Source organism: Botrytis sinoallii (assembly GCF_014898435.1).
Source record: "Botrytis sinoallii strain Bc 23 chromosome Unknown BSIN_021, whole genome shotgun sequence".
Taxonomy (NCBI): Eukaryota; Fungi; Ascomycota; class Leotiomycetes; order Helotiales; family Sclerotiniaceae; genus Botrytis; species Botrytis sinoallii.
Genome location: NW_024066048.1, coordinates 361473 through 504381, shown reverse-complemented (window position 1 = coordinate 504381; position 142909 = coordinate 361473). Strand labels below are relative to the sequence as shown.

The following is a 142909-nucleotide window of genomic DNA, read 5'->3' as shown; positions in this document are numbered from 1 at the left end:
TTGAGCAGGTAGCAGGATTGTATTCTATACAGATATATTAGAGGTATTTTCAAAGGGTAATAAAGAATCACTCTTAATATAATTATAGAATGTATTAAATTACTAATAAGATCTAGGGTTATTTCGATTATTATTATTATTACTATAATTACCTCGAGAACCATATTTCTGAAAATCATTTCGATTATAAGATCCTCTTTGATTATTAGAGTATTAATTAGAATATTGATTGTCTCAACCGATGGAAGTATCTCGATACAAGCCATGGCTGCCGAAACCTTTACGGGAACCCGTGAATCTGAAGTTTCCTCTAGCCGCTTATTGTGTATCCACTTGTTTCTTGGTATTATAGTTCTATATCGAGTAATCAGGTTTCTTGTAATAATAATAAAAACCAAATCGATATTCCTTGTTTTATTATTGATTTTGTATTTTGAAAATATCGAGATTTATAGATTTAGATAATACTAGTATAGCGAATAATATATTAATTAGGGATGTATAAAGATATATAAAGCTCGAATTTATTTTTGATTCTAAAAGGTATTTATTCTCTTATAGATTCTAGCTCCAAACTTCAAATTTCTATTTTCAATTTTTGATATTAATAAAAGAATAAGAATTGGATCTTGTATAAATAATTGTTAAAGATTATAGAAAATCTTTGTTTTCATTACTATAATCATTTCGTATAGTTATTTGTAATATACCATATCAAGATATTCTAGTTGGATATAAAAAACTGAAAAAGATATCTTGTCGATTATCTTGAGTTTATCAAATCGGATTGAGGCTTCATATACCATATCGATTGAAATATAAAGCCTATTGAGCTTATTGAAAAAAGAGTTGTTAGTAATATGGATCGAGATTTTATTAATGATATTATTTATATTGATTAATCTTTCTTGATATGTATAACCATCAATAAGAAAGGCTAAATGCAAAAGCTTCTTTCTTTTTATATCGAAAACAATCAGATCGATTATCCAGCAGATTTGTAAGCCTTGCTTTTAGACAATGTATTCCTCTTATCGAAATATCAATCCTGTCTTTTCCCCTCGAAGGGACTTAGAGTTCTTCGACGTTTGTTATCAGCCGACCCTATCTTGAATAGGAGCACCTAATGAATTTTGTATAAATTGAAATTGTAGCAATTGAGTTAATGAAATTGAATATTTAATGATTTTCTATAATAATCTTAAGGAGATATTTTATAAGCCAAATCTCATTGAATACTGTATTAAATAATAAAAAATAAATCGAATATACAATTAATAACATTCACAATAATTAAAGTAATCCTATAATTTTATATTAATATTAATAAAAAAAGGAAAGCTATAAAATTTATAATCCTGAAGGCTAGATAGCTTTTTTGTAATCTATTGTTATTAATTAAAAGTGTTATTGATTTTCAGCTCTAAGTATCTCAGACAAATAGATAGTGATGAGCTAATGCTCGAAGTACTCGATGTATCAGCCATAGTGGAAAAGAGGACAAACCGAAGATAAAGATGAAGACAAGATAAAGGCAAAAACGAAAAAACCGCAAAAAGTGCAAAAGGCACAAAAGATTATAAAAACTGTAAAAGACTTGCCTTAAGCAAATTAAAACAGGAACAAGAATTTCTTTTCAAAATCGAATTACTCTTACTGCAACGAGACTCTTTTGTAAAGTAGAATATACTATCAACAGTGCAGAAGATAGGTACTAGATACGATATATAATATTCTACAAGGAGTGAAGAAGGAGGCGGAGAGGCGCCGACTATATGGAGAGCGGATGCCTAAGGTATCCACATAGCTACGTATTGAACCCGTGACAAGAATATTATATTTTGATAAAAAACAAATATAGAAATATCCGATAAATAATAATGATTTATCAAAACTAATAAAAAAAAATGATAAAGAAATAGAGATTACCTTATCTGAGATTATGTTAATTTCTAATTCTATATATTAGATTCAATTATAATTATCTTTATAAAACTTTATTATTTATAATATCTATATCCATATCTATTTCAAATTTATCAAATTCGAGGTATAATCTCAGAAAAAAAAAAGAGAAATGATAACAACAATATAAAAAGATATACCTCCAAGATTATCCAGTCTCTACTTATCTCCTTAAAATAAATCAGCATCAGAATCAATTGAGTATACTATAATTGCGATCCCAAAATATTCATCAATTCAAGATAAAAAACGAATAATAGAATTGCTTCCAAGATCTTGACTCTTTTAGAGAATATATAATAGAGATTGAAACTATTTTGTTAATAACAAAAATATAGGAATCAAAATACTAAATATATATAAAGATATAATAATAACAAAAAGATATATAAAATGACTAGTAAGGTGTAATTCAAGAAGAAATAAAATCATTAATCAAGAATAGCATTAAAAAGAATTTATTTTATTATAAGAAAAGCAATCTAGTTTCAACAAAATAAAATATTACTATCAAACAAAAAAATAATAAATAAAGCATTCAAAGCTAAATTTGATAATTAAAGAATTCAATTAAAGTTTTTAAATAAAGATTATAATAAAATCGTTGTTTCTATAATTCGATTCAATATTCTTTGTCTTTTCCTTATAATTGTTGTAAGAGAAGATCTTGAATATTCTTATTTCGATATCAAAAATGCATTTATTGAATTATATTTGAAAAAAGAAATCTATTTAACACCTCTTCAAAGTATTCAAGTTTATTATAATTGTATTCTATATATACTTCAAAGCCTTTATAAGCTAAAGTAAATTAATAGAAATTGAAGTTTTTTTTTAAAGGGAAAGTTAATCAAGATGGATTTTATATAAAGCCTTTCAGATTGTATTTATATATCAATCATTTGCAATAACTACTTCTCTTAATTTATATAAAATAATATTCTTATTATTACTATACAAAAACAAGATATAAATAATTTTTATCATAACCTTTTGGCTCGATTCAATACTAAAGATCTAGGGAGATTAATAAGATCTAGAAGTATATATTATTTATAATAGATCTGAAAGAGTATTAATTATAAATCAAAAAGAATATCTGAATATAATGCTTATCCATTTCGGGATCTCTTATAATCAATATATTCTAAAAAAATACCAATTTCGGATTACAATCAATTGTGATTGACACTTCTAGATAATAAGCTCACTAATATAAATAAATATCAACAAGTAATTAGTAATACAATCCACCCTATAGTTTATATTAAACCGAATATCGCATTCAGTCTCAAAGATTAGTATAAGCTATATCAAATCCTGCCAAATATTATAGTGTTATATTCAAAAACCTTATAAGATATTTGAGATCGACTATTAAACAAAAACTATATTTTAGACCTAGAAAATTCAATCAGATATTTATAAAGAATATAATCTTTTATAATAAATTATTAAAGTATATATCAATACAGACTGGGTAAGCAATAGAATTAATCGAAAAAGTATTTCTAATAAAGTAATAATATTCTATAGTAAATTAATCTTATAGGCAAGCAAAAAGCAGATATTTATAATTACATCTAGTATAAAAACTAAATACATTTCTATAGTAATGTTCATTAAATAAGAGTAATAGATAGCTTAACTCTTGAAAGACTTAAAGCAACCATAATATATCAAAAGTAATAACGAAGTTCAAATACTTGGAAACAATTAAGGAATGTTAGCATTAATTAAAAACCCATATCTATATGAGTGATTAAAGTATATTGATATATGTCATCACTTTATTCGGGATCTCACAGAAAAACGCCTAGTTAATATCAGTTATGTCAATACAAGTAATATGGCTGTAGATGGATTAACAAAACTATATATAAGGATGATATTTGAGAGATTTAAGAATATGCTCGGACTTCAAAACTAATTACAGAAGCTAAGAGAGTATACTCTTTGGGGAGTATTGGAAGTTGTGGTATATGTGCTATATTATTGTGTATATATCACTTCCACTTTATAGTTAGATTTTATCTTAGTATATATTAATCTACATAGTCAATATTACATGCATTCCACTAGCCTGCTCCTTCATTGTGAACAACATAATTATTTATTATTTATAAAACTATAACACTTGTATATATTTATTAAAAATTCAAAAATCTTTTAAAAATAAAAATAGATATTTTATTACAATTATTGATAATATAATAAAAGGAATTTGGTTTAGATTTATAAAAAATAAATTTGTAAAAAACTATTATATTTATATTAATAACTCTTATTAATTAGAATTACAAAAAGTTTAACTATAAGATTATTATTATTAAAAAAGCTAATCGGACCAGTACCTTGGAATTATTATTTTAATAGAAATTAAAGAAAGGATTGATATTCGAATCCTTATTCTCTGGAAAGTATTCTAATAAATAGAATAATTGAAAAGAAATTTAAGATATTAATATTATAGCAAAATCGCTATTAAATAAATTAGATATTAAGTCTATATATAGAAATTTATTATTAAATATACATTCAACAACGATTTATATGATTTCCAGCCAAGAAATATAGCAATATATGCCTTTATTATACCAAACATACTTCTTATTTATTTCCTCTACTCTGGTAGACTTAATTCTATCAACCTTGTACTTATAGGAGGTTTCTATCACGCTAATAGCAATACGCACCCTAATATACCGAGCGGTTCTTAACCTAGGGGGTACTTCCCCTTTAAATAATCATTAATACCTTAGGGGCTGGTATACAGCCTTTACCAATTATAAGATTACTTACAGGTTTTGCCCTTAATACAATCAAGAAACGATTCGAAAAGATCGATAAGATAGAGAAGGAGAGATAGAAAGTGATTGAAGTATTCACAATACTAATAGATAAGTTTACACAAGGATTCCAAAATCAATAACACAAACTTGCCACAAAGTTTAAAAGTATGATTATCTTTGCTTTGCTAAAAGTAACGGAGATTATTCTTAATCAAGAAAGAAAGCCTGTAACAAAACAATTACAGCTAGAAAGCAATATACAGAAAACCTATTATTAATATACTGAAAACTCAGATAAGACCTAAGACAACAAGCTCTATTACAGGCTCCATTAATATAATGTATTCTACTCCTAATGGAAATACAAATATTAAACACTCGAGAGTATACAGATTCAAAAGAGAGAATAATCGGATCGAAAAAACAATCCTTATAATAACTAGCAAAAAAGCTCTGTTTTTAGAGACTAGCCTTTCCTATTAAGATTTAGAATAAAAAGAAGTAATTGTTGGAATTACATTAGTAGAAATCCTCTTTTTTTAGAGGAACAATATAGGCTGAATATTAAGGTATAGTTCTGGTGTTAGTTGGGAGGAGATTATGAAAATAGAAAATGTTGAGTGGATATTTAAAACTCTTTATACAATAAATATATATAGATTAGAAAAATGGTTTATATATACAATCCCATAAGTACTATACGATTTCTATTATTAGTCTGCGTAGAAAACCCAGTGGGTGGGACCCCACCCACTGGGTAATGGTCCCAATGGGTGGGTAATACACCTCATTGGGTACCCAATGGGTGGGTAGGATTTCTAAAAACCATCCCATTACCCATGGGTAACCCAAAATACTATGGGTAACCCAAATACCATGGGTAACCCAAAATACCATGGGTAACCCAAAATACTATGGGTAACCCAAAATACTATGGGTAATCTAATGGGTAATGGGTAATTTAATGGGTAATGAGTAATTTAGTGGGTAATAGATAGTAATTAGGGTTATAAAGTGTATTGTTCAAGATTAATAGAAAGATTAATAGAACATTCTTCAATTCTTAATTCGGGTAACTATCTATGTCTATTAAGTATATTATGAAATCTTTTTTGACTCCTTTTTCTATTGGATTTATTAATTATAATCTCATTATCTTCAATTCGTTGCCTTTTTGAATTATAGCTTGGTAAATCGGGTTGTGTAGCTTGATCTTCTGTAGTAATCTGTAAATCGTTATAAATTGCTGGGTTTTTGTTTTTCAATTTTTTATTTATTTGATTTGATATATTTTGCTTGATTTTTGTAATCATTTTGAGAAAGATGTTGTGATGTTCTGGTTAATAGTATATTTCTTTGTAGTTGATGATGTCTTCGAAACTCCTTTTGTGTTGTATGTATAGTATTCATATTCGATTCTTTGTTGCTAATATAATTCTTTTGGTTCTAATTATCAAGTTGTTTGATTTTAAGATTAATCTCATTTTGTAAATTCGCAATTTCGGCTTCGATTTTCTCTTCAGTTAAAGCTATAGATTCTTTAGCAATTTGTATAATATCCTGAAATATATAATAGTCTCTATTTCTATTTGGAGTCTCCTTTTGTGATTTCTGTTGGTAATAAAAAAGGAAAATATTATTACAAATAGTTTCTAAAATAAGTTATCCATGTTGATATGAATATAAATCCCTAGTATAACTGAATATTCGTTTACATCAACTTTTGTTATTAGAATACAAAGGAAATCCCTAGTCATTCTAGTTAAACCTGGATAATTATATTTTTTTACTTTCTAATAAAAGAGAATAGCTATATCAGAAGAGGTTAATAGAATATTAGAGATATAATTAATAAAAAGATTAATAAAAAGATTTACAAGAATATAACTAAGAATCTACTTTATCTACAGCAATTTCTTGAGATCTGTATTGTCCAGAAGTATTTCAACGAAATTGTTCCAAAACAATTGCTAGATTATCCTTATTTGAATCTTGCAAAGCTTGAAGTTCAGTAATTCTAGATGGTGTATATTGTTGATATTCGGTTTCTCAAAGTCGACGAAATTGTGCTTCGAATTCAGTTTGTCAATTCCGATTTTGATAATTCAACCAATAAGAATTTGAATTGAAAGCAGTTGTCTTTGAAACTGAACATAGTAAAGCTCCTATTGTGTAAATACTATCAAGATCATTATATATATTATTGTAATATTTATTCAATTTTCTTTTTGCTTCATCAATAGCTTCTATTAGTTTTTCAACCCATAAATATTTCTTCTTTTTTTTAGTCAAACGACGACGACTTTCAGCCAGATGCTTATATAAATTATTGTAAATATCTAATGTATATAGCAAAGTAGTTCCTTTTGTCCTGTCTATATGTATAGTATAGAAATTGAATGGACGAATAAGATCAATAAGATATCTAATTTGCTTTTATTCTGCTTCTGATAAAAAAAATATTCTCGTATCAGAATAATCCTGATAGTATTTATTGATTGCGTTTCGAAGATATACTGCATATATCAATATATAACAAGTCGAATCCCATCGAGTTGAAACATTTATCAAAAGATTAATTGGCCTTCTCAACTCCGTCTAATTATTTCTGATAAGTTTTTATTGAATATTCAAAAACCTCAATCGTCGTTGTGTACTAGAATTCGAGAATATAGCTAGTTTTCGAATCTAGATAAGAATTAATAGAAAGATTAATAGAGAAATCAAATTATTTATTTTAACAAGAATAAAAGGAATAGTATTATTTTCCAATAAACGAATTCTTTTTAGATCGCTTGTTTTTGTATCATTATTTTAATCTTGAATAAATGTTTTGTTAATTAAAATCAAATGAATTGATCCAAAAAGTATTTTTAAAGTAAATTGAATAATATATGCTAAACAAGGTATATGCTGAATACGTTTATTCAGAAATCGATCTCTATTAAATACCTTCTCGAAGTATAATTGATTTCTTCTATTATCTTGAAATTATTAGATGTATTATTAGTAGTAATCGAAATAATCTAATCAGTAATATCGAATTTATCAATAATATTTTTTATAATTTAGTTAAAGCTTATCCTGAATAAATATTTATTAAGTTTTCGAATCTAATGAGCTTTTCAATTAATTCCTAATCTTTGGAAATATAATAAACCAAAATTCCAAGAAAAGATAATCTGTTTATATTAAACCAAGCATCTAAGAATAAAGCAATCTTATTTCCTTTCATTATTTTCAAAAGCAATATATTCTTTTCAAGATTTTCGACTTGGATTATCAATCGTTTTCAAAATATATATACAGAGGGAAAAGGGAATCCAGGATTTTGCATTTAAGCAAGCTATTGCTATTCTTTATCTTCAATAGCTCGAAAAGATATTTGTAAAAAAATAATTGTTTATAGAAGTTAATCATAAAATGCTTCTTCTATAAGTTGTTTTAGTAAACCCATTTGAAAAAGAATTAGCTTTCTATTAATATTTCTATTAATCGTTTACTATCTACTCTTATAACAAGATATTCATTTAATCCTCTTTGATGTCCATTTCGAAAAACTGCTTTTCGATATGTATTACTTTGAAGATGTTTAGATAATGTATTGGTATCAGTATTCTTAATCTCAGGGTGATTCAGTTCTTTATTATATTGACAACATATTAAAACTGGCTCTTCGGTTCCCTTATTCGTAACCTGATTGTATTTAATCCAATATGTTGATTTATGAGTAGTTGAATCCTAATGAATCTTTTTTATTAAATTAGTTAAATCATTGATCTGGTTATTAAACCATTAAGTAGTTTTCCATTATTTAATAAAATTCTGATAAACTTCTTATGTTTATTTAAAAAACCTTTCATCTTTTCCATATAATTCAAAAGATAATTTATAAAAAGGCAAAGAACGAAAAGGATTGAATAGTTTAGAATTAGGAGCATTTAAAAGATAACTGGAAGATATAACAAAGTTATCCAAATAGATTTCAATATCTAATAGATTTTGAAAGATAAAATCTATTCTTACAAAAAACAAGAGTGTTAAGTAGAAAATTAGTAGAAAACTTAGTAGAAAATATATAATAGAACTTCAATTTGATTATTCTATATTAAAATATCAGTTTTAATTATAGAAACTCTCAATAAGCTTTTGATTAGCTTGAGTATTAAATAACACTTGCAAATTTGCATTCACAGATAAAACCAATTGCCAAAGATCCCACAATTCCTGATCGATTTTCTTACCATAAACCAATCTCCTTGTATCAATATATTGTTTTCGATTATTTTTTGGAATGAAAAATCCTATATTATCGATCTCTTTAATAAACTCTGACCATCAAAATACAGAACTAGGAAGATCAATTTAATTATTTATTTTAGAATTATTCATAAAATAAGCTATATATATTCTCCAGAATGCTTTCTTGGGACTTATAAAGAAAGTTGCAGGTGATTTCTATATTAAAGTTTTTCTAGTAAGGATTAGTGGATTAATCGAAAGATTAGTAGAAAGATTAGTGGAAATAGTATATCATACTCTACAGTTTTCTTATATTCCTTTCTCAAATCATAAAGTTTATTAAATAAGCTAAATTAATTAGATTTTGAAACAGGGTTCAAGAATGAGAATATAAACTTACAACTGAAATTTGTATATATTCTTTGCCAACTTGCTTTGTTTCTTCTGCAATTGATGATAAAGAAAAGAGTGTCTAACCAAATTAATCAATTTATATAAAGATCAATATAAGGAAAAATTCTTACCTTAATCCTTTTTGAATTTCTTATCAACTAAAGGTAAAAAAGGCCTTTACAATATTCTTCGATTTCCTGGATTTTTTGAACAATATCTTTTTAGCACTTCTCCAAGTTTTTTGTTAGCATCGAAGTAGCAAATACTTGTATCTCTAATAAAGATCAGTTTCTATTAATCTTTCCATTAATTATATAATATTACTTACCTTTGGAGGATTATAGATATTGTAAGTCAAAAGTGCTTCTCTTTCTTCAAACTCCTTATCATCCTTTCTTTTCCGATTATATTCTTAATTGAAAGCTTCATTATCTTTCTATAAACTCTTATATATCTCATTATACTCTTTTTTATATTCAATATTCTCTTATACACTATTATTGTTATTTATAATAGCAAATTGCTCATTATAATCTTCCTAGTCTAGAGATGTAGCAACACTTTTCCAATTGTTACCTTTTATTACTTTATTAATCGGATTAGTAGAAAAATTAGTTGAATAAAGATATATACATATTGTTTGTGCTGAGTTTCTGTATCGCAATCAATCAATATCTAGTGTTGAGTATTATTGGAAGTGTTGATATATTTTTGTGTTGTCTTCAATTTCTTTTTTGTATAGGTGACAGCACTTTGATCTCTTGCTTTGGCCTTTTCAATTTTTCTACGAATAGGGTTATTTTCTAAAGTTTCATTCCTCTTACACACTTTGATTGTATTAGGATTTTGCGATAAGTCCTTTGATACTTTTCGCTTTCCAGATATTATAAAGATTTCGGATTAATAGAAAGATTAAAAAAATGAAAGATATTTGATTGCAAAAAAGGATTCTGTAATAAGAAATCGAAGAATGTTGTTTATTAGAATAATAGAAAAATTAAAGAAAGATGAGAATTGGAAAATAATAGTATAGTAGTGAATTTCGAAGTTTTTGTTTTTTTTGTTTCCAAGGCAACAACCTAAGTTCTAAGACATCCACACAAAAATATCATACAATACAAACGACCTCTTTTTCAATTTCATTTCTTTACTACTACAACAACAATACACTATTCAGAAGATGTTATTAAATATATTAATTGATTTCATTCTATTAATTTATCTACTAATTTCAATAGAATATCAAGCATTCAGAGTCGTCGATCGCTTCCAAATAAAGTAATAAAAAATATATAAAAGAAACCTGTTTCTAAGAAAATTCCTAAGAAAGCATATCGCTTCAAGCCAGACAGTAAGTTGATTAATAGAAATATTAGTAGAATAATATACTAAGCCCAATTTCTAGCAATTACATTACGTGAAATCAGAAGATATCAAAAAGACGCCGAGTTATTGATCCGAAAGCTTCCTTTTCAATGTTTTGTTCGAGAGATTATTCAGGATTTGATTCTAAAAGTTATTTGCTAGCAATCAATTGTATTATTGGCTTTATAAGAAGCTGCTGAAGCATGTTTAGTTAGAGAGTTTGAATGTAAGTTTAATCTAATCTCTTAATATCTATTAAGTTTTGTACTAATCATTTAATTTCAATAACAAATCTTGCAGTAATTTATGCAAAACGAATTACAATTCAACAAAAGGATATACTTCTGATTCGGGCTATGTGTAGTGATATTTTAGGATATTCATATGCTAATAATCATCATGCATATACAGATTAACTTGATTATCTCAGTGCTTCTACAAATTCATAAATGTATTTTCTTTTAGAAGAATTACTGAATACTATGAATATAATAAAACACTTTTCCAACTCTATAATAGAAATATAATCGAAATATAATGTAAAGAAGATAATTAGTAGAAATATTAGTAGAATTCTTTATATATATCATATTGATGCTTAATAGATCCTGGGCTTTGGGTTACCCATAGTATTTTGGATTACCCATTGGGTCTTGGGTTACCCATAGTATTTTGGGTTACCCATTGGGTTCTTGGCAACCCATTGGAGTCTTGGCAACCCATTGGGTAACCCATGGGTGGGACGTCTATTTATACTATTACCCACCCAACCCATGGGGTCCCGATGGGTGGGACGTGAGATCGAAAACCCGACCCATGGGGCCCCATTTTACAGCCTAACTATACTTAAGATTGAATAATGGACTTAGACTTAAAGCACATGATCCATTCAACTTAAGAATTGCCAGTATCGGGATATCAATCATATGATCTAAAAGAACACTGTATTGCACTAGCATATATACTAGCATATACACTAACGCTAGCACTTCTACTATTTTAAATACTAGCTTCCCATAGTTAATAATGATCAAAACGAATAATATAATCAATCATATTGATAAGAATAAAGTACTTTACACTTTAATCAACACCAAATTGATACCAACAGCGAGGGTCTCGATTCACGAAGCCTCTGACTCCTAGTCGGTATAAGCAGTCGTGTAATGTAAAAAAACGCATATCAGTTAAAACTTAAATCTCAATTTTTAATTTTATTAACATATCTTCAGCTAAATTTTGTGTTTTCAGAATAACCAATATATCATTCAGATAATTAGTATGTTAGACTTGAAGTATTCTAGATGTTAGAGTGCGTTCGGATCGATTTTTCATTTATTTAATGAAATCTCTAATAATGATAAAACAGAAAGAGCAGTTTCGTCTTTAGAGAATGGCTGTTTCTGAGATAACTTACATGTAATAGCACTCACACCAGCATCTTTACAATAGCGTTTTAGCGTAGATAAGTGATTCTCGGTATCTGAGTAGTGCCTCAAATATTAGTCCTCTACCTAAAAAATATAGATTCCATTGCAATAGGAGGTCTGTATCAGATTGCATAATGAAGATCCTTACCTTTCCATCCCGTTTCCCCATCTCCTGTTTTCTGAACCCAGCGTGCATCATTATCACAATCTAAATGAAAAACGTTAGAACCTCTAACAAACTTCTTCAAAAACCAAAGAATAAAACCTACAAAACCTAAGATCAGCATTGACCTGAACCTCCTCATGAGTCATTCCCTCTAAAGCCAAGAAATATTTTCTCAGTGCCAGTGCCGCCTGTCCATGTTGATCAAGCCCATTGTTAACATTCTGTGTATCTTGTCTGAAAAGAACATTGAATGCCCTAGTAAAATCTGGATCCCTTCTTGCATTCGTTAACCGATCTCCTGCCACTTTACCGACAGCTCTAAGTTCATCGAAAAGCACATCTCAGCGATGAGTACCGTCTCCAGATACGGGTGTATTTTTGGGTGCTTCGAGTGATTTTCCTGGAACACAATTTTTGTCTAGCCAGTAGGTGAGTGCTTGGGTGGCATATGGTAGAAGAAGAATGGCGGGAATGAAAATTGAGAAATGCATGTTGGGTCTTTCTGTTGAAAAAAACATCGAACAAATAATAGGAAGAGAACATGATATCTAAGTACAGAAATATAAAAGAAGTGGGAATGATTAAAATACTACCCGGAACTTCCAAAGTCTTTATAATATATCCTCATCAATACCAACTCTCAAATAGGAGATACCGCAGCATCGCTATATAAGAGTACTTCTCACCTGAGAGAACGAACGATCTCCTCAGAGATTTTCACGGTTTCAAATCAAATCAACAGATCTCTTCTCAATTCGCCCCCTAATCTAAAGTTTACATACAGAAATATACCTCTGAAGTCAGTTTCGTAGACATCGCCTTTGAAGTTTACAAAGCGCTCGTAACTCAATCTATTTCCACAACACCATCCGTTATCTAAACACTCAGCCATCTCCCAATTAATTGTCATCTCTCAATCTCATATATATCATACCATATATCATGCCATCTAACACTCGCAAAATGTTTGAAGATCTCGCCATTACACAGTAAGTAATGACAAAAAACTGACGAATCCCAATTTCAACATTCTAATTCGAACACTCTTATACTTTCCCCAATCTCGTGACGTGATACCGAGAATCCAAGCCCCATAGATGTCAGACTAAATCTTGGCCTTCCAGGTGAAGGCTGTTTCTTATCAGCCTTATGCTCCTACTGAAATGCTTGTTCATCATTAGAAGCTCCATTCGTTCTCGAAGCGCGGGAATGGACGCTTAAAGTTAAGCTTAGTAGTTTTTGGTCTTTGACTTTTTGAATCGACATGACAAATTTTTCGACATGGTTTGTCAGCGTCGTTCGTTTTTGTTCGTAAATCTTGAAATAGATTGGACATACGATGGAAAGCGTGGGTTATTGGATGACAATGTCAGATTGTTTGATGTCAGTAAAGTTCTGTGGAGAAAGAGATGTTGAATATTTCTCGGCGGACCAAGATCTTCTCTTCTGGATCTTGAATGCACTCATTGATGTAAACAGAAACATCTTCAGATGGAAAATATAAAGTCTCGTCCGACTCCACCTCTCCTCATCACTGCATCCACATTCCCACATCTTTCAACCACACTCCGACTCCTACAAGTGTACCATCAAAATGCATTTCACATATCCCCTCCTCTATTTCCTCTTCCTCAACATAACCACCGCCCACCAAATCTCCTATCCATTCCGAACCCAAAAGCGACAAAACGGACCCGACAATGCAGACTCACAAGTCAACATCCACCCCGAAGCCGCCAAAGCGCTCTCCGCATTCCTCAAACTCGACACTACCTCAGATAGTTGCGGAGTCGATCTTCTTCCTCTCGAACAGCCCGGAGAACCCGAGATCCCCATCGACATCAACAAACGAATAAATCCCATGAGCGGAAAACAACTCATTAGATAGATGTCTTCATGGAATCGGGAAAGCGGTTGTACCGGCCTTCTCAACCGGACACGTTCTCGAGCCTATGGTGAAATTCGTCAAGGATATACAAGTCAATCTAGATTTCATCACCTACAAAGATCCTGAGATCCAACGAGAAGCTAGTGATCTCTTAGTATATGGAGCTGATTCCCTTCATCAGATGATCCCATCTTTATCTTTCGACAACGCAGATAAGCTTCTCCAAGCTGTGTTTGCGGCTGAATATGCAAGGGTTGTTGATCAAGTTGAGAACCTAGCTCTCTTTTCTCTTGCGAATAGACTTTTGGAGAAACAATCTGATAAGGATACCTGTCCCAAGACTACTACTGGCGATGAACATGGAATGATTGGTAAGTGATCAATATCATATCCACTCGAGATGAGATTTTCGGAATTTAACAAGAGATAGATTGTCCTAATCCTCTGTGCGATGGGAAAGATGGCGTTTGCACACGACCCATTGCATTCCATGGTTGTCCCTGCAGTGAATTTGTCTGTCCCGCCGAAGACGACATTCCATATTGCGACAAATGCGGAGGAGATGATCTCAAAAGCAAATGCAGGGTAAACATTCCTCACTCATTTTGACTCACTCAATACTAACTTCCAATCCAGGGACTACCCGACAAAGGACAAAAATACAAAGGATGCGAATGCATGGTCACCGAAATATCCTCCCCCTGGACCTCAACCAACTATGCATTCTACGATCTGCAACGCTTCATCGGAAAGCCCGCCCCCCAAGAACCCGCCCTCAAATTTTTCTTCCTCTAAATCCAAATTCGCAAACTGGGAAGCCGCAATGTCAGCCATGGAAGATTTCTGTCGTGACACCAACCGTCTACAATCCGACGTCGCCAGCGCCGACGAATTGAAAAATGGAAAAGTAATCAACGCCCACTACAAACAACGGCGTCTAAGACGAAATGGACGTGCGATTCACATGGTACCAAAACGATCGCATTGACGAAACTAGCTGTCATAAATTCTTCACCTCCATCATCGACAGATGCGACATCAATCAAGACGACAAACACGGGGGATCCTACAGCTACCGAAAATCCGGAAATGCGAATAAAATCCTCATCGCGGAAATCCTCCCTCCGCAAAGCCAAACCCCGCTGCGCCGATCAAAACGGTCATTACTCCGCTCCACGCGCTGATGACCATCCCGGAGGCGCAACAGTCACCTCTGCCATCACGCAATGGTGCCGCGATAACCACGGTACACGAATCGACTGGTTCGTCTCGGACGAGATATCCCGGCGTTTTCCGATCGGCAATCTCCACGTCCCAGATCGGAGCTTCTTCTGGCTGCGCGCAGATATGAATGAGGAGTGTAATCCAATTCATGCTGTACATCCCATGAAAGAAGCAACATTTAATAAAAATCAATATATCCAAACTCTACACAATAAAAAAAATCAATATAATATAAAAAAAAACACGTACACATGGTCATACTACTGAAAGTAGCTGTATACACTATAGTATTATTCTCAACAGAATCATACATTCTGAAAAAACACCCTGAACCACAACCCCTCCTTCCCACTTTCCGGATTCGAGCCCAATCTTGCAGAGAAAGAAACCATTCCTTTCTATATTAACGGATAAGTCGGACAACCGCTCTCCTCTTTCAATATCGAAACCGCGATTAATGGATTCTATACAAATAAAACTGAAAAAAAAGGATATAGTAAATATAAGAAAAACATATATAATTTCTCCACAAAAAAATAATGATAGTTTGATAATAATGATTTATATAAAATACCTCTGACGATGGGGCTGAGACGATAGAGAATGGGGGGCTAGTATTATATAAGAATATAAATACAAAACAATATAAATAAATCATCTATCTATCTATCCCATTTTTACTCGATGTGGAAGAGTATATATTGACGATAAAATGAGGGATATGATTGGAAAATGAGCAGAGATGATTATCTCTACACACTAAAAAGAACCTATCAAGATTATACAAATATAGTAAAGATTCAAGAAGATACTTATACTTATCAATATATAAGATATAAGTCCTAGCATATTAATACTCGAGATTCTTAGGAGTCTCGAAATATAAGAATTGAGATTATTGCTTATTATACACCAAGCAATTTCGTAACAAAATCCCTATAAAAATAATATTTTATCATAGAAAATAGAATATCGAATAAACTCCTCAATTATCATATTATAGATCTGAGAACTCTATATAGTATCGATTGATATATTAGAATCTAAGAAAAATAAATAGAATATTTTTAATATTTTTCATCATTGAAATACAGAATCTTAAAATGAAATTTTTCATAAAATTATAATATGTAATACTTTTCTTATATAAAATAATAACTTTTTTCAAAATTTTTGAAAAGTTTAGTGTTAAAATCTTTTCATTTAATAACTTTTTTTTAAAAAAATAATTTCAATAACGTAACTTATGGTGAACCGGGTCATATGGGGAACCGGGTCATATTTAGCTTATCACTGACTTCAAACCCTAATAAATTTTGCTATGTATATCGAATCACCTTTAAGTCTTTTTAAATTAAAAAGAAAATACAGAATATTATTATTGTATTTTAATTGAAAGAATTTAAATCAATTAGAAAGGCTGCAGAGCATTTTGAAGTCCCTAAGTCAACTCTTATAGTTAGAATCACTGAAAGAAAATCATATATTCAATTCTACAAAATGACTCAATTCTTTCAAACATAGAAGAAAATATTTTTATACAATAGATTTCACGACTTACTATTATTGGATTCCCTATTACACCTATATTAATAAGAAAATAGCCAACGAAATTCGTTTTTAATGTATTCAGATCATATCATTTCGAATTCCTATCTCAACAGAAATTCCACTATAGGTTATAATGGATTTATAGATTTCAAAAACGATATTCAAAACTTAAAATATACTATTTATGTCAATTAGAGTCTGTTGGGATAGGGATCATGTGACTGACCGCGCTAGCGCATGCGCTAGCGCCCCCGCACTATAGCATATACGTTCGTAGCCTTTAGCTTTTAGAACCTCGAGCAATATTATAACAGTATGAATCATTAGTACTATATTACTTCACCATCCCTATAATGATATCAATACTGATCAGTGATATCACAGATCAGAAGCCTGACACCTTAATTTCAAATGCAACGTAAGTTTGTGACTAAAGTTGATATTTCTTTGAAAAAGCATAAGCTTTTGTATCAAAGCAATATGGTTTGATATCTGCCCTTGTATGAATAAGGATTGTCGGCAATATGGCAGTAGTTCTTGTATTTAGTATTAATTCAATATGGTTTAATACTAACAAATCGAATTTAGTCGGTAATATGACAATAATCTTTATAATCAATTTTAGTCTATATTTTATTCTTAAGGCAATATATATTGAAGAATACGAACCAATAGCTACCAGCTCAAGCTAAGTATTATCTTCTAACAAATAAATACAACTTTGCCGGATTTTGGCAAAGTTATATTTAAGTACCTCATCTTATTACCTACCTGCTATCTGTTAATATGGCAGAATCTTATAAAAACGACTTTGCGGAGTATAAGTCTAAATGTAACAACGATATTGGAAGTATAGTCGAATCGATTATACCATTAGTTATTGCAACTAATGATTTTAATATAATGGTTGAGCAATGGCAGGATAATCCTATTGATCTTATAAAGGAAGTAGGTATAAAAAAGATCAGGGATTTTTGCAAGTACAAATTTTACAAATATCAATAATCGAAGTATTATGATAGTGAATTATAATTGGACTACTTTTATGAATTTGAATATTTCAATTCGAAACATTTTCAAGTAGTTAGTATGTGTCTTTTATACAAGTTGAGATACGAACTATATTTGTGTAGTGTATTTATTATGAAATACGAGATCTGTACAACACAATCTGTTTATAATACTTTAGTTAATATAATCCGATTATTATATAGAGAATAATCAGATAAGAGATTGTGGATATATTTGCAAATAAGGGATTTACATTTCAATCGAAAAGTATATAGAAAAGGATAAATAAAAAGATATTCAAGTTTCTATATATGTATTATTAAAAGAACCCGAGGTATTTCAAGTAAGTAATTAGTTCAGATCATTAGGTTTCAATTAATACAGGCTATCGCAGTTACCAAATGTTCTATTTCAGATCGCAACAATTTCAGGATTCAGTTTTTTAGATGGTAAAGGAAAGGGTGTTAATATTAGATAAAAAGCGTTATCAAAACCACAAGCACTCTATTACTATAAATCCGTTCCCTAATCTAATATCGGCTTTCTATAAGAAAATAGTAAACCTAATTTATCTATATATTTATTTTACAATCAAAAGAAACTATTACCTTTGCGGCCAGTTTAGTATAAACAGTTTCAACCCGAAATATCTTTTCGACGATCTGACCCTCTATTACTACAATTGCCTTTACTATTACAAGAGAGAGGTAATCAACCATTTGGTAATCTATCTGATAATGATAGTAATTCGAATAAGAAGGAGGAGGAGGAGGTAATAAAGGTAGAGGAAACGATTTTCTACAAGGTGGTTATGGTGGGAATGGTAGTAGTGGAGGCAAAGGCGGTATGGGAGAAGGAGGAGGAGGTGATTCAGGATATGATTACAGTATTCCAGAGATCTTCCCAAATCCATTATCAAAAGTTATAAATATTAGTCAACTTCTTGGAAATCTTGTGAAACTTTATGATAAGGATAACAATATAGTGGATAAGATAACAATTTCATATACAAATTCAATATATTCCTCAACAATTGCTAATATATTAATCTACCTGATAATCTATTCCAAGAGCATTCCCTGCTATGCTTGTTGATATAGTATTTGATTTCTATTATACAAATTTAGAGACTATGCTGGTATTGATATAGGAGATTCGTAAATTGTTTGTGGATACATTTGAAGGCCCCGAATACAAAAGGAATATCATACAGCAATGGGAAGCTGTTACACTAAAGAGTATAATAATACAACCAGAGAATAATGGGAAATCAATTACTCATTGTTTATAACAGATGATGATAAGATTATATCATTTATATAAAGGATTCAGTAATATAATTAGGATAGAGGATTTATTTTATCAAAAGATTGTTAACACATATATACCAATATCAGCATGCTCTCTAGCTTGTTTTCGCCCAGCTGATAATATACCAAATCTCCTTGAAGAACTTCGTTCAGCTATTATAACGTAGGAGCTAGCTCATCCGAACAAAAACATAATATTCTATACCAACCAGAAATATCAATACAAAGAAGGATATAATCAGAATAAAGAATTTGAATAAAATGATTGATAATCATTTAAATTATAAACTAAAAAGAAGTGTTTTGTTTACAAAAAGGATAATTGTTGATCAATCAGATACAATAAGAAGGAGTGCAACGAATTACAATACAAATACAAAAAGTGGTTTAAGGGTACTAGTAATAACTTTAATAAAGATTTTGAATAGTTTCTTGTTGAATACAAAGGTTCTAATCAAGATGATATTGAGGAATCTGATATTAATACTGATAAGGAGATCGAAGTTTATTTCGTTTAGTATGAACTTCAAGATTTATCAGAACAAGAATCACATTCAAACTTTGTTATTCAAAACAAACTTATCAATAATAAAGAGATTATAATAAGATTGATTAATAAAATACTTATTCATACCCTAATATACTAAACTCGGGAGGAAATTATATTCATAAATGGATACGACTCCAAAGAGTTCAAGAGCATCATCGTTGATATAGTTATAGCAGAATGGTTTATAATAGGATTCAATCAATATATAGCATATAAAACAACTATCGAGAATATTATTTTAAACAAAAGTAGAGCAGGAGTTGTAAATGTGGTATTCGGGATCGGAAGAGCTAAATCTTTCGGATCAGTCAAACTCTATCTACCTTTAGGAACTATCGAATTTCATATCATGGATATGGAAATATCATTCCTACTATTATTTAATGATATAGATTGTCTCGGCATATATTACAATAATATTATCGACACTATTATTGCAAGAACAGGAGAAAGTTACTCTTGTATTTGATGCAACAAGCATACAGTTCTATTATGGCAAATAAACATACAGCAATTCATACAACAAATTATCGAGAGTAGTAAGTGTTACCTTACCGATACAGAACTACAATGCCTACACCATCGCTTTGGTCATCCATCGGCATATAGACTTTTACGAGTACTACAGCGAGCTAGCCATAATAACATCTCAAAAGCCGAGATTGACAAGCTTAACAAGTTCTATCAACATTATCAAAAGTACAGAAAATCATCGGATCGATTTAAATTCAATCTACAAGATAATATTGACTTCAACCATTCAATAATAGTTGACATTATATATATTGATACTCACCCCATTCTATATATTATTGATGAAGGTATACAATTCCAAGCTGTGTAATAGCTGGATAACATTACTGCAAAACACATTTTTAATGCGCTTTGAAAATGCTGAATGGATATTTACACTGGTCCACCAGATTTTATTATACATAATACTGGGAAGAACTTCGTAAGCAAGGAATTCGTTTAATACACTACGATTATATTGACAAGAACAAAGAGTATACCAGTTAAGGCATATTAGTCAATTAGTATAGTTGAATATTACTATACAGTTATCAAGAGAATATATACTATCATCTCCAATAAGCTCGGTAGCTTTATTATAAAAGAGATAATGTTACAAATGGCTGTAAAAGCAATAAACAACACTGCAGGACTAGACAAATTAGTTCCAACACTTCTAGTCTTTGGAGTATATCTGTGGATGTCTGAATTTGACTTACTTGCATTTACAGTTCTATAGCAGTAATCAACGATTAAAAAAGCAATAAATGAGATTTATAAACTACGAGCGATACGATAAGTATTTGACACTTTGAGTCAGCGAAATGGACTGTTTATAATGGCTTTATACGACTTACCTATCAATTCGAAGATTTGGGTATAAAGAGAATATAAAGGATAGATAAAACCATATTATTTATTGGGTATAAAAGATGAGATATGCATAATACAACTACCAAGCGGATCAACGGAATTCCGTATTATTCAGGTTAAACCTTATGTAAAGGATATACAGAATCGGCTTCAGAATCAATTCCAATCACCTGCCAAATCAGTACAAATACTATTTGTATAAGCTGGATTAACATAGTAAGAGCAATTTGCTGTATTTAGTGTAAACAAAACAACTTTATTAAAATCTGGCAAAGTTATATCTATTCCCTTATCAGCTACTATTAGGAGTAGGAATCCAGAGGAGACCCTTTTGAATATATCCAGAAACCCCCAACCTCAGCAATGATAAATCCCTCAAGTAGTAATTCCAGTATAATCAATACTTTTTGTAAAAGGAGAAAATATCGAATTTACAAAATACCTATCGGATTTGTCGATTTTTTATCAAAGGAAGACGAGTCTAATGATATACAGTATATTGAGTGTTATATAGTGTTTACTGATATCTCATTATCAATAATTTTTGTAGAATTAAAACGAAAGGAGATTGATAAACTCATAAAAAACAGTGTTTTCCAATTTATAAAGATTGTGAATATCTCTATAAGTATAAGGATTTTTAACTCTCGTTTTATTGATAAGATTAAAAATAAAAAAACTAACAAAGTATTTCCCAAATCCCGATTGGTTATACAAGTATGGAAAGATCAAGGAAAAGATACTGTTTTAATATAATCGCTAACAATACAACGCGTCAGCCAACGTATTATATTGACAATAATAGCAATGCTACCCAAGAATGAGGTAATCATAAGTATTCGCAACATCACACAAATATATATATAATCAACATCAAACTTAGTTCGAAAGTTTTATACTCAACCACCACCGGAAATAAACATTCCAGAAAGCTTTATTCTGTAAATTGTACAACCATTATATAATATCCCGAAAGCAGGCAATCACTGGTTTAGTATTTACCACAAGCATTATACCAATACTCTCAAAATGATATAATCAACCTATAATCCATATTTATTGTATATAACTAAAGACGATACAACATTCAGCATTATCAGATTACAAACAAATAATACACTCATTATAGCTAATAAAGTATTCACAGATTGTGAACAAGCTGAACTCAGAAACACTAAATTCACGGCAAAAAAGCATAAGACACTCACACCAGATATACCACTTAAGTTTAATGGTAGTCTGATCACTCAGCAGGATAATAATACGATCTACCTCAATTAGAAGAAACAATGCGAAAACCTTCGTTTAGTCAATTCAGAACCATCTAATATGCAAGGCACATGCGGCAAGCTCAGAAAGTTGGCGATAGCAAAAGACTAGTATGTTGTACAACGCGCTCGAGGAGCATACGTGGCAATTATATATCAATCAGAGGCAGCCTTTAACTTATCATATACAATACAAACAATCAACCCAAAAGAAAAAGATGCTAATACTCTCAATAAACGTATCCAATAACAGATTAACAATTCAAAGAGAAAACTACAATTTGTTCCATTTGATATAGATTCTCTTAAATTAGTTGTATTTATAAATACATCCTTTATTAATAACAAAGATTTGTCCTTCCAGATTGAATATATTATTATTCTAATAAACAAATTCGATAGGGCTAATATCATTCATTGATCGTTAATCAAGTGTAAAAGAATTATTAAAAATGTACTAGCATCAAAGCTCTATAATATGGTTTTGGGCTTTGATATTAGCATAACAATCAAAAGCACACTTGATAAGATCTTCCCAAATCGCAAAATACCATTAGTTATATATATCAACTCAAGATTATTATACAACTATTTTACAAAGCTTGGTACAATTATTGAAAAGAGACTAATGATCGATATAATAGCGATTCGAGAGGTATACAAGAAACAGGAGATTGTAGAGATCAAGTGGATTAATGGAGAATTTAACCCAATAGACGTAATGATTAAATCTAAATCATATCAAGCCCTAAAGGATTTGATTGACAATAACACTATAAAGATTAAGGTCACGAAATAGATTGAAAGAGATTAGTGACACAGATGGTTATATTGAGAAAGGGATATTAACTAGAAAAGATATAATACAACAACTTTAGAGAATCACTAGTGTTGGGATAGGGATTATGTGACTAACCGCACTAGCACATACACTAGTGCTCCTGCACTATAGCATATACATTCGTAGCCTTTAGCTTTTAGAACCTCAAGCAATATTACAACAGTATGAATCATTAGTACTATATTACTTCACCATCCCCATGGTGATACCAACAGAGTCTAATCGGGCTAAAGAAACAATTCTGGAGAATATTCAGGTTTGGTTTGATGTGTTTTGTATGCGTTTTATTGAATGAAAGTATGAATTAGATGATATATATAATATGGACAAAACCAGATTTGGAATTGGAAGTACTCAAAGTACACGTATTATAGTCGATTCTATTCAAAAATCGAATTAGAAAGTTACAGTTGATAAGCAAGAATGGATAACTGCATTTGAATGTATCAATGCAGCTAGAAATGCTTTATCACCTATAATCATTTTCAAGGCTCAGAATACGAATTCTACTTGGATTCCAAAGGACACACCTCAAAGCTAGCAGTTCTCTACTAATACAAATGGATAGACCTCAAATAATCATGGATTAGAATAGCTAAAAAGGGTTTTCGAACCAGAATCCAAGAAAGTGTTAGATAACCAACCTCGACTTTTGATTATGGATGGTTATTCAAGTTATATTACAGGTAGCTTTATTGCTTTCTATATAAAGAAGGATATCGATTTACTTATATTACCTCCTCATTACTTTTACTTGCTTCAGCCACTTGATATTGTAGTGTATAAGCTAATGAAACGATATTATACTTTAAAGATCGATTGATATTCTCGAACTAATGTAAAGCGAATTCAAAGAGCTGAATGGATAAAACTCTTTCAAAATATTAGAAAAAAAGTACTGAATTCTTCTAATATTAAAACTAACTGGAGAGAAGCTAGTTTAATATCTTTTGCCCTACGAAAAATACTCGATTCATTATCATTTAACTCCTTTTAGCAATCTTCTATTCTATAAATAAGAACCCCCAATCAAGATCTAAATTTATCTATACTCAAAAGCTCTTTTTCAAATGGGATAAAGCTAAGACAAGCAAATCAGATCTTTAATAAAACTCTAATAGATAATAATTCTCTTGTATCACCAACTTATCGATATATTAAGAGAATGATTAGACTTATAGAATCTCAAAATACTAAGATAACCCTATTTCGAAAACAGCTCACTAATACTCAAAAAGTAATTGAGATTCGAAAGAAGAAAACTAAAAACAAAAAAATCAAATTACAAGATCAATTTATCTTTAATAATAAGGAAATACTAAAAATGATACATAAGGTGAAGGAAAAACCTAAGGAGAAAAAGCTATGAGGATGATTATATAAATATCTAATTGAAGAATTAGAAAAGGAGACTGAAGAAGAAGAGTTAGAGAATAATTCAAGTAATTTAAAGTTGGAATTGGATAAATATATAGCTTGTAGAACAAGATTACATAGAGAGAATTGAATTTTGTGACCCAGTTTCCCATATGACCCGGTTCACCATAAGTTACGTTAATTTTTGATTTTTGAAATTTCTTTTATAAAACTTGATTAATATTCTATTAAATTAATAGGTGGTTTAAAAGTTAAATAAATAATGGTTTTTGATATATTTTTGCTTAATATATATAATAAATGATAACTCAAATTCTTAATATTGAAGGATACCTAATAATTGAAGTAGCTTACAATACAAGGACTGCCTTGTCTCGAAAGCAAGAAGAGATGGAACGGGACATGAGGATGATTACCATGAACTGTACATAGAGAACATCCATCGCCAGCATTTCAACATCCAGGGTGAGGATATACAGTGTTCTGAAAACTTTTTCACATCACCGATTTCATTCTTCACAATAATCTCAAAACCTCAAAAACCCAAATCAAAAAAATCATCATACTATATTCTCATTTTCCCATCCGGAGTCTGATGGTTCACTCGCATAGTAACAAACTATTTCGCAGCAACTAACTATCACAACCCCTCCCTGCCTTCCTTGGTCTTCCCCACTCTAAATCACATATGCAATGCTACCCCCTATCACCATCCTTCACCCCTTCACGTCCCCACCTCTAATTTTTCTTCGCACCCTTCAACCCCAACTCCCTATAAAACGCTTCGGTACTAGGTTTCCTTCCCAAGAACGCCTCCAACGTAGTCATTTCATCCTGACTTCCACCCTTCTCAAGCACCATATGTCTATATCTCCTTCCCTCCTTAGGATCCATTGGATTCTTTTCGAAAACCGTGTAGAACATATCTGCACTATAGACTTGACTAGACAAGTATCCATAATAACCTGCATCATACCCACCAATCAAATGACCAAAAGTAGCTTGACCATTGCCCCAATCACTCTTTGCACCCAGAGCTTCTGGACCTTTGAGACCACAGATTTCTGCCCTAAGTTCATTATACAATTCGCTGATTTTGAAAGCTTCAGCTTCTGCGTGGTTCTTAGGAGTATGAACTGTCATATCGAAGATACCAAAGTGGAGTTGACGGAGATTGAAAAGAGCGCCGTTGACATGCTTGGTGCTAATTTGTTTGGCAATTAAATCATCTGGAATAGATTCACCAGTGATGTAATGTTTACTCAATTTTTGCAATTGACTTGGAGTCCAACACCAATTTTCCAACATTTGACTTGGTGCTTCGACAAAGTCACGTACGGTATTTGTACCGTGGAAACGAGAGTATCTGGTACGACCAGCTAGATCATGGATACCATGACCCAATTCATGGAAGAGGGTAACAACCTCATCGTGTTTCAACAGTGATGGTTTCTTATCAGTTGGTTTGGAGAAATTGCAGACGAGTGCTGTAGCCGGATATCTTCTTGTACCATCTGGATAGTAGAAACCGGATTGAATGCCAAAGTTTGCAGCATGACCATATTTTCCTGGACGTGGATGCAAGTCCAAGTAAAGATAACCAACAAATCCACTACCTTCACCTTCATCATCCCAAACGGTAAAGAGTTTAGCATCTGGATGAGGTAAAACATCAGAACCCTTTCCAGTTGGTGAAACCTTAGCTAATTCCTCCTCGCTGCTAATATCAACAAAGACGAATCCAAACAACTCTTCAAAGATCTTAAGCATTCCTTCAATTGTAGATTGAAGAGGGAAGTATTCCGCAATCTTATTTTCATCGATGGAAAACTCATTCTCCACCATCATTCGATCATAGAATCGATTATCCCAGAGATAATAATTATCATCAAATGTCGAACTCAATCCTCTAGCATCCAAATCTTGTTTCTTGAGAGCTTTGAGATGTTCGACTTCCTTAGCTCCACCTGGAGTAAGCTGAAGCTTCAAATCATGCAAAAACTCATTAACCGTAGCAGGAGTCTTCGCCATCTTATCCTCAATCCTGAAGCTTGCATGATCAGGATAACCCAATAATCTAGCAGCCTCATCTCTAAGAACAATAGCTTCCTTGAACAATTCCACATTCTCTTTGCATTTGTTCTCATTCTGAATAAAGACTTGTTTTCTGGTTTCCGCATCCTTCGCGAACTTCAACGTGGGAAACAAATCAGGGTATTTGAACGACAACCTCAATTTTCCCTCATTTTCGCCCTCACCCTTCTTCAATCCCGAGATGACATCCTCAGGAACTCCGTCAAGTTCCTTTAATGTGAACCAAATTCCCTCATCCTCCTCATTCAAGTTCTTCTGGAATTTAGTCGCAATAGCAGCCAACCTCTTGCTAATCTCCTTGAATCTATCCCTCTTCTCACCCTTCTCAAGCCCCAATCCATTTCTAATATATCCTTTGTATTCCTTCTCCAACAGTCTCTTCGATTCCGGATCTAAATCTTCTTTCTTCTTGTAAACCGCATCGACCAATTTAAAAACATCTTCTCTCATCGCCATCTCAATCTGCGCTTCATCCATGATTTCCTCCGCTTTCGAACTCGCATCGCGGAGTTTCGAATCGCCAGAGACAGCTTGGTAGAAGGTAAGCACGCTGATTTGAAGCGAATCAAGATCATCTTGGTTGGCGGTAGGCAAGAGAACATTTGCGAATGTTGCATCTTCCGGTTTGACGTTGGCAACGATATCGTCGAGCATTTTTCGATAGTTATCCATCAAGGCCTTTGCCTCGTCGACAATCTGGGATTCGGTGTGGGTGAAGAGAGGAGGAGCCTGAGGAGGCTTTTGATATTGAGAAGGTGCCATGGTTGCGGTGGTGATGAGACGTGTTGAGGTTGGATTGATGGTGGTTGCGAGAGGGGACCAGAGGGGTCTTGTATTTGTAGGTCGGAGTTGACTAAATAAAGCTCCCAGTCTGGGTCCAATCCTTGAGGTAGCCAGAATGACAGATATGGAAAGAAAGATGAGCAGTAGTACACAGAGGGAACGTATGATACGTGTGGTGGAAGCCAGGATGAATGAAGTTGGTTGGGTATTAGAATCCCTTGGTGGTTAATTAGGCGTTTAAGAGCTGTCAAGAATGGAAGGTATGACAGATATGTTGGTGGGGAAGGGAGCGTGGGAGCGTGGGTAGGTAGCTTTGGGTGGATATGATGGACGTATTGAGTCAGTGAATAAGTGAGTGAGCGTGTGAGTGTATGTACTTATTTATAACCTTGGGCGAATCAAAAAGTACTCAAGATGGACTTTTGAAAGATAGGAGTGGTGGAGAGGCAAATGAATTCTTGATAATGTTCGATTCCAGAATTCCAACAGTACGGAGTGTCAAGGGAGTACCAGCTTATCAGATCAAAATTCAGGGTCGTATGGTACCTAGGTACCTAGTATGCTATGAATGCGGAAAGCAAGGGTTATTCATACCCGAAAATATGGGGTACCGGTACCCAGGTAGTTTGACATGGCAAGTGACAAGTGAATCAACGTCTTTACTATCTAGAAGTCAATTGGAACCTCAGCTTTCCTCTATTTCCATCTATGGCATATCAATAGCCATAATTCTATAATATAAACATCTCCTCCCTCCCATACAATACAATCTCCCCAACAACACAATCTCCCTAACAACACAATCTCTCCAACTCCCTCTCCCTCTCCCTCTCCCTCTCCCTCTCCTCATCCTCCTTCCCCATTCTCACTCCCAAACTCCCACCCCCGTCCCAAGAACCTCAGCATCCCCTTCCACCCCCTTCTTCCCACTCCTAATAACCGCCGTACTCATCAACGACCCCTCAACAAATACAAAATCTTTCCTTCGAACTCCCCCTCCCCTTCCCCCTCCCCTTCAACTTCCTTCCTCTTGGCACCCCCAGTCCCCTCCGCCCAAACTTCATACCCAACCGCCACCGCACACCGTCCACATTTCCACACTCCTCTCTTCTCAAACCCATCTTCCTTCCGTACAATCACCTGCTTACTAGGTTTCGTAAGTGCAAGAAGATTGGTATACCCATAACTTGGTAACGAATCCTGCTCATCATCATCCTTCACGTCCTCTCCATCGTCCCTCTCTCCTTCCCTCCCCTCTCCATCCTCCGCAGATATCCCATCTCGAGTAACATCCATCGCATTTCCATCCCCATTTCTCTCCCTCTCCCCTCCAAACCTAGACACCACCCCCGAAACCGGCAAAATAAAACTCCCATCTCCCGTCCCTTTCCTCTTCGGAAGCGTCGAAATTGTATGCGTTGTTGCCAGCAGAAGATTCGTACAGTAAGCGCAATGATACGTATTAATTTTGGGGGGAGACATTGTGCGATGTGCGATTGTGCGATTGTGAACTTATGAACTTGCGAACTCGTGAGCTTCTGAATCGTGAGCTTCAGAACCAATCGTGAACTTGCGAACTTACAAACTTATAAGCCTCCTCCTAATCTATAAGCCTCCTCCTAACTCACAAACCCGTGAACCCGTGAACCCGTGAACCTCCAAACTCGTAAGCCTACAACCCTACAACCCCCAAACCTCCTCCCTTCTCTCTCCAAATCCAAATCCAAATCCAAACTCAATTCTCTCCAACCAATATGATTATCAAATTTCAAACAATCGAATCGAGAATATGATACATATAAATGTAAATATAAATGTAAATATAAATGTAAATATAAATGTAAATATAAATGTAAATATAAATGTAAATATAAATGTAAATATAAATAAATTCCAAGTATCGTTATATCATATTATATCATATCGTATCATATCGTATTATATCGTATTATATCGTATTATATCGTATTATATCGTATTATATCGTATTATATCGTATTATATCGTATTATATCGTATTATATCGTATTATATCGTATTATATCGTATTATATCGTATTATATCGTATTACATAGTATTATAAATATAAATACCTACGAAGATAAGAAAGAAATACTCATATATTAAATTTAACCAAATTTACAACACAGAAATACTAGGTACAGTATCCGTACAGCCTCGAAACTCAACACTTCAGCCTTCTCTTGAGATGGAACCCAATCACATCACATCACATCACATCACATCACAACTAGCCTTGATTGATGAAACCAAAATCATTAACATACTAGGTAAGTAAGAGGTAAGCTAATCAATCTCCAATTAGAACAACACTCACTCATACATTCACACTCTTCATCATATCACATCAACATCTACGATACACACTTCAATATCATCTCGAAAAAAATCATGATATCCATTTCTGCCTTTGCAGGCCTCAAAGTTCATTCAACGCCATAGCCATCCATAGCCATTATCAATACGGTATCCTTCCACTCCACAGCTCCTATTTATGCCGTCGCGAAAAAGTAATTCCTACAACTGTTATGATATCTTCGTTCCTCTCCTTACTCGTATATCTCCGACTCTCTTTCTCCCTGCCTGTCCCCATCGCATCTCCGCTCATCTCCCTGTAATATTTGCAACCCTCTACCATAACGAAGTATAACATCTAGTTTGCGAGGATTGTTCGTACGAGATCTATTGTCCTTATATTAGCTTTCCGTAGTCCCATTGCATCTCCCCTTCCTATTATATCTTCTCCAAGAAATCCCAAAAACCCACCAGTATAGTTAATCTCCCCACTACTGGTATCAACCGCCTTTAACAATTCATCAACCTCCTCATCACTCATTTTCTCTCCCAAGTTCGTCAAGATGTATCTCAACTGTCCGACTCCAATAAATCCTGTCATATCCTTATCGAAAACCTGGAAACCACGACAATATTCCTCTGGTTCACCTGGGTCGCGGAATCCACCTGGTCGGTTGAGAATCTTGGAGAAGGTTTCGAAATCGACTGCGAGAACATGTTGTTAGTATAGACTCTATAATTTGATTGTGGAAAGAATCCCCATAGCTCTCTGCACTCCACGACAGTAATTCGCCGAATATCAAAATCGAGAAACCATCCTCAACCCCTACCCATAATAACAAACAAAATAAACTCACATTCACCACCAACATTCTTCTCCAACTCTCTAATCTCATTCAAGGTAGGATTCTGACCACACGCTCTCAACAAATCTCCAAGTTGATCCAATTGCACACGCTGAGTACCGCGTTTATCGAAAAGTTGAAATGCTTCTCTGTAGTTTGTGGAGGCCTGCGCATCGTATGGAGGATTAGTTGATGACATTTTAGACAAGTGCAGGAGTGATATTGCAAAGAGAATAGAAAGAGTTGTAGAGTAAAGTGATGTGATGTGATATGATGTGATGAATGAATGTCCTTGTTGTGGTGTACAAATTGTGTTGATTTCCCGCGACGTAGTATCATGCGCCGAGAGATCGAATGGTGAATAAACAAACACAAACTGGCCGTTGACACTCCCCGGCCATGATTGCTTTTGCAACCGTAGAATGAGCGGGCAGTAACAAACCAGAAGGAGAACCAGCAAATCGGAAGCAACGCTCATTGATTGGGACACCATTTCAAGCAAGGAATGGAATGGAATGCATGTGGAAGCTTGTCATGGGAATCGAAACAAGGGATAGAAAACTCACCATTTTGATTGTGATTCTGGGTGTTTTCCTTGCGAGTGGTATGAAAATTGAAGATATATCAATGTAGGATCTGTGAATGGAGGAGGTATGATTAGAAGAAGAGAGATTGTAGGTCTAGAAATCTGATAACTTTGGTCCGTGCCTATTATTATGTTTATGCCAGCCAACCTCTCATCTATTTTATTCGTTCTCGATGTGTTGTTCCTTCAGCATAATAATAATTATAGTGGACCAAAGTTAAATTTTGGCAGGGCAACCAGGATCATCAGCCTCCCAATCATTCGAAAATGGTATAAAGGGGTCTCAGCGAGGGGTCTCCCGGTGAGTGGTATTGTTTTTTCTCAAAAACTTTAACTATAGATAATAATATACCAGAATCCCAATTCTTCAATAGATTTCTCGCCGTTTCAAAAGGTACTTACATGTTTGAATTTACCTATGATGAGATTGCATCAAAAAGTGACGAAACAACAAAGTCTCCCTTGATTGACATGATGGGCGTAAAGAGTTTTTATATACTTTGACATCCCGAGTTCCCTCGATGTAAAAAATACCTCTGTCTGATGCTTCATATATTTGTATATACTAAGTATTCGTTCATTCTATAATCCTATTCAAAGTTACATAATACCATGATTCCAGATAATATGAGTATTCTCTCCATGGACCGGAGAGTCTGGTTAACAGGACGACTGATGAGTACCATTCAGATAACATAAATGGTATATTAAAGTTGTTGTCATGATATGAAGAGATTTACTGAATCTCGGGTACGAAGACTACATGCCATTGTAGAAACAATGAGTAATTATACTCTGCTTCATTCACTCTATATAAATGTTCGTGGAGAGGAGTTGATCTATCACGAAGCATTACACCCAATATCTTATATCAAGACTCATCCAGAAGAACTCATTTTCATCACCCCCTATCAATCCCTCCTATTTTTTCCTCGCCAACAAAATCACTGTTCCCCACTCCGTCTCCACCTCTACATCCCTCCAATCCTCACCCTCCTTCCCTCTCAACTTCGGTTCTACCTTTAACATCTCCTCAAACATCTCATCAATCACATCACCATTCCCCTCCTCTCCCACTTCCCTTTTCTTCCTCTCCTGATTCTCCCTCTGCCACCCATGAAACGCACTAAACGTCCTCCAATACCCCTCCAACTCCACCAACTTCATTCTCCTCCCCATCACCACCCCTCCCTCTCCAATCCCCTTCCCACTCCTCGTCCCCTTCAACCCCGGCTCATACCTCCCCCATTCCACATCCTTAAACACATCCCCCAACGGCCTCATCACCTCATCGCTATACAACCCCCTCAATCTCTCCCTCCCCGGCTGTTCCCAAAATCTCCCCATATACCTCTCCCCCTCCCCATAACAAAACCGATCCAACACCTCCGTCGCCTTGGGAAAATCCACCAACAAATTATCCTTATACCCCCAAAACGCCACCGTCCCCCCCTCCCTCAATTTCCTCCCCACCGTCCTCCACACCCCCGGAAAATCAAACCAATGCGCCGCCTGTCCCGCAACCACCATATCCAAACTCCCATCCTCGACAAAATCTAGATTTTCCGCTGACGCTTGTCTCCACTCTATATTCCCCTCTGCATCATTTTCTGAGGCGATTTTGCGCGCTTGATTTATCATTACCGCGCTGGGATCCGTACCATACACTTTTTCGAAATGGGGAGCAAGCGCTCGACTTACAACTCCATGACCACATCCTAGATCGAGGAGTGTAGAGCGTGGCCCGATGTGATAGTTTAGGGTTTTGGTATAGAAACTCTGGGGATAGGAGGGACGGAATGCGGCGTAGGAGGCTGCGGAAAAGGTTTTGTGTCTATGGATTGAAGGTTAGTGTGAAGGAATGTAGAGGATAGAGGAAAACTCACGCAAATGCAGCCATCTTGGGTACTTTGTGAATGGCTTGAAGAAAATAAAAGTCCTTGGGAGTATAGATATCTCGTCTGTAACGATCTACCAATCTGTAATGAAATCCACCGGCAATTCCTTACCAATTGACCCAATATTTTCAATTACCCTTGATTGCTCAGGTGACTATATCACTCCTGTCTCTTTCTTTCTCTCTTTCCTTCTTTCTCTCAACACCTTCTCAATCACCAATAGAACGAACCAAACCAAACCAACCCAAAAATCCAATCAATCTTCAAATCCTATACACAGTAACCTTATTCCTCCAACCGTATATATAATATAATATAACAAATAAACACCAAACTAGGTAATAACAATATCTTTTCACAATCACAATCAACAGTACACATCCGCCCAATATTTATATCTTCATCTTCATTTTCTATCCAAGATATGACATCAATCGCACCTATCTAGTTCCCCTCCCCATCCAATCCTACTTCTTATCCGACCAACCAACCGACCAACCGATAACCCCTCTCCGATCCAAACAAGCGATACCGCATCTCTTATTTGCGATATCGGATTCGGGATTTCTTTGTGAAGTAAGTGAGTGAGTGACCTCACTGTTCTCATGTAATTATATACAAAGTATCATCTAGCTACTAAATAATTTTACAGCAAATTTTATATTAGATACCTAGGTACCTACCTATCACCCTACCCAATCATCCCATCCCATCCCATCTCAAACCCAAACCCAAACCCAAACCCAAACCCAACCCCTAAATCCAGAATCAAAACATTCAAATATATATCATAATATCCCAACTACCAAATTACCGAATATCTCCCTCTTCTTCTATTCCCATCACATTCATCACATTCATCACATTCATCACATTCATCATCTCACCTCATAAAATAACAAGAGTTATTCAAATATCTAAGCACCTCTCTCTAGATAGCTATCTACGGTATCTAATATAGATTCCTCTAAAATATATATTCAATATCGTGAGGTGAACGGAGGAGCTTAATTGAGAGATGGAGATTCAGATGGAGATTCAGATGTAGATTCAGATGTAGATATAGATGTGAATATAATTACTAAGTACTGATTATGATTATCTCTCTTGCTTTGAGGTGTTTACTTATATTACTTCGACGTGCTATAATATTACCTCCTCCTCCCCTATTTCCATATATTATCATTTCATCTCATCTCATCTCACTCACATACCCAAATCCTACCAACTCCTCTCCACCCTCCCCTCCGCTTCCTCCCCTAGAATCTCTACACCCACCACCCACCCCTTCAAAGTTTCACCACCCCCCTCTCCCTCAACCACCCCCCATACCTAAAAAACAATATCGGCACTGGAAAAAAAGCCAACGCTATAAATCCCAACACACTATTCCCCCAACCCAATCCCAAAGCCGAGTATAAAGGCTGACCAGCTAGCGGTAAGAAAGCTCCCCCAATCGATTGGAAAACTTTTGTTGCTGCGATTGCCGACGCGGCGTAGGTAGGGAAACTATCAACTAGGTACATATTTATCGAGAGCTGGGTTTTGAATTATTAGCACGCGCTTATTTATTTACTCGCAAGGAATGGAAAATAGGGGAAATAAGAAATAAGCGGAGAATAAGAGGAAGAGATAAGAGACGTACAAAAGCAGGAATCATCCCAATCCCAAAGAAGCTCGTCCCGATAATCGGCACAATCCAATGAATCTGCGCTTGCGCCGTCCATCCATAAACAAAAAGCGAAATCGCTATCAGCGGACTCGTCAGCATCAGCGTAGGCAATCGATATTCCGGTTCGGCAATCCCGCCATTCTTTTCCGTCAACCGTTTGAAAATCGGATCCGAGACTTTTCCCGATACGAAAAGCCCAATGGCAATCCCGCACCCAAGACCCAGATACGAAAGCCCGGTAAGTGAAACGGAAAAATGATATTGGTTGGAAAAGGTGAATGGAAATGTCGTGATGAATAGATACAAGTATCCGAAAAGAACGGCATAGTATACGGAGAGAAGAAAGACGATTGGTGAACGAAATAGCGTCTTCAACGGTCGGACTATAGCATTAGTGAAATGCACCATTGGCGTATCTGCATGATGCAGCGCCGAAACTTTTGCCAGATTTCCCGTCTCCTTAATAATCCGTCTCGTCTTTCTCTCCAAGATCACCACCGGATAAGTTTCCTGCAGGAGAAAAAATCCTCCAACCAACGTCACACAGGCAATAATAGCTTCCAACCAAAAAGCCCATCGCCATCCCGCGTTTGCAGCAAGTACACCTCCTATAATTGGTCCGACTATCGGTCCCATCAAAGGTCCCATTCCCCAAAGAGCCATTGCGAGTCCGCGCTGATCTCGATGGAACATATCGCCGATACTTGCGCCGCCGAGTGCAGTAGGCGCTCCTCCAGCACATCCTGCCAAGAATCGAAAGACTACAAGCATATTGAGACCAGTTGACAAACCGCAGCCAAGAGTGAATATCAAGAACAAGAAATTGGCAGTCAAATAAACTGGTTTCCGACCATACAATTCTGACATGGGCGCAGCAATAATGGGACCGGCGGCAAAACCGAGGACAAAGATTGAGACGACGAGAGTTTGTAAAATCATATTCGTAGATTGAAATTCTTCCATCACGAGAGGAACTCCAGGGGCAAACATGGTGGATGCAAGAGGACTGTAGAGAATTAGCAAATGTGAGTGAAAGAAGGAGGGAATCACTTACGTGGAGAAAGTCATGACAGAGATAACTCCCGTATTGGCCCATCTCTTAGTATTAGACCAATTCATAGGATTCAATGCATCAGTATCACTATCCCAAGATACAACATTAGAAGGCTCTGGACCTCTCAATTGCCGAGTAAGATTTTCATCAGCTCTATCTGGAGCTGTGATAGCAGTACCCATTTCAGCATCAGATGCGCCTTGATATGCTGTATCTAGTGGTGAAAGTGGTCGAGGAGGTGAAGCAATTATGGCGGAAACATCATCGCCACTACCTAGATCGCCAGACTCGACTGATACATTGTTCGACATGATGAAATTCGGATTGAAGGCGCGAAAGTAATGAAGTAGATAGAGTAGAAGCAGGAAATTGAGTCAGTTGCACTGCGATTTGTGTTGTTGTCGCTATCCATCGAAAGTGAAAAAGAACGTGTGGGTAGAAGCAAAAGAGGTAAAGAAACCAGATGCAAAAGCGAATCTAAATTAATGATTCTCAATTGAAAATGAACTTTTGAAGTCTGTTGAAAGTGACCATAACAAAATGAAGGAGAAGATAAGTGAAGAAAGGAAATTTTACTTCACAGCTGAATATTCCCCCAATTAATGAATCTTCGCCATCGGTATCGGGTTATTTTCATCGCGGGACGGAAAGAAGGTATTTCGTGACAAAAGAAGCAATAAACAATTGGCCACACATGCATCATATTTGGAAAGAATTGACTGAATAGGAAGATTGTTCGTATGACGAGATCCATTGGACCCTTGAAGTTCATAATACTTGAGAGGAGATTTCATGATTGCCTTTTCTTTCTATCGTTGTCGAATTATGAAGAATAACTAGAGATCCAATACATCCAATTTGTAGGAAAGACATTTAATTAATAATTGTACACTCGTTCAGATGATTCGATAGCGAGACCTTGGTAGCTATGTGCCCGATTCAGTTGTTGATTCAGGGGTTACGGGAATACAAAGTACAATGCAATACAAGATACGATTCTCAATCAATATTGTCGTTCTTCTGTACTACTTACTCATATACCAAGCAGGGCTTTGAGTATATAGTTCGATGGGTGATAAGCTTCATGTGTATATTCAGCTACTGCATTGAAATTTGTGGGAACTCAAACGGCGACAGTGATATTGCATTGCTAGAGCTGTACTCAGAGATAGACTCCGCTCATTGTGATGGTTTAGGTGGATAACATATATCATCTGCCCTAGTAACTTTCTCGTCATAACCATGATAGAGAAATGAAGGATACTGGATGTATATCTTACTTTGGAGTGCTTGTATACAAGAGGAAGGACTGGACTACAAACTTCTTGCTCTCATTGAAGCTTTTGCTTTAAAGATCTAGTATCACCGAGAAGCTGTCTTATCTCAAAGCTTGTGCAACAAGACTGTGTTAATGGAGGTTTGTACACTGATGAGTTTTCAGGCCAAGATCTGATGTCTGGCCCTCGTGGATTATAGTCAAGATGGAACCGCTTTCATGGAGACACTCATCGCCATTCCCTTGGAATGATTAAGTAAATGAATGAAGCTATTCATGTCCATCTCTGTAGATTTCATAGAAGTATCTAATTCTTGTCGAAGCCGGAACTCACCATTTAAGTTATATGGTGAAAAACAACGGTGACGGCTTGCCAGATATGATTTTTAAACATCGCGAATATATCAGGCCAAGATTGTAGTTACTCCAAGTTGAGACCTATCCCTACGGATGTTTCTAAGGGCTCTCCTGATTTTGAACCAATCTATATTTCAAATATAAGATGGTATGTGAAACAAACGTAACATGTTTAATGGATGTCACCCTCATTATAGTCCAGGTCAACTACCCCCTCCTCACAACTTCAAATCTCTACCAGCAGCCTTAGCAGCTCTCTCTCCATCAACCAAAACGCACCAGCCCTCCCCTCCCACAGTTCCACCCTCCTCGCCCCCAACCCCACCCTCAAACTCTTTCAAAGCAAATCCTAGAATCTCATCATCATATGTTCCAGGCTGCAACCACACACTCTTGATCCCCAAAGCTTTTGCCTCCTCCAAGACTTTCTTTGTGATTTTGGGAGGAGTGATGATAGAGACACCAGTCTCGGTTGGATGGGGAAGAGCGGAGATTGAGGGAAGAGTGGAGTAATCGGTGGAACCGACTTTAATGGCGGGGGAGGAGGGGTTGATGGGAGTTGCTGGAAGACCGTGGGCCGTATACCATGCGAATACTAAGGGGAGAATAGTTAGCTCAAAGCTTCAGGAATTGGAGATGAACACTTGTATTCAGGAATGGTGGAGGAAATCATAGTAAATTACTTTTGTGTCCAAACTTTGCAGGGTCTGAAGAGGCGCCAACTACAGCGAAGTAAGGGGAGGAGAAGAATGTACGAGCGGCTGCTTCTGTTGCCATTTTTCTTAGCATTAAGAATATTGAATCTTGTAGAAAAGTATAAGAGGGGTATCAAAAGACAAGAATTAATTGCTTATGTATGGAAATGCGTTGATAAGACGGAAACTCGGGTCCCAAATTGAATGACACCATTGATATCACAATTTGATAAAGCTCCATGAGGAAGGTTGTCGCTGATGCCTCGGCTATGATAGGAAAGAAGGAGTGCACGGGCTTGATTTTGATCTACAATCTGTCATGTCAGCTCCATTGTTTTGGAGACGACAACATGATCATTTATTCGAGACATGAACGTAGAAATTCTTGAATTATCTATAATTCCTACATGGGGTTTCTGACTCCCTCATCCATGATCACGATAAAAGATTCTCCTCAACTTTCTATGAACACACCCAATATATGCAAGAGCAAACCCGAACCTAGCAGAAACATCTTTGGATTCTCAAAGGATGTCTGTCAGGGGTGATATATCTTCAAAATCTCACCACACATATCGGGGTACTGTTATCATGATGAGACAGAATTTCAATGATAATCTACACCTCAACTACCTCGTTGAGCTCGAAAGAGCTAGATTAGATCATCAAAGGGTCTAATGAAAGACTGGTGTAAATGAGGAAGAAAAGAAGAGCAAAATCTGCAAGTCTGATCGATAGATCTCAAGCTGGCCTTACAGAAAGACAATGGATTTGGAAACAAGGGAGGTGGATCAATGAACTGGGAGATACCACTTATATACCCTATACCTGGCCAATATATGAAATATTGGAGGTCAGCCCGCACTGATCGTATTGCTAAGGTTAATTTTCTTTACACACATACCAGCACTATCTAATTCATAGTCGCAAAACATCAAAATGTCCGGGTACACGTCCCGTAATTTAGTATCGAGGTGAGCAAGGTGACTTATTGGTGAATGCTCGCTTCAATTCAACCGAGTCCCTCATCAAATTATCCGAGTCCGAGCAGCTACCGCGCCAGTGCGGCACATCCAAGATGAAACGTGTCGATCATTCCAAACGCGGCTGCCACGGTTTGGGTTGATCTGAATTGAAAATTCCCCTTTTAGTATTAGACTTTAAACCTCGAGCTAGGTTTTGATCGCTGCAGGGGTTACGATTGGATCAATATGGTATATTTCGGGAGTCTTGGGAAGCTAACTCGTCTGAAAATGCAAGTGCATGAATTTAAGCCCTACGGAATATCAGAAAATTAGCTCATATTCGCGTCAATGGGAGTTATAGGAGAATTGGAGCGTATGAGATTGTATGTGATGCGGATTCAAATCGGATTCCTCATGCGGTGAGGCGCAGTTGGGGTGTATGAAATGGTTGTTCGTCTCGACTTCGAGTTCATTTACTTGTACGCATTGTCCACGAATTTCTCTTGGTCTTTCGGATATTTTCAATGACATTTATGCCTTTGATTTAATTATTTTCTTATTTTTTCTATTATTGACATCTATCCTTTAAGACTGCTAGACCGTCAATTGGGTTTCTAGATCTGTTTCTTGTGTAGTGTTTTTTTCCTTCTATTTTCAAAGTCATTCCTTTACCTTACATTTTATAGACGGTTTTTGAGAAATCGCGCGACATTCATTTAGAATTTTGAGATTGAGAGAAAAGGAGAAGAAAAGAGAATTTAAATCGAATTATTTTACACGATTCGACGACTGTACAAGAGAATTCAATCAGAAATACATGAAGGGAAATACAACAAAGATAGACGATCCTAAGAGGCAATTGGCATCGAACCGATCAAACGAATTGCGAGAACGCTTAGCAGCGAACGGGAATCATGGCAACTATAACTGAACCACAAGCCGTTCTTCAGAAATCGGAACATTCACGAAAAGGGGATGACGAAGGCGGAATTGACGATGGAATGAAAGGGAAATTGAGGAGGGATACTATCAGTGGAAAATTAAAGTTTTGGGCCGGAAGTAATGCGAATGCGAAAGAGAAGAAAGTTGAGGGATTCCCAAAGATGGATGAAGGGACTTTGAAAACATTTGTGGAAAAAGTTACGCCTTTTGATTTCGAAAAGGACATGGGAGACTGGGATGATGAGAAATTTAGTCATGATTCAAGTATGGATCCTTGGTATGTATTCTATTGTTATTTGCCATTTTTGTGCCGAATCAAACGTGTTACAAGATCGTTAAAGAAAGTTATACTAACACGCTACAGAACTGGTGCCCTCATCGCAAAAATCTTGCATTCTTCGCCCTCTGTCTTGCTTTCTCAATAGTAGGCATGCAACGCCTAATGTTCGTTTCCGTAAATGCAGTCATCACTGCACAGTTCTCGATCTCATCTACTCAAACCGCATCGTTGACAGGAATTGCATTCATTTTCTCTGCAATCAGTAGTCCGTTTTGGGAAATATTGAATATGAAGGTGGGAAAGAGAGGAATTTTCATTTTTGCCGCGGCTTTGATGCTGGTCGGCAGTTTGTGGAATATGCATGTTCAGAGTTATGGTCAATTTTTGGGAGGTAGAATAATGCAGGGAGTAGGATGGGGAGCTTTTGAAGCGTTGGTTGGAGGTGCGATGGCAGAAATGTATTTTGTGAGTATTACCCTATGGCCTTTTTCTGTTGAATTACTAGCTCTGGAAGCGAGAAAGGCTTAAAACCCAGGGATATTATTCAAACGCATAGAATTATACTAACAAAAATAGGAATCACAACTCCCACTTCGTCTAACAATCCTCTCAATAATCGACGTCTTTTTCACATGGGGAACCCCTATTATCGGCGGTTATCTAAGCCAGACAATTGATGGTTACGGAAACCAAATCATGGTGATGAATGTCATCCAAGCCATTTCGATATTTCTTTTACTTATCGCCTTTCCGGAAACATCTTTCTACCGAACTTCTCATCCCACTCCTCCTACATCTCCCCCTACCATCTCCATCAAATCTTGGTGGAAAACATTACATCTCATGCCATATTGGGGTAACCCGTCCAAAGAGGATTTACTAAGACCACTCAAGAAACTCGCCTCTCCCATCACACTTCTTACATTCGTCTTGGCTTCATTACCAATAGCATCCGCATACGCATTTGCACTAAGCCTTTCAAGTTTCCTCTCCGCTTCGCCTCTATTCATCTTCCCAAGCCAAGTAGGATATATCTTCATCGGACCCTTTGTTCTCTCCCTCATCTCCTACGCTCTCTTATCCATCGTCTCCCCCGGAAAACCCATCCTTCCTTCTTCCGAAAAAGCCCTAGGCGGAACCTCAACCAGCGCTCTCCGTATCGCAATTCCAGGCCTCATCCTCTTCACCACAGGTACCGTCGCCTTCTCTCAATACGTATCCACGACACTTATTCCCCAAGCCACCAAAGTCAGCTCCACCGTCTTTGTCGTCTCAACTCCAGGCATGGAATGCAGTCTCAAAGTGATCAGTCTAATCTTCGGGATCTTGGTTGCAGGAGCCGCGATCTTGGGATTCGCGGTGGAGAGATATTTGGCGATTCAGCAGGGTGTGGATGATCATGGGAAGGAGGAGGGTCAGAGAGGAAGAGGGGGATTGGATAGAGCACATGCGGTCTTGCAGAATTTGTTTACGGGGTTTTTGATCATTGCGATGCCGAGTTGGATAGAGCAGGGGATGGGGGAGGAGATGGGGGGAGTGATGGGATTGAAGGATACGGGGTTGGGGGTGGGAATTTTTGGGTTTGTAGGTGGAGTGGCGGTGGTGGTTGGGTTTGTGGGTGGTGGGGGGGAGGATTACGGGGGGAGGTGCTGGGAGGAGGAGAGAGGAAGAGGGGATTTATAGGATTAGGGATTTGCAGGTTTAGAGGTTAAAATGGTGGGGAGTTTAGTTGCCGAAAACAGAAGGCGGGATTGTATTGTATCGATTGGATTGGATTGGATAGACTGGATTGGAATGGATTGGAATTGGGCGGCATAAATTGGGATGGGGTATCGAAAGATTGGTATAGGAGTTATGGAGTATGTATATATTAACCAGTTGATCTGATATATATAGTAGTAGTAGTAAATTCATAATCGATTCGATCTATACAACTATACTAAAACCATGCGATACATTTATATATAGTTCTAATTGATTTTAAGATAGATAGAAAAAGAAGAATAAAAAATCATCCTCTTCCCGAACTTCTCTAATAGAACCCTTAGGCAACCTTTTAAGCAATCTTTTCAAATTCTTCAAGCCGTTTATATTGTATACTCATTCTATTCAAAACCCTTTTATTTATAAATTCCCTAATATATCTATAAAAACCCTATGCTTTCTATTCTATTACAATAATCCCCCTTTTTCTATCCAACTCCTTTTGAATATTATAAAAGCTATAATTAATTATAATATCGTATTCCTTTCAAAAAATTATCTTTACCCTTTAATTCTTTGAGTTTTCTTTAGAGAATTATTGCTTTATTATAATTCCCTAATCTATTATTTATAAGTCTTATATTTACCTTTTTTTATGATATATCAATAATATATAATTTCTTTTTAATACCTATTATCTCCTATTCCCTTTTATTTTATTAGCTATTCTATGAGTATAAGAAATATAGAATTATATTAGGTTTTACTATATCATCCTATCAATACAGAGAATAAAACTATATTACAAAATTAAATAATTGAATAGAATTGAAATAGTAAATATAATAATATTAGGATATTATTGCTTTAGTAATATATACTTTGTATTAAAAAGTCATTATTTCTCTAATTATAATCGATGATATATTATCTACTATACAAAATAATATCGAAATCGGCATTTCGCAATAATGTTATATACTAATATAAAGTACTATATATTTAAATTAAATATATTATAAATAAAAGATCTAGCTTTTCTCTTCATTTATATAAAGTAATTATAGATATATTAATAGGATATTCAATATAATATTTATTGCATATCTCTTATAAAATATTTCCTGAAAAAAGTGGAGTTTTTTGAAAAGTTTTTATTCTTTATTTTTTTATGTTCAAAAATCTTCTTTTTCGTAATTGAGATCCCCCCATAAGACCCTCAAATACTAAAAGGTCCAGATTATTATGAGAATTTATGGTTTAGTTTCTTTATTAATCATATTCAATATAATAAATCTATTATTAATAACATCGTTATTAATAATTCCAATATAAATACACTAAACCCCCTTTCCCAACACCAATAACAATATCTCCCCAACCCGAATAAATATCAATTCAGCAACTTCGAAAAGAAATAGAGAATAATATTCTGTTTCAAATACAATAAAGATTAACAGGTTTTTCCAAGAAAATCTTTCCTTGGTTTTTTCGTGTTTTTTTCTATATGTATATATATATATTACTATTTATTTATTTATTTATAGTGATTAACATCTAATATCTAACCTCCCAAGGGGTATTCTAGACATATTAAGGAGCAGGCCTACAGACCGCTAGCATTCCAGCTGCTCATAATAATATAATGTTAGCTAATCAAAGACTTATTGTCTCTGGTGTTTCCCCACTCAATACCACTTATAACAATCCTGCAGCTATTTTGTCTAAAGGTTTGTAGTTTTGTTTTAGAAAACCTTGTTTTATATATTATCCAAATATCAACAGATAATCGGATCGATTATTATCGATCGGGAGAACGCTTGAAGCGTTTATAGCTGATTAGTACAGGTTTTAGATTGATTGAAATAAAAAGCTTGTCCTCAGAATACTAAAGCAAATTGATATCTGTATAATTATATATAGTTTGAGTATATTCTAATATAGAATCTGGATCTGGTGAAAAGGTTAGTAAAACTATATTGTAATTACAGAATACAGTTGATATATACTATCATATCCCATTCGAATCGTAATCGGTTTAATACAAATAGCCAATTATTATACATCTGATTATTGATTGAATATCAAAAGAAATATAATAAGCTTTTCTCGATCCTACATATACAAATATTTATACTATTTTTGTAATTAAATCTAATATAATAAGCTATAAAGTTATTATATCCAATCCATATTGCTATAAATCTATATAATATTCTACAGAGAAACTTAAGGCTCCCCGGCTCCGAAGTATTATATACCAACTTCTATACATCATATATTTCAAAGATCAGATCTCTTTTCGTATTTCACTATTTACTCTCTAAATACTAATATTTAGCATATAGAATAGAATGGGAATTGCTAACAATAGAAAGGCATAATAAACCAAAATCAAGTAGTCCAGTCGTACCCTGATCAACAAGGCAATCGACTGCCTCATTGCCCTCTATCTCAATATACTTAGAGGATCACTTGATTATAATATTATAGTGTTGCATTGCTTGATAGTATTTATAATAAACCTATTAGAAGAAATCAGCAGTGTTCCCTTGCATTCCCTAGATTATTAAGATACTATCAATACATAATCATATTCAATCTTGATAAAAACATTTAATAATATTCAGGAAGCACTCCAATCCCTGCTATGCGTCAATCACCTCGATATCAAAAATGTATAACTATTTGTATATACAGTTGTAGTTACTGTCGATCTATTGCTTACCATAATAGATTGCAAAACTGTATTTTATATAATGATTGTATTTATTATATTGTTCAAATTTATCTAAGAATATAGAGTAATCTTCTTGGGGAATTAGGTTTTATTAGTTTTTAAATGTTTTCATAGTATCCTTTTTACTTATATTATTAATTAGATTAATATAGCATTCAGGGGAAAAATATAGTTATAAGAATTTGGGATGCTCGGTCGCAGGGATTGTTTATTTCATTTTCTGTAATCTAATGATAGAATCTTTCAGTATGCTTATATCTTGTCCTCTTTTCCTGATATATAGCTTTAATCGGTTTACAAATAAATATTGTATATTTACTATCTGAAGTCGAAATGCAAATCTCAACCTGGCTTGCTTTAATACAACAATTCCAGTCAGGAGACCAGCTTTTATAAGGAATGCGATCATCAGGGTTGTCTTGTAGACGGATAAAGCTCCCTGTACTGCATTATGAATTGTCTTGCTAACTAGGTCGATGTGTTTCTTGATCCCGGTGCCGACTGGAACATGGCCTGCATTTGGGAATATATATATTACTATGATAGGTGAATTAATGCCTATAAAGTTCCAAGATTTGTTTTATTTCTGTGTCCTTCTTCTTTTAGAATCGGTGACTAGAATGGAAATTCTTCTTGAACTTGATTCATACAGAATATTCTCGACCATGAAATTATCTCAATCTTTTATGGTTTGTAGTTTAACGTGTTTTATCATCGAGTGGATCATATCACCGAATGGATCACTCAATTTACATACAAAATTCGTCTGTGCGTAACCGTGCACTTTATTTATTTATCAATAGAATTTTTTAAAAATTTAATATATGAAATCTAATTAAAAGTGTACTATGAAAATCTAATTTTTTTTTGAACATTCAAAACACTATAAGAATTATTATAGAAATAGTTTTTTTGTAACGAAAATCGTGACATTTTCGAATTTTGTCGAATTTAATAAAGATGTTTATATTAAAACTAAATTTCTAAAAAGCTAAATTATTATCATTATTTTAAATCTTTCAATTTTCAGAAATAATGATTGGTTATTAAAATAAGAATATTTAAAATAGTTGATTTTGGTGTATTTTCAAATGATCCATTCGATGATATGATCCACTCGGTGATAAAACACGTTATATATTATATGTTATTTTATATGCTATATATTATTCCTAAATCTTTACTTTTTTTCTAAGTAATCACTTCTATATTAAGTTCTGGATTCTAGTCCTATTATCTTATCTCATTTATACTACAGGTATCTATTTATATTTATATATGTCTTTTTATATACGATTTAATAATTTTACTACTTGAGATATAGTTATAGTTCTAATTATCATTCTGATTATGATTAAGATCAGGATTGAGGTGACAGTTAGTATTAGGAGTAGTGATATTGATTTATTAGTAGTATTTGGAATTTATTGAGGACTTAAGATTTTGGGTTACTTGGGGTTGTTTGTATATGTGACATGTGACATGTGTACGTGTATATTTTTATAAGGAATGGAAATAAAAACTGCTAGCTACCTAGTCTGAGACTTGAATAAGGAAATAAGTTAACGAAAAAAGAAATCAGTACTTGAATAGTTTCATATCACAGGTATATGCCATTACAATCCAACCCTATCCCCCAGAATGCCAAATCCCAGAACCCAATCACCAATCCTCAGACATATTTTCCAATCTCCTTCCCCCCACCTCGTCAAAAATCTCCCTTGCGATATTCCCTCCCACCATCCTCCCCGCATTCCATGCCCCCTCTACTAAATCTCCCAATACCCTCTCTATTCCCCGCGTTGTCCAGATATGATCTCCAAGTTTCAGAGATCCTTTTTCTTTTGCATTGGAGGGAAAGGTTTTGATGAGTGGGTATGCGTGTGGAATCTCTTGCTGGTTCCAATTGTCGAGTTTTGTTGTGTTGGGGAGATGGAGGATGTTAGAGAAGAATGTGGAGGATATGGGATGGGATGAGAGGAGGCGGTGGAGATATTTTGGTGGACTTGGGGGTTGGGGAGAATGGGAATTGAAATCTGGTGATTGGGAAGAAGGGAAAATGGTGCGGAGGAGAGAAAGTTCGATAAGAGAGTTGAAAGGGGAAGTGGAGGGTTGGTGAGAATCGAGGATAGGGAGGAGTTGTGCGGGTAGAGGGGATGGGGCATTATGAAGGGTAGAAGTGAGGAGTGAGGAAGTGGTGAAGAATGTGATATATAAGGGTAGGTATTCGATATCCTGGGTATCATCGTCGAGAGGGTAGAGTGATTTACCATCCTGTGTTTCTCCTAGGAGTTCCGTGTAGTTAAATGGTGCGGCGATGATGATTTTATCAAATTCTCCAGAGACTAGAGCGTCCTCGTGGTGTTCTGCGTTTTCCCATCTTATCACCCACTTTGTACGATTCTCCATGACTTCTTCCCAGCGAGCTTGTGTGACTTTTACACCGAGGTGTAGTTTTGCTTTGTTCTCTCTCAATGATCTCTCCATTGCCATTTGAAAGAACCCGTAATTTACAGGCTTCGGAGATCTTGATTCTTCTCGCTCAAGTGCAATACTTAATGTTAGATCACTTATCTGCTCAATCGACTGTCCGGTATGACGCCGAACTTGCGGAGCTAGTATATCTCGTATATAGTCTCCTTCAACTCCATTTCTTCTCAATATTTCGGTTGCGGGGAGGCTAAAGGGGGTGTATCCAATTTTGTTGGAAATTATGTATGTCAAATCTCTGATAGAGGATACCCCTGTAGTGTTGAGTTTAGGGAGGAAAGTATGGACGGATTTCATGGTTCCCGTTGGGATTCTTGGGGCCTGCCAAACAGAATGTCCATACTTGATGAAAAGATAGATGTAATGCTTCCAAGGAGTGGTAGCATAAGGTCGGTATGTTCCGGTAACGATATTGTTTGTGTTGAAACTGCGAATGTCAGTTGTAAATTCATTATTTGAACATATTTGAACATATTTGAAATAGCAAAGCAATGCAAACTTACTATCCAACTTTTCCCATCCCAAGATTTTCGCTTTCAATAGCCATATCTTTTTCTTTCTGTACGTCTTCCAGCTCGCCAATAATACTTAATAGCTTTCCATCAAGCGTTCCGCTCGCAACATCTTCAACCTCAAGCTCCATGCCAGTTGTATCCTCAACCACCATCCTGCCGCCTACTCTTGTCTTTTCATCAAAAACAATAATCTCCACTTGCACATCAACATTTGGGTCTTTCAAATCCTGACTAAATCGTGAAATCCCATCTCTCACACCTTGAACCACACCAATCCCCGCGGGTCCAGCACCAATAATTCCAACCTTAAGATTCACGACTTTCGCTGCTGATTTCCCATTCCGAATGATAGATAAAGGCAATATTACTGAACCGAGAATCATAAATGCAGTCAGGAACGCCCCGATGACAGTGAGCAATTTTTTGTATAATTTCCTGCTCTTCCTGTTATCCACATCTCCCGATTCTGAAAGATAGTCCTCAGTCACTATTGGAAGAAGAGGTGATGATTCCGAGTATGAGTATTTCGGAGGACTTTCAGGCGAATATGGTGGTGGTGGGCCAGCCTTATGCATCTTGATTGACATATTTGCTTGATATCAACACATTCGCTAATTATTGAAAGAATTACGTCGAGATTGCAATGTCGAGGTTTTAATCCATCATATAGAGCTGAAAATCACAGCCTGAATCTTGATACATGAAGTGAGGTGATGGTCATCAAATTCATTGCGCCTCCGTGTGACGGTCGCAATGCGGCCGCCTGCATAGAACAGGGTATAAATATCTAATAGGATTGGACGCCGCCACGGGTTGCTATCTTGATAGGCTTTTTGTGATGCAGTTATTGTCGCATGTAAGGCATACTTACAGGGTGATTATCATTTGAATGGTCGTTCATTAATCGGATATTTTTCAGGCGGCAAACGAGCTCAAAAATCATCGATGTTGTGAATAGGGATCGTGATCAACTCAACATCCTCCGAAATCAACGTGAAAATGTGCGTCCCATTCCAAAACTCTCTAATAACTCCATCCCCAGTATACCTCCTTACTCCCTAAATTCCATCGATTCCACAGCCCAGTCTACTTTCCAATCTTCATCAATCCCCCTCGTTCGGCCAAAAAATGCTGAATCCCACCACCATGATGAGAAAGATATAAAACGCGCCCACCAACGAGATTACAAATATCGACATCCAGGTAGCTGCTCTAAACCTCGATGCATCGTCCGATCTAACAACTGGAGTTTGATAAGGACGAGGTTCAGTCGGTAGATGGAGATGTAGAAGAGGTGTTCTTTCTGTATACGAGGGCGGACGGGATGTATATGGTGGAGGAGGATCGTTCATTTTGATATTGATCTGGTATATCTCTCTCGATTTGAGCTTGAAGCGTAGAATGAAGGAGTGGGAAATAGTTCAATAGATATAATAACAATAAGGCCTGTAAGATTTTCTCATGATGGTTAACAGCATGACATTCGTATTCGCTTGTGCGATGTGATTGGCTCTCTGTTTGGAGATCTGACAGTCGTGTTCCTAAACTATGGATGTTAGTAGGGTAGGGGTGGCTGATGAAAATGCGGGGTAGAACATAGCCAAATCAGATGGCATTTGAGTAGCGAATGAGATTCAATTTTGGAAAGACGAGGATAAAACATGGTTCATGATTGTCATCGAGCGAAGATCTATTGTATTGCTCGCCAATACTAAACTTTCACTCTTCTCCCCATTAAAGGAGGGATCTTGCTTCGCTTAACCTCCTTATTCTTGACGCTGAAATTTAAATTGACATTCCACCGAATCATTTCTTAACACTTCTTTTCTTACAATTATCACTCCGCTAAATTCCTGGAACTAATCCTTCAACCCAGCTAGTCCCTTTCCACCATTGATGGGCAGAATAGAGATCCAACTAGTCTGCAACGCCTTCTTCTCCGCAATCTCCTTGCTATACCCCTCCATTTCCTCAACATCCCAATTGACTCCCACCATCCCCCCTCTTAAATAGTCTGCTCTCTCTTGAGCAAGATACAATGCTAACATACCGGTCAAATCAGCATGATCGATTGCATATGGTTTGAATTGTTCCGACACCATGTCAGTCAGTACAATTCCTGGCATCGTGGTGAAAACACGGAGCGAAGGATATTCGAGGTGAAGATGTTCGGATAAACGTTGTTCGGCAAGTTTAGAGATACTGTATGCGGATCCACGAGCTCCTGTGAGAGCAGCGATTCCGGAGGACACGTTAATAATCGTGCCAGTCGGCGACTTAGGGGAAGGTTGGGATCGGATGAAGTGGTGGGTCATATGATAAAGACCTTTAAGATTAATTTCCTAGTTTTCGTCAAATATTAGTTTCGTTTTTCCCAACTATCTCATATCAATTCGTTGAGATGGACATTGACATTGATGTGAAAAACTCACCAATACCTTCCACCAAGCACTTGGTTCCGCCTCTCCAATCATACCTCTTGACATATATCCAGCGTTATTCAATAGAACATCAGCATGTCTACCAAATTCCTTCTGTACTGTCTCATAAAGATTCTTAACATCTTCTTCATTCGCAATATCGACTTTCACACTAAGAAACTTGGTTTCTGGACTAATTGGCTGAAGTTTCTCGATAAGAGAGTCTATAGGCGGAACTCGACGAGCTGCGAGTACAATACCGGATGCATGAGCTTCGGCCCAAACTTTTGCCGCTGCCTAATTTGAGATAATGTTAGAATGGAGAATCTAGATTGTAAGATAAATGGTATGGGACACTACTTACAGCTCCAATACCAGCACTAGCTCCCGTGATAATAATAATTTTACCAGATTGGTTGTTCGCTGGATTTTTAGAATCGATAGCCCAATAAGGATCACGATGAATAGACTTAGTGATAGCGAAAGGCGTAGTATACGCATCAGGATCTATTGTTCCACTCATTTTCGATTTTGGTATGTGTTTGGACAAAGGAAGATAAGCAAGTAGATCAAGTGTCTGAATTCCGTGCAAGAGCCGGAGTTTTGTTGTGCAATTGATGTGGTGTGCTGGAATATGAATTCTCCAGAAGAGGGGAAGTTTTGTTCTTTGTAACGGAGCTGAGTTAAATGCAATTGGGTTTGAATATGAAAGTAGATATCAAAAGAAATGGAAACGAAGGAATCTGTCAAGTATTATATAGACTCGCACCCATAGATCCAAGAATCTACATTATTAATCCAACCTCTGAATCTACACCAATTACCAACTCAGCAATATCAGCAATCAATCCATCTTTCATGCATGTAATTAAGCAACTGCCGAATTCTTATAAATCAACATAACGACGTCGGGCCTGATTCTCATATCCTCGGCTGCCACTGATCACTGATCAATCAACATTCAGTACCACAATCTAAACTGGAGAATAATCAGATCAAAGAGGATGGAAATCCACACTTGAGAGTTCATGAAACGTGTCGAAAATGTATATTGATCCACTACACTCGATTCACAGCGTCTATCCAAAACCTTAAATTTCAATGCTTCCGCAGAAACACCCGTCGGGATAAAGTCATGTGACCGGGCTTGCGCTAACACCTCGGCAGTGCAATACATTGGCTTCGTAGTCTTATTGGCTTCTAGACCCGCAAGTAATGTTATAGTGTGAATCATGGAAATATATTGACTTCATCATCTCGATTTTCAAGGTTTTGATAATGAAAGGTAGCCCACATCAAGGGTGGTCAGAAAATAGGGTAGTTGACTTATGAGGTGATATTGATATTCAGCATTGGCAATCACGCTTTGAAATCAAACCTCTTCTGATTTGCTATACCAATGACTGTAATAGGTTTAGTCTAACTAGCACCGCGTAACAAAGGGGAATTGACCTGGATTTCAGCGTAACACTATTTGTAATCGTTTACTCCGAATTTGGTGAACCTTGTCTCGAGCGAATTGATCAGATTGCAATCTATGGGAAGGAGGGTATGAAGGTAAAAGGTTCTCTCGAACTCATCAAATATAGCATATGTGATATCGGTTATCTACGATATATGCGCATTATCATAACTCCATGAGGCCCAGCCCAGCCCAACCCAGAACCATTGAACGCTGGATACTTTTTGTGCAACCACATATAATCTAATCATCCTCCTCAACATTCTCCTCAATTACATCATGCTCTCCATCATCCTCAAAACTACCAGCTGGCACTTGGTACAATCTCAAGATTGGCTTGTTAGGATCTTTGACAAGTACGTACTTGCCCTCTTCACGCTTCAAGCACATATCAACAATGGTACGGACAATACCCCATCCATTGGATAGGGACAAGTTCATTTGCGAAGCAAAATCACGTGGCTTCCAGCCAATAACGCCGAGAACTACATGACGATCGTTGAGTTTTGGGTTGGCACGGGAAACGAATCTATCAAAGGTTAGTGTGAAATAGTGACCACAGGCGTAATAAATACATACCCGAGTTTCATGACATCAGCCTTAGCGATGATACTTTGAACTGTCCATCTTGCAAGCTTGCAACTGTTGTTCTTCATTTCAGTTGCAACAACAGCACCACGTTGACTGACCAACTTCGTCCTCCAGTCCAATGCACCTCCACTTCCTTGTGCCTTGGAATCGAATTCGTTGAGAGCCTTGACAGTCAAGAATTGATCTTCTCCACTGATGGCGTTCTTTGAAACAGCATCGAGCTCGGTTCTTACAACCAAGTGAACTGGATCTTCGTCGTTCAAAGAAAGATCAAATTTACGGTATTTGTATGCCTTACTGGCAGGTGGGTCGGTTTCTTCGGCGGAGTTATAGAATGGGTTCTCGTTCTCCATTTCTACCTTCTGGCTGTCGCTCTCCTTCATGACTTGATTTGCGAAGTTGTGGTTGATGTATGTAGCTTCCTCAGCCAAAGCACTTGGCTGGTTAATAGCGTCCTTGCTACCTTCTGAAGCATCCATTGGAGCGTCAGCAGCATTCTCATTAACGGTAACCATATCGAGTGTAGCATTGTCTCTCTTGTCGAGGAACACTTTGTTGCCTTGTCGAACGATAACGATGTCCCAAGGATAAACTGAACGAGGGGAGCACATAAGCATGGAAAGAATGCTGTCTGTTGCGAAAATTGTGGCCTCATCCTTCTCGGCGAGTTCTTGAATGACGGGATCTGAAGATGTGGTAACGTTGTATGAAGCGCGGTCGACCACGTTAAGCTTTCTCTCGGCAGCCTTGACAGGTTGCTTGTCGAATGATCGATCGTAGTAGTAAAGGAAACCATAACTGTCAATATCTTCTCCATCATCGGTATCAAGATTGAGCTTGGCCAGACGGTTGAAATCAATCTCCTCCAACATTTTCCAGTCAGGCTTAATGTTAACAGAGGCATCACGGTTTCTTTGTGGCTTGTCGTAATCTTTCCAGCCAAACTTTCTTCCACCTCGAGCACCACCTCTTCCACCGCGGGTATCATAACTGTTGTAGCCTTGTTGCCCGCCTCGTCCTCCAACTCTCTGGAATTGACCTCTACCACCACGGGTATCACCTCTTCCGCCACGTTGTCCACGTCCTCGAGCGAGTCCTCCACGTCCAAAGCGGGTCTTGGTAGAATCGCGAGTGTTGCTGACAACGGAGAAGGTAGATTCGTCCTCGGCGAGTTGAACTGCGAATAATGAGGAGGTTCCAGCGCCGTAAACTTGTTGATCTGATGCACAAAAATATATTAGCACAAAGAAATCATATCAAACCTAACTTTCTCCAGTGCACGTAAAAGAAATCGCAAATAAATAGCAAATGAATCTCGAGGTAAAAATCGCACCTCTGTAGTTTCGGTTATACTGCTGTCTTCCACCTCTGCCATCTCTTCCATCTTTTCCTTCGGCGGTCCAATCTGCCATGCGACCTAATTTATCGCCTTTAGAGTATGGGGCGTAAGGAACGCCATTTAATGTGGTTTCTGATGTGGTCGATGGTCCCCATGAGTCCTCTGATGGGAGCGCAGAGATGATATCTGAGAGTGAAATAGGTGCCATGATTGCGGCGGAAGATTGACGTTGAGATATGCGGGAAGGGAGGAAACGTTCAAACCTCCAACAATGAATTCGTTGAATATTTCGATTTGTGGAGGAAAATCTTAGCGGGGCAAAAGTTCGCGATAGCAAATGGTGCCTTGAATTTAAGTCCAAAATCTGTGTTTACCTTACACGTGACGGCCTGGTGAAAAAAGACTCTCGTTTGATCTGGTCGGAGCCCCTTTCTTACTTGGAACTCTTCAATACTTCTATCAAACTCGATATGATATGATATAAAATTTCAATCACAATGTTGACTGTTTACATGTTCTTCAATCTCTGAAATCAAAATCCAAATCAGAAAATCATGCACAGGGAAGACATTCTGAATTTTTCATCTAATAACTTTCATACCTTTGAATTTCGGATACTGTAATGTGCATCAGGTACATGTTCATAGAATTCAATCAAGTTGAATGATTATTCTTCATCTACTGTTCACTTGCAAACCACATCAAGGTAATGAAAGGTGTCATGGGTCAAATGCTCCCATGCGTTTCAATCAGCCTATCCATTTTCTCATGGCTAATATCTAGCTATTGAGAAGGTCTCATCGTGGCTTCTGAAACCTCAAGACCCACGACCTTAAGACTTCCTGGCCCTTGAAACTTTTGCTGATCTTCCACCAATATTTTCCCGGAAACCGGATCCAACATCACCTTCTCAAAAGCCTTAAATGCTTCCTCATCTTCAAAAATCATCTCACTGTATACATCGTAATCGATATCCTGATGGTTCGTGCCATAATACACACTGGCTGGATAGTTCGAGTTTGATGTGTCGGAGGATGAAGCATCGCATGCAGTGCGGATAACGTAGTTACGGGTGTGGCTTTTGGGGAAGTAGGAGCCTTGTAGGGAGACGAGCAGAGGTAGATGAATAGTTTCGTAGTAGGTTTTGAATTCGGCAGGGGTAAGGCCTGGTTTGCGGGTTTGGAAGGCACTCAGTATTAAGGGAGGCATACTGGAGATCAGTTAGTAAATTTGTTTGATTGGTCTCGCTTCAATGTCTTGGAGACTCAGAGTTACATGGCAATTACCTTGTGATATATGGGATTCAAGGTACTTGTGATTTATCAGCCCAAGAGCAGAAGTTGTATGTTTGTAAAGTCTAGAAGTCGTAGAAATCAATCCTAAGTTTCAGTGTTCATTGAAATTGAAGGGTACTTTCATGAAGACATATTAATGGTCTTTGTCTAGAGGCACCAGCGGGCAATTAGCCAACAGTTTGATCTCACTGCATATATTCAATATCTGACTAGGATTAATTAGTGGAGAATGATAAGTACTAGTACTTTTTCTGCTGTAGCCACTTGGTATCATTTAGTCCTTTGGCCTGATCAGAAAGCTATTCATGTTGTGATGGACCAAATGATGAAGGAAAGCTACCAACTAGATGATTAGGGAGGTAGCTTTCACTACAGATTATCCCTAGCAAATGTGGGTTCTTTAGACTTGGGACTTTGGTTGCAAATAACTAGGTATATAAGCAGGTACGATTTGATAAATCAAATCCATAACAAACTCCAAGATCAAGGACTGAATAAAAAGCAACAATTCATTTCAGATGACAGGACTACTATCATCAATAAGAAAGGCCTTGTGTGAACACTGCCAAAACCTGGTGAAGCTTCAACATACTTTGCTGAGTAACTTGTGTACCAAGAGAGTGCAAATACTAACAGGAACTCAATCGTTTCATCTAGGGGTGTAAGAATAATAATATTCTTTGATGTTTGTGTTGTTTTGTTCGAAATGGTCTTCCATTAAGTTCAGAGTTCCTAATAGTTCCAGCCTCAGGCTACATCCTAGGCTGGGTGGTCGGAGCGTCTGTCTGCCATACCATCAATGATTCTAGGAAAGGCTGAATCCAAAATCCTATTTCAGTCTCTCACATCACTTCTTAAGACCTACAGATTTACGATCAAAGAAAATGCACAAGATACATACTTACGATTACAATGGCTCACACATCAAGAGAAAACGTAGAGATCTTGGTTCACACATCGGCACCAAGTCGAGGCCAAGATGATACTAGATACCGGGCATTTGCAAGAGCCTATTTAAATTTCGAATCAGCAAAAAGCCTACAATTACAGGACGATCCTCAAGACGATACTGGAAATGCGGAAGAACGAGAGAGTCTGATTGAAGGGACGCAATATTTGACGCAGGAATACGATGAAAATGCATCTTATTGTCCACCAACCCAAGAACCAGAGACGAATCCGGGGGCATACCGTGAAATCCCTGAGGAGGAATTATCTGACCTGATGTATTCGCCGCAACTGTCTTTTCGAAGTGTTTTGGATAATCGAAATTCTCCAATGTTTCGCACTCGAAGCAGGACTTTGATGAGTTTGCAAGTACAGTCTGGAAGCGAAACACTGGAGCAAAGTCGTCTTGAATTTGGAACAAGTTCTGGAGACAAAACGCCATGGCGGGATCAATTCATGGATTCATTGCCAGCTCCAAAAAGAGAATCTAGTGTAATCGAGGATTCCATGCTCGAGAATGATAGAATACTTGCTCAATTTTCATCCCGAGGAGGATTCGGAGCTACATCAACAACAAGAGGAGAGCACACAAGACAGTGCTGACGCGAATGAGATATCACAGTTTACGGATGAGAGTAGCTTGAATCTTGAGGTGCCACTAGCAATACCATTCACTAGCTCTCAGAATAGTGACGCTCATCCCAATTCTGACACTGCCATTTCGCTACCATCCCGTCGTTTGCAAACGATTTCTCCTCCATGTCGACAGCATAAGGTTGGTTATCAGCATGTGAACGCACTTCCAATTGCGACTTCTGGTGCAGATGATCTCGATATGATAGATTTTGACAGCTTCAATAATGCGCAGGCTTCAGGGCAGGCTGCGAATACTTCAAGTCGACGTGCAAGTCAAGCTACAGAAATGGAAGAGGTAGCAGAGTTCACGCATGAAGAAATGAATCCGGCTGAAGTTTCAAAGAAAGGATCAACATCTAATACACCTGAGATTCCAGAATCATCTAGCTCGCTGCCCAAACATGTGCACGGCAAGCGTCAGCGACTCGATTTTCCATCGTCATTGGACAAGAGTCCCAAGAGGTTGAAATTGGTGATATCAGATACCACGGCTGAAACGTCGTCAGCGTCTCTTCCCGCACCTCAAAGACCTCCCACATCTACAGCTCCCGAGGCACCAAAAGCTTCTGGTATTCCGAGCTCCGTTCTTTCAAGCTCCGTTCCTCCGATGTCGAGCTTGCCATCTGCAGCATCCCTAGCAACATGCAAAATTCCATCTTTTACGCCCCCCACTTCTGTTGGTGAGTTTAAGGAGACAGATATTCTCACGCCTTCATTGAAAAAGATCAAAGCAAACCGCGGTAATTTTAATGGATTGCAAAAGAAACATTTTAATCCTACTTTCCAGACTCGGCCCTGTCGCCCTTTGGAGCGCGGATATTGGCTTATTCACGCAGAAGATCTCGGGGATCTTCTCAAGAAAAGGCTTTGGTCCTACCTTCTTCGGGTCATTCCGAAAGGTGATTTAGGATGGGGCATATCAGCTGAACGTACTAATGATTGGAATACTGTAAGGGTTTATTGTTGGGGTGGGGTTGTCAAAGAAATTTACCTCATGCTTTTTTGTGCTAGTGAAAATAAGCTGAAATACGGGGATGCGTGCTGGAAAGACGCTGACGGAGAAATCGTGATCTTGATGCCCAAAGAGATCAAGATCTCAAGTTTCAGTTCAGAGAACTAAGTATAGGATCTCCTATAAGTTTGATGACCTTGTCGTTACTTCTACCCCTCGCCTTTGGATATGCCCAGGGACTCGAGATGGCAATACTATTCAGAGTAAAATATACCGATATGGCCGATCATCAGTTGAATTCCTCATGAGACTTGCCCACGTGAACGTATTGATCTCCATGAATTCACGAACTGAATTTTGGCATGTTTGATGGATCTTCCTTGCTTATGACTTTGAGGTCCATCGGAAGACATCCGGTGTATAATCTAACCCAAAAGAGATAGGCGAGAAACCACTACTAGACGACTGATATCTTATCGCTGTGCATACTAACTATTATTATGTTGCAGGTGATGTTTTTCTGGGGATTTAGAGCAATTTTAACCTCTGAAGGACGGAAAATTACCCCAGAAATTTCACTAATTCACGTCATCGTTCAACTTAGTTCTTCTAGTCTCAACTCAAAGTCACAACAGCACACTGGAATTCTGTGGCCCCCCATTAGCTCTACTGCCACTGGTATTTCATTATTCGGCCTATTCTTACATCACTGAAAGCTATGAAGTGCGTCCAATATGTATTTTACACACTTTTGGTGAAGCCTCTCACAATGAAATATATGTTTTGTCGTGGGAGGCTGAGCAGCCTTAGAGTAGGCAAACACATTATTTCGCAGCGAATCGCACATACACATGTTCTTGCGCCTTGCCATGAAGTGAAGAAAGCCTAGCCGCAAATACAAGGGCGCCGTACATCAAAACTTAACATTCGAAGGCATTGCTACGGAGCACTTTGATTGGCCTTACACATCTTTCCATGGCATGGTTCATGGCTCACATTGGCTCTTGGCATTTAGTGGATCAATGAGCTACAGTAACTAACTATTCTAATTCTTCTATGGATGGATAGCTTCTAAACTCACTCCAGAAGCCTCCTGGTGCATTCAATGAGTGTGGGGAAAGGAAACGAAACAAATCGTTGACGTATGACCTCTGAACTTACATATATATAGAGCGCTCCTTCAATCATTCTAGTAAGCATCAACCTTCTATTAATCTCTTGTCATAAGTAACATTCGCCAAGGGATATATGATCGATTTCATTCACTACAATCAGCTTCTGTCACCAAGCTATTAAGACAAATACAGGGCACCTAAATATTTTGTTCAAAATCCTCAAGCAAATATAGAAACGTACCAATGCCAAAACCTGCAAATAGTTATCAACAAAATGCAGGTTAATATACGAGAACTGTCTGCCTCGAATGAAATCCTGACGGCATTTTATATCGAGCGGAGCCACGCGACTTCTACGATGTCTTAAATTATAAGTTTAATGAACCACTAACTTTTACATCCAACATTTTAATGAACGATATCAATTGGCAGAATACAACCCGCCAGCAGAAATCTTATCTGGGATTGAAGGTTTCAATGGCTCCAGATGGGGTATTCCACAACTCTCTACACTAATTATAAGTAGTCTGCGTAGAAAACCCAGTAGGTGGGACCCCATTCACTGGTAATGATTCCAATGAGTGGGTAATATATCTCATTGGGTACTCAATGGGTGGGTAGGATTTCTAAAAACCCATCCTATTATCTATGGGTAATCCAAAATATTATGGGTAACCCAAAATACCATGGGTAATTCAAAATACTATGGATAACCCAAATACTATGGGTAACCTAATGGGTAATAGGTAATTTAATGGGTAATAAGTAATTTAATGGGTAATAGATAGTAATTAGGATTATAAAGTGTATTATTCAAGATTAATAGAAAGATTAATAGAATATTCTTCAATTCTCAATTCGGATAATTATTTATATCTATTAAGTATATTATAAAACCTTCTTTGACTCCTTTTTTTATTGAATCTATTAATTATAATCTTATTATCTTTAATTCGTTACCTTTTCGAATTATAGCTTGATAAATCAGATTATATAGCTTAATCTTTTATAGTAATCTGTAAATCATTATAATTATTAAATCTTCGTTTTCTAATCTTTTATTTATTTGATTTGATATATCTTGCTTGATTTTATAATCATTTTGAAAAAGATATTATGATATCCTGATTAATAGTATATTTCTTTGTAGTTAACGATATTTTCGAAACTTTTTTTGTATTATATGTATAACATTCATATCCGATTCTTTGTTGTTAATATAATTCTTTTGGTTCTAATTATCAAATTGTTTAATCTTAAAATTAATTTTATCTTGTAAATTCACAATTTCGATTTCGATTTCCTTTTTAGTTAAAGTTATAGATTCTTTAGCAATTTGTATAATATTCTGGGATATATAATAGTCTCTATCTTTATTTGAAATCTCCTTTTGTAATTTCTATTAATAATAAAAAAGGAAAATATTATTACAAATAGTTTCTGAAATAAATTGTTTATATCGATATAAATATAAATCCCTAGTATAACTAAATATTCGTTTTATACCAATTTCTACTATTAGAATATAAAGGAAATCCTTAGCTATTCTAGCTAAACCTGGATAATTATATTCTTTTACTTTTTAATAAGAAAGAATAGTTATATCAGAAGAGATTAATAAAATATTAGAGATATAATTAATAGAAAGATTAATAGAAAGACTTACGAAAGTATAATCAAAAATCTATTTCATCTATAACAATTTCTTGAGATTTATATTATTTAGAAATATTTTAATAAAATTATTCCAAAATAATTACTAGATTATTCTTATTTGAATTTTGCAAAGCTTGAAGTTAATAATTCTAGATAGTATATATTATTGATATTCGGTTTCCCAAAATCAACGAAATTATACTTCGAATTTAGCTTACCAATCCTGATTTTGATAATTCAATCAATAAGAATTTGAATTGAAAGTAGTTGCCTTCGAAGCTGAATATAATAAAGCTTCTATTATATAAATACTATTAAGATTATTATATATATTATTATAATATTTATTCAATTTTCTTTTTACTTTATTAATAGCTTTTATTAGTTTTTCAATCTATAAATATTTCATCTTTTTTTTAATTAAACAATAACGATTTCAATTAAATGCTTATATAAATTATCATAAATATCTAATGTATATAGCAAAATAGTTTCTTTTATTCTATCTATATGTATAGTATAGAAATTGAATGGACAAATAAAATCAATAAAATATCCAATTTGTTTTTATTCTATTTCTAATAAAGAAAATATTCTTGTATCAAAATAATCCTGGCAGTATTTATCAATTGCATTTCAAAGACATACTGCATGTATTAATATATAACAAGTCGAATCCTATCAAATTGAAACATTTATCAAAAAATTAATTGGCCTTCTTAACTCCATCTGATTATTTCTGATAAGTTTTTATTGAATATTCAGAAATCTTAATCGTTGTTATGTATTAGAATTCAAGAGTATAGCTAGTTTTCGAATTTAGATAAGGATTAATAAAAAGATTAATAAAGAAATCAAATTATTTATCTTAGCGAGAATAAAAGGAATAGTATTATTTTCCAATAAACGAATTCTTTCTAAATTGCTTGTTTCTGTATTATTATTCCAATCTCAAATAAATGTTTTATTAGTTGGAGTCAAATAAATTGATCCAAAAAGTGCTTTTAAAGTAAGTTGAATAATATATGCTAAATAAAGTATATGCTGAATGTGTTTATCCAGAAATCGATTTCTATTAAATGCTTTCTTAAAGTGTTGATTGATTTTTTCTATTATTTTAGAATTATTAGATGTATTATCAATAATAATTGAAATAATCTGATTAATAATATCGAATTTATCAATAACATTTTTTACAATTTTAGCTAAAGCTTATCCTGAATAAATATTTATTAAGCTTTTGAATCCAATAAGTTTTTTAATTAATTTTTAATCTTTGGAGATATAATAAATCAAAATTTCAAGAAAAAATAATCTATTTGTATTAAACCAAATATCTAAAGATAGAATAACCTTATTTCCTTTTATCATTCTCGAAAGCAATATATTCTTTTCAAGATTTTCGATTTGGATTATTAATTGTTTTCGAAGTATATATATAAAGAGAAAAGAGAATCCAGGATTTTGTATTTAAATAAGTTATTACTATTTTTTATTTTCAATAGCTCGAAAAAATACTCGTAAAAAAATAATTATTCATAGAAGTTGATTATAAAATGCTTCTTCTATAAATTGGTTTTGATAAATCTATTGGAAAAAGAATTAGCTTTCTATTAATATTTTATTAATTGTTTACTATCTACTCTTACAATAGGATATTTATTTAATCCTTTTTGATATCTATTTTGAAAAGCTGCTTTTCGATATATATTACTTTGAAAATATTTAGATAATATATTAATACCAATATTTTTAATTCTAGGATAATTCAGTTCTCTATTATATTAACAATATATTAAAATTAGCTTTCTGATTCTCTTATTCATAGTCTGATTATATTTAATCCAATATATTGATTTATGAGTAATTGAATTCTAATAAATCTTTTTTATTAAATTAGTTGAGTTATTAATCTGATTATTAAATTATTAAGTAATTTTCTATTATTCAATAAAATCCTGATAAACTTCTTATATCTATTTAAAAAACCTTTTATTTTTTCTATATAATTCAAAAAACAATTCATAAGGAGACGAAAAACGAAAAAAATCGAATAGCTTAGAATTAAAAGCATTTGAAAGATAACTGGAAGATATAATGAAATTATCCAAATAGATTTCAATATCTAATAGATTTTGAAAGATAAAATCTATTTTTACAAGAATAAGAGTATTAAGTAGAAAATTAATAGAAAACTTAGTAGAAAAGTATATAATAGAACTTCAATTTGATTATTCTATACTAAAATACTAGTTTTAATTATAGAAACTCTCAATAAGCTTTTGATTGGCTTGAATATCAAATAACATTTGCAAATTTGTATTTGCAAGTAAAACCAATTATTAAAGATCCCACAATTTCTAATCGATCTTCTTATTATAAATCAATTCTCCTTATATTAATATATTGCTTCGATTATTCTCTAAAATGAAAAATCCTATATTATTGATCTCTTTAATAGATTCTCTGGTTACTAAATACAGAATTAAAAAAATTAATCTAATTATTCATTTCAGAATCATTTATGAGATAAGTTATATATGTCTTTAGAATACTTTCTTAGAACTATAAAGAAAGTTATAGGTAATTTCTATATTAAGTTTTTCTAATAAGGGATTAATGAATTAATTAAAAGATTAATAGAAAGATTAATGGAAATAGTAATATTATACTCTATAGCTTTCTTATATTCCTTTCTCAAATCACAAAGTTTATTAAATAAGCTAACTAATTAGATTTTGAAATAAGGTTCAAGAATAGGAATATAAATTTACAACTAAAATTTGTATGTATTCTTTATCAACTTGTTTTGTTTCTTTTGTAATTGATAATAAAGAAAAAAGTGGTTAACAAATTAATCAATTTATTATAAGATCAATACAAAGAAAAATTCTTATCTTAATCCTTTTTAGATTTCTTATTAGTTAAAGATAGAAAAGGTCTTTACAATATCCTCCGATTTTCTGGGATTTTTTGACAATATCTTTTCAGCACTTCTCTAAGTTTTTTATTAATATTGAAGTAGCAAATACTTATATTTCTAATAAGATCAGTTTCTATTAATCTTTCTATTAATCATATAATATTATTTATCTCTAAAGGATTATAGATATTATAAATCAAAAATGCTTTTCTTTTTCAAACTCCTTATCATCCTTTCCTTTTCGATTATATTCTTAATTAAAAGCTTTATTATTTTTTTATAAATTCTTATATACTCTATTATACTCTTTTTATATTCAATATCCTCCTATACACTATTATTATCATCTACAATAGCAAATTACCCACCATAATCTCCCCAGTCTAAAAATATAACAATATTTTTCTAATCATTACCTTTCATTACTCTATTAATCAAATTAATAGAAAAATTAATTGAATAAAGATTAATATACATATTGTTTGTATTGAGTTTTTGTATCACAATCAATCAACATCTAGCGCTGAGTATTATCGGAAGCGTTAATATATTTTTGTATTATCTTCAATTTCTTTTTTATATAGATAATAGCATTCTAATCTCTTGCTTTGGCCTTTTCAATTTTTTTTACGAATAGGGTCATTTTCTAAAGTTTTATTCCTCTTATGCACTTTGATTGTATTAGGATTTTACGATAAGTCCTTTGATGCTTTTCGCTTTCTAAATATTATAAAGATTTCGGATTAATAGAAAGATTAGAAGAATGAAAGGTATTTGATTGCAAAAAAGGATTCTGTAATAAGAAATCGAAGAATGTTGTTTATAGAATAATAGAAAAATTAAAGAAAGATGAGAATTGGAAAATAGTAGTATAATAGTGGAATTTCGAAGTTTTTGTTTTTTTTGTTTTCAAAGCAACAATCTAAGTTTTAAGGTATTTACACGAAATATTATATAATACAAACGACCTCTTTTTCAATTTCATTTCTTTATTATTATAATAATAATATACTATTTAGAAGATGTTATCAAGTATATTAAGTGATTTCATTCTATTAATTTATCTACTAATTCAATAGAATGCCAAGCACTCAGAGTCGTCGATCACTTCCAAATAAAACAACAAAAAATATTACACAAAGAAAACCTGTTTTAAGAAAGTTTCTAAAAAAGTATATCGCTTTAAGCCAGATAGTAAGTTGATTAATAGAAATATTAATAGAATAATATACTAAGCCTAATTTCAGTAATTATATTATATAAAATTAGAAGATATCAAAAGACACCGAGTTATTGATCTGAAAGCTTTTCTTTTAAATATTTTGGTTCAAGAAATCATTTAGGGAATTTAACTCTAAGAGTTTTGTTAATAATCAACTACATTATAACTCCTACAAAAACTACTAAAATATATTAGTTAGAAAGTTTGAATATAGTTTAATCTAATTTCTTAATATCTTATTAAGTTTTATAATAATCATTTAATTTCTATAAAACAAATTTTATAGTAATTTATCTAAAAACAAATTACAATTCAATAAAAGGATATGCTTCTGATTCGGGTTATGTATAAATATTTTAGAATATTATCTCTGATAATTATTATATAATACAGATTAACTTGATTATTTCGAGTACTTTTACAAATTCATAAATATATTTTCTTTTAAAAGAATTACTGAATACTATAAATACAATAAAACACTTTTCCAACTCTATAATAGAAATATAATCAAAATATAATATGAAAAAGGTAATTAATAGAAATATTAATAGAATTCTTTATATATATCATATTGATACTTAATAGATCCTGGCTTTGGATTACCCATAATATTTTGAATTACCCATTGGGTTTTGGGTTACCCATAATATTTTGAATTACCCATTAAGTTCTTGGCAATCTATTGAAGTCTTAGTAACCCATTGGATAATCTATGGGTGGGATATCTATTTATACTATTATCTACCCAATTCATAGGTCCTGATGGGTGGGACGTGAGATCGAAAACCCGACCCATGGGGCCCCATTTTACAGCCTAATTACAGATCTTTAGATGAAGCTGTGTCGCGCAAAAAGCTGGGACTTCTCGAAGCTGCATCTCAATCAAAAAAGAAGACCAGTATATCAACCCCCAGCAAGAATTCTCAAGCATCCAGTTCATCCAATGTCACTGTAGCAGGTCCATCAAGACCAAAACTTCAAGTGAGTAACTTACTTTATTATATTGAGCATGTTATTGATTGGAATATGTAGATAATTGCAAGAGACAAAGACACCTCAAGTATTGAGGAAAAGCAACCGTCTCGAGTAAACAGTCAATTATCAAAAGAGACTAGCACTACGTCTGATTCTGGGTATATTTCTGGTGCTGAGAGATATCATTCAGAGTCGATTTCAAGCCTTCCTCGTCAGGGATATAGCAAATTGCCCCTCCTTTCTAGGTTTATTAAGATGCTTAAGAAGAGACAACATAAGGGCAAATCTGTAGTTGCGGAGCCTGTCAGGTATGAACCTCGGAAACAGAAAGAAATCTTGCTGACCGATCAAATAGAGAATGTGTCTCATGTTTGGATGATTTTCCAGTGAACGACATGGTTCATGTGCAGTGTCACGACTATTGCAAAGATTGTTTCGAAAGACTAGTCATGTAAGTTGTTTCTAAGACACGCATCAGGGATTATCTAACACACAATACAGTACTGCCATGGAAACAGAGCCGATGTGGCCGGTTAAGTGCTGTCTCAACGATATACTACATAAGACCATTGTAAAAAATATCAAACCAAACCTGGCAAAAGAATTTCAACTGAAGGTTTACGAGCGGGAGATCGCTGCAGGAGACCGGATCTATTGTATTAAGCCAAGATGTGAAAGGTGGATTCACAACAATTGGATCGACAAAGGTCGCAAATGCGCATCTTGTCCTGCTTGCGAAACAAAGGTGTGTATCACTTGCAGAGGTTCATGGCATGCAAATATGGAGTGTCCTCAGGACAAAGATCTTCAAGCTACAGTCAATTTAGCAGATGATAGAGGGTGGAAGCAATGTTATAATTGCAAGGTTTTCATCGAACTTAACAAAGGCTGTAGGCATATAAAATGCCATTGTAAAGCCGAATGGTGTTACGTGTGTTCTGCCCAATGGAAGACCTGTGGATGTACAGAACTCGAACTTACCAAGTTAATGCAAAACTTGCAACTAAGACAAGAAGCTGCTGCTCTAGAAACGCAGTTGCAGGAAAGAAGAACCAGGCAAGAAGAAAAACGAATTAGGAAAGCGGCAGAAGAAGAACGGATTGCTATTCAAATGGTCGAGGATTTCGAACGACGAGAGGCCGAAGAATTAGGAAGAGAAGCCGAACGTGATTTTCAACTAGAAGAAGCCATTCGGCGTCGCCGAGAGGATAAAAGAGTTGCAAAAATAGCTTCCAACTTCATCAAAATAAGAGAGCATCTAAATGTGTTACATCGTTCACAAAAATCACGTCTTACAACTCGCTCGCAGGAGGAATTTCAAATGTTACAAGAACGAGAAAATGGGTTCTACAAGCTACAAAAACGTCATTTAAGCCAATATGACCAGTTAGAGAGGGAATACAAAACAGAATACTCGAAACAAGAGTTTCAGCTCCAAAATGAATACGATCAACTTCGGAAAGAGGATATCCGTGCTGTGAAGGAAAATACGGAAAAGCTCGAAGCGTTCTGGAAAGACAGACCGTATGCTGCATACCATATTCGAGCTGCGAAAGATTCATACGAGAAAATTTTTATTGCAGCATTCAGAAGCTGGGACCTTGACAGGGATATTGCTCTAAAAGAGTGCACTAAGAATTTCGAGTCAAAGAGGTTATCTCTGGGGAGGTATCAAGGTTTGGAGGATGCCGAATTCAAGCAGAGAATGGGAGATGAGTGGAGAGAGTGGGCAAGAAATAAGGTCGCCGAAGTCCGATGGTTTGACGCTGTTATTGCTGAGAGAGAAAATATGTTACAGACTCTAGAGAATGAGCAGTATACAATGGCCACAGCAGAGTCTGAAAGAGGCAGAGCATTTTAGGCTTTATAACTATTTGTACGATGTAGGTATGACTTCGATATCGACATTGTCATATATCATTAGCTGTGCGGGGTGATAGAAGTTTGTCCTATTGTTCCGTCACACATTTGTGTCTGGAACATACATTTCGGAGACCACCACGTGATACCATGGCTTAGCAACATGGCTTTGGAGCCAATGAGGGAAGTTTTGGGGGGTTTATATCTGGTATTGAAGATCTGCTGGCCAGGAACTAGTTCGGTGTCGGAGATTAATTTCTCTTTGCATATGTTCTTGATTTATATATATCGATCCTCGTGGAGAGATCGGGCGAAGTTACAAGAGTGCATCACAGAAGATCTTTAAGTCATAATGAGGAAATTTGTATTTGTGATTTGGTGACCTTTTGTGAGAGATCGTGTGTGTTATGGGAGAATATATATGACTACCATACCCATTGAACTAGTATGTGATAAGAGCAACTTTCTTTTCTTTTCTATCTCTCTTTTCTTCTCTTAATTGACCATCTCAAGCTTACCAGATAAGCCAGGATGGTTCAGACATTCGTTTCCTTATTTTCTCTATTCGTATGTGTCAACTCTGCATTGTAAGTTTTCCTTCTGCAAATCAACTGAACAAAGTAGCTAATACAGTAACATTTTAGAATTCCCGCTTCATTACTCAACCGCGATGATCCTAGCCCAGTAATAGCTCCAGCGCCATCAATCCCATCATGTGCAATTCCATGCATTGCATCAGCAGTAGCCGCAGAAACGAGTTGTGGTGCCGCGGATCTAGCATGTCAGTGTGATCCTGACAATGCTAGTTTGATCCAAGGAGTAGCAACAAGCTGCGTACTTCAGGCTTGTGGAATCCAGGAAGCTCTTCGTTAGTATCCCTCTTTTTTACAAAATGAATGAAATGGAAAGCCCAGACTAAGACTGTACAGAGGTGCTGGATGATGCTAATGCAGAATGTTCTTCTGTGCTTGCGGCTGGAAATGCTGGTGCGGCTCCTTCCTCGGCAGCCCCTTCAGCAATACCATCTGCAGCCCCAAGTTTGGCTCCAGCTAGCACATCGGCAGCTCCATCATCTGTTCCCACTACTACTCCTATTGATTCTAGTCCTCCATCTGCAGTTCCATCATCAACTGCGGGCTCTGTTCCTTCGGCTGTTCCCTCCTCAGTACCAAATGCGTCACCAAATGCCACATTTGTTATCCCTGCTTGTGCGGATAGTTGCATTCAAAATGCTGTTGGATCCACCTCTTGTGGACTCACGAATGTTATTTGTCAATGCGAGAAAATTAATGCAGAGACTATTCAGGCTGCTACTGTTTATTGCATAACCGCCAATTGTGGAGATGATGGGGATTATATTGCTATTGGTAGGTCCTTCCTTATTTTCTTTTAGTATTGTTGTGTTACTTTTCAGTTGGCAGAAAAAGTTATGGAGGTGATGCTTGGATATCCCATGAAATGATCTACACATGTTGAAAGAGGTTTGAATATTCAATTCCACATTCGATGATAAGATTTCTGATGCCTTTACTCAACACTATCAACTAGCGAAGAAGATATTTTGGGTTGCTTCAAGCAAAGTACAGTTTCAGAAAGCTAACTTTTGTGTAGAAATCAATAGATTACAAGTTGACAATTGTACCGCATTGTTGAATCCTTATAATTCATCATCATCAATCACGGGCTCAGTAACAGCCAATGGACCAACACAAATAAGTCTTACCGGCAACCCATCTGGTATATCTACAGCATTACCTCCTTGCGGGCCACCTATTCCAGCTTCTTCAGCAGCACCCACGGGTTCAAGTCCAAGTCAATCGGATCCTTCTGATCCAGGAGATCCTACTTCTCCCATAAATCCAGGTGGAAGCTTTCCTACGGACCCACCAGGTAGTTTTGGAAGTGGTCCATCATATTACGGATATCCAACACAATCGAACCCGATTGATCCTCCCGGATCTCCAACATCGGGTGCTGGAGATCCATCGGGAACTGTATCCAGCACTCCGACTGATCCCGGATCAGCTTCTTCAACTAATATAAGTGCAGCCCCGTCGGGCGGATCTGGATCTGCACCCACTGATCCTGGTTCTCCAACGAGTGGTGGATCTTTCCCTTCAGGGGCTGGTTCTAGCACACCTACGGATCCAGTGTCAGCATCTTCGACTAATGTCAGTGCAGATCCATCGGGGATTACATCTAGCACGCCAGCTGATCCAGGATCAGCTTCTTCAACTGCTTTAAGCATAGACCCATCAGGGGGTTCCGGATCTGTACCTACTGATCCAAGCTCCCCAACAAGTGGTGGTTCTTTCCCATCAGACGGTTCAACTCCCGTAGACCCAGGATCAGCTTCTTCAACCAACGCAAGTGTAGACCCATCTGGGACTTCTGGATCATCATCAACTATCCCAGGTTCATTCCCTTCTGGCAGTTCTTCAACCCCCATAGATCCATCAGGAGGTACAGATCCTTCTGGAGTAGCTTCTACTACGTACCCTTCCGACCCATCTGGAGCTTCGAGCACGCTTCCTGGTGGAAATGGTAGTGGTCCAAGTTATGGATATGGATATGGTACTTATTATCCCTCTAGTATACCCACACCTACTGGAAATGGAGGTGATTCAAGTGATCCATCGGGAAGTGGTGGTGCTTCGATATCTTCTTCAGCTACGGGGGCGGTTTCTTCGAGTAGTCAGTCGATTGGAGCGCCTAGCACTTCTGGAGGGGATTCCTCGAGTCCGAGTACAACCGGTGGAGATCCTTCATCACCAACTACTTCTGTTGGAGATCCTTCCTCACCAACTACTTCTGGTGGAGATCCATCTTCTCCAAGCACAACCGGTGGAGATCCTTCCTCCCCAAGTACAACCAACAACGATCCATCTTCGCCTACAACCTCAAGTGGGCTAAACAATTCATCCAGCTTCCCCTCTGGAACCGATCCCTCTTCTTCTTTACCCTCCAGCTCAAACAACCCCCCTCCGCCACCACCTCCACCAGCCAGCGGAGGCTACTATGGTTACAACCCCGTTTCAGCGCCATCATCACCCTCATTCACATCGCCCTCCACCCCAGCTATCCCAACATCCCCAAGCGATCCCAACTCCCCCTCCTTCCGCCTCTCACTCCTTCCCTCCCGCTACTCTCTCCTCACATACATCATGCGCGTATACTTCAACCTCTCTCCCCCCTCACCCTTCATATCCTCCCGGGGCCTCACAACCAATTCTCGTACCTCCGCATGTATATTTTCCATCTCATCATCCGGCCTACTTTCCTGTTCCGGTTCCTCATCTTCTAACTCTCATTCTCATCCCGGAACTTCCGATAACATCACCCCCGATGCAAAAACGAGATATTTCGGAGATGAATTCGCACGTGTGTGGGACTCTGGGTATACGGTTTTACAGACTAGGAATAAGTTGAGGGATATGCAGGGTAAGGATTTAAATGGGACGTTGGTGGTGGATTCCACGAGTGAGTATCCGTATGGGAGTTTGTTGAAGTTGAGAAATGGGAGTTTATTGGGAATGGTATGTTGCTTTATTTCCTTCTCAATTCATTCTGATCGATTTTCGCATCTTCGATTCTTTCTTTTTTTCTTTCTAATGATGAGTAATAATATATACACAAACACTAACCCCCCAAATCCAGATAACCAAGCCCGTTTCTGCGCTCAAACATCATCTTCGGTTCCTTCAACCTATGGATCCGTAAACCCAGATACATCACAAAGCCAAACTGATGCGTTTTTGGAAGGAACTCCAGTTCGTGCGTATATTAACGGAACGCAGGGATTGCCTGCAGATTGTCAAGAGGTGAAATTAGTGATTGAATGGGTTGATGGGGGTGCTTAGGGTTGGATTGAGATGGGATGGAGGGAGAAGGGAGGAGACAATGGGGAAAGGGTATACATGGAAAGATATATGGATGGACATTCATTTGAGAGATTTATTTTCCTGATTTTCATTTGTGGATGGAGGATCTAGCGTGGTTGTTGTTTGAGTGGAAATTCGAGGTTAGCGGTTGAATTAAGTGTATTGGTGGATAACTGAATAGTAACCTTAATGCGGTAGTGTCGTGAACTATGTACGAATGTTTCACGATACGAACTCTAGCCATCTTAATGTGATCTGCCTGAAATTCTTAAACAAAATACTATCATTGAATAGATTCTACACTTAAACGCGTATCTATCAACGCTGAGAAGGCGTCAAAACCCATCCAGTCAAATAATGGAATAACAATCAAAATAGAATTACGCCCAACACCATCCGTTTTTTATCCCCAATTTCCAAAATTATGCTATCCTATCCTGTGCTACACCATGGTATATCACTTTTCCTTGTCCTTGTCCTACCAATGCATCCAACCAACCAATCCTTTTGTATGCCCCGTCTTAGTCCCGCCGTGCCATGCTATGCCGTACCCAACCCCTATACCATATCCCATCATGCCATTCCTCACCATATATACAAGTATCTCAAAGTCATGTTATGTATGTGCAATCTCCCCTCATCTGATGTTACAAGAGGAGATAATGTAATATCGAATATTCACATTGAATCGAAGCCTCCCTTTTTTGGTCTCTTTCTTTCCTTTCTTCTCTTTCCTCTAGCATTTCTCGTATTGTGTTTCACGATACCATTTTTCTTATCGTTGGAATCAGGTCGCAATCGCTTTCTGACCATCACTTTTCGTATTTCAGTCGTGCGTCGCATAACCCATGAATTCTTTTCCTTGTCGAAAAATGGCTCTTGCATTGTAGTGATGGTGATCATTAGGATGATTTTCGTGCAGCCTTTCGGGGAGACGAATGTTTTGATGATTTTAGTTCTTTGGGTTGACACTAGACCTTTTGTAGTGGTAGATGTATTTGATACTACTGCGGCGCTGGAAGCGGGGTTTCTGGTTGGAAGACGTGTTATGGGGTTGTGGGTTCTTGTGCTTGTTATTGGTAATGGAAGGAGAGGTTGTTGGAGGATAGTGAAAATGCTGGGGGGAGTTGGTGGGATAGAGTTATTGTTATTTGATGCATTGTTTGTATATATTGCTGGAGGAATGGAGATATTAGATGCTGGATCTGAAGTGGATGAAGAAAAGTTGGTAGAAGAAGAAGAGTAGGAAATATTGGACGGCTTGATGGGCTTCATATTTTTAATTTGCGTCGTCTATACAAGAAACTACTCATCAATTTACTCGCCAACTTTGTGGGTACTGTTCAAGCGAACAGTAAAGAATATTATGTGGATGATAAATTCAAAGCTGTGGAGAGTGCAATCGAATTGCTATGAGTTGAGTGTTTGAGTTTGGATGATCGTAATATAATTTTTGAAATGGTAGCTTATATGCAAGTCATGCTCAGCCTTACCCGCTTTGCAACACGCATCCAACAAGGCTTTCGTAAGAAGCGCTATGAAATTTTCACACCAATTAAGGCATAGTAGCAAAAAAGACCTGAGTACAATATTTGCTCACACAAAACTTGTCCTCGGGGAGGGGAGATACTCGACCATCGATGACCGTAAGAGAGACCACAAGCGCGGTATGAGGCGGCTGTAGTACGCTGAAAAGCATGGGCTTGTGCCTAAACCCGTTCGCCGGCAAAAACAAAATTACAGAAGACTACCAGGGAATTATCTGGCGCGGTAGACGCGAGAGAAACGGAAAGCACGGCAAAAGAAGGTCGTAAGCTTGGTCGAACAGCTGACGGATGGTAGGTTGCTCCAAGTAAATCAATCATTTCAGGGTTCCGCTAAGCATTGAATCAAAGTGCTGGAATTCAACTTTCCGTCAAGGCATTGTCAACCAAAGAGCTTTAAAGTCTGTATAGTCATGTGGTTTGCAATCCTTTGGAGCAGTAGAATTTATGAAAGCGGATCACGCACAAACGCGGGTATCCAACGGGATCCTACAAAAGCTTCGATCAAAAGGCCGTTTAGATGGTCGCATACCCCAACACTATTACTCGCTTGCCACAGCACTTATAGTCTGAGCCAAAATAATTAGATGGCCGATATACCTAGGCTTATCTGCTTGGCATTGGCTTCAACAACGCCGACTCCTGAGAGGAAAGATTCACGTGGGGAAATATTGATTGATGACGAAGTAAAGTCGCCGTTCTAGGCCAAAATAAAAGTTTGATCAGATTTTTGGAAGATATGAGTCTTGCGCGGGTGTACACGCATATTAATGGTTTGACATGGCAACCTTTTGAAGCTACCAGATGAGAGTTGTACTCATAACATCATCAGGCTTGTCATGATCACAGCACCATGGTGAGTGATTCCAGTCATCCATTATCCAGCATCCTGGCTGGATATTGATAACAAGATCGAACAAACTAGGTCAAATCGACACGGAAATCATGATTGGAATAGCTACCACCTTAGGTGACTTGGTTCATAGCAATTCAACATAGTGTACATTGTACATTATACACTGTAGATAATTCATGGGATTCAATTGCAGAACTCACCGAAGGATTATTGTTAAGAAAAAGGTGTTCTGCTTGAATCTGCTCACTTCCCCGGCTTTGAAAACGGTGACCCCGAAGAGTACATATCATTGGACGAGATATAAGATAATCTATAGATAGGTACCTAGATATTTTATATACCACAACATAGGAGGATTTGAAACATAAATTGTGTGATGGTTGGTGTTGATGCTGATGTTTGTCGTAATGATAATGTTAGATAGAACATAACACGACAGAGGGAAGGAATAAGGTAAGGTTATGGAAATACATGTGACATCACGTGAATTTATGGATCATCCAACAACCAAAGCTAGCCGAGACTTTTAAGACTTGGCCTACGATTGTTCTAGCTACCTCACACGCCTCTCTACCATAGGTATGTATGCGATGTTAAGATGTGCAGGCCCTTCGTATATACTTCAAGACTTCAACAAAATCTTCAATGCTTGGACTTCCACAAGAGCACTTAATTTGCTGAAAATAAACCAAATCTGCATGTTCTCTTCGCCACTTTCCTACTGTACCAAGGGTCCAAAGTTGTGGATTGTCCCATCCGTCCATCCATCTATCCATGTGGAGAGCTCTCCCAAGTCGCCACTGACAAGCTTTTCTTGCTCGTCGAGATTGTCAAGGTCAAATAAGCAAGGCCTTGTTACCAAGAAATGATCTTCAAGTGATGGTTCTTACTCAGTACACCATTGGTATACGCGCTCGAGACAGGGTTAGCTTACTGTCACTGTGGCAGTGAATTCCTTAGCGGAGAGAATGATAGCACATCCGCATCTCCAACAACCGATATATTCTCAAACTCTCTCGACTCTCAGACTCTCAGACCTCGTGCTAGAGGATCAAGTTCTCCAGAAAAACTTCTTGTTAACCCAAGAAGCTTTGCCAGTCAACGATCAATGAGTAACCGATCGGGACTACTTAGCATTGTCCCGCACACTTACATCACGAGAAACTTTAAAATGCCCCTCATTACTCTTCAATTCCAAAAAGAACGATAGTACCGTAGATTTTAATTTTGGGCCAGATTTGATTCGATGATCGAAAGTATGTATGCAATCCTGAAAAAGGGTCCTTTAGATCTTGAGCTTCGTACCCAGTCAATTGATCTTTTACAAAAAAATTCTTTACAAAAGTCGTAAGTATTAAACTTCACTGTTTCAGGTACCCATCGATCCTCAATCAAACGATGTTTGAGAGCTAGGACCCTATACTGCGTCGAATCAATTATCACTCTTCTGCATTGTCTACTGAAATCTGTTGGCAGATCATCATCCCGAGGGGAGACGAAGCAGTTGTAAATAGAGCTTTTACGGTTGCGACTCTTCACGACAAAGATAATCAAAATAAACAACATTATTGTGTGGAGATAAGCGTGATGACCACTCAATGCGGATCGGTACGTTCTCTCGCTGTCGAACATGTGGAGGGAAATTTGAGGCGCAACAATAATGAAGAGACAACAGGCACAGAGTTGGTTCTGGCAGAGCTTGGGGCGGTTGATTTGCTCCGGCAAGACAGCAGGCCCTCCTTCATCGTTGATATGTCAATAGAAAACGAGATTTGTGCACTTCCTGTAGTCTTCAAGAACGATGCTTTCAAGACTTACGCCAAATTTAAAAACGTTGCTTCATGGCTTTCAGGAAACTCATGCCAGGGTGGAAATGCATTTGTCAAATGGATACATACTCGACCCAGCAAGGCAGTCAATCAATATTGGTTTCGGCATCAAAGATGGTCCAAGGTTTTATTGGGAGATCGATGGTGTGTGGTTTCCGGTCATGAGATGGCATTTTCGAAATCAGTACAAGAAGATGCCGACGCCAATCATTGCAAGCACCTTCAATCGAGACCTGCACAAAATAAGATTTCTCCAATTGGAAATTGGAAGCCGAATCCCAATTCTCGTTGCGAAGACCGCTATTCAATTATGATGTCACCCGGCTCACATAACTCAGCTGTAGCTGCTCACGCATATTTTACACCCTCTCTATCCTTTGAGACGCCGTTTGCCAAATTCTTTTGCAGCAAAGATTGGTCTTCTACAGCTGTAGAGTCCATCTCGGAACAGCTCTTAGATATGACGAGTCTAATCTCCAACTTCAGCCAATTGTCTCCTATTGCCATGTTTATTATCGATGCAAAAGACGGAAGCTTATTATTCGCGAATGAGGCCTGGTATGTTCAGCCTAGTTATTCATATTTCCTGATATCCTGATATATGCAGATGAGACGAATCATTTGACGTCCAAATCGTTAGCTAATATGGTTTGTATTAAGGACAAGAATCACAGGCGGGACAATAGAAGAGCATTCAAATCTAAGATGGCTCGACTGTTTGATTGATGAGGATAGAGAGTTTGTCGCAGAACAATGGCGTACCCTTATAAAAGAGAAATGCCCTGTCCACTTTCAAGGAAGGTGCAAAACACTCTGGAGACCTACAGCTCCAGATCCTGCCCTATTTGAAGAGGACGAAGTCTACTATACGTGGGGCGAATGTAGTGCTGTCCCACGGCTCAATGATGAGGGGGAGGTGGAGCATGTTGTTGGATGTCTTAGTGATGTCACACACATCAAATGGGCTGCTCGAGTACAGGAAAGAAGAGAAAACGAGGCATTGAAGGAGAAAAAAGAACGAGAAGAATTCATGAACATGACGAGTCATGAGTTGATGAACCCACTATCGGCCGTCGTCCAAGCAGCACACACCATGATCTCCAGTCTCGATGAGATTAATAAAGCTCTTTCTCAAACTCATGACAACGTCCTTCATGATGACAATTCAAATAGTTACGGGGAGATTAAGTCGAAGGTACGGCGCAATATCGAAATTGCGAAAATTATTTTAGCTTGTGGAGAGCATCAGCAAAAACTGATGGAGGATGCTCGTATGATGTCTAAACTGGACATCGATCTGTTTTCAATTTCACCAACTCGAACAGAGCCAATTTGTATTGTAGATACAGCTATGTCTATGCTCTCTGGAGAAACATCTAAGTTAGATATCAATATCCGACTCGAGGTGGATCCCTCCATGGAAGCTTTGAATTCGCAATGGCTTTGCTTCGATCCTTCAAGATTTCTACAACTACTCCTCAATCTCCTGACAAATGCCAACAAATACACAAAATCATCCGAAACCCGGAATGTAGTGGTGCGTCTTGGAGCCACAACTGGATCCCCTTACCATAAAGAGATCGGGCGAGAGATACAGTACATACCTCTTCGCACAGCACGAAACGACCCGACTCTGAAAGATGCCTCGGGAACAGGAGAGATAGTATACCTTCATTGCTCAATTACCGACACCAGTAAAGGACTAAGTGAAACGGAGAGGCAGACACTCTTTAAGAAATTTTCCCAAAAGTCTTTAAGCACGCATACGCAGTATGGCGATTCTAGTCTGGGATTATTCATCTGTAGGGAGCTTGCGGAGTTACAAGGAGGTGCAATTGGCATTGGATATACGGATTCTCAAGCAACGGGTAGCACTTTCGCTTTTTATATCAAGACACGGCGATCCGAATTCAAACCGGCGGGACTACCGCTTGAGACGTCGGAGGAATCGTTTCAGCTGGATGGTCAATCTTCTATGGGCGACTTCGATGTAGAATCTGATACGGATGTCATTTCGATGTCTGAGCTGGACTTTTTAGAGTCTGAGATGACCGATGCCGAGGTTCTCAAGTATCGGGACAATGGACATATTCATAGTGCTAGCTTTCCCTAGTTTTAACAATATCAAGGATTGCAATGATGTATTTAAAATTTCAGTACTTATACTTTCAATCACTAAGTTGATATCAATATTGAAATTTGTATGGATTTTGGTGAGGAGAAAGAAGTTGATGAGAAGGACGTAAATGGGAGTGTGAGGTTGAATCCTCAAGGGGCAGAGTTTGAGTAGAAATGTCGAGTGGAAGAATCGAATCAGGAGAATGTACTAGGCAAGAGACGAAGGCAATCACATGCTATGAACCTCTTCCTGGGGTAACATGGAATTTGGAGACTTGATATCTAAGGCGGATTTTTGTTTTGGAAAATCTCGTAAGGGTATCTCTGGCTGTGTGAGATCATGCAATTGAATGAACGGACTAAGCAGTTTCAGGATGGAGAAGAATGACAAAAAAATGCAATCATTACTCACCCTAAGATTTTTCGAGAATGGCTTTTCTTTATGCTAATGTATATGTTTCGAGAAGTAACAGTCCAAAGCGGTAAGAATCTCTTTGGGATAGCACGGCGCCTTACGAGCATGCGCGAAGCATGTGCGAAGCATGTGCGATACTACTTGACACGTCGTCTCGATTTTTTTCAGGGGGACGTCGAATGGATTCGAAATTTGAATATCGATTTAGCCGCTCATGACCTGGTGGACTGTAAGGTGAAGATTACATGGATTCCAACGAACATATCAAGAAGGACTACATTTACTAGCAAGCGAAGTATTGATGGCTAGGCCTCTACCCAATATTCAAGAACCGCTTATCCAAGAATCTCTCAATCTCCAAAGTTTACATGATCGATATCTTCCTATGATATCAGATCCCCCCTCTCTCCTGAAATGACCTCCCATACAACCCCCTCCAAAACCATCTGCCTCGTAACGAGTCACCATAAGTGGGCTATCGAAAAAAAATTCACCACGACCACCTTCACAGCCGTGCAAACAAACAAGCCTAGATCGCATCGGCAGATCACCCTTTTAGGATATATATCCGACAGACTAGCCGAATCCACGACCTGTCATTTTCTGTTTTTAGGCTTCCTCTGCACACTCTCCACCAGACATCCAAAAAGATTTTCTCTGCAAATCATGTATTTTCAAGATCTCGAGTTGAAGATCGTGAATACTTTGTTTTCGATTTGATGGATCAGTGATGCGGGATTGTCATAAGTATATTCATATCTCCGCGAAGCTCTAAATCGCCTCGAAGTCGATATCGATCAATCAATATCTCTGCGCGAATAATCTCACTCGGTTACAATGCCAAGTGAAAAAGGAAGAATTATCACTCCGTCTTATGTAGAAAGAGGCACAGCAGGGTAGTTTGTAAGGCAGGAGTGGATGCGCCCAGAGTTACATTCAATACCTAATTTCATGCTTAATTTAAGGTTATGTATGATTCACGTACAACGAGTTGATATTTATCCTTATTGTCGCGCAATCTTTTATTTTTGATATTGTTTTGTTGTCGTCGTTTTTATTATTGCTGTTGGTTGTTGTTGTCGCTGTCGCTATCGCTGTTGTCGCATTCTCATTAGAATCTTCATTCGTCTCTCGTTAAATTTTTTTGGACAAGCGCACGAAAATAATTTGGAATAATTTACATGCACTGTTGCCTGCTATTCAAAACCTAGTTGTCACTCACCAACCACGACATAAAAATTCAATTCGAGTTCGATACCATACGACCGCACAAATATGAGGTCTCTCCTCATACCCTGCCTCTTCTTGGCCCCAATCCTCGCAGCACCAGCACCTTACATTGTCACAAGTTACGTCGAAGTATCCGTATACACCTACATAGAAGCCGAAACCCTTCTCAGCACCACCTATACCGAAGAAGTCGAAACAATCACCCACGGAGTTGTTCCAAATGCGACTCCCGTCACAAATGCTATCGAAACACTCACTGATACATCCGCCTATGCACACGTTACCATTGTCGAAGTAGTTCTTCCACCCGGTAGCGGTTCCCGACCAACTTCCAGCTATGATTACTATGCGACAACCACTGCTGTTCCAACCAGCTACGTGGTTCCAATCACCTACACCCCATACCCCAGCTGTACGGGCACCGCTCAGAACTGGACATATGTAACCAACGTCCCGATCTACATCCCCAGTATCGTCGCAAACGCCATTGAACCTTCGGTCTTCACCACTTCCGTATCAAAATATACCTACTACGATGATAGAGTGAGCGCCACGACATTCGTCAACGCCATTCTCAATCCCACCGATGTGGCCGCCGATACATTAGCCAGCGTTGCTGCAGACTACGAACCATATTCAATGAGTTATTGTTACACACCCACAACAACATGCACCACCATTCTCTCAACCGCAACCTGTACTCCCACATGGAGATACCCCGGCTACGATTCCACCTTGAGCGGCAGCGGTAGTTCTACATACTACGATTCGTACACCTGCGACGTGTATTGGTGTGGAGACCGCGCGATTCTGCTAATTATCATCTGTGTTCCCGTCGGCTGGGTCGTGCTTTGGTTGCTCATTGGACTTTTCGAATCCTGGCTTTCGTTCAAGGGGATCATGTTGGGGTTGAATCGCAAACGAGGAGTTCCGTATGCGTGGTGTTGTATCTTGATGCTTTTCCTGTGTTGTACGGGACCCACGTATAGAGCGAAGAGTGCGGAGGAGCAGGCACGGTTGAAGGCGCAGTGGAAGGAGATGAGTGCGGGTAAGAAGTTGGCGTTGTGGTTTAAGTGGGGTTTCAGGTGGAAGTATCCGGATATGTTGGGGGAGGAACCGGAGAAAAATAAGAGAGCTTTTAGAGAGGGATGTTTGTAGATTTCTCTGTTTACATTGGATTTCGTTTCGTATGCTGAAGTTGCTTCACTGCGTCGAATTTAATATATACATTGCTTTTACTCTCAATTCAGCAATCCAAAGTTATCATTTCAAAAGGGTAAGAAATGAGAGTTGCCTGGTTGGACGATAATTTTATGATGACGAAGTCGGTACATACCAAAAAAGTTTAGATATAGATAGACTTAGTGTCTAATTTTTAATTTAATATGTGATCAAGACAACGTCACTATCCATTATATGTTCAGAAGATTACCTAGCTCTGATTGCAGTATATCTTCCCTATCCCTTCTTCACCCCAGACATATAGTTACCAAAGTATCATATAAAAGGAAAGAACCCTCATTATACCAGTTGAAACACCCGATCTGTACCGTCCTCCAATTCAAAAATGACTCCCAGAGCTCCTAAGTAAATATGCAAAATCCAGAACTCAAAAACAATATATATAGTCCCGCGAGTAAGCAGTTCCTTCACCTACCTATCCTTCATACGTCGTGCACAATTCTCAACCTTTGATCCCATCGAAAAGCAGCAGAATATAAAAGCATCTACTTCGAATAATTTTCAGATCTAGATGTTTTCTACTGGAGTAAGATTGATCCACGATTCCATGCACAAACCCATAACGGACTGCTACAAATTCCAAAGAAGCTTTCCAGAATAACCGCAGAAACTTCAAGGTAAAGAAATGCAATACCACAAGCGCGATTATCTTTGATCATCAATTGTCTCACATCTCGACACCTCGTCGTCGATATAAGTTATCACATCAAGCTTGCTTCAAATCCAAGAATCTAGGATTTTAAAGGATTCTACGCCACAATAATAAATCCAAGGTCCAATATCCATCCATCCATACATAAATACAACTGACACTAACACAACAGAACAGAGTAAAAAACCAAAATAGCACATCCCAAAAAATTACACTCCAACAGGAATCTCAATAACTCTCCACTATCCATCCAACAAACATACTCTCCACGTGACCCTCCTCGCATTCGTTTACCAAAACAGTAAAGCGTCATCCCACTCCACTCATTCAATCACATCCCTGTATATATCTACCACCAAAGTACCTATCGTAGGTACTGGTAATAATCTTCTCAATGATGATCATCACATCACCAATTGTCACTGTACGCGCAACAATATGAAGATAACTACACATTACCTACCCACTCCAGCCATAAATCGATCCGTGTAAGCTGACCTTATGCAAAACCCTAATAGGGAAATAAAGAAGTTGTTAGTGCATCTACAGGGCTGGGTACCTGGTACCTACCTAGGTAGATGGCATTACTCGCAAGCTGGTTACATATATGTCTGAAAAGGTGGGTGTATTGCGATAATGATTGTCTTGGGTATATATATGTGTAGGTATCTAGAGAGATATCTCTTACCTCATACCTCAATTTCTTTACTTTATGGTATTCAAGTGTTTGATCTTGTTGTATTTTCTTCTATCGATTTTTCATACTTGGTTCTTCTGATATATCGTCACAACATATCTTTCTTAACATTCCAACCTATCCATGTCTTTCATAATCGAAGGGGCAATCAAAGGCATTGCAGCTGGTATCGGTCTCGCATCCGAGAGTGTGCACGCGCATAAAGCGAAGAAAGCTGATAAATCTCAATCTCAATCTCAATCTCCACGAGCATCCAGTAACGAGGATTTTCAACTTCGATCAGCTAGTTGCAATGCCTTGCGAATCTCGAATGAAAATTCTACGGCTGTATCATCTGATATCTTGCATGAAGAGAACGATGAACACATCTGGGATTTGGATGCTGCACAAGATGAGCTTGCACCCGTCGAGACGCAACAAATTTCCCCCTCAGATCCCACGGTGCAAGAATCCGACGCAGAGACTCAAACCCCCCAAGGAAAAGAAAAACACACCGTCTTCATGAAAGTATTCGTCTCCCGTTTCATCGCCAGACACCCCGCCCCTCAATATCCACCCTCCCATCCCATCACCAACCGACTCCCCCTACCCGTCATCCTCTCCCAACGCCGACCCAAAAGTCGATCTCGGGGTTTCATCCGCGCCTACGCTCCTCTCCTCCAAAACTGCGATATCCCCGAGAACATGTGGCTAGACTTCCTGCGTACATTTAACAAAGCAACGCAAGCCTCACCCTGGATCCAATGCATCAATTTCGCCGGGTTAGCCGCGCATGGAGTAGCTCCCGGCGTTGCGATCGCTGTTCAAATAGCCATTGCAGTTGCTATCAAAGCTGCAAACGAGATACATTCTCGCCAACGAACAAACTCATTCCTTGACGCGATGAACAACCAATTCTTCCGTCCTCGTGGCCTTTATGCCTTGGTATTGACGTGGAATCCGGATGATGGCAATCACACAAGTATGGTGGATATGACATCCACAATTTCCAAATCAATTGATCCACAAACTGGAGAGTCAAAAACGAGGAATAAATTTCATACGTCATCCGGAAATACATACGGTGATTTCGAGTTTCCTGAAGCAGCACCTCTGGTTTTCCCGGCTCTCGATGCGGCATTAACAAATGTGGGATCAGAAGGAGAAGAAAGACTCAAGGAGAAGTTGAAAAGAAAAGGAGATTTTGTATCCGATTACATGGATCGAAGAGCACGAGCACAATACGCGGCGCAGAATCCCAATAGCTTTTTATCGACCGGGCCAAAGGAGAAGTTTACGAGTCGGTATGCGGATCCGAATCATCCAGCTAGTAGTGGAAATCCATGGAGTTTGGTTACAGGTGGGAAGTTCAATCCACCGATGGGGAAAGACTTGATGGCTGCGAGGATGGGAGGACAGGGGTTTGGTGGACGCGGTGGTGGACTGGGTGGACTTGGTGCTGTATTTGGTGGCGAGCGTTCCTACTCAGGCGGGAGACAAGCACAATCAGGTGGCAGGATAGGTCTTCAGCGTGAGGGTAGTGGAGAACAGCAACAGCAGGGAAGTAACCCAAGAGGAGGGAATAGATTAGGAGGAGGGCTTGGAGGGTTCGGTGGGTTTGGTGGCCCTGATATCGTTACGAAAGGAGTTAAGAAGATTCTGGGTAACGTGAGTACTGTCCAATTCAACATCTTGAATCCATGAAAATGGTTGCTAACAGATATCCCAGAATATTCTATATCTCGTGGTAGTGAACATGCCAAGCGATGAAGAAATCGCAACGGCTAGCGCGCAGATTAGAAGTTGGGGTGTTTGAGAACTTGTGACTATGGAATTGCATATGATATGCAGAAGTGATAATTGTGTGGGGCAAGACAGATGCAAAGAAGAGCATATTTGGTTCAAAATTCGAATTCAATCTACCATCTTCCCCACATTGCCCCCATATAGCAGTGAGACAGTACTTGCTACCAGACCCGTCGTTCTGGTAACTAGGTAATCACAAACTATGGGAATTGACTTACCATTCAATGCAAGCCACATCACTTTTGTCTAAAAAGCTCATCCACATATCACGTGTAAATGGATACGTGGCGCAAGTATGTAAGACGTCAATGTACCCATGATCATATCATCTCACCACTAGAAAGATATGAATGAAAGTAAATTTGATTTGTTGCACATCTCATTGTTGCACCGAGTGATGGGATGAACTTGTCCTGCTAGGGTCTTGAACTGGCGGTGTAGTGATGCGGATTGATTGGGGATGAATGGTTCTAGTGGAGCTTGTGTAACATGCATGGCGATCCAGGTCTAGAACATGTCTTGGTCTCTCGAGCACGAGATAGAGATGTATGATTTAGAAATAATTCGCATTTCCAGCATAATCTCCCTTTGTGCCTTGGAATGCACCAACTGGTGTTCCATTGTTATCCTCATCAGAACTGTTTTCCTCTTCGTACGTATCTGCTCGATCTGGCGGAGCTCTCATGCTCTCAAGGACTCGATTGTCAAGGTTGGGAGGGTTGTAAGATTTTAGTGTATGCATTTCCCGTCCAGATGGTAGCGCTGAGATGAGCGTTCCAATAGAAGGTACGAGCTGTGTGCCAATCTGCGCCAGTCATTAGTATTCAACAATGTAGAGAATGGAAGGGTGTAGCCTACAGTGTCGTTCATCTTCACCCATTTCTTCTCCAGCATTTCTAGAACTCTACCCTCCTCCGCTTTCCCTGCATCACTTCCCCAATCCTTCCCCTTTTCAACTCTACGGTCCTCTCTTTTCTCTGTCCATTCTTTCCTTAGTCTCCCAAATCCCATCCCGGAGGATTTCTTTCCTTCATCTCCCACCGATATGCCTAGCTCACTCAAGCCAGCTCTCAGCCATCCAATTCCATCACCTGTCTTCCCTCCTAACTCCGCATCCACTCCAAAAAATCTGCAAGCCTTTCCTCTTCCTACTCTTCGCAGGTCTTCAACGTATTTTAACAACTCAGCATCAACCTTTCCATTTCCTCCGTTGCCCATTCCACCTAGCATGGCTACAGCATTACCCGCATGATCGGCGGCCGCAAGACATAATCTTGCAAACAAATGAGCACGAACTTTGGGCATCTCAGGAGCCTTAATCATCCATTCTTTATCATTTTTGTTACGATCTTGTTGCACTGCTGCTGGATATGGATCATCTTTCAAAACCGCCAGTAATGTACTTTCGGCCAATGCTAAGCTACTGAGGGCACGAAAAACTGGGTTTGAAATATCAGGACAAGGGGGTGGAGAAGTAAGACTCGTTGAGCGAGAGAACAGATAGTTATGAATCGAACCAGCTGCTAGTAATTGCTCTGTAGCAGCTTTGATACATGAAGTTCTTTGTTCAGGTGATGGTGACGCTGTTGCAGATGAATAGAGTGGATGTAATGAGGATCTTGAAAGAAGAACGTGAGTGTAGGCTAGTGTTGAAAGAACGAAATATATTTCATATTCCAAGCTCTGGATTTTCAACCTTGGAATTTCTCTGCCTGGTATTGGCGGATCTGAAAGTGTTGGACGCCATTCTAGAGTTGGTGTTGAAGTGAGGATGATATCTATGTGTTCTGCTCCGGGATCAAATTGAGAAGATATGCCAGAGTCGATGGCTAAGAGATATGGGATGTAGTTGTTGAGTGCTTGGAGAATAGATGAAAGATTTGAAGATTGCTGTGAAGGACTAAGTCGTTTGTGCTTCTTCAGCACATCACGAAGAACCCCTCTGTAAGTGCTTGCGGCTAAAGGTAGTGAGGGATGCGAATCGCTTGTGAAATATGATGAGAACGAAAACGAAGATGTTGTGGGAAGCTCAAGTGGGAAGGGCATGATTGAATGTCTGAATGCGAATCAGTCGAATGCCTTTGGACGCTGCGTGAAGTTCAATACTACCACTACACGTGACTCTTTGAGACTTATAATGAGTGTTCGTAAACAGTGGGACTCTTTGTTGTTGTTGGAGAGTAGGTAGTCGTGTAGTTATTGCCGACTTTCTTGGTCTCATCAATCTGTATTAAAGGAATGAGGATATAAATTAGAAAATCAAGGAGGAAGGGGTGGTGGTGAGAGTGTCGTTTGAATGGTCGGACCGTCGTTTGGAATTTGGCGGGGCAATGATAACCGATATCCCTGCTACGTGCACGCCCCTACTATATGCACGTTTTTTTTAATCAAAATAAAAATCAATTTAAAATTCGTAAATCATTAAAATAAGATAAAATTTAGTTCTAGAATTGAATAATATTATTTATTTTGATTCTCTAGAATTTCAAATTATTAAAATAAAAACTGATTGAATAATAAAATAAAATAAATATATAAATTTAATATATAAATTTTCAATAAAGAATATATTAAAATCTATTTATAGAATTAGAAGATATTTTAATAGATTTTTGAAATTAATATTCTTATAAAAAAATAAAAAAATTTAAAAAGTAATAAGAATTGATCTTAATATAGATTATTAGATTTTCTAATTATTTTTATTATTTTAAAAAAAAATTGAAAATGAATTTTAAAATGAATTTAAATTTTATATTGAATATTAAAGTTTTGAATATTATAATATTTTTTAAATAAGTTATATTGAATATTAAAATATATAAATTTTAGATTAATCGAAAGAAATTCTTTGAATAAATCTTTCATTTTTTAAATCCTATTTTTATTATTATTATTATTAATATTAGTAATTTTCAACCGGGCCGTATAGGCGAGCCTCCCAGGGGGCATTACGGTTGGGCTAACTGCGGGATGATCTTCTAATTTACATGATCCCCTTTTCCTAGGGATGGGGTCTCAATACCCTCAGTAGCCTCCCAAGCGATGGCTAGCGCACTTGCGCCTTTGTCTCCGATCCTCTGAGCGCCTCCGTGCGCGCTTTCCGATCTCCTATATAATATTTGTTTGAAAGCTGCTTTATCCTGTAAGAGTAGCTTTTGTATACATTCTATTGCAACATGATATGCCGTGTAAAAATCCTATTTTTGAAATTATTTAAATCTTGATTTATAATATATAATGAAATTCTAATTATGAAATATCACGGAGGTAATAGCTATGTCTAATGATCACTTTGATCAGGAGATAGGTATATAGAGTGATAATAAACTAGATTGACTTAAGGTATAATCATAAGGATTATTCCTGGTTTATATACCCTGATCAGGCAATAGAGTCGCCTAATTAAATATATAGAGTATACAAATAAACTGAGTGAAATAGTTTTAGTAATCATGGGAATAAGTACTCCGAAGGAGTACTAGGATTAATACCGTAGGGTTACACTATACGGTGAATTCCGTGACAAGAAATTATTATTATAATATACAAAATTTCAAGAAAAAAGGTTTTCGTAATTCAAAATATTATTAAATCAATTTTTAAAAAAAGAAAATCTAAATAGAAATCATCTTAATATCAATAAATCCTGAAAATTCAAATATTTAAATTTTATTAAATCAAAAATCAATTGATATAACTTTTTTCTTCAATATTAAAATGAAATATATATAACTAAAGATTATGAAAATCAAATTTTTAATAATAATCAATAAAAGCTTATATTATAATTAATATTATATTAAATTAAATTCTTAGTATTTATTTTTAAATCTTTAATTAACTATAATATTCATAAATTATAAATTTTAATATATTTATATATATTTTAAAGACTATTATTATTATATAATTCAAAAGTAAAATTAAATATTATAAATTCATTATTTTATTAATAATTAATTCTTATAAATTTTCTTTTTAAAACTATCAGTATTTAATATTGATATCATTTCAGAATTTTAAAAAGAAAGTTTAATTTTTTCAATTACTTTATATTATTATATAAAAATCTCATAATTTCCTTTAATAAAGCTTATATTTTTAATTCTATTATAAGATATATTAGTAAGTAAATAGTTTTTTATATAAAAATTCAATATCTTATTTATTAATAATATTATTATAACCTTTTAGAATTTTAGATTTTTTATTTCAAAACGTTATATTAATTTATTCAAACTATCTTAATTCTGGATTTCAAATAATTTAATTGCTTTTTTAGTTTTTAATTCAATTTAATATAATATTTTACATGAATAATAAGAGCGTGCATATAGTAGGGCCGTGCACATAGTAGGGATATCGGTTATTGAATGCATTCGTGGCATTTTGAGATGACCGTAGTAGCAATTTACCTTGTAGCTTGTCCCACCCTCGAGCCACCATATATATTATTGATTGGAGTTCTTAACCTTATCAAATGCGACCAATTCATTTTCATCTACGTCATCTTTGTTACTAGAGAATGCTGCTTGTTAGACTGGGTAGACCACCACCAAGTAGGTACTAGGTAGGTAAAGAACGATATCCAAGAGTAGGTACATTCCTTCAAGCTATTCATTTCTTCGTCCTTGAGAACAATTGCCACCAAATCCTCAAAAATCATCGGTATTCGAAAATACATTGAATACTCTTCTCATATCAAAACCAAGCTTCAATCCTCCGTTTACGCACTTCACCACCATGTCTGCTTCTCAGAATCAATCCTCACTCAACTCCACCCCCGCCGGTACAACTTTTGGCCCCAACTGCGGCGCACCATCATCCACAGCCACTCCTGGAATGTCAGTAGGATCGGCTACAGCAATGGGCCATGGCGATCATCCAAAAGATAATGCGGACGACAGCAATGCCAAATTGTCGAGTTCCAAGGTCGGACCTCAACAAGAGGATTTGGAGGGAGAACAGATGAGAGCAGCAGGTGAAGGAGATGTCATGGCTGCTCAATTCGACAAGAAGAATGCTGGATGGGGAGAGGAGGGTAGTTATACAAGTGATCTCGACAGACAAAAGGCAGAGCAGAAGGAGGCTAGAGAGAAGATCAAGAGTCAACGAGAGCAAGGCATTGATGTAGATGGAGGTGCAGGTGGAAGACTCCAAAATGAAGGGTTAGGATCCGTTTGAGGCGAAAAATGAAGACCTGAATTAAAATCTTTAATCATTTCATTGGTTTGTCCCCTCAGGTTTATCGTCGCTCTTTCTGCAAAATGTGATTTGCCACAATCCCACCTTGTCATATGGTCGTGCATTAAATCTGTCAAACAACCCAAACTCCGTCGCCATGCCCGAAATTCAAGGTAGCCATTCCCTTATGATATTAAAACTCCATATTCTCCATAACTTGATCCCCGACAGAACTCAGAGCTGAAGATGCCTCTCTAGTGGAAGGTGTTTCCTCAATCTGCTTTGGTATTGGTTTCATCCGATCTGCCCACTCTTTCACACTTGTAATCTCTCCTCCCTCGACTTTCACTATTCGAGGTTCGGCAGGTCTTCCTAACAACGTGCCATGATATCGTGAATCCTCATCGGTTGTGTTGTGCTTCTTTTTGAGAGCTATCTTCTTTTAGTTCTCATTCACAACCACATAAATCAATGAAGAAATAAGGAGAGCATACCAGTCAGATAATCTTCCCCTCCATCTGCTAACGCAATCCTCCTAATCTCTTTATTCCCTTCCCCCATGGCCCAGGCTATAAATCCTTCTACACCTCTCATATCTTCTTCGCCATAGAATTCCTGTTCTTCTATTGCTTTCTCTGGCATAAGAGCTCCGCAATCTTGCATGGCCATTCGTACATCTGAAATCGTTATGTCGAGATCCGCATGGTTTAGATCGGCATGCGCTGCTGTTGATTGTGCGAGTATGTACATGTAACGAGCAGCTAGATCGGTTATGGTATCAAGAACTGAGGATCGCGTTGAGTGATAACCGGCTGCGCGGAGGATATGTAAAATACATGGTCGAAGGAGGGCATGATGAAGAGCTTGAGGTGTTGCCATCTTAAGTTTTTCGATTTTGATTGACGAAAAAGTCGGGATCAAGGTGCGGAGAGACTAGATATTATCATGGTTGCATGTCGCAGAAATTATATAGTTGATTAAATAGAAAGTCTCTTGTATTTCACCGTAAAGCGCAAAAGGTGAATGCGAATTCCCATTTGTCGCATAAGTAAAATGGAAAACGCGGTTGCGCGATTGTGCGATCGGGTCTCCGTATAATTCTCGAACTGGAGCTCCCTCCATTCCATTTGATCAGTCCAACATCTTAAATTCTTGGATTCCTAAAACTACGACAGACCACGAATAAACTCTTGTTTTGCGATTTTTACAAAATTTCACTCCCACCAATCTGGCGACACGAATAACCTATTTTCAAAAAGAGCGCACAACTACGAGGATAAACCGCCAATATGAGCGGCCCATTCAAGCTAAAGTTGAGTCTCAAGACAAATGGAGGAATGAATGCATCACCAGGACCTTCTACACCTACCACACCATCAGTTTCCACACCAGGCGGATCCAAACCAAAAATAAAGATCAGCAGTAAACCTGCGGGATCGCCCCCTCTTCCATCTGCGTCTAGCTCATCGCAACCAAAACCTACAAAAGCAGGTCGAGCTCCTAAACCCACACAAAAGCTCGCAGATTCGCGCAAGAGAGTTAAGAAAGAAGACGACAGTAGCGATGAAACTATCTCTGTTATACCAAGGAAGCCGAATCTTCACAATGAACCTGCGAAGAAGAAAGTCAAGATTAGTATCAAGCCAAAAACACCTTCTATGGCTGGGATCAATCATGGACTTCCAAAGACACCGGTTATGATGAAGGCTAAAATTAAGGGCAAACCACCGAAAAGACCTCTTGGAGAAGGCTATGACTCTGAGGCCAGTGATACGGAGAAAGATCCTTCCATCGAAGAAGCGTTTATCTTTCGAATGATTCCCGGCGACGATTGTGACTACCTACGAACATGCATCGCCGAGAAAAAAATGGGTATCAATCCAAAAGTTGGAGGTGCAGATGTGCAAATGAAATTCTTTCATGCCGAAGGTAGACGAGCTGCTGTTATTATCCGTGGAAATGTCTATGCTGCTACTCTTGTCGACTTGCCATGTATCGTTGAAGGAATGAAGAGTTGGGATAAAAGAGGATGGTATAAAAGTGCGGATATTTGTCAAATGCTTTGGATTTATCAAAGGGTCGAGAATGAAGATGAGGCTAAAATTGCTCCTTTGCCCTCAATTATCGATCCACAAACTTTTCAATATCCACATGGTCTCACTGCTCCAATGCATTTGGCACGAAAACGGCGTTTCAGAAAACGTATCAGTAGAACTGCGATCGAGGCTGTAGAGGAAGCTGTCGAGAAACTTCTCGAAGATGATCGAAAGGCTGTATCCTCAGAATACAAAGTTATCTCCCCAGAAAGAGAACAAAGTAGTCAAGTATTCAGTCCAGGAAGTTATGGTGATGAAGGAGAAGATCAGTATTCCGAAGATGAAGATGCTGAAGGAGAAGCTGATGATGGTGGTTACTTCTCTCAAATTAACAACGGCGATGCTGCCGCATCTGGGGATGAAATGGGTGGGGATCTCGAAGCTGACCTCGCAGCAGAGATGGAAGCCGAATTGGAAGCAGGGGCAGGCTTTGAAGATATTGCTGCTACCCCTATGTCTATGTCAGGTGTCGCGGCTACTCCTATGCTACTAGGCGAGACCCCAGCTCCCAACGAAGAAGATGATAGCGGTGATGAATCAATTGAAGATGGGGAGAGTGGAGATGAAGGAAGTGAAGCGGATGATGTTGATGACGATGAAAAAGCACGCTTGGCCCAGCTCCAAGAAGCCAAAGAAGATATCGTGGATTTGGAGAAGCAGATTGAAGGCCTCCAAGCACAATTGGCTGCTCAAAACAATCCAATTCTACGCAGGAGAATCGAGGATAAATCGAGAAAGCTCAAGGCTGAGTTGGAGATCAAGAAATCTTCGATTGGCGAGGCAGAAGATGATTAGATACTTTTCAAAGGTCACTAGGTATTGGGTTTATGTACATTCAGGCGTTTTCACAGAAGATGGGTCGGGGCCTAAACAATATTCGGCGCTGGCTGGTTGTCTCTGCTTGGGTTGGACAATTGGCGTTGGGTCATTTTGAAATGGATGGACAGCTCAAAAGCATAGTCTCAATTTGGAGTTTGAGCTGGGTGGCATTGTATGGTGGCATGCTGCAACGGTGCATTTAATGTCAGGAAAATGACGAGCTACTACCAAATGGGTAGCGTCATGAATACCACAAACATGTTGGTCGACATAATGATAGATGCCTTATAATACAGATTCTTGTCTACAGTATCCTTACACAGATGTGATATAATTTTACATCTTCCCTCGTCTCTTAGTGCCCAATCTTCATGGGTCTAGCTGTGTCAGTTGCATGTGTCTTCTTGACTTGAGCATCTCCCATCTGCTTTATACTTTCTACAACATGCCATCCCACATGAAGACTCCTTATTGAGCAGTACTTCAACATCAAAGCTCTCAAAGCTCTCAAACAATGCCCCAAGAATTGAGCCCAATCCGCACCCCATTGCCCCAAAGGAGTACATCGACTTTCCAACCTATCCACAACCTCAAAAACCTCAAATTTACATTCCCTTCAAGTAATTGCCCTCCTTAATCTTCGCGCGACGCTCCTTCCTCATCGCCTTTACCAAATCTCCTCGTTGTTCTAATGCGGCTTCGCCTTCACTAGACAAATCGACCGATTGTTGCTGCAGAGGAACCTTTACTTCGAGCAGAGAGGTGTCGCCCGAGAGAAGCGCGCGTTCTTCTGCCTTTCTGCGGGCTTTGGCAGCAGCACGACGAAGTTTTTTAGATTTTGCTAGAGAGGGTGTTAGTCAATTTGGATGCAATTGGGAATGAGGGAAAGGAAGCGTGGATGAATAGGAATATAGGAATGGGATGAATAGGTTAGAAAACATACAGAATTCATCGCCTCCCGCAGCGGCACCCCCATCAGCAGCTTTCTTCTCGTCCAAACAGTGCCATAACCATTCTGGATATTCTTCTTCTTTTAAAGCGACGGGGTCGTCTCTTCCTTTGAGGAAGTTGAGACCTTGGAGGATGGTGCCCGCGGGGATGCTGGATGTAGGTAAGGGAGTTGATTTTTTGGTGGGGGAAGGATGGGAGGAGATTCCTTGGGCGGCGGGCGAGGGGGAGAGGGGGGTTGAGAAGGGTTGGGCTGCGCCGGTGGAGGTTGCGGTTGGAGGGCCGGCGGTGCGAGGTGAGGAGGGGGTGGATGTTGGGGGGGTGGAGGTGAGGAAGGCTGTGTGCGAGAAGAGACGGGTTTGTTGGGTGAGAGGGAGCGACTGACGGGTCAGACAGCGTGAACAAATCATTTTGAGGGAGAATTGGCTGTGTAGGTGAGATATGGTGGGTTTATTTCTTGTGCTGGTGTATATGGAGATTAATTTTTTTGGGATAGCTACGGGTACCTGGATGGACCGGGTGTGCTGCTGATATCAAATTCTTTGGTGGGGTGCTGGGTGCTGGGTGGATATGTAATGGAAATGGATCATTTATTTTGCTGTGTCCATATTAGGATTGAGAATCACATGGAGAAATATTCATGTAAATAATTGAATCCTCTCTTAACTATTACTCTGATATTTCTTGAGGTAAGTAAGACAAGATGTGATATTTTCGGAAGTCTATACCGTGTCAAAGTACCTACATATTGGCTATGTCATTCTCATACATCAAAATCACAAGTTTAGGGAAATAGACTGGTTGTACAAATGTTTCATATTTACAGTCCCATTAGTAGACCTTTCTCAGGTCTCTATTTTTGGGTCAAATGCTCTGAAGCTTCCTGGATTCTGGTATATCTTCAGTGTCTGATTCCAAATATCCTGCCTGCCTGAAGCCGCACTGAGCTCATTCAAGCATAACCCTCACCCAGCATGATATCGCTCTCGCCCTCTTCCCACTATTCATCCTCCCCTCGCCCAGTAAAGTCCTCATAATATATATATTAAGCCTTGTTGAAATGGTTTTGTTGCTCGAACAGGTAACCTTTAATCTTGGACTCCTTCAATAACTCGAAATAACGATCTGAGAGAAAGGATTAGTCCCAAGATCTATAAAAAGTTCCTCCTGGGAAGCCAGTTGTTTTTGAGGGGTTGAAGGAACTGATTCTCATTCAAAAAATCTGTAGATTATTCCAGTTTCATAGTATTAATCCTCACCTCTTAATGCACCACATTTTTCCAAATGATTAACCCCCTCCTTGTAATAGCATTTTCCCAGTTCCTCTCTGACCAAACGCGCCATCATGCTCTTAACCCATTGTTCTCTTATAATCGCATCTTGTGCTTGCTTCAATCGTGCTGTATCATCATAATCGACACCATCGAAAGTTGGAGGGACCGTAGGTTTCTTCGCGAGGAATGCGGCAGATTCGGGAGTTGGTGCCATTGTACAGAAATTGAATAATGGGTATGAGGAGGGTTATAGGATCAATGGGTATATGATCGATCGAGTATTGTGGATCCAATAGTAGAGTTGAGGTGGTCGACGTCTTTCACAAATGCGTTTGTAATGAAGCTATTTTGATTGTTTGAGCTCAACAACGAAAGTCACGATTTATTATGGGTCGGGTGAAATTTAGTGAATGAGCAAGACTTGCCGAACTTGCTTCGGTTCCTTCACTGCCCGAGACTGCTCGAAATGCTTAACTAATCACTCGAACTGATAGACCCACTCCCTCGAGACCCTGAATCCACTCTCCAGATAAAAACCTTTTATCACTCTAGCGCAATTGAAAAAAATTCTCGATAAGAGCTTTTCTTCAATCCTACTTAAACTTTTCACTCTCCCAAGTTTTCAATTTTTCTTCTTCAATCATACATCCTTTTTCAACTCAATACTTGTATCGATTCATCAGTTTTTTGATTAAAAGATAGCAATTTCTTCATATCCTTCTTCAAAAACACTCAATTACTTCAACTTCTTCAAGAAGTAAATCATTCATAATGGCAAAGACCAAGGATACCAAGGTTGCTAAGGCTTCCAAGAAGACTGAGGTCAAACTACCACTCTCAACTGTCAAGAATGCGGCAGTTGTTAAACCATCTCAATCAACAAAAGCTAAATCTAAACAGACCGCAAAGGCTACTGCCACCAAGGCCGCTAAGCCAGCTCCAAAGCCAGTCAAGAAGGCTGCCACCCCATCCTCCGACAGCGAATCTGGTTCCGACTCTGATTCTTCTGAATCTGAGGAGGAGAAGCCAGCACCAAAGGCCACCAAGGCTAAGGCTAACGGAAAGGCTGCTAAGGTCGAGAAGAAAGAGGTAGAATCATCCTCCTCTGACTCCTCATCTTCGTCTGAATCCGAAGATGACTCGTCGTCATCTGAATCCGAAACTGACTCTAAACCCGCCGCAAAGACTACCAAGAAGGCTGCCGCTTCTGAGAGCGAAGATAGTGACGACTCAAGCGACTCCGAATCCGAGGAGGAGGCTAAGCCAGTTGTTGCTGCTGCCAAGAAGGTTCAAAAGGTTGTCGATGCCGGAAAGGCAAAGGTCAACGGTGCTGCTAAGGTAGTTGCCAAGGCTACTGTAAGTAATATCAATCCTTCCAACAACCCTATCATAACTTGAACTGCATGCTAATATCTTTATAGGAGGACTCTGATGACTCCGACAGCTCTGACTCCTCCGAGGAAGAAAAGAAGAAGGAATCTGGATCTGACTCTGACTCTTCCGATTCCGACAGCGAGTCTGCCAGCGAGGCTGAGGCCGAAGCACCATCCAAGAAGCGTAAGGCCGAGGATGAGCCAGAGGCTTCCACCAAGAAGTCCAAGACTGAGGAGACTGTTGAGGATAACGGAAGCAAGAACTTGTTCGTTGGTAACTTGAGCTGGAACATTGATGACGAGTGGCTCTACCGCGAGTTCGAGGAGTTCGGTGAGATCAGTGGTGCTCGTGTCATCAGTGACAAGGCTACTGGACGCTCCAAGGGTTTCGGATACGTTGAGTTCGTCAAGTCAAGTGATGCTGCTGCCGCTCTTGCTGCCAAGAAGGGTGCTCTCATTGATGGTCGTGAGGCCAACGTTGACTTCTCCACTCCCCGTGACACCACCGCACCAAGAGAGCGTGCTAACAACCGTGCTGCTCAATTCGGTGATGCCAAGAACCCACCTTCCGACACCCTTTTCCTCGGTAACCTTTCCTTCGATGCCGATGAGAACGTTGTTGGTGAGGCTTTCGGTGAGCACGGCACTGTTGTCAACGTCAGACTCCCAACTGACCAGTAAGTTAATCCTCGTCACATACTCATCTACACATACTAATAATCACTAGGGAAACTGGCAACCCCAAGGGTTTCGGATATGTTACCTTCGGTTCCGTTGAGGATGCTACTGCCGCTTATGATGCTATGATGGGTGCTGATATTGCTGGCCGTCCAGTCAGACTTGACTATGCTACTCCTCGTCCAGAGCGCAGTGAGGGTGGTGGCTTCGGTGGCCGTGGTGGTGGACGTGGTGGTGGTGGCCGTGGTGGCGGACGTGGAGGTGGACGTGGTGGCTTCGGTGACCGTGGAGGACGTGGTGGTGCTCGTGGTGGTGCCCGTGGAGGTCGTGGAGGCAGCACTAACCGTGGTGGCTTCGGTGACTTCAAGGGAAAGAAGATGTCTTTCGAATAAGCTGTTGATATCATATGAGGGTTTCCATTGTCTGTCCGTACTTTGTCACATGTTGAGTATTCTTTTCGAAGATGCTTTCATGTTGATATGTGGGTCGTTGGCTTTGTGGGTTGTGGGCTCTTGACTCTACTCCTTATGGAGAATGTGGCTATTGAGACATATCTTCTGCTTTCTCTGGATCGTTTCATTGGAAGAGAAGTTTACAACTTGTGGGCTTGATTTACGTGGTCGTCGGCTTGTGGCTGTCCCTTTGAGCTTTTTGATCGTTTTCATAGGGGCGTTTAGGTAAAAACATTGTGGTCTATGGCTTTGAACATATTAAGAGGTTGGGTATGATCCTTTCTTGTATCTTTGGATATCTTGAGAGGGGACCGAACTTTATGTGGGCTTTCCGAGGGCATGATGTAAAAATTCTTTCATTGGTTGGGTGGAATGGTTTATGACAAATATTACCCGGTTCTTTGCGAAACGTCTCGCTAGACCAACTGTATTATATGGTGAGTATTTTGCAACTAGTATCTTCCCCTGCTGTTGCTGTCTTATTTTACAACTCAAATACAATAATACTTTACAATACCTTTTGTTCATCATGATCTGTGAGATGTGAAATGTGAGATGTGAATTGTGAATCTGTCCCAACGTCTTTTGCAGACTATAGATTTGCTTCATGATCCACCAGAAGACCGTTGACGTTCTATTGGGCATCTGCGGTTGGCTAACGCCCGGTTTATCGATAGTATCAAAGACCAAGTAGATCAAAATCTGAGTTCTCAAATGTCATCGAAATGCCATTCTTTTCATCTCTGTCTCGTTTCATTCATCTACAGTCTCAGATGAAAAGAATTCTGTCTCATTTCATTCATCTGCAGTCTCTTTTAGATATGCATAGCTGTTCCTATCTCCTATCTCCTATCTCCTTCTTCTCCCCCTCTCCTCCTCACTCCTCCCTCCTTTTTCATCACGTTCACATCTTTCTTTTCTCATAAGTTTCAATCCTTGAAAAAATGAATGATGGTATATAGAAATTCTGTTGTTTTTGGCATTAAGTATTGAGGTTAGGAAGTCAATTGGGGAGAGAAGATGCCGAAAATTTGAAGTCGTTTGTTCGGAGGTTTCTTGTTTGTGTTGGAATTTTGTTGGTTGGGAGAGGGAGGATGGAGGGGAGAGGAGGGGGAGAAGGGGAAGAAGGGGAAGAAGGGGAAGAAGGGGAAGAAGGGGAAGAAGGGGAAGAAGGGGAAGAAAGGGAAGAGGGGAAGAATGGTTGGGGACTTTTTGAGATTTCTTGGAGAAAAGGATTGCTATGATTGAGGTTGTTGGTTTTGGGGGGTTTCGTATTGGAATTTTGACTTCCATTTAAGAAATAATCTATTCAAGCGATTGATGATTCTCTCCAGTATGGGGTATTCTATACTTCGATCAACCTCACAAAAGCAAACATAGACTATCATTATCCAAATCCAGTATCATAAAGATGGTGAGATTTATTGTCAAGTTAGGTGAATTTGATTGGCAGATTGATCCTTTTACTTAGCTATTAGTAGATGTCATTGATCAGTCGCGAACGCACCGTCCTATTTTGTTCTCGATTTGATTCTTTTTGCTGTTGCTGGACACAGACTTTTCTATCCAATATCCGGATATCAACGAGTACATCTCAACGAACATCGACGAATCATATCATGGTTGGGAAGAAAAAGCTGAATTGTTATTATTCACACCAAAACCGGAACCAAATAGTTTCAGACCCTTCGGTGACCCTCAGGAGGCTTATGTCTCGAAATCAAGGCCCAAATTATGTAATTACCGATGGGTCTGAGGATGAGATAATCGAAGAGCGCTCTTATATATTGATTATGTACACGTGATCGCTTACGTGCGCTCTTCAAGCGCACGTGCGATCGCATCGCGATTGAGTGCGTTTCGTGACAAGCGCTATCATACATAAAAGAGATCTCTTACGAGATCTCTTTCCTCTTTAGCTTTCTTATTCTAGTTATTTGACCTCTATTGATTAGCTCTATTATGTGATCGTAACATTAATTATTGAAATTCGAATATTAATAAAACCTTGAATTTGATGTGATTTTGAAGTGATCCATTCGGTGATATGATCCACTCGATGATGAATCACATTATGAGCAAAGTAAATAGCAATTCGACTTGTCAAGGATCTTCAAAGGTAGATAAACTGTTTGTTATGTGGTTGAATTGAAGCTTAGCTCTTTCATTCGAGTCATTCAATCCGTTCTGCAGTCCGGACTATTGGACGCACTGGGTTCAGAAGATATCCAGTTGAATCCTTCTGATATGCCACCCCGCTCCGTGAATCTTTTAGCTTGTATACACACACTTGTGATACACGATCTCATTGATTAATGATTTTACCTGACATCTCCGCAAAACAGAATGGATACGAATAATTTTCTCATGTCCATCTACTTTCTCATCGGGCAGCGTAGATACTAGATAACTTGTTTTTTTCTAATTTTATAAGGGACATCTATTAAAACTGCTCTAAATCAATCACAAAACTATACAAATCATCATCATTAGTACGTCGACTTATACTATGATTTTCCCTTGCCCAGAAGACGTTGAAGACCACTCAAAGTCAAAGGTAGGACCTACTAGAATTTTGGGCGAAGATACTTGTTTGTGCATTTGTGATTTAAAGTCAGAGAAAAGTCCGATCGAATCTTTAAGATTGCCCTTCTTTAAGGCAAAGTCTTTCATTGATTATGCAACTCCCACTTAAAGTCATGTAAACCTCACCACAAAAGGAGACAGATAGAACCAATTAATCTGGCAGGCAAGAAAGCATCGAACCGAGAACATTATCAGTGGGGAATCAACCCAGCCAGTTTCACAAGGCCCCAAACTGAATTGGACCACTTGAACTGGCTTACTACATACTGCCTACGTTACATCAGTATGACCATTCATATTTCCAGAAATGATCTTGACTTGATTTTTTCCCCTTCCGAGGTCTCCCATTTCTATTTCAAACAAGGTGTCCTCGCCCATTTCAACTTCTCTTTCCCTACCGTTTGCACTTGCCTTCTTCCTCAAATTCTCGTCAGGCTCACTACCCAATCTTTTTTCTTGCATTTACAATCGAAAAGGATTTGCTATTGCTTTTTAAATGTGTAGTAAGTCGCGTGAAAAACTTCAGTAATAGAACGGACTCGACAATTGAAAAGTTAGGAAAGTAGTGGGAGGTAAACTTGGCGAGTGAGGGCATGCAGGAGCAAATTATCCCCATGCACATTTATACCAGGCCGATTAAGGAGTAAGAAAGTGCTGGCTATAAATGGATGAGGCAAAACGAAGTATATACTTACGCGCAAATGATAACAGGAATAGAGTCCCAAGCTGAATCAATAGTAGTAAGGCGCGTTTTGTAGTAGATACTCAGTGATGATGCTATACAAGCGCTAATTGAAGTTAGTTTCTCCTTCAAATATCTTGGCGTTTACATCGCTTGAATAGATAAATAAATAAAACAATCATTGAAGGAGGCCTTATAAACATACCAAAGTCCCGTAATCAAAATCATGAGAACTCCAATCTTCCTCTTTCGACTTAACTTCAGCCCCGAGACTCCTGCAATTGGTGTGATGAAAGTATAAACATCAACAATGAAACTTGTCACTGAGATTGGAACACTAATTTTTAAAACTGCCATTTCTCGAGGCTCTTGATACATCTCTAGCCAGTTTTCACCTGGATGAGGTACGAGAAGAATGATCTGAGCTAGAGTGAAGCCAAGGAAAACAAGAATCGTGAAAACCATTCCAAAGTATATCATGTATTGCAAAGTGCGGTTGGGTGAGAACAAAGTGAGATAGAACAATAGGAAAGTGAGTTTGGCTATGCCGAGTGTGACAGTCGAGAGCCAGTTCTCGGTGAACGCAGTCTGATATTGGACAAACAGATTAGCTTGGAAAGCAAGTTGAAATGTTAGAATTATATCAGGTGGGCTATCAATTACCCATCCTAACGAGGGGCTAACAATTTGTAGAGCTGATGTATCGTAGCCGTGACGACCGAACTTCCCAACCTGGATACCTATTGGAAGTCAAATAGGTCAGACATCAAGCCGACATTCAAGTATAGAGAGGAAAAAGGGAAAAGGACCAGGAGTCGGTACCTAGAAGCTGATTGATGTAATAAACAACTAGAAATATCTATGTAAGATTGGTGATCATATTAGCTTCTTCAATCTCCAATCACTTGGTATAATTTGAAGGCAAAAATTAGATCTATTACCGTTGAAGCAAAACATGAAGCTGTATAGCATGTAACTAGTCTATAGATGCATGTATTATTGCTCGAAATTCAAAGAATCAATCATTAAATCAGAAAACATACTATCATCCCATGCAATTTGATGGAGGATCCTCAGCTTTGTGACCAAACGTATCCCTACAAAAAGAGCAACAACAGGTAGCAAGACCCCTCTTATAATGATAAAAGCTGTTCCTCGATTTGGCGGATCGACGAAGTTTGATACAACGCCCAGGGGAGGCGGAGCTATGGGCGTCTGGGCCAGGACAGAAATAGGTATCCCATTAGTTGTTCCGTTCAAGTATATCGCAAAAGCAAGTCGACCGAATATTGATTGTAAGAGTAAACTTGAGAGTATATGGTAAAGCAGCCGATGACGATAAAATTTAATTTCAAAGATAGAATCAATAGGTATTTAAAGTACAAAGATTTGCTTACATGAGAGTGTGTTAAGCTGCGTCGTTCTTCCCATCAGGATTTCTTCAGGATTCCTCCATGATTATCAAGAATAGGAGCATAATTTTCCTTGGGCCAGAAGTCAGCTTGAAGTTACACTCTGCTTAACTAGTATGAATGGGATGGAGGGTGACAGTGAATTGGTATAATGCAATTCGCTCGCTTTTTGTAATATCAAACGGATTTTTTATCCTTAAAAGCTGTTGTAGGAAAGTCAATGTGAGTGTGTTGGGATATCGATCATGTGATCAAAGAGGACACTGTACTAGCTAGCGTGGCGCTAGCACTTCACTATATTAAATAATAGCTTCCCATAGATAATAATGATCAATAACGAATACAACCATAATAGACTAAAGTACTTACACTTATCAACCAAATTGATACCAACAGAGTGTATCTATCATATCATGCATGCATGCATGCAACCCTACACTACCCATTTTTAATACCTGTGCTGTCAGCCTTTCGGTTAATTCGAACCCGTGTTTGTTTTGGGAAACTCATTCATGTTTGTTCTGTTCTTCGAAATTTCAAGCTTCCACTGAATCTTGATGCACTGAGCTGGCCGTAAATTTAAACACGATCACAACGAAATATGACATCCCATGCTTATGACCATTCCAGGTGCAAACAATCTCAAAACTGCAGCTTCTGTTCAATTGCCGATGGATCAGAATATGTGGCGCCTGGTCTCCAGGCTTCAATTAAAGAAAACATCTTGACAGAAGCTGGCCGTGGATCATCATTCAGTGGCAGAATTTGGTATTATAATGGTACGTCGTGAATCTTTTATACTCATGCGAATTTGTCACCTCAAGTCTGATGACTCTGGTCTTCCGCAATAATTGGCCCCTTCAATTTAATCACCTTCCTTCTTAACATTTAATCGGGCAGGTTGGAAATCTGTGAATCTACGCGCGTTGCTAAAACCCTCGGTCTTTGCGGCATCGACTGCGATCTTTTTTGGTCAGATAGGTGAGTAAGCCCAGTTCTTCACGTACCCTTTCATACACTCCCTTGTTCCGTTACTCATTGTCATTTTGCCCTTTCAAGCTCGCGAGCAAGATTTCGCCTCGTCACTGATCCGATATGCTCTCGACATGGAGCTTTCTGACAATACGCAACAATATGTGCCCGTTTTTATCGCTCCGTAAGTAGACTCTACAACCTCTGAGTGCGCACGAGTTGACTTGGAAGAACCGTCCATTTCATCGTTACTAGAAATGAGCGCGCAAAGCATATATTAATCCAGCGACTAGCTCTCGCATTAGAGCAAGCAGAAGAAGAAAAACTGGTCTGTAACCCCATATTTCACAAAGAAAGCTGCTAATCGTATTTAGCCCAAATTCTTGCGGACCGCAATTGTTGCTCCTGGTAAAGAACAGGTCAAGTCTTCGGTTGTCGCTGAAGCAATTCTGTCTGCATGGCTCAAGCTATCAAATCAGGCTTTACTTGTTAGTGATTCTTAAAACAAAAATATACCAGACAGTCATGTACTGACGAGGATATGTAGATTCTTACTCACACAATTGTACAAGCCTGTGTGCAACTGGATCTTGAATCGCTACGTCGAGAGATTGGAGACCCTAAGTTGCGCACATATGAAGGTCTGAATGATCTACCTTTGCTGCATAGGGTTTTGGAAGAATCTTTAGAGAACTATTGTGAGTACGCATTTTTGCAAGGACGTGCCCCTCGCGCATTTCTGATAAGAATTCTAACGCCTTCAACAGTCGATATTCTGAGAGATGTGGATAGGCAAGAGGCTACAGTCGAAAATTCAGCCAATTTCCTTCAGGATTTCTCTCCTCCTCATCACATTGGGGAAAATTGGCCATCAACGTGAGTAACATCTCGGATTCATTGCTACATTAAACTGACATGTACCACAGTGTAGCAGACGATAGAGCTTCCATACTCTTGACATACAAAATTACGCTTGCTTACCTTCTACCTGTGTTGAACATTCAGGTTGACCAAGAGACGACTTCGAGATTCAAAAACCACGATCAAAGTTTGTTGTTACACCACGTCAAGGTTGCTGTACGTGACCGGAACTATGTGGAGGAGGATTATTTCTAGTCCGAAAAGGATGATAAGCTCCATATTTGGGGAGTTTGTAGTAAACAGGTTGATTTTTTTTATCCACCCATCAATATATGCATGCACCTGTCAGAATGTCCGTGAGGGATTATATGTGTTTAGTCTTCATCTAACTTAAGATAGGTATTTATCGCGGGGTCGTAAGTGCTGTGGGACTGTATTACTACTATGAATGATTGCTGCTCTGTGGAGCTATGCTTAATATAAATATAAAGTACACGGCCACTCCAATTTATTGGGGGCTAGGGTATAATTAGTCCAGAAGCTGACGGGCCTGTTGCTGTTATAAGAGTACGTTGTTCTCATTGGAGAACATCATTTTCCTACTCATACAAGGGCCGGCTGTATAATCAATTAGGTCTCATATTTCCCTAAAGCATCTTTAGTCTCATCAATCCTTGTGCTGATGTGCTGATGTACCGATGTTTCGATGGCTAAGCGAGGTCGGTGTGTCTCTATCCCCCACTCACATTGTCATTCGGTAACCGATATCCCTACATCGTGTATGTCCCTGTATCGTGTACATTTTTAAACTCATCTTATGACAACTTCAATATTTAATAATAAATATATTCAATAAAATATAAAGCTATAAGTTATCTAAGAGTATAATAAAATTATCAGAAATAGACAGTAAGTTACGCATAAGGAGTGATATATTGAAATATGTATATCGGATCTATATATCCAGAAAGTCTAAAAAAGGAGTTTTATAGTAGTATGCATATGCTATACACATACTATACATATGATTTCCAATATCCCTTTTATAATAGGAATCTATTATCTAAATTATATAAATTCTTTATATATATATATTTGTAAAGAGCTTTATTAATTCCTATAATAATATCAATATTTCAGAATTGCCTATAGTATTTATATCTTTAGTGAAATTCGATAGTTCTACAATTTAATATTGTATTACAATATAAGAATATTTTTTATTTGAATTTTGTTTTCTTTATTTATATTAGATCGGATTTAATTTATTTAGTAATTCGAATATCAATCTACTTTTGTAAAATCCTTTTTATATGCATATTAACGGATTGCTTCAGATTTATTATCTTCAGATTATAAAGTTATTTTTTTAGTATAATAAATAATCCAAATCTAATCTTATTTATTTATTTATTTATAGTAATTAACGTCTAATATCTGACCTCCCAAGGGGTATTCTAGATGTACTAAGGAGTGGGCCTACAAGTTGCTAGCGTTCCAGCTGCTTATAGTAGTGTAATATTAGCTAATTAGAAATTTGTTACCTTTAGTATTTCCCTGTTTAGTACTACTTATAGCAATTCTGTAGCTATTCTATCTAAAGATTTATAATTCTATTTTAAAGAGTTTTATTTTGTATATTATCCAGGTATTAATAAATGATTAGATCGATCATTATCGATCAGGAAAGTGCTTGGAGTATTTATAATTATTCGGTATAGGTTTTAAATTGATTAGAGTAGAAAGCTTATCCTCAGGGTATTAGAGCAAATTGGAATTCATATAGTTTTGTGTAGTTTGAGTATATTCTAGTATAGAATCTGGATCTAGCGAAAAGGTTAATAAAGCTATATTGTATTTGTAGGATATAATTGATATATACTATCGCATTCCATTTAGATCAAAGTCGATTTGATACAAATAGCCAATCGCTGTGTATCTAATTATTAATTAAATATTAAAAGAAATGTAATGAGCTTTTCTCAATTCTATATATACAAATATTCATATTATTTTTATAATTGAATTTAATATAATAAGCTGCAAAGTCATTATATTCAATCCGTATCACTATGAGTCTATATAATATTCTGCGAGAGAGCTTAAGGCTTTCCGATTTCAAGATATCATATACTGGTTTTTATGTATTATATATTTCAGAGATTAGATTCCTTTTTTTTTTTATTATCTATTCTTAGAGTATTGATATTTGATATATAGGATAAAGCAGGAACTGCTAACTATAAGAAGACAGGATGGGTTAGGGTTAAGCAATTCAGTTGTGTTTTAATTAATAAGGTAATTGATTGCCTTATTACCTTTAATCTCAATATACCCAAAGGACTATTTGATTATAATATTGTAGTGTTACATTGTTTAATAGTATTTGTAATATATTTATTAAAAAAAAACAGCAATGCTTTCTCATATTCCCTAAATTACTAAAATACTATCAATATATAACCATATTTGTTCCTGGTAAAGGTAATTAATGATACTCAGGAGATATTTTAGTCCCCGCTACACGCTGATTGTCTTAGTATCAAAAACATGCAACTATTTGTATATACAGTTGTAGCCACTATTAATCTATTGCTTGCCATAATAAATTGCAAAGCTGTACCTTATACAGTAATTGTGTTTGTTATATTGTTCAAACCTGTCTGAAAACATAGAGTAGTCTTCTTGGGGAATTAAATTCTATTATTCCTTAAATGTTTTTGCAATATCCTCTTTGTCCATACTATTTGTTGAATCGGTACGGTATTTGGGAGAGAAATGAAATTGTAAGAGTCTGAGATGCTTGGTGGCAGGGATTATTCATTCTATTCTTTGCAGTTTTGTATTGGAACCTTTCAGAGTATCTGTGCTTTATTCTCTCTTCCTGATGTATAGCTTCAATCGGTTTATAAGTAGGTATTGTGCATTTACTATCTGAAGCCGAAACACAAATCTCAATCTGGCTTACTTTAGTATAACAATTTCAGTTAGAAGACTAGCTTCTATAAGGAGTGTGATTGTTGGGATCGTTTTGTAGATAGGTAAAGCTCCCCATATCACATTGTGAATCGTTTTGCTGACTAGATTGATATATTTCTTGATCCCGGTACTGATTGGAATATAACCTGTATTTGGGTATTGTTTATATAGCTCATTAAACTATACTTCAGAACCAAAAAGAACAACAGGGAATACACAGATAATAATTGCTTTTCGCAAACAGACTATAAATAGTCTGTAGGCTATATAAGCTATTAATTGGATATAGGATATAATATATATAGCTTTCGCAATACACATTTTGATATACTATAGAAATATTAGATATTAATCAAAAAAAACGCCAAGTTAATATAAGATTGATTATACTCCATTAATAAACCCTAAAGAGATTAATATAATAACTAAATCCCAACTTATCCTTATAACCAGGTTTGCAATTTCATATTTCCTTGATATATAAAATAATTCAAACTTTTTCGAAACGAAAAAAACCTTATTCTGATTTCCCTATTATAGAATACATTAAATAGTTTAGCAAAGCATATATATATTTGTGGATAGATTCTTAGATATATAATATATAACTATATCATCAGTATATCCAAAGTACTATACTCTATCTTGATTAAGAAGCTTAGCAAGGTAAAGGGTATATTTTTTATTTTATTTATTTATTTATAGTGATTAACGTCTTGTAGAGGACCTCCCGAGGGGTATGAAAGACGTGGCTAGATCTAGAGTTACAAATACAGAAAGGCGCTGATGCGCACGCTAGTAAAACCTCACAGGGTAAACCCAGTTCCTTCTATATATCCTAAACAAGCCAGTGTAATGATCGCAAATAGGGCCGTTTTTGATTGGCCCCATATTCCTAGCGCTTCCTTCTGCTCATGGAGAGGAGCGCTCTGATTGTACAATTACTTCTGTCATAGAACCATGTTTTATGGACAGGAGCGGTGTGTACAGGTGTGCCGCTTCAAAGAAGCGGGTGTGTGTGTGATGGTGCTCCAGAGGAGCGGAGGATTCGGCTATTGGGCCGCTCGAGAGGAGCAGCCGGAACGATGGTTCCGCTGAGTAGCGGAATGGCGCATAGGCGCAGTGGTGGCGGCTGGAGGGGGGATCAGTTCCCCCTCAGCATTCGATCGATCGCTTTTGCGGCCCATAATAGAAAAGCTCTATTAGGGTTAGCGGTAGATTGTCGGAGCTCAGTGGAGCTGTGTCAGGAGGTCCACACTAAGGTGGCCTATGAGGCGGCATATAGGGTGGATCCATGTGGATCAGATCGCTATAGCCATAAGTCGTAGAACAGTAGGAGAGTGACCCGATCACTCTACCACTGAACCAGCCAGGCTCCTTGCGGAGGACAATGGTCTTTTTGTCAGGTAAAGGGTATACAGGATAGAGAAAAGTGATAATCCCTAGGGAATACTATATACAACCAGGAAATTCTGTATTATAATCTCTTTAAGCCTTACATACACACATCTCCCAGTCAGAAATGAATTAATAAGTTATAAGAATACTATAGACTAATCCTGTTTCTTTATATATTATAGAAACTGTTTTTTAAGAAGTACATTATAAATATTTTGTACATCTATTATTATTAATATAACTATTTTGCTAATTACTAAAATAAGCTCAATATTATAAATAAAGGTAATTGTGAAATCAATACCGGCTTTTTTCGATAATGCTTTATAATACTGAGAGCTGATAATGTTATATCTTATAGCTATTTATATAATTTGATTAGCAATATATTTTTCTAGTCCTTTTTTAATATACAATATTAATATAATCAGCCTTTATAATCTCGGGAATATCCTATCCTTCTTATCAATCTTAGATAATATAATTACTTCAATAAATTTCCATTTGTTAGAATAATAATTAAACTTAAGGTAGGCTATAAAAATCTCATGTATTATACTTTTTATATTAAGCTAGTACATTTTGAGAAAACGAACAATTACTTAATCAACTCCGGATAACATACTTCTAACTCCTATTATATATTTTTCCATTTCCTTTATGATAATTATTCTTTTCTATAATAAGGTTATCTAATAGTTCTATTTTTATAAAAAGTTGTATTATAAATCATCCAATACTTTGAAGCAATCGAATATTGTTATAAAAAGTACTTTGACTTTTTCCTTAATATCAATAATCTCCTAGTTTTCAATTACCAGAGAAAAAGCTTTGAGACTTGCTTTTAGGGTTAGCTTGTACCAGTTCATGACTTTATATAGTTCCTAATTATCCTATACATCATCCAAGTATTTAGTTCAATAGACTCATTTTAATACTTGCATAACCCTTTATAGATTTTGCTAGACAATTGCTATTCTATTAATAATTCTAGTTCTTCTGGTTTATATATATATTCAATATACCTCCTTACACTCATCAATCCACCACAAGGATAATCGGTAGGGTTTGCAGCCTTTCTACCTTACAACTACTACAGAAGCACTCAGTACACTTATGAGTTTGGTGATTAGTTTGTCAATATTATAAGTAAATCAGAGATTCGGATTCTGAAGGTTTATTAAGCAATTGGCTATTATATTTACCAGGCAGGGTAAATCTGAATTGTATATCCGAATGTGCATTTGCTTATATTTAGAGATTCTTTTATTTGAGATGATAGTAACTTGAATGGTGTAATCAGAGCTGTTGTATAGGTTGTTATCGATTATTATTGTAACAGTGATTAGGTTAGAAAAGGTTAGGTTTAGAATGTATCCTCTTGTATATATAGAGACACCAGGAATCCCGATATACTCTATTCCCTATTCGGCAATTCATTATATAAGTATATCATCTTGGTTAGCAGTTGCTACTCCAGATTCCCATAGATTATATTTAGCATTGAAATCACCTCCAATAATCGTACCAATCTCTAAAACAATCTCTAATCCAAATATGTATTCTATTATTAACAGATCAAGCGGGGTATAATAAATATTGAAGATCAAGTATTTATTAATATTGATTTAAAGTAAATCCCTGTTTTCAATCTGCTTTATTTATCTGATCTTTAAATTATTTCCTTTTTATATATAGATAATCACTTATAGCCTATATTCAAAACCATCAATTGCTTCCCAGATATCAATCAATTAGTATTGATTATATGCGGTATGATTTTGGATTACCGAGTTATTGTATAGTTAGGATTCTTGGATATAGATAATATCTATATTAGTCTCTCCAATAATCTATAAAAGAATAATATAATTAAAGTGTCCACACCTTATATTCATTTATATAATTGTAAGTCCTCTTTTCTCTATTGAGTTTGTATTGATTGTACAACTTATACAAGAATAGTAGTAGCTTTGTCAATATTTGATTCACTTTTCTTACTTATTTCAAAGTTAGGAGATAAAAAGGCTTTTTCAGTTATAACTATTATATTATAGTTTACCTTTTTATTAATACAATGCGGAGAGTTATGGTTCAGGGTGTGAATCGAATTGTTGAAGAGGCTCTTCCCTGATTGAGTCTGTTTAGGTAATCGATTTATTAATTGCTATTTATTCTTATAAGTAGTAATGCGGGCCCCTGATACAGAAAGTCTGGGGATAATCACTTGAGGCTGTTTGGTTGGTATTGGAATAGGTATCTTTTCCTTATATACTTTCTGAGTCTCCCTTCGATCAATAATCCTGACTTCTTTTATTTATTGGTAAATAAGCCTAATCAGTTTTTTATTGACTAATCATAATACTACAAGATAATTGCTATATATAGATTGAAAAGGTTCTAGGTATCCTGTATATTAAATATCATTTTGATATTGCTCATAAATCTTTTTATCAATATATTTAGTAATTAGTTCGCTATACCTAAAATAACAAACTGGGTGATAATATATATATAGATTATAATATAGCTAATACTTATTGAAATACTATTGTAATTGAAAATATTGTAATTTATCAAGAGGCTTCAAATATTTACTAACATTAAATAACCGGAATGGTTTTACTATCTTCTTAAAACTAACAATTCAATTGACTCTCTTTATAAAAGGATTCACTCTGTATTTAGAGATTCTATATTATATTGATTCCTTTTCTATTTACACCTTAATCTCTTCTCGAATAATTGTGTTTGAAAGTATTATGAATGTGCTTAGTGTATTATAAGAAACCTGAAGTATAATATAATTGTACTAGATCTCCACGGCTTGAGTATCATTTATATTAAGCACAATGATCAGCTATATACGATTTTTGTTTTGCAAAAGGTTCTTGCATTTCTTTAATATCTTATATCCCAGAGTTCACCCTATTCTATTACAATAAAACAAAAGAATCAATTCAAACCTTAATTTAGGAATTATTTCTATAATCTTTAGTTACAATTCGAAGAGATTATTAGTAATCATTTATTATTCATTTTCTATCTTTATAAAGATTATACAACTATTTCGCTTCTATCGTTCATACTCTTATATTATCTCTATTGTTTTGAGTATACTTGTTTTAGCACCTTTCAATATTTAAGATACTTTTCCAATCTTAAATATATCAATATAGAATTTAGTAATTCCTTTTAAGATTACTTTTGTGATTGATATAGGGATTCTCTATATAGATCTAGCTTATCTTATAGTCTTGATTATACCATCAATACATATAGACCTTAGTATATCAGTATAACTCAATTCCATCTTGCTTAGGATTTTAATATACATATTAATCGTACTTATAATCTTTAGGATTACTTATTGCTTTTTGTTCTCCTTATAGAATTAATTGGTTATTGTTTTATAAATAGATTGTATATCGTTATCTCCATTCACTTCAATTATCGATATGATTATTGTTGTTATTATTAGAGCGATTGGATTGCAACTCGATGTGCTTGGTGGCGCAATAGGTTGCTTACAACCGTATATTAATGATATTATGGTATTATAAGATTCCTTCAATATGATTTATTATAGTATAGCTAGTATCCGTTGATGAATTTGTGTGTTGTTTTCAGGCTTTGTTTGTGTTTGAAATCTAATCTTATATAAATAGATCTTTAGTTTATTTATTATCTTATATGGTTTTTTTAAAATAATCAATTTGATCAATTTGGTCAATTTATAATAAATTAATCAATTCGATCAATTTGGATAATTTTTGATAAATTCAATAAATCTAATGAATATAATAAATCTAATAAATCTAATAAATCTAATGAAATTATTGAAATAGGTATATTTGATGATTTTTATCAATTTAGTCAATTTGGTTAATTTGATTATTTTTATTTATTTATTTATTTTAATTTACATCCAGGGGGCAAGCTGCAGGGGCTCGCCACGACCTCCCAGGGGGTACTAGGGATGGACTATGCTAGCGGGGGTGCCGGCATAGCCATACGTTCCGTTCTTCTATAGTTGTAATGTAGACTGGGGGAGAAGCGGCTAGAAGCACTGTACGCACTCCTGCTGTTTGTCTCCCGCTTACAATATCAGTGCTGTTCAATTCACTTCATATTGGATAGCTTAGGTTTATAGCTAGTTAGAGGGCTTTATATTGTTAGTTTTTGTTTAATACAATTTATATACAGTAATGGAGGGGGGAAAGTGGCTCTAAAGGGGGTACAGCCCTGGTTGGCAATATAAAAGTAGGAGATCAGAGGATCTCTAGAAAAACTAAGTGTGATTGCTTGAAGTGATTAGTGATTACTAGAAAGATTATAAAGTCTATTAGGGTTTTTAAAAGAAAAAAGAAATAGTCGATTATACTCTTTGTATTTCGCAAAATTAAGCCGGATTTGTTTGGTTAGTTATCAAATTGGGTATAAGAATATCAGCAGAGTATTAGATGCTTAGGCTCTTTGCTATATCTATAGGAGTATTTTGAGATAATGTTGTTATACTGAAAGTGTCAATGGTAGGATATAAAGTCCCCGTGTCCGATTCTGAACACTATCAGTCGCTAAAGAATAGAGCGGGGGAGGGCAAGTTCCTCAGATTCCTTGACTTGATAACTAAAGTACCAATAATAATATTAACTAGTGAAAGTAATCTCATTTCGCTTTTATTATCTCTGTTTTACCCTTTGTCTAAAGGTTCTAACTATTAAGCTTATCCTACTAATAATAGGGAATAATGAGTTATTGTTTTCGATGCGATTGCTGTAAATGCCCAGATCGACAAGCCGATCGGCCTTCTTGTTTTCAAGGATTCCAGTATATCCAGGCAACCATCAGATCGCTACTTGTCTGTTCCTCATAATCTCATAACAGTGCAGAAACACTTATTGGGATGAGTCGGAGGTGTTGCTCCTGATATACTAGATGACTGAGATATTGTTGATGTATATAGTGATCTGCCTAGCTGGCTCTAATCGGATAGTGTGCTTCAATCCTTTTAGAATGCCCACTACCTCGGTGTTGAAAATGTATGAGAGCGGATTAATCGCCCCATGACCGGATATTATTGAAAATTATCCCTGATAGATTGTATAGCTATAGCCGATTATCTTTTACTCTTGATAGTATTGTTTAATACTATTCAAAAAGATTATAATATAGTTATTAGGCAGACAGTTCTATTATTATATGAATTTAAACACGACTACTTTTTTTTTATGTTTTCTATAAAATCTTTACAGCTCTCTATAGAGAAATGTAATGGAGAAAATATTAGTCTCAATACTTTCAGAATCAATCCGGCTAATCTGTGGAGATTGGTATTATTCATCTTGTGTTGAGGTGTTTACACTAAACGAATTACTAGTGAATAGTTTTCGTTTACCTTGTAGAATTGGAGCACGAATCTTATTTATATCTGTTCGAGTACTAGCTTGCTGGGTGGTAGTCCAGAGTCTCTCAGGATCGTAATGATCGGAGTTGTGCACCAAATAGATAGAACTCCTTTTACTGCTAGGATAATTGTTCGATCGATTTTGGTAATATAACTATCCAGCCTTATACTTATTATTGTACTATGGATGGCTTTCTCTACCCGATTTAGCTTTGTTTGGTTTATATACCATATTTCGAATCTATAAAGAATAATGGGGAGGATACAAATAATTATTGCCTTGTGCAGCATTGCAGCTAGTGGGCTGTGTTATGTCTGTACAAGCTCTTTAATGTATCTTGCAATCTTATAGACTTTTGCTTTTCGTTTTACTATATGTTTTTTGAAGGAGAGCTTTTGATCAAACCAGACTTCCAGCTAGTATAGGGCTGGTTAAATAGTTTCATTGTTTATCTTGCTGATTAAGCGGATTGTTATCTTATCGTTCATCTTTAGGTGTAGGGTGTATACTTTTCTTTTTTGGGAGAGGTATATTATCTTTAGCTTTTCTGGTGTAAATACTATATGGTTTTGTTTATTCTACTGGAAAATCTGGTGGAGATCGTATTTGAGGAGATCAATGTTCTTACGAATGTTTTTGGATGTGTAGTAGATGTAGATATTGTCAGTATATTCGAAGTGTAGTTTGGTATCTTGATTCAAAAGCTTAGTAAGGTATAGAATATATAGTATGGGTGAGAATAGGGAGTCCTGCAGAGTGCCGTATTTGATATAGCTGTATTCTGTAATTATGTTTTTTAGCCGAACTTTTATTAAACGGTTGCTTAAAAAGGCTTGAATTAATTGTAGAAAGAAACGGGGCCACCCTTACTGGTGTATGTATTTCAATAGTTTATTCGGTAGGAGTACATCAAATGCGCTTTATATATTCAGTGTAATTATTGTGACTTCTTATTTATAGGTAAAGGCCTTTTCGATATTGTGTATAAACGAAGTGACTAGGTCTATTACTGCTTGTTTGGGGAGTGCTTCATTGTGCTGGGGGCTGAATATACCTGCTATCATTGCGGTTCATAAGATATGTCAAGCGATTATACATTCCAGATCCTTTGAGATATATAAGAGTAGGGCTATTGATCGCCAGAATTGTACTGACGATTTGTTTTTTTTTTCAATCTTAAAGATTATTATCATTTTTACTTGTTTCTATCTATCTAGAAAATAGCTAAGTTACAGGCATCTATTAAAGATCCCAGCAATCACCAGTTCAATGAAGTCCCAGCAAGCCTTCAGAAGGCGAACAGTGACCTGGTCAGGCCCCGGCAGAAATGAATTATATTATAACTACTTTCTAGAATATATTATAATACAAAGTAGGTTCGCTACACCTACAGACGCTTTCCCGGCTCACTTATGATAAAGCCACTAGTACTAGGCTTCTGTAGAATCTTCTGACTACATTAAACTACCTATTGTATAATTACCTTCAGAAATTCCGATCAGAACCAAAACCATTTTTTCACATCTTTATTCCTGTTTGCTTCTTAAGCCTATCTAATATCTCCATTATGCCCTCTACTCTATAATATCCGATTATAGACCAACACACACATCCATCCTCTCGAGCTATATAGATAGTATCGCTATCGCTATTATTATATGCTATATTTTATAACTAATAATCGTTTCGCATTACCTTGCCGAATCTCTCCTACACAACAAGACCAACTATATCTCACAGGCTTGCTATTTTAAACCCCTAACCAAGCAGTCCTTCTATAGTATTTCCAATCCATTAATCAAAGCTCTACTTGTAAAATCTACTCTTTTAATATATAATTTATAATTAAAAGTAAAGTGCTAGGAGTGCATTGTATATATATATCGTAGGATTAGCCTCTGCCTGAAATCCTTTGTTGCTATAATACCAATCAAGCATTATTGAGTATAACTTACTAAAAGTGTTTTTCTTATATCGGAGCTTCTCCATTGCTATACTACTCCTATGTACTCAGAAATAAGGTACTAAAAACGTTCCTTCTTCTATTCCATATATACTCTCACTAACCTCAGTAAATACTATTCTAGCCTTTATATACTTCTTATTATTCTCTTTATCATTTGTAAATATCCGATCCAGTATACCCGCAGATCATATATATTGTTGGGTTATGAAAACTCTATATACTAACGCCCTAGAGGTGTTCTATCAATTTTCGTTTATCAAGTTAAGGATATCAGCCCTACTCCTAACACAGACTTTAATTAGACTCAGCTATATTATAGAAGCTTTATTATCCATTATTTCAAAAACTAATTCCACTTTGTAAATGTTTTATTGCGATATACTCTGACTCTGCTTTCTATATAGATTCGTAAAGGCATAATTCCGCATTAATTCTGCTCTCATTTTCTTTTTATTATCGAATGGTTTTTATCTCCGTTTTACTAATAGTTCTTTGTTTCGAGTATCTTTGTGATTACTTTTTGGTGATCAGCTGTGTATACCTTCGCTTCCAGTACAGTTTCTGATTAATGTACAACCACCACCCAGCTCTAGCTAATTCTACTTAGCTCTCCGATCACACGATCGAAGGTTCGTAGGATACACCACGTACAGGTGAGAGTCATCGTATCCCGGTTAATTTGATTAATTTGGTTAATTTGATCAATTTGATTAATTTGGTAATTTGATTAATTTAATTAATTTGAATTAAATCAATCAAATCGATTAAGATGACTGATTTGATTAAATTGTAATTATTGATTTTCTTTAATATATTTGTATTTAGTATTTCAAATTCAATTTTAAACCTTTTTTATGAATTATAAAGCCAGGATATATGAGCTGTTTTGTAAGGATATCGACTATTATTTAGTTTCTGGAATCCATATAATATGTTAGTCTTTTAATATCAATCATATCTTTTCGAATATAATACCATTGAATATCAATATACTTTATCTTATTATATATAGGGGCGTGGACACTCCAATCTATTATCCTTCTATAGATTGCTGGAGAGGCTGATATGGATATTATTTATATTCAAAAACCCCGATTATACAATAATTCAGCAATCCAAAATCATATTGCATATAATCGATATTAGCCAATCGATATCTGGGGGGTGGTTAATGGTTTTGAGTATGAGCTACAAATGATTATTTATATATAAAAAGGAGGTAATTTAAAGATCAAATAAATAAAACAAATCAAAAGCAAGGATCTACTTTAGATTAATATTAATAGATATTCGATTCTTAATGTTTACCACACCCCACTTGATTTGTTGATAATAGAATATATACTCAAATTAGAAATCGCTTTAGGAATTGGTATAATTATCGAAAATAACTTTAATACTAAATATAATTTATGGGAATCTGAAGTAGTAACTGCCAATCAAGGTGATACACTTGTATAATAGACTACCGAACAAGGAATAGAGTATATCAGGACTTCTGGTATCTCTATATATATAAAGGGATATGTTCTAGACCTGACCTTTTCCAATCTGATTATTGCTATAATAGTAATCAATAACAATCTGTATAACGGTTTCGATTATATTACTCAAATCATTATCATCTCAAACAAAGAATCTCTAAATACAAACAAGCACATATCCAAATACACAATTCAGATTTATCCTGTCTGATAGGTATAATGATTAATCATTTAGCAAATCTTCAGAATCCGGATTTTCAGTTTACCTATAATATTAACAAACTAATCATCAAACTCACAAATATATTGAATGCTTTTGTAGTAGCTGTAGAGCAGAAAGGCCGCAAACCTTATCAATTATCCCCATAATAAACTAATAAGTGTAAAGAGACATATTGAATATATATACAAACCAGGAAAACTAAAATTACTAATAAAATAGTAACTATTCAATAGAACCTACAAAGGGTCGTGCAAATATCAAAACAAGTCTATTGAATTAAGTACTTGGATGATATACAGAATAATCAGGAATTATATAAAATTATGAATTAGCATAAGCTAACCCCAAAAGTAAATCTCAAAGCCTTTCCTTTAATAATCAAAAACCAAAAAATTACTAATATTAAAGAAAAAGCTAAAGCACTCTTTATAATAATATTCAACTGCTTTAAAGTATTAGATAATCTATAATACAACTCTTTATAGAAATAGGACTATTAAATAACTTTATTATAGAAAAGAATAATTATTATAAAGGAAATAGAAAAACATATAATAAGAGTCAGGAATACATTATCCAGAATCGATTAGACAATTGTTTGTCTTCTTAAGGTATACTAACCTAATACAAAGAGTATAATATATAAGATTTTCACAATCTGTCTTAAATTTAATTATTATCCTAATAAATAGAAATTTATTAAAATAGTTATACTATTTAAGGTTAATAAAAAGGATAGGATATTCCCGAAATTATAAAGACTAATTATATTGATATTATATATTAAAAAAGAATTAGAAAAATATATTGCCAGTCAAATTGTATAAACAGTTATAAGATATAATATTATTAGTTCTTAGTATTATAGAGTGCTATTAAAAAGAACTGATATTGATTTTATAACTGTCTTTACTTATAATACTAAGCTTACTTTAGTAATTGGTAAAGTGATTATATTAGTAATAATGGATATATAAGGTGTTTATAATGTATTTCTTAAAAACGATTTCTATAATATATAAAGAAGCAGGGTTGGTCTATAATGCTTTTGTAATTTATTGATTTATTTCTGACTAAAAGATATATGCGTATAAGACTTAAGGGAATTATAATACAGGATTTTCTGATTGTATATAATACCCTTTAAGGATTATTACTTTTTTTATCTTATATACCTTTTACCTTATTAAGCTTTTTAATCAAAATAAAATATAGTATTTCGAATATATTAATAATATAGCTATATATTATATATCTAAGAACCTATCTACAAATATATATATACTTTACCAAACCATTTAATGTATTCTATAATGAAAAGATCAGAATAAGGCTTTTTCATTCCAGAAAAGTTTGAGCTATTTTATATATCGAGAAAACATGAAATTGCAATCTGGCTATAAGAATAAATCAGGATCTAGTTATTATACCGATCCTTTTAGAGCTTATTAATAGAGTATAACCGATTTTATACTAGCTTAGCATTTTTTTTAATCGATATCTAATATTTCTATAATATATCAAAACATGTATTGCAAAAGTTATATGTATTGCATCCCATATTCGATTAATAGTTTATATAGCTTACAGACTATCTATAATCTGCCTACAAAAAGCGATTATTATTTATATACTCTTTATTACTCTTTTCAATTTCGAAGTATGATTAATAAGCTATATAAATAATATTTAAATGTAGATTGTATTTCAATTAATATTAGGATCAAAAAATATATTAATTTAATCAGCAAAACGATTTATAATATGATATAAGGAGCTTTATTTATTTACAAAATAATCTTGATAATTGTATTTCTTATAGAAATTGATTTTCTAATTGGAATTGTTGTATTAGAATAAGCAAAATTGAGATTTGTATTTTGGCTTTAGATAATAAATGTATAATATTTATTTGTAAACTGATTAAAGCTATATATTAGAAAAAGAGAATAAGATATAGATACTTTAAAAGATTTTAATACAAAACTATAAAGAATAGGATAAGCGATTTTTGTCATTAAGTATCCCAGACTCTTATAACCTTACTTCTTTTTTGAGTATTGTATTGATTCAATGAATAGTATAGATAAAAAGAATATCATAAAAGCATTCAAGGAATAATGGGATTTAATTCCCTAAGAAGATTATTTTATATTTTCAGATAAGTCTAAACAATATAATAAATACAGTTATTATATAGGATATGGCTTTGTAATCTATTATAGTAAGTAATAGATCGATAGTGGCTATAGTTATATATACAAATAGTTGTATATTTTTGATATTGAAACGATCGGTACATAACGGGGACTAGAATGTCTTCTAAGTATTATTGATTACCTCTATCAGGAATGAATATAGTTATATATTGATAGCATTTCAATAATCTAGAGAATACAAGAAAGCGCCACTATTTCTTTTCAATAGATATATTACAAGTGTTATTAAGTAATACAATATTATGATATTATAATTAAATAGTTCCTTAAATATATTAAGATTAAGGGTAATAAGGCAGCTAATTGCCTTATTGATTAGGGTATAACTGGGCTGCTTAATTCTGGTTTATTCTGTTTTTCTACAGTCAGTAGCTCCCGTTTTATTCTATATATCAAATATTGGTACTCCAAGAATAAATAGTAAAAGGAAAAAAGAGATCTAATTTTCGAAATGTATGATATATGGAAAACCGGTATATAATATCTCGGAGTTGGGAAGCCTTAAGCTTTTTTATGGGGCATTATATAGACTCATAGTAATACGGATTGGATATAATAACTTTGTAGTTTATTATATTAGATTCAATTATAAAAATAGCATGAATATCTATATATATAGGATTAAGAAAAGCTTATTATACTTTTTTCAATATTTAATTAATAATCAAATATATAATAATTAATTGCTTATATCAAATCGACTTCGATCTGAATAGAATACAATAGTATATATCAATTGCATCCTATAAATACAATATAGCTTTACTAACCTTTTTACTAAATCCGGATTCTATATTAGGATATACTCAAACTATACAAAACTATACAAATTCCAATCTACTTCAATACCCCGAGGATAAACTCTCCACCCCAATCAATCTAAGATCCGCATTAACCAGTTATAAGCGCTCCAAGCGTTTTTCTGATCGATAGTAATTGATCTGATTATCCGCCGATACTCAGATGGTATATAAAACAAGGCCCTTTAAAATAGAACTACAAATCCTTAGACAAAACAATCGCAAAATCGCTATAAAATGATATTGAGCGGAGGAACACTAGAGGTAATAAGTCTCTAATTAGCTAACATTATACTATTATAAGTGGCTGGAATGCTAGCGGCCTGTAGGCCCGCTCCTTAATATATCTAGAATACCCCTTGGGAGGTCAGATATTAGACGTTAATCACTATAAATAAATAAATAAATTTATCTTATTATAAAACTTATTCTCTTATATCCAATTAATTCCACTAGCATTGTTGTAATATAAAGTTGGGATAAAGGGCTCTTTCTTAAAGTGTTCTTCTAAGTTTTTCACTAGTTTTTTTATTCAAACTAATTTTTTTATATTTTTATTTGTTATTATAATTTAGCTTTTATTGTATAAAGAAATATCGATTTCTGTTTTATTGAAGATTATATTATAGTTCCTTTATATCTAATAAAAGCTATTCCTTAAATAGATTTCCTATCAGCTATAAATCCCCAAATCGAATCTATATAAGCTTGATATTTGTATATAAATATATTTAATCGATTTAAATAAATTGTGTTTATTAAATATATATTAACAAGATATTGAAATAAGTGTTTTACAAGTATTAGATAATTTTCCCTTGATATATATATAATATGAGTAAGTTGGTTAATAATATATATTATATTAGATTGAATGTAATTCGAAAGATAGATAGTGTTATTAATAATCTAAAGATATAATGTTATATCGTTTTAATAAAGAAATTCATTTTCGTTTATATTTTATATAATTATATTAGAAGATAAGAGCAAATCTTTTGTATTGATAAGATCAATTCTAAATCTTTACAAAATCTTTTTTGTATAATTCGATTAGTATATTTTAAGTAATCGATTTTGTTAATATTGTTTTATTTGAATGCTTAGGAATATATTGGTTTTATTTAAATCTTTATATTTCCATCGACTTCTGATTATCTTTTTTATCGAATTTATATTAATGCGATTCCTATTATCAGTAGATTATTTATATATAATAGGATATATACTTCCTTTTCTATAAAGAAATTCGGATTTGCTATCAATTCTTCAAGTTTAATCTCTTTAAAGAATTTTCAAATTATAGTTTACCAAACTCTTGATACTTGTTTTAGACTATAAAGTGACTTTTTCAATTTGAGATATGGTTTGCTTTTGAATTTGATCTCAGAAAAGATTTCTTCAAAAAATTCTAATACTTTTATAAGGATTTCTATATCTGTTAGCTTATTATTCAAAAAAACAATATCAATATTTATATTATCAATCTTTAAATCTTCTGCTATAGCTTTTATTAATAAAGTGTGCAATATCGAGTACCTTGTTATATTGGCGAAAGTCTTTTGGTAGTCTATTCCATATTCTTGAAGATACCCTTTGATTATTAATCTTGCTTTTCTCCTAGCCAATTTGCTAAAACGATTTAGTTTATTTCTCAGAATGTATTTACTATTTAATAGCTTTTAGCTTGCGAATATAGCTCTATTCATAATTTCGAAGATATTATTATTCTTAAAACTTTACAATTCATTTCTAATCACTTTTATTTATGCTTAAGTGTTTTTTTGTATAATGTCTTCGAGTTCTATTAATTCCTCAAGTATTGAATTATAATTATTAATTAGAAGATTTTCAGAGTGTGTGGAGGCAGTGTGTAATATAACTATATATTGAATAATCTAATCACTAAAGATCTTTTTCAATCGTTTCTTACAATTTTTATTTAGAATATTTCGGACTAAAGCAGTTATCGGAATAGGTCTAGCTCTTGGAATCTCTATAATTACTTGTACTCTTTATTTTGAAGATAGAGATACTCGTATATTTTGTACTAAATGTTTAGTTCCCTGTAATTATTATTGTTGTAATATTTGTGAAGGATAGATCCAAGCTTTCTTTTGTTTATTTTGGATTTGAGCTTTTTCTTATTTATTGATATATATATTTTCTTATATATTTTCTTATACTACCAATTGCATCTTTCTTTTATAGTCTTTTACTTATTATATAAATAAGGTTTCCTTTTCCTTTTTGTTCTAGACGGTTTGGAATATTTTTTTCTTTAAATTCTTTAAATAAATATTTATATTTATTAAAATCAGTATCTGCTATTCTAATAATAATTTTAATATAAAGATTAAGAAAGTAATAAATATTATTTTTATTTATTCCAATTATAATATACTCTTCTTTAAATATTCTAAATTCGAATTTTTTAGTTATTAGGTTTGATTACTAGGGGTTTCTGGTTTATGCTTTATAATCGAATATCCTAAACTTTTTAAAGTCAGGCTATCTATTGTATATAGCCTTATATAACATTATCGATATAAAAAGTATTTCTATTTTTTCAAAAGATAATGCTTTAATAGATAATCTGTTTTTCAGATATATAGTATATTTAATAATATTTATTTTATTTATTTATTTATTTATATTAATTAACATCTGTTTTGGACCTCCCTAAGGGTATTTAAATGTACTAAGATAAGGAACTATTTGAGCAGTATAATTGTCACAACCGAATTTAGCAATTTAATTTTAATACCAGAGGCTATTCGCTTTTCTGTGGATATAATCCACTTTTGTTTCTAGAAGGAAATATTTGATCTAGATTGTTATTAAAATAGAGCTTAGTTTCTGAATAAATAGATTCATTATAGGCTTTGATTTTTATAATAAAGGAAAAGAAATAAAATGGATTGCTATTTGTTTAATCGAATAATAAAGCTCTTATATTATATATTGGGTTTGTAATTTTTCGAAATATAATATATTTAAGTAATTAGTTGAGTAATGAGTTTATAAGGAATAGATAATAAGCTTTATTAAAAGATTGTTGTTTTTTAAGGGTTTTTTAATAGTTAGGATAGATTTAAGTATAGAACTTTGAATCGGTAATCAGCTGAGTGAGTTTGTTAGATATATATAAGAGTTTTTTGATATATATGATTACCTACTTGTTAGATTGTATTTTTATAGAGGCAAGGGGTTAGTCTGAATACTTTAGGTTATTTATAATATATTTAAAAAAAGTGATATAATTTTTTAGTACTATTATATAAACAATCCAGTTTATTGTTTTGATAACCAAATCGCTAATAGTAAGTGGTATAATTGTTATGGTCTGTTTTTATAACTATCAGTCGATATAAGACTACTCTTGATAGAATTAGTTCTTTGATTTTTTTGTATTATATTTAGAAGATTATTCTTTATAATTAATAAAGAAAAAGAGTTCATCTCTTTTTACTAGATAGATTTTGTGTGTAGGTATTTTTAACAGACAATCGTTCGGATCTCATTGATTATTAGTAGTTTATTGATTGTTTAATCCATAAGTCTAATTGTATTTGCCTTTATTAAGCAATCTATTTCCTTATTGTTTTCGATCTTTATATATCTAGGTAATTACTTTATTCTGACATCGAGTTGTTTTATTACTTTGTGATATTTGTGGAAGGCCTATTGTATTATAAATAGTGCATTTCTGTATATACCCCAAATAATTAATATACTATCAATACATATCCAGATCCAACTATTCAAAGAATCTTCAAGTATAGTAATTAAATACTCTAATCCGTATTATACTTCTATTGCTTTTATATCGAATATATATAAATCGCTTTAGATCTATTTAAATCCGGAAGCTATTTGAGTGTTATTACAATATATTATATATCTGTAGTTAATATAATATTTACAATTAATAGTTTATTCTAATCTGTTAGAGAAGATTATATAGTTTTCGGATAGAAATTGTTGCTATTACTTTTTGAAGGTTTGAGCTGTTTTTTCTTTAATTAATTCTTTCATTAAATTCGTTCTATAGTTAATCGAGAAGTATAAGCAAAGTAGCTTTGAGCATTACATTTCTGGGATAAAATGGCTGAGCCACTGGATTCTTGTAAAAGGCCTTTTACTGTATCTACTCCTTATTTGTGTTTTCGTATTACTAACTTTAAATAATTTACTAATAAATATTAATTATTGATTGTTTTTAAATAGAATATAAATTGCAACTTAGTATATTCTAGCACAACTATCCCCGATAATAGGTTCGTTTTTTTGATAAGAGTTGTAATCGATATCATTTTGTATATTAGAAGTACTCCTTTTGCAACAATATTGATTATTCTATTAATACAACAAAAATAACCTTTTATACCTACACTTATATTTGAATCGCTTTGGCCTAGGACTAGACTTATGTTTATTAGTGTATTATACTTCTGTACCAAATAGTACTATTGGGAGAATACAAATGATTATTGCTTTTCTTAAAGAGGAAGCTGGCAGCCTATATATAGTATAAGTGATCGATTTAATATATAAGGCTATTTTTATAGCTTTCGCTATATATATTTTGATATATTATAAAAACGAGAGCTGGTAATCAAAGAAGATACTTAGTTATTTCAGAGTAGGCTAAGCACTTTCACTTATTGTAATCGATATTGGAATGATTATCAGATTTGGATTTATTATTAAAAATGAATTAGTGGTATTATGTTGTCTAGTAATATGAAGTAGTTCGAACTTCTTAAAAGCGAATAGGATTCTGTTCTTCTTATTCTATTTGATAATCTATTATATTTATTATTATAGAATTCTAGTATTCGTAAAGAGATATTTGGAAAAGTAATAAATCGCAATATCATTTATATAGTCAAAATGGAATTTCGTATTTCGATTAAAAAACTCAGTAAGATAGAGTATATAGAGTATAAGTGATAATGGGAATCTCTAAGGAGTATTGTATATTATTAGATATTCCTTAGTTATAATACCTTCGAGTTTCATTCTGACTTTTCTGTTTATAGGAATAAGTTTATTAGCTTGAGTAGTGAAGTTTAATTATTTTTATTTGATTATTCAGCTTAAAAGTTGATATTTTAAGAGAATATTAAAAGCTCTTTGTATATTTATAATAATAATCGAAATTATATTATTAGTTACTAATACAAGCTTTGTATGTGAGTAAAGATAGCTATTAGATCTATTCCTAATCTTCTAGGGAGCGCTTTGCAGTGTTGTAAACTGATTACTTTATATCTCAAAGCCTGTTTTAAGATATTTGACTGCTATATACCGTTCGAAACTCTTTTCGATATAGAAGATTAGAACTATTAGTTGCTATAACACGCGATGACGTTTTGTTTTTTTTGCTTACCTTGGGAATCATTATTATCTTTGTTAGCTTTTATCCTTCTGAATAATAGTTTAGAATAGATATAATACAAAATATCTTCTGGATCAGTGATTTGATACTCAGCTAGTATACCTTAAGGAGGCGTACAATAGCTCGATCCACTCCTAGTGCAGTATACAAAGCTCCTATAACATACTTTTCTATCTCTTCAACCGAAATCATTCTTTTTCAGAAAAAAGTTTCCTTGTATATTTGATTGTATAGTAAATCGTTTAGAAGATTATCATCCACCTTGAATCGATCTAAAACCACTATAAATAGAACATCCGCTTTCTCTTTTGTATCACAAATCTCCTGCTTACCGATTATTAGGAAAAGGGATTTCGCATTACTTTCGGAGATCAACTTATGCCATCCCTATAATTCGATAAAGTTCTTTATTGTCCTTGACTTTATCTAAACATATAGCTTAATAGAATCTCTTAGCTTGTTGTATTATTTTTTGTAAAAAGTGTATAGCATAAGTTTTCTTTTTCAAGTTTGTTTTTTCTTTGTATTTTTATATATATTTGATAAGCTTTTCTGTACTCATTTGTTTATTATAGCAAGGCTTTTCCTGCTTTTCGATCAATCTTGCTAACCATTCGAATCGATTTGTTTAGTGTTGGTTCAATAATGAGATCAGGAATACGGGAGACGTGGTTCCCACTATCATTAGTAGGCCCCTAAATGTCTGTATTGTATTCTGTCTAAAGAGCTAGCTAATGAGGGGAAATAGTAGGCCTTATATAGGCACTACTGAAAGAGCTAGTCTCCTTCGCATTCGCCTAAATACCTTTGATACAGTAGCCATTGTATTGAAGTCATTCTTTGAAGTGAATTCCCTTGTTCACACATTTAGCACTTTCATAAGCTTATTAATATAAATCTCGATTTCAATTGTAATCTGAATATCTATATTACTAAAATAAACTAGCTGATTAGTTATCAATTTATCCAATCTCGGTAAATCCGCTTTCTTTATTCGGTAATGGTATTAATCCCACTCTATTATTCCACATTCGCTAGATTGGTAATCTGAATAGTATAATCAGATCCATAGTAGAGTTCTTTCAGCATCTTTATATAAGCGAATAATATATTAGAGAAGGTTAGGTCTAGCATATACCCTCTTATATAAATGAATATACCTGGGGTATCTATAAACTCTATGCCCTATTTGTTTATCCATATTACAAGCTATACCCCTTGATTAACTATAATCACCCCGATTCCTACAGTTTGTACTTTATATTAAAGTCCCTTTCTATAATTGTATACTCATTTGAAATCCAGTATATAAATATAATTAATAATAATCCAAAATATATAGAGTTCTATAGATATTCAGGATCGAGTATTCATTAACTCGTATTCAGAATAAATCTCTATTTTCGAATCGATCCATTTACTCTATTTTCAAATATATACCTTTTTATATATATATTATAATCCGAGGGCCTTATTTATTCTCCTTCAAGTTCCCTGGAGATTCCAGTTATTAATCGGCTGATATCGATTGTATATATTGTAATTTTGCATAATTGAATTCTAATATAGTTTTGACTCCTATAAACAGATTATATCTAGCTAAGCTTCAGCTGCTAGCTATAATAATATAATATGATTCGTATATCCCCGGTCTATATTCGCTTAAGCGATAGTGAGACCTTTATTCCTCTGAGTATGCTTATCGATTATATTACTCATAAAAAGGATCTAGATATAGTATCTACCGTTATAAAGATCTCTATATCATTCATCTCCAGATTTATTGGAGTAAAGGCTTTTTTTACTAAGACTTTTATATTGAGATTCTACTAGTTTTGGCTACAAGCTAGGTGTATGTGTAATACGGTTAGTACGATCGGTTAGATTTGTACTGAGCCTACACAAACATTTGCTGAGATGTTCATTTTTATATACTATGATTCTTGCTTCTGGAATAATCAGGGTTTTTGCAATTGTTATTTTAAAAGGCAGAGGTGGTTCAGGAGTATAATCTATTTTGTTTGTATTGCTTTGTACAGCATCTCATAGTCTTTTCTGCCAACAATTCTAACTATAGCCAATTCCTTTGTAATCAGAACGATTCGTTGTTTAGCGTAAACCCTAGGAATAACTGAATAATTGAAATGGCCAGTGCGGAAGGGCCTATAACAATTAGTGTATTGAGCTACTCTAATACATTGCTGATATACAAATGTGCCTTTATACTCAGTATTTAGTTTACTGTATATCGAGCATCTTAAAGCTCTATTACAGATGAAAAGGTTACAATACCCTAAGCAGCCAGTACTGTAAAATTGAATTTCCTAGGGTTTGTCTAGAAGAACCGAATAGGAACTGTTATTGAATAGTTGAAACCGTAATATTATAGTATTAAAGCCAATGATCCAGGTAGCTCTTTTAATAATCGGATTGACCCCGTTATATGCCAATCTATAATTGATTAATTGTTTATCGATTTGAATTGTGATTTTTTTTTTAATAAGTTCAATAAATATAAAAGCAGAAATACCTTCGATATAATAGATAGGCTGTAAAATGGGGCCCCATGGGTCGGGTTTTTCGATCTCACGTCCCACCCATCGGGACCCCATGGGTTGGGTGGGTAATAGTATAAATAAGACGTCCCACCCATGGGTTACCCAATGGGTTGCCAAGACTCCAATGGGTTGCCAAGAACCCAATGGGTAACCCAAAATACTATGGGTAACCCAAGACCCAATGGGTAACCCAAATACTATGGGTAACCCAAAGCCCAGGATCTATTAAGCATCAATATGATATATATAAAGAATTCTACTAATATTTCTACTAATTACCTTCTTCACATTATATTTCGATTATATTTCTATTATAGAGTTGGAAAAGTGTTTTATTGTATTCATAGTATTCAGTAATTCTTCTAAAAGAAAATACATTTATGAATTTGTAGAAGCACCGAGATAATCAAGTTAATCTGTATGTGCATGAATGATTACCAGCATATGAATATCCTAAAATACCACTACGCATAGCCCGAACCAGAAGCATATCCTTTTGTTGAATTGTAATTCGTTTTGCATGAATTGCTGCAAGATTTGTTACTGAAATTAAATGATTAGTACAAAACTTAATAGACATTAAGAGATTAGATTAAACTTACATTCAAAACTCTCTAACTAAACATGCTTCAGCAGCTTCTTGTAGAGCCAATAATGCAGTTTGATTGCCAGCGAGTAACTCTTAGAGTCCAAATCCTGAGTGATCTCTCGAACAAGACGTTGAAAAGGAAGCTTTCGGATCAATAACTCGGCGCCTTTTTGATATCTTCTGATTTCACGTAATGCAACCGCTAGAAATTGGGCTTAGTATACCATTCTACTAATATTTCTATTAATCAACTTACTGCCTGGCTTGAAGCGATATGCTTTCTTAGGAACTTTCTTAGAAACAGGTTTCTTTCGTGTATTTTTTGTTGCTTTATTTGAAAGCGATCGACGACTCTGAGTGCTTGGCATCCTATTGAAATTAGTAGATAAATTAATAGAATGAAATCAAGTAACATACTTGATAACATCTTCTGAATAGTGTATTGTTGTTGTAATAGTAAAGAAATGAAGTTGAAAAAGAGGTCGTTTGTATTATATGATATTTCGTGTGGATGCCTTAGAACTTAGATTGTTGCCTTGGAACAAAAAAAAAACAAAAAACTTCAAAATTCATTACTATACTACTATTTTCCAATTCTCATCTTTCTTTAATTTTTCTATTATTCTAATAAACAACATTCTTCGATTCTTATTACAGAATCCTTTTTTGCAATCAAATACCTTTCATTCTCTAATCTTTCTATTAATCCGAAATCTTTATAATATCTGGAAAGCAAAAAGCATTAGAGGACTTATCACAAAATCCTAATATAATCAAAGTGTGTAAGAGGAAATGAAACTTTAGAAAATAACCCTATTCGTAGAAAAATTGAAAAGGCCAAAGCAAGAGATCAGAGTGCTGTTATCTATGCAAAAAAGAAATTGAAGACAATATAAGAATATATCAACGCTTCCGATGATATTTAGTGCCAGATGTTGATTGATTGCGATACAGAAACTCGGCACAAACGGTATGTATATATCTTTATTCAACTAATTTTTCTATTAATCCAATTAATAGAGTAATGAAAGGCAACGATTGGAAAAGTGTTGCTATATCTCTAGGCTGGGGAGATTATGGTGGGCAATTTGCTATTGTAGATGACAATAATAGCGTATGGGAGGATATTGAATATGAAAAAGAGTATGATGGGGTATATAAGAGTTTATGGAAAGATAATAAAGCTTTTAATCAAGAATATGGTTGGAAAGGAAGGATGATAAAGAGTTTGAAGAAAGAGAAGCACTTTTGACTTATAATGCCTACAATCCTTTAGAGGTAAATATATTATATGATTAATGGAAAGATTAATAAAAACTAATCTTTATTAAAGATATAAGTATTTGCTACTTCGATGTTGACAAAAAACTTAAAAAAATACTGGAAAGATGTTGTTCAAAAAATCCAGGAAATCGGAGGATATTGTAGAGGCCTTTTTTATCTTTAGCCAACAAGAAATCCAAAAAGGATTAAGGTAAGAATTTTTCCCTGTATTGATTTTCATATAAATTGATTAATTTGGTTAGACGCTTTTCTCTTTATCATTAATTGCAGAAGAAATAAGGCAAATTGGTAAAGAATATATACAAATTTCAGTTATAAGTTTATATTCCCATTTTTAAACCCTATTTCAAAATCTAATTAGTTTAGCTTATCCAATAACTTTGTGATTTGAGAAAGGAACACAAGAAAGCTTGTAGAGTATGATATACTATTTCTATTAATCTTTCCATTAATCTTTCGATTAATCCATTAATCCTTATTAGAAAAACTTTAATATGGAAATTATTTGCAACTTTCTTTACAAGTCTCGAAAAAGTATTCTGGAGATATGTATAGCTTATCTCATAAATGATTCTGAAATGGATAATTGGATTGATCTTTCTGGTTCTGCATTTTGGTGGCCAGAGTCTATTAAAGAGATCGATGATATGGGATTTTTTCATTTCAGAGGATGATCGAAAAGCAATATATTGATGTAAGGAGATTGGTTTATAGTAAGAAGATCGACTAGGAATTGTGGGATCTTTGGCAATTAGTTTTACCTACAAATGCAAATTTGCAAGTGTTATCTGATACTCAGCTAATCAAAGCTTATTGAGAGTTTTCTATAATTAAAACTAGTATTTTAGTATAGAATAATCAAAATTGAAGTTCTATTATATACTTTCTACTAAGTTTTCTACTAATTTTCTACTTGACACTCTTGTTCTTTGTAAGAATAGATTTTATCTTTCAAAATCTATTAGATATTGAAATCTATTTGGATAACTTCGTTATGTCTTCCAGTTATCTTTCAAGTGCTCCTAATTCTGAGCTATTCGATCCTTTCGTTCTTCGCCTCCTCATGAATTGTCTTTGAATTATATGGAAAAGGTGGAAGGTTTTTTAAATGGACACAAGAAGTTCATCAGGATTTTATTGAATAGTGGAAAACTACTCAATGGTTCAATGACCAGACCAATGACTCAACTAATTTAATAAAGAAGATTCATTGGGATTCAACTACTCGTAAATCGACATATTGGACTAAATACAATCAGGCTGCGAATAAGGGAACCGGAGAGCCAGTTTTAATATGTCGTCAATGTAATGGAGAACTGAATCACCCTGGGATTAAGAATACTAGTACCAATGCATTATCTAAACATCTTCAAAGGATGCATGTCGAAAAGCAGCTCTTCGAAATGGACGTTAAAGAGGATTAGATGAATATCTTGTTGTAAGAGTAGGTAGTAAACGATTAATAGAAATATTATAGAAAGCTAATTTCTTTTTCAGATGGGTTTACCAAAACAACTTACAGAAAAAGTATTTCATGATCAACTTCTATGAACAATTATTTCTTTACGAGTACCTTTCGAGCTATTGAGGATAAAGAATAGCAAACAGCTTGCTTAAATGCAAAATCCTGGATTCCCTTTTCCCTCTGCATATTATACTTCGAAAACGATTGATAACCCAAGTCGAAAATCTTGAAAAGAATATATTGCTTTCGAGAATGGTGAAAGGAAGTAAGGTTGCTCTATCCTTAGATACTTGGTCTAATACAAACAGATTATCTTTTCTTAGAATTTTGGTTCATTATATCTCCAAAGATTGGGAATTAATTGAAAAGCTCATTAGATTCGAAAGCTTAATAGATATTCATTCAGGATAAGCTTTAACTAAAGTTGTAAAAGATATTACCGATAAATTCGATATTACTAATCAGATTATTTTGATTACTACTAATAATATATCTAATAATTCCAAGATAATGAAAGAAATCAATCAATACTTCGAGGAGACATTTAATAGAGATCGATTTCTGAATAAACGCATTCAGCATATACCTTGTTTAGCATATATTATTCAATTTACTTTAAAAGCACTTCTTGAATCAATTTGTTTAACTCCAACTAACGAAATATTATTCGAGATTGAAATAATGATGCAGAAACAAGCAATCTAAAAAGAATTTGTCTACTGGAAAATAATATTTACTCCTTTTATTCTCGTTAAGGTAAGTGATTCGATTTCTCTATTAATCTTTCTATTAATCCTTATCTAGATTCGAAAACTAGCTATACTCTCGAATTCTAGTACACAACGACGATTGAGGTTTCTGAATATTCAACAAGAACTTATTAGGAATAATCAGACAAAGTTGAGAAGGCCAATTAATCTTTTGATAGATATTTCAACTCGATGGGATTCGATTTGTCATATATTGATACGTAACAGCACGTCTTCGAAACGCAATCGATAAATACTGCCAGGATTATTCTGATGCGAGAATATTTCTTTATCAGAAGCAGAATGGAAGCAAATTGGATATCTTATTGATCTTGTTTCGTCCATTCAATTTCTATACTACACATGTAGGCAGGACAAAAGGAACTACTTTGCCATATGCATTAGGTATTTACGATAATTATATAAGCATTTGGCTGAAAGTCATCATCGTTTGACTAAAAAAAAGAAGAAAATATCCATGGGTTGAAAAAACTAATAAAAACTATTAATAAAGCAAAGAGAAAATTAGATAAATATTATAATAATATATATAATGATCTTGATAGTATTTATGTAATAGGAGTTTTACTATATCTAGCTTCGAAGACAACTGCTTTCAATTCAAATTCTTATTGATTGAATTATCAAAATCGAAATTGGCAAGCTGAATTCGAAGTACAATTTCATCGACTTTGGAAAACCGAATATCAACAATATACACCATCTAGAATTACTAAACTTTAAGCTTTACAAAATTCAAATAAGGATAATCTAGTAATTGTTTTGGAATAATTTTGTTGGAATGCTTCTGGATAATATAGATCTCAAGAAATTGCTGTAGATAAAGTAGATTCTTGGTTATACTCTTGTAAGTCTTTCTATTAATCTTTCTATTAATTATATCTCTAATATTCTATTAGCCTTTTCTGATATAGCTATTCTCTCTTATTAAAAAGCAAAAGAATATAATTATCCAGGTTTAGCTAGAATAACTAGGGATTTCCTCTGTATTCCAATAGCAGGAGTTGGTATAAAAACGAATATTCAGTTATGCTAGGGATTTATATTCATATCGATGTGAACAACTTACTTCAGAAACTATTCATAATAGTATTTTCCTTTTTCATCACCAACAGAAATCACAAAAGGAGACTCCAAATAGAAATAGAGGCTATTATATATCCCGGGATATTATACAAATTGCTGAAAAATCTATAGCTTTAACTGAAGAGGAAATTGAAGCCGAAATTGCGAATTTACAAGATAAGATTAATCTTAAGATTAAATAACTTGATGATTGGGATCAAAAGAATTATATTAGTGACGAAGAATCGGATATGAATGCTATACATACAGCACGAGAGGAGTTTCGAAGATGTCGTCAACTATGAAGAAATATACTATTAATCAGAACATCACAATATCTTTCTCAAAATGATTACGAAGTTGAGCAAGATATATTAATCAATAAATAAAAATTGAAAAACGAAGACCCAGCAATTTATAACGATTTACAGATTACTGCAGAAGATCAAGCTATACAACCCGATTTACCAAGCTATAATTCGAAAAGACAACGAATTGAAGATAATGAGATTATAATTGATAGATCCAATAGAGAAAGAAGTCAAAGAAGGTTTCATAATATACTTAATAGACATAGATAGTTACCCGAATTGAGAATTGAAGAAGATTCTATTAATCTTTCTATTAATCTTGAACAATATACTTTATAACCCTAATTACTATCTATTACCCACTAAATTACTCATTACCCATTAAATTACCCATTACCCATTGGGTTTACCCATGGTATTTTGGGTTACCCATGGTATTTTGGGTTACCCATGGTATTTTGGTTACCCATGGTATTTTGGGTTACCCATGGGTAATGGGATGGGTTTTTTAGAAATCCTACCCACCCATTGGGTACCCAATGAGGTGTATTACCCACCCATTGGGACCATTACCCAGTGGGTGGGGTCCCACCCACTGGGTTTTCTACGCAGACTAACAGGAACAGCGCGATATAGAAGGAAGTGAGTAGTTTTCATCACAATAACAAACATGAGGCCGACACTAACTAATAAGACACAAAGGAAGATGAAGACTCTCAAAACTCTTCACAAAACAACGACAATCCTGAAAATCCTGAAAATCAAAATCTGGATGTCGATATTTACAAACCTATCGATGAAGTTACTAGTGTGAATTCTAGTACCATTTCGTATTCTACTTCTTCTATTGATGGAGCGCTTTAGAGGAGGAAGATGAGATGCAACTTGGTATGGCGGCGCTGGCTACGGGGGTTATGATTACTGCGCTGTGGATGATTGAGAGGAAGACGGCAGTTTGTTAGGGACTGGTTATTTGATTTCAGTTTGCGTTCTTTTTAGTAGATATTTCTGTCTTTGTTTGCGGGGCATTCGTACTTGGGAGCGATTGACTGTTTGATTGATGTAGTGCAACCAACATAGAAATTCTAGTAATGTTCTCAATGATTTTTAGAATATAAACTATAAAATCTTACGAGAAACAATAACATATAATTATGTCTAAGTAAATAAATGAAATCTTATCTTCAATTATGAATATTAAAACCGTGACCGAAACAAACGAGATAATTTTCGGCTAGAAAATAATTACGCGATCCTTTTTTTCACTTCTCAAGCTCACCTCGAAGTGCTTATTAAATCTCATTTTTTGTACAGAAAATATATTTCAGTCACCCCAGTAACGATTTATGCTGCAATACTACTCATCTGGAAATCAAGCGCAGTGTGAGAGCACTTCAAAAATCCCCAATCTCATACACAAATGAAATAAGTACACTAGCGTTATTAAGCTCGCTGGTGCCGACTCGACATTATCCCAAAAGAAGAACATATATATCTACATTTTCGTAATTGAATGATCATTGTAACATACCAAAATCGTAGCAAATAAGAATGTCCTGAAACCACACCCTTTTTTACAACGTCTCATTTCCATGACTTAGGACACCATTGAGATTGACGAATCCACGTTTGATTCCCACTCTTTGGAAGAATTGGATTTCTAGCATCTCTATTGAGTAATAGTAGCCATAAATCTTCAGTACAGCACAATTCATATTTTCCACCCATAGATTTCCATCAAAACAATCCAGAACATGCTGTATAAATTATCAACCGTACGAAAAGCAATCCGTACGGCCCGATCTTGTCTCTCTGCTCATCATACTCGCCAATCCAAAATATCATCATCAGAATATACTCCATACCAACTGTAGAGACTGTATCAATAATACTAGCGTTTTCTAAACACTTGCTTGCTGTATGAAGACCTTCTGAGATGTTTAAATACCTGCATCTTGACGGAGAGAATCGGTCTTTCTTTTTATCTATATGATACTTTCATAAAACTATTTTGATACTTTTATACTTTAATAACCTCAAAAACTCCAATAACTTCAGCAACTTCAGCAGCCTCAACAGTCTCAAAAACTCACAAACAACAATTTCTTCACAAAAATCAACATCTTCTCAATACCTACACCTCGATTCCCACCACAATTTCACACCCCATCACAAGACTTTTATTCCTAAGTGTAACTCTACACTTATTCGTCTTCTTCCACTCAAAACTTCCAAAATCACTCCATCCAACTCCTAAACTCTAAAAATGTCATCACCAAGCTCCACCACCCCCCTGAAAAACATCAGTACAAACATCCCCCTCCAATCTCCAAGACGATTTCGCACAAACCAAAGAAGATTTCGACGTCTCTTCTATCCCAGACTCCGATTCCGAAGATGAAGATACGATTTATGATCAAACTCCGGAAAAAGAAAAGGAGGTTGACGGATCTGCAGATGATGAGATTGTTTATGATACTTCTATTTTTGCGGATGAGATGGGAGATCAGGGACGAGATGATGCGGGTTTGAAGGATAATACGATAGTTCAGTCTGTGATCTTGAGTAGATTCTCGACTCCGACTACTGATCTTTTAGGAGTTGGCGGTAAGGAATTTGGCGAGGAGTCTATGACTACCTCTCATCAAAAATCAGAAGAGCTCGCGAGAATCCGAGCAGTGATTACTCGAAGCCGGATTCCTGATACTCATCAGATAATCCCAAACTCTACATCTGCACTCGCAATAGCACCAATTCCTCTAGAAGTTCAAAACTCCACAACTCATCTCCCACCCGGCACGCCTCTTATCCGGGATTTTGCAGTTGCTGCATTGCCCTACATAATCAACCCTCACAATCCTTACACCCTCTCAACCCTGCAAGTCCTACGCGGGACGAATGTTCTGAAATATCGAACTCTACAATCATCTACATATCCCTCAACTGGTATCCGCACTATGTATCATTATCACGGGGTTCTTTTTCGCCATGCAGTGAATGATATGCACGCACCTTCTGATAAGAAAGAAAAGGAAGAAAAAGAATTGGGGCGTGAATTATCTGCGGGAGAAGAAGCGGATGATGAGGAATATATGTATATATCTACACCCGCACCTGTAATTCCACGTGCTCCTGTTTTAGGGAATCGAAATGTGGAGGATTTGGTGGAGATTGAGGAGATAGAGGAGATTGAGGAATCAAAGAACGAGGGAATTTTCCAAATCATTCCCAAAAATCTCAAAAAATCACGACAACCAAAGGAGAAGAATCTCGAAGACTCAAGAACCAATGTCTCAAATGCCCCCACCATAATTTCTCCCCTCACAATCCACAAACAACATCCACAACCCTACCAACCCCCCCGCATCAACGCCTGGCCCCTCATCGCTCTCACCTATCACATCCCCATCTTCCCAACACACATGCTCACCTCCTCCTCTCTTACCCAACTCTCCCTCTGTGAAAAATTCCTCCAGCAGCAAAACGGATACTCAGATTCCCCACTCGATCAATGGGCCCTAACCCAACATCGACTATTTCTCTGGATCAATTCCGGCGCGTTAGAAAATGGTATTGAGGGGGAGATGCGACGAGTAGGGAGTGCGGATGTGTTGCTTGGGGAGGAGAGTAGCGAGATGTGGGATTATGAGGATGTGGAGGTGTTTGCGAGATGGGAGGGGGATACTTTTAGGAGGTGTTTGGAGTGGGTGCAGGATGTGGAGGGGGATGGGGAGAGGGAGGGAAAAGGATGGGGAGGCGTGGGTTTGGAGAATGAGGTGTATGATTTTTGTGGGGAGGAGGAGATTTTGCATCGGTCGGCGAGTATAGCTAGTAATAAAGAGAAGAAGCAAGAGGGCTCATCATCATCTTCATACATCTCGGAAGAATACGATGCCGAAGACGAGCGAGGCGAAACCAGATCTGCACAGCCTTCATTTCCTCTCCCAAAACAAATTGAAAACGAAGATTACGATCCTCGACTTGGCAGAGTGGTGAATATATTCCGCACGCGAGCTCTCTGCCGTTAGGAATCGCTTCTCAGGATTCCCCTTTTCGCCAACCGATTAATCATACCGCGTTTCGGGAAACGGGGATTCAGGCTGCAGATTATGCGCGTGCGAATGCGATGGCGAGGTTTGAGAGGGTGGCGGAGGATTTTGCGAGGAGGGAGGGAGGAGCGGGGGAGCGAGAGGATTCTGTGGGACAGGCTGAGCAAGCGGGATTGAGTGAGAATAGAGATTCGAGATTTGATAGCGCGGAGGTGCATATGAGAGGTGGTGCGGGATCTGGAGATTCGGGGAAGGAATCGATTAATGAATCTTTTCCTACTGGATCCAAGTCTCAGAATCCACTTTCTCCCAGTGCTAGCGATTTTAAAGCAAGCCCCTCACTTCTTTATCCGCATCTCTAAGCCCAAATCGATAACACCAAAAACCTCATTCTCGCCCCACCCCTCCCTCTTCCACGCTACTAAAACCCTCAACCAAAAATTACAAATTCATTCCACCACACCCAAACTTCTCATTCACGCCATAATCAGCTTCCCAAATCTCATCAGCAATCTTCTTCCAGTCCTTACATCATCATCTCTCCCTCCAACCTCCCCCACACCCACCCACCCCCTCATCTCACCCCCTCACCTCACCTCCTCACCTCACCTCCTCACCTCACCTCCTCATCTCACCCCCTCATCTCACCCCCCGCAAAATCCCCACCCTCTCCACAAACTCTTCACAAACTCTTCACGCGCTCTACTCCGCACCAAATAAACATATCAGCACCCCACTGCGCGCCGAAAAAACAAAAACAAATAAAAACCCAAACCCAAACCCAAATACAAAAACAAAAACAAAAACAAACAAATACAAAAACAAAAACAAAAACAAACCAACAAAAAAACAAGCCGAGCTTGAAAAACGATGTATCAATAAAAATTAAATTGACAACTACTCGAGTTATTGAGGTTAGAAGAGCAGAGGTTGAAGAATAAGCGGAGGAGTTGGGGGTATGAGAGGAAGATGTATGGTAATGAATGATAAGAATAGTAGAATAGTAAGAATAACTACCTAGCTATGCTGGAGAAGAGAGGAGGAAAGAAGTGAGATAGATAGATGGATGGATGGATGGATGGATGGATGGATGGATGGATGAATGGATGGATGGATGAGGTAGTATTGTAATAAAATTATGAATCTATAATTTCGTGTTTTCATATATACATAGATACATACATACATACATACATACATACTGAAATATTTTCCGGATATTAGGTTTGCAATCTTAACTAAGTATTTATTTAAAAAAAGAAAAAAAAGAAATCTAAATGAAAATTGATTCATTGATTGATTAATCTATAAATCAGAGTTAATGATGATGCATTTGGAATACTAGGTGGTTATAGCGAGAAAGTGAGTTATGTTGTTGTATTATGAGTGATTGAGCTAGCTAGTAGCTAGGTATTTGCTATTCTATTTTTTTGGTTTTCGCTATGATGGGTACCTATTGCTAAGTACCTAGGTAGGTACCTACGTACTGGAATAATTGACACATCGTAACTAACGACTTCAAATATCCATAATTCTTGAAAGACTGGAATTGAGATGGAGGAGGTATCTTCGATATAAGAAGAGATTGACGTAAAAAAGAGATTGTCGTAAAAAAGAGATACGTTGAACGGAATACCTAATTCTAAGATACGATATTTATATTTCACTCTAACCCAAGGCTCAAGAACCAGAACTCCCATCTCCAATTTTCAAAACTCACAACTTCACAACTTATGCTTCCCCTAAGATCCTTCCGCCTAAGAAACAGACTTCTTCACAGCCCCTTTTCCCTTTGACTTATCTGTACTGGAACTACTACCCGTTCTATTCAGACGTTTCTTTTCTCCACTAGAAGCACTGCTATTTCCATTTCTCTTGAGCTCTTCTTCTTTCTTGTTCTCTTTCGCCCAGTGAGCAGCTACATTCTTTCTTATATTCTCTTTTAGCAGCTTCCGTCTCTCTTGTTCTTGTTCTTCTAAATCAGCTTCGATTTTAGCTTTTATACCTTCAAACGTTTTATACAGTTCTGTAAGTTGGGTTCTCTTGGCTTCATTCTCAGCCTTGGCGGCTGCTTTTGCTTTTGGGGTATTGGTTTTATTTTTCAGTTCGGCGACGGCGTCGAGTCGGGTACTGTGGTGGAAGAGTTAGTGTTGGTTTTGTGATGGGGATGGGGACGGCTAGCATGTTAAAACAGTGTGTATGAATAGGGTAAGTTTACCGTCTCTTTTGAGATGGATCTGGACCACTGCCTTGACCACTGCCTTGACTAGGCATGATAATTTATTAAGAATAGATGATTAGGTTGTAGAAGTTTAGTTTGATCAAGTGAGGAAGTGAGTAGGTGGTGTGGTGAGATGTAATGTCTTCCTCTTGTGTGGAAGTAATGAATCTTAAATACATTTCCGTGGCCTCACCAACTTTTGCATCGGATGAAGAAATTTCTTCAACATGTTATCATGCATTTTTCTGGGCGCGAGCGAGAGGAAAAAAGTGGCAGTGGACATGTAGATTATTTGGCTGCGATTGAACAGGTCGACCTTGCGAAATCACCTAGGCCGCAGAACGAATATCGACCAACGAAAAATACATAGCAGTCTGAATCAGAAGTGCACATCAATAGTTCTTATCAGAAGTCATAGGAAATAATAAGCAAACTTTGTCTTCAGATACTTTTCTCATCTTCACATTCAAGAGGTCAAGCTCCGGCCTGCAGATTTGACCTCCGACTTTGAATCTTTCGCCGAATGAGATATATCTTCAATCCAGCTGAATCTATTGATGAAAAGAAAACCAATACAGATTATTTGTCTGATTCTATATTGACAGGAATGCTTTTGGGGAAGAAATATATCTAGGTAATGATATGGTAGAAAATTCGTGATTTTGCATAGCTTTGCAATTGATGATTTGATATATGAGATGGCTATCATGGTTATACGGTGACGCTCAGAAGGTAGATCTTAGAGCTTTATACCAAGATAATGATCTCAGAGGAAGGAATTAAATGTCATTCACTTGAAGATTGAAGATGATGATGAAGATTGAAGACCAAGATTGAAGTTTCATCATCAGAGAAAGATGTTCTATATAGCAATAGAACTGTAAGAAGAGTAGATTGATACATCTCTTTGACCCCAACTATCAAACCGCTTTGAATTGAGACAAATCTAGAATAAACTCACTTGAGTTCTGTGAATAAAGTAAATCAGAAAAGAAATAGAAAAAAGACTCTTTACATAAGAACAAACAACAACATTCATCATACATGCAGAGCTACAGATTGATTCACAATTACTAATCTCTGGTTGGTTGGTTGGGCACAGACTCCATTTTTGGTAGAGAGAGACACGAGAGGCATTGATGGTGGATTGATGGTGGGGTGGGTGCTGGTGGTGAATCTGTATCTGTTTGCTATTCACATTCAATTAATTTCAACCTCTACAAACAAAACCTCTCACCATCTTTTTCTTCTAAATCCTTCATACTTTCTTTCTCTCTAGATTCTTCCTGAATTTACATTTGATACATCTCCTCTTCGAATCTGTACACTCTCTTACAACCATTCCATTACACAACAGTTTTGCATATTCGGAGAATATCAAGACACACACAATCATTCCAATCAATCGCGGGGTACGGAAACAAGAAACATGTCGTCCATCACCCACGAAGCAAGTAACCAGGCTGGTAAGTCGCACTACTTCTTTTGGATTCCCATCTCCAGATCGAAATACCATATGTCTGCATGACATTTGTGATACATTCTAACGCAAAGCTAATAGAGCCTTCGATTCTTGAAGCTGCCGCTGCACAACAATCATGGTCCGTGGAGAAAGTAGTCAAGGAAGAATTCCCCGTCGTGCCAAAAGAGAATTCGGAATCACCAGTACCATTCTTTCACATGCTGGAGAGATTGAAGACGACCAAGCGTGAAGGATGGCGTAGATTTGGTATCGAGAGGTGAGTTGCCCAAATCAACTACTGGGTTGGATCAAGCTAATAATCTTTTCACAGAGGAGAATCGATTTCCGATCACATGTATCGCATGTCACTCATTACCATGTTCGCACCCAAATCTCTCTCTTCCAAGATCGACATTGCACACTGTACGAAGATGGCTCTCATTCACGATATGGCAGAAGCTCTGGTTGGAGATATCACACCCGTTGATAACGTACCAAAAACCGAGAAGAATCGTCGCGAAGCTACCACGATGGATTATTTTACCAAGAATCTCCTCGGTCGTGTGAATGGTGGATTGACTGGAGAGGAAATCAAGAAAATCTGGCAAGAGTATGAGGATTCGGAGACGTTGGAGAGTAAATTTGTTCATGATGTCGACAAGGTAGAGTTGATTCTGCAAATGGTGGAATATGAACGTGCGGATAAGAATGGATTGGATTTGGCGGAATTCTCATGGGTTGCCACGAAGATTGTTCTTCCAGAAGTGAAAGCTTGGGCTGATGAAATTTTGGCGGAGAGAGAGGAATTCTGGGCGGGTAGAGAACATAAAGTGTTTGGTGAGCTTCAAAAACCGGATGAGAAGAGAGTGGCTCAACATGATCAATATTATGGAGGAAAGGAGAATAAGGCTGCGGAAGTTTAGACGTAATGCGACGGGTGGATATGGAAAGGATGAATGGCGTTGGGAAGTGGTAGAGATGATGCCTCTTTTGATTGTAATGGATAGTTAGATACCAGATACCAGATACCCGATGCCCGACACAGATATCAGCATCGATAATAGCTTACTTGAGTAGCAGATTGGGAATTCCCCAGATTTAATAGCGAGTCTGCAGTATTATTTGAGTGTGGACTATGATTTGTGTTTGAGTTGAAATTGATATACTTGAACCAGTTGATGAATATTCTACGAGTATGAGTATTCTGATTGAAACAGTACCATGGAAAAGGATGATGAAACTTACCAATTCGATATCTACCTATGTAGGTATGTATATATATATGTATCGAGTGATTATACATATATACGAATTATACATCTAAAATACATTTACCTAACTTGAATTACCTACCTACTCAAGTACTTAATATATATATATATATATATATATGTACATACATACCTAGTACATATATACACATATTATACCCCTCTTGATCCTTCCCGTTTCATATTCTATCTACTAGACATTCTATCTACCTATCGTAACAAGACATGTAAAAGTATCTATCAAGCATCATCTCATGAGTTTCATTGTATTATATTAGTAAGCTTTATATCAGCAAGCTTTGTATTAACAAGTTTCTCATGGATAGATGGGGATTTAACGGTGAAATCTATGGATGGATGTGATGGATGAATGAATGAATGAATGAACGAATGAAAAAGCGTGATTTGTCAATATTGAATGATTACCTAATGAGTACTAAAAGTATCTCATCCATGAAAGAATTATTCACCACGGCAACCATGGTTAGCTGTATGTAGGGTAGATACTAGGTAGGTCTTGAGACATTGTTTATACTGTTTGGAGATAGGTAGGTACGGTGGGAGGTACAGTAGTAACTGTACCTAGGTAGATTGAGGATAAATAAAATCCTTAGTCCGTGACTTATTATGTATGTAGGGTTTGGAAGCTACAGCTGGGAGTAGGTACTGGTAGATTAACTTAGGATAGAGTCAAGAGTTAATAAGAGTTAAGAGTTGAGAGTTGAGAGTCAAGAGTCAAGAGTCAAGATTCGATAGGATTGGATTGGATTCACCGCCATCTTTCTATTGACAGAAAAAAATTAAATACTGGGGATTTTACGAGTATTCTATCGGGGTTCTTTTCTCTTTCATTTATGTGTTTTTGACTTGCTTTTCTTGAATTCTTTTTTGTAAGAAGAAGAAGAAGAAGAAGAAGCTTAAGAAGAATAGAAAGCAAAGAAGAAAAGAAGAAAAGAAATACAGCCCAGAAATACCGCCAGCCCAAAGGACAAGTTTACATCTTCCACGCATTCGGATCCATCTTC

General features: G+C 36.1%; 32 protein-coding genes across 32 annotated transcripts; 14 read left to right on the top strand and 18 right to left on the bottom strand.

Annotated features, from left to right (window-relative positions):
• Window positions 1–12309: 12309 nt before the first annotated feature.
• Window positions 12310–12844, bottom strand: EAF02_009714 (uncharacterized protein; the record flags this gene model as incomplete). The annotated part of the gene is made up of 3 exons (XM_038905762.1): window positions 12310–12395; window positions 12457–12657; window positions 12709–12844. 3 exons carry the CDS (start codon window positions 12842–12844, stop codon window positions 12310–12312), a joined length of 423 nt encoding a protein of 140 aa, XP_038754502.1.
• A 1103-nt stretch (window positions 12845–13947) lies between these two features.
• Window positions 13948–14620, top strand: EAF02_009713 (uncharacterized protein; the record flags this gene model as incomplete). Its single annotated transcript, XM_038905761.1, is given in 3 exon segments — window positions 13948–14142; window positions 14242–14332; window positions 14343–14620. The coding sequence occupies 3 exon segments, from the start codon at window positions 13948–13950 to the stop codon at window positions 14618–14620; spliced, it is 564 nt and encodes a 187-aa protein (XP_038754501.1).
• A 10877-nt stretch (window positions 14621–25497) lies between these two features.
• EAF02_009712 (uncharacterized protein) lies at window positions 25498–27615 on the bottom strand (the record flags this gene model as incomplete). Its single annotated transcript, XM_038905760.1, has 1 exon — window positions 25498–27615. The coding sequence occupies one exon, from the start codon at window positions 27613–27615 to the stop codon at window positions 25498–25500; it is 2118 nt and encodes a 705-aa protein (XP_038754500.1).
• A 972-nt stretch (window positions 27616–28587) lies between these two features.
• Window positions 28588–29118, bottom strand: EAF02_009711 (uncharacterized protein; the record flags this gene model as incomplete). Its single annotated transcript, XM_038905759.1, has 1 exon — window positions 28588–29118. One exon carries the CDS (start codon window positions 29116–29118, stop codon window positions 28588–28590), a length of 531 nt encoding a protein of 176 aa, XP_038754499.1.
• A 784-nt stretch (window positions 29119–29902) lies between these two features.
• Window positions 29903–30997, bottom strand: EAF02_009710 (uncharacterized protein; the record flags this gene model as incomplete). The annotated part of the gene is made up of 3 exons (XM_038905758.1): window positions 29903–30340; window positions 30425–30658; window positions 30811–30997. 3 exons carry the CDS (start codon window positions 30995–30997, stop codon window positions 30312–30314), a joined length of 450 nt encoding a protein of 149 aa, XP_038754498.1. The 3' UTR covers window positions 29903–30311.
• A 1308-nt stretch (window positions 30998–32305) lies between these two features.
• EAF02_009709 (uncharacterized protein) lies at window positions 32306–33284 on the bottom strand (the record flags this gene model as incomplete). Its single annotated transcript, XM_038905757.1, has 2 exons — window positions 32306–33218; window positions 33271–33284. 2 exons carry the CDS (start codon window positions 33282–33284, stop codon window positions 32306–32308), a joined length of 927 nt encoding a protein of 308 aa, XP_038754497.1.
• Window positions 33285–34846: 1562 nt separating this feature from the next.
• EAF02_009708 (uncharacterized protein) lies at window positions 34847–36319 on the bottom strand (the record flags this gene model as incomplete). Its single annotated transcript, XM_038905756.1, has 2 exons — window positions 34847–35960; window positions 36009–36319. The coding sequence occupies 2 exons, from the start codon at window positions 36317–36319 to the stop codon at window positions 34847–34849; spliced, it is 1425 nt and encodes a 474-aa protein (XP_038754496.1).
• Window positions 36320–37859: 1540 nt separating this feature from the next.
• EAF02_009707 (uncharacterized protein) lies at window positions 37860–38418 on the bottom strand (the record flags this gene model as incomplete). The annotated part of the gene is made up of 2 exons (XM_038905755.1): window positions 37860–38236; window positions 38325–38418. The coding sequence occupies 2 exons, from the start codon at window positions 38416–38418 to the stop codon at window positions 37860–37862; spliced, it is 471 nt and encodes a 156-aa protein (XP_038754495.1).
• A 1797-nt stretch (window positions 38419–40215) lies between these two features.
• EAF02_009706 (uncharacterized protein) lies at window positions 40216–42235 on the top strand (the record flags this gene model as incomplete). The annotated part of the gene is made up of 4 exons (XM_038905754.1): window positions 40216–40520; window positions 40589–40988; window positions 41100–42103; window positions 42223–42235. 4 exons carry the CDS (start codon window positions 40216–40218, stop codon window positions 42233–42235), a joined length of 1722 nt encoding a protein of 573 aa, XP_038754494.1.
• A 4394-nt stretch (window positions 42236–46629) lies between these two features.
• On the bottom strand, window positions 46630–48547 carry EAF02_009705 (uncharacterized protein; the record flags this gene model as incomplete). The annotated part of the gene is made up of 2 exons (XM_038905753.1): window positions 46630–47884; window positions 47961–48547. 2 exons carry the CDS (start codon window positions 48545–48547, stop codon window positions 46630–46632), a joined length of 1842 nt encoding a protein of 613 aa, XP_038754493.1.
• A 1074-nt stretch (window positions 48548–49621) lies between these two features.
• Window positions 49622–51179, bottom strand: EAF02_009704 (uncharacterized protein). Its single transcript, XM_038905752.1, has 3 exons — window positions 50757–51179; window positions 50405–50689; window positions 49622–50314 (listed from the first exon to the last, which is right to left on the bottom strand). Exons 1-3 carry the CDS (start codon window positions 50913–50915, stop codon window positions 49832–49834), a joined length of 927 nt encoding a protein of 308 aa, XP_038754492.1. The 5' UTR covers window positions 50916–51179; the 3' UTR covers window positions 49622–49831.
• A 918-nt stretch (window positions 51180–52097) lies between these two features.
• On the bottom strand, window positions 52098–53992 carry EAF02_009703 (uncharacterized protein; the record flags this gene model as incomplete). The annotated part of the gene is made up of 3 exons (XM_038905751.1): window positions 52098–52383; window positions 52434–53664; window positions 53779–53992. The coding sequence occupies 3 exons, from the start codon at window positions 53990–53992 to the stop codon at window positions 52098–52100; spliced, it is 1731 nt and encodes a 576-aa protein (XP_038754491.1).
• A 575-nt stretch (window positions 53993–54567) lies between these two features.
• EAF02_009702 (uncharacterized protein) lies at window positions 54568–54993 on the bottom strand (the record flags this gene model as incomplete). Its single annotated transcript, XM_038905750.1, has 1 exon — window positions 54568–54993. The coding sequence occupies one exon, from the start codon at window positions 54991–54993 to the stop codon at window positions 54568–54570; it is 426 nt and encodes a 141-aa protein (XP_038754490.1).
• Window positions 54994–55991: 998 nt separating this feature from the next.
• Window positions 55992–57783, top strand: EAF02_009701 (uncharacterized protein; the record flags this gene model as incomplete). The annotated part of the gene is made up of 2 exons (XM_038905749.1): window positions 55992–56517; window positions 56552–57783. The coding sequence occupies 2 exons, from the start codon at window positions 55992–55994 to the stop codon at window positions 57781–57783; spliced, it is 1758 nt and encodes a 585-aa protein (XP_038754489.1).
• Window positions 57784–65296: 7513 nt separating this feature from the next.
• Window positions 65297–67370, top strand: EAF02_009700 (uncharacterized protein; the record flags this gene model as incomplete). Its single annotated transcript, XM_038905748.1, has 5 exons — window positions 65297–65300; window positions 65367–65515; window positions 65567–65817; window positions 65865–65960; window positions 66011–67370. The coding sequence occupies 5 exons, from the start codon at window positions 65297–65299 to the stop codon at window positions 67368–67370; spliced, it is 1860 nt and encodes a 619-aa protein (XP_038754488.1).
• A 530-nt stretch (window positions 67371–67900) lies between these two features.
• Window positions 67901–71229, top strand: EAF02_009699 (uncharacterized protein; the record flags this gene model as incomplete). Its single annotated transcript, XM_038905747.1, has 5 exons — window positions 67901–67956; window positions 68014–68237; window positions 68299–68736; window positions 68981–70849; window positions 71027–71229. 5 exons carry the CDS (start codon window positions 67901–67903, stop codon window positions 71227–71229), a joined length of 2790 nt encoding a protein of 929 aa, XP_038754487.1.
• A 699-nt stretch (window positions 71230–71928) lies between these two features.
• EAF02_009698 (uncharacterized protein) lies at window positions 71929–72525 on the bottom strand (the record flags this gene model as incomplete). The annotated part of the gene is made up of 1 exon (XM_038905746.1): window positions 71929–72525. One exon carries the CDS (start codon window positions 72523–72525, stop codon window positions 71929–71931), a length of 597 nt encoding a protein of 198 aa, XP_038754486.1.
• A 2415-nt stretch (window positions 72526–74940) lies between these two features.
• EAF02_009697 (uncharacterized protein) lies at window positions 74941–77592 on the top strand (the record flags this gene model as incomplete). Its single annotated transcript, XM_038905745.1, has 3 exons — window positions 74941–74997; window positions 75127–76037; window positions 76140–77592. Exons 2-3 carry the CDS (start codon window positions 75238–75240, stop codon window positions 77590–77592), a joined length of 2253 nt encoding a protein of 750 aa, XP_038754485.1. The 5' UTR covers window positions 74941–74997; window positions 75127–75237.
• Window positions 77593–79287: 1695 nt separating this feature from the next.
• EAF02_009696 (uncharacterized protein) lies at window positions 79288–80400 on the top strand (the record flags this gene model as incomplete). The annotated part of the gene is made up of 1 exon (XM_038905744.1): window positions 79288–80400. One exon carries the CDS (start codon window positions 79288–79290, stop codon window positions 80398–80400), a length of 1113 nt encoding a protein of 370 aa, XP_038754484.1.
• Window positions 80401–81956: 1556 nt separating this feature from the next.
• Window positions 81957–83628, top strand: EAF02_009695 (uncharacterized protein; the record flags this gene model as incomplete). The annotated part of the gene is made up of 2 exons (XM_038905743.1): window positions 81957–83480; window positions 83542–83628. The coding sequence occupies 2 exons, from the start codon at window positions 81957–81959 to the stop codon at window positions 83626–83628; spliced, it is 1611 nt and encodes a 536-aa protein (XP_038754483.1).
• A 543-nt stretch (window positions 83629–84171) lies between these two features.
• Window positions 84172–85664, bottom strand: EAF02_009694 (uncharacterized protein; the record flags this gene model as incomplete). The annotated part of the gene is made up of 2 exons (XM_038905742.1): window positions 84172–84423; window positions 84477–85664. 2 exons carry the CDS (start codon window positions 85662–85664, stop codon window positions 84172–84174), a joined length of 1440 nt encoding a protein of 479 aa, XP_038754482.1.
• Window positions 85665–88364: 2700 nt separating this feature from the next.
• EAF02_009693 (uncharacterized protein) lies at window positions 88365–88805 on the top strand (the record flags this gene model as incomplete). Its single annotated transcript, XM_038905741.1, has 1 exon — window positions 88365–88805. One exon carries the CDS (start codon window positions 88365–88367, stop codon window positions 88803–88805), a length of 441 nt encoding a protein of 146 aa, XP_038754481.1.
• Window positions 88806–88998: 193 nt separating this feature from the next.
• Window positions 88999–89684, bottom strand: EAF02_009692 (uncharacterized protein; the record flags this gene model as incomplete). The annotated part of the gene is made up of 2 exons (XM_038905740.1): window positions 88999–89237; window positions 89300–89684. The coding sequence occupies 2 exons, from the start codon at window positions 89682–89684 to the stop codon at window positions 88999–89001; spliced, it is 624 nt and encodes a 207-aa protein (XP_038754480.1).
• A 410-nt stretch (window positions 89685–90094) lies between these two features.
• EAF02_009691 (uncharacterized protein) lies at window positions 90095–91696 on the top strand (the record flags this gene model as incomplete). The annotated part of the gene is made up of 1 exon (XM_038905739.1): window positions 90095–91696. One exon carries the CDS (start codon window positions 90095–90097, stop codon window positions 91694–91696), a length of 1602 nt encoding a protein of 533 aa, XP_038754479.1.
• Window positions 91697–91976: 280 nt separating this feature from the next.
• EAF02_009690 (uncharacterized protein) lies at window positions 91977–93443 on the bottom strand. The gene is made up of 2 exons (XM_038905738.1): window positions 92664–93443; window positions 91977–92561 (listed from the first exon to the last, which is right to left on the bottom strand). The coding sequence occupies exons 1-2, from the start codon at window positions 93076–93078 to the stop codon at window positions 92326–92328; spliced, it is 651 nt and encodes a 216-aa protein (XP_038754478.1). The 5' UTR covers window positions 93079–93443; the 3' UTR covers window positions 91977–92325.
• Window positions 93444–93713: 270 nt separating this feature from the next.
• Window positions 93714–94156, bottom strand: EAF02_009689 (uncharacterized protein; the record flags this gene model as incomplete). Its single annotated transcript, XM_038905737.1, has 2 exons — window positions 93714–93793; window positions 93928–94156. The coding sequence occupies 2 exons, from the start codon at window positions 94154–94156 to the stop codon at window positions 93714–93716; spliced, it is 309 nt and encodes a 102-aa protein (XP_038754477.1).
• A 557-nt stretch (window positions 94157–94713) lies between these two features.
• Window positions 94714–96385, top strand: EAF02_009688 (uncharacterized protein; the record flags this gene model as incomplete). Its single annotated transcript, XM_038905736.1, has 4 exons — window positions 94714–94764; window positions 94843–95298; window positions 95364–95992; window positions 96043–96385. 4 exons carry the CDS (start codon window positions 94714–94716, stop codon window positions 96383–96385), a joined length of 1479 nt encoding a protein of 492 aa, XP_038754476.1.
• Window positions 96386–99301: 2916 nt separating this feature from the next.
• On the bottom strand, window positions 99302–100178 carry EAF02_009687 (uncharacterized protein; the record flags this gene model as incomplete). The annotated part of the gene is made up of 3 exons (XM_038905735.1): window positions 99302–99479; window positions 99727–99819; window positions 99919–100178. The coding sequence occupies 3 exons, from the start codon at window positions 100176–100178 to the stop codon at window positions 99302–99304; spliced, it is 531 nt and encodes a 176-aa protein (XP_038754475.1).
• Window positions 100179–101672: 1494 nt separating this feature from the next.
• On the top strand, window positions 101673–103385 carry EAF02_009686 (uncharacterized protein). The gene is made up of 7 exons (XM_038905734.1): window positions 101673–101904; window positions 102026–102106; window positions 102185–102281; window positions 102329–102425; window positions 102472–102585; window positions 102645–102973; window positions 103024–103385. Exons 1-7 carry the CDS (start codon window positions 101727–101729, stop codon window positions 103211–103213), a joined length of 1086 nt encoding a protein of 361 aa, XP_038754474.1. The 5' UTR covers window positions 101673–101726; the 3' UTR covers window positions 103214–103385.
• Window positions 103386–135147: 31762 nt separating this feature from the next.
• EAF02_009685 (uncharacterized protein) lies at window positions 135148–137292 on the top strand (the record flags this gene model as incomplete). The annotated part of the gene is made up of 3 exons (XM_038905733.1): window positions 135148–135187; window positions 135237–136873; window positions 136924–137292. The coding sequence occupies 3 exons, from the start codon at window positions 135148–135150 to the stop codon at window positions 137290–137292; spliced, it is 2046 nt and encodes a 681-aa protein (XP_038754473.1).
• Window positions 137293–138642: 1350 nt separating this feature from the next.
• On the bottom strand, window positions 138643–139659 carry EAF02_009684 (uncharacterized protein). Its single transcript, XM_038905732.1, has 2 exons — window positions 139149–139659; window positions 138643–139060 (listed from the first exon to the last, which is right to left on the bottom strand). The coding sequence occupies exons 1-2, from the start codon at window positions 139202–139204 to the stop codon at window positions 138688–138690; spliced, it is 429 nt and encodes a 142-aa protein (XP_038754472.1). The 5' UTR covers window positions 139205–139659; the 3' UTR covers window positions 138643–138687.
• A 921-nt stretch (window positions 139660–140580) lies between these two features.
• On the top strand, window positions 140581–141536 carry EAF02_009683 (uncharacterized protein; the record flags this gene model as incomplete). The annotated part of the gene is made up of 3 exons (XM_038905731.1): window positions 140581–140617; window positions 140713–140890; window positions 140945–141536. The coding sequence occupies 3 exons, from the start codon at window positions 140581–140583 to the stop codon at window positions 141534–141536; spliced, it is 807 nt and encodes a 268-aa protein (XP_038754471.1).
• Window positions 141537–142909: the final 1373 nt, after the last annotated feature.

What these genes read in the sequence shown, in the direction of transcription:
- EAF02_009704 (XM_038905752.1), bottom strand. Translation starts at nt 50,915, where the DNA reads ATGAGTGGAACAATAGATCCTGATGCGTATACTACGCCTTTCGCTATC. An exon ending in CTAGTGCTGGTATTGGAGCT is followed by an intron (nt 50,690 to 50,756) that starts GTAAGTAGTGTC and finishes ATCTCAAATTAG; the next exon opens with GCAGCGGCAAAAGTTTGGGC. An exon ending in GTGCTTGGTGGAAGGTATTG is followed by an intron (nt 50,315 to 50,404) that starts GTGAGTTTTTCA and finishes GACGAAAACTAG; the next exon opens with GAAATTAATCTTAAAGGTCT.
- EAF02_009690 (XM_038905738.1), bottom strand. Translation starts at nt 93,078, where the DNA reads ATGATTTGTTCACGCTGTCTGACCCGTCAGTCGCTCCCTCTCACCCAA. An exon ending in TGCGGGAGGCGATGAATTCT is followed by an intron (nt 92,562 to 92,663) that starts GTATGTTTTCTA and finishes CACCCTCTCTAG; the next exon opens with CAAAATCTAAAAAACTTCGT.
- EAF02_009686 (XM_038905734.1), top strand. Translation starts at nt 101,727, where the DNA reads ATGACATCCCATGCTTATGACCATTCCAGGTGCAAACAATCTCAAAAC. An exon ending in GTGCCCGTTTTTATCGCTCC is followed by an intron (nt 102,282 to 102,328) that starts GTAAGTAGACTC and finishes TTGACTTGGAAG; the next exon opens with AACCGTCCATTTCATCGTTA. An exon ending in TATCAAATCAGGCTTTACTT is followed by an intron (nt 102,586 to 102,644) that starts GTTAGTGATTCT and finishes GAGGATATGTAG; the next exon opens with ATTCTTACTCACACAATTGT.
- EAF02_009684 (XM_038905732.1), bottom strand. Translation starts at nt 139,204, where the DNA reads ATGCCTAGTCAAGGCAGTGGTCAAGGCAGTGGTCCAGATCCATCTCAA. An exon ending in GATCCATCTCAAAAGAGACG is followed by an intron (nt 139,061 to 139,148) that starts GTAAACTTACCC and finishes CTTCCACCACAG; the next exon opens with TACCCGACTCGACGCCGTCG.